The sequence below is a fragment of the Dermacentor albipictus genome, unplaced genomic scaffold (assembly GCF_038994185.2).
Source record: "Dermacentor albipictus isolate Rhodes 1998 colony unplaced genomic scaffold, USDA_Dalb.pri_finalv2 scaffold_13, whole genome shotgun sequence".
Classification (NCBI taxonomy): domain Eukaryota; kingdom Metazoa; phylum Arthropoda; class Arachnida; order Ixodida; family Ixodidae; genus Dermacentor; species Dermacentor albipictus.
Window position 1 is genome coordinate 5191629 of NW_027225567.1, and position 144179 is coordinate 5335807.

Genomic DNA, 144179 nt, shown 5'->3' on the forward strand with positions numbered 1-144179 from the left:
ACCTGTTCTGGTCGATGAGTGTCAGGGAGTGTTTCGCCAGTTGCGTCCACAACTTCGCTCACGTCCATTAGATGATCGGTGATGGCATCATCCTCGGCTGGTCTATTTCCACGAAGTTTGTCAGCGTAGGTTCCGATGCATGCATCTGCAGGGTGACCATGGCGGTGACAGTTACTGCAGCGCGGTGTTCTACAGTGTCGCCGGATATGCCCAACTCTGTTGCACCGGAGGCAAAGTGGTGGTCGGCCAGGAATCAAGATAAGGCACTGGTGGCCATATATGCTCAATAGATGTGGCAGATTGCTGGCAGAAACCTCATCTTTCAATGTGAACGCCACGTCTCGGTTGGTCATTTGCCAGCCCTCCTTGCCGTCACACCGCCACATCTCTCTCGTGATGGACTGCACTGTGCCATATGGCTCTAGCGCTTCAACAATCCGCCTCTGTTCGAGGTGTGGGGGAAGCCAAAGAAGCTTCATCTTGATATTTTTGCATTCCGGGTCTATGACCAGGCACTTGAGGCCTTTCACCAGCAACTCGCCTTTGTCGACAAGTTTCTGTTTCGCGATGCTGCTAACACATGTGACTAACCACAAATGGCTCATCTGGTAATGTCCAGCGCCGAGGATATCAGTTGCATTTAGCACTGAAAGGAGAGCATCGCGAAAGTCCGGGGCCCGATACGGCCGCCCTGCCAGGTCAGCATGCAGGAAAACTGAATTGAGAACGGTGTTGCCGGTCGGCAGACGAGGGAGAACGATTTTATAATTACCGGAATCAGTAGTTGACGGTGGGTGTGATCCTCGGCCGAGGGCCGATGCGCTGTTTCCAGCGGAGCTCATCGCAAACGTGGCCGTTCGAAGAAGCCACCACGCTGAGTCGTGTTCTTTTAGAGGTTATATATATAACAAATGTACTTGAGGAATCGGCTGCGGTGGGTAGAGTTTCTCTGCAGTGTGCTGTGCTGTTGTGTACTGGAATACGTTTGCGTTTGCATCATTTCCATTCCTTGCTACGACTAACGAAGGAATACAACGTAGACGACGACGTGAGAACTATTCACGGCTTGTCGTCACCCCAGGAAAATAACAAATGTGCCGTTCAGCTCACGATCGAGTGCTTTTCCAGTCCATGCATTATATGTTCTCCGAAAATACGCGGATACAAAGTATCGTGCAAACCATCCATGTATATGAATTTAAGTCGCGCGTGTACTGGTGAGCATTTCTGTTTATTTTTGCCGCCAGTTCCATTCGTATGTGATGTGGTCAACTTAGACGCCAGTACCAGGCATTTCGACGTGCCTCACGCTGCCGTGAAGGCGTTCTTTTCAAGTGCATTAGTTTAGAGTTCGGTTCAGTCCGCTGTGAGCTGTTTTCCTGCATTAGCAGCGGATCGTTAGAGTTTTTAAGAGCATGCATTCCAGCATTTGGAGACTGCTTATGCCGATAGCCGCGTCACATGCATTGGCACGCATGTTTAAATGACTAATGTGTCCACTTGTTACGCGTGCACTGCTCGTATCCTATGGTAGTGCTCGTTCTAAAAGCTTCGAAGACCATCTACATTCATACGTGTGTTCAATATATATGCACAGGATGGACTTGCCGGCTAGTTGGTTGAGCATTTTAGAAGAAACAGCGCAACGCAAGGACGACGCAAAAACATGGACCACACCACGAAGCGCTGGTGTGGTTGATGCTTTTTTTCGTCCTCGTGTTTGCGCTGTTTCTTCTTCCACGATACACGCACACCACAGGTACGCGAAAGTTTAGGTGCATAGGGCGTTAACTTTGTTTTCCCCGTTTCCTCTCAGTGTCAATGGCACGATGCGTTGCCCGGAATTGCGCACGCTTACCCCCATATTCAGAAATGCATCATAACTTGAAGCCCATGCTTGACTTGATCTAAATGACGCAAGTCGTGAACGCACGAAAAGAAAGGCAGTGAGCGTCAGGGGGACGTTCGCACCAGGCGTCGTTTATATAAAGTCAAGCATGAGCTTTGTATTAAGATACATTTCTGAATACGGGGGTTAGTCATCTACTTCTCACAGAAAATGTCGACGAAACGCCCACCAAAACCAGGCAGATTCGTAAACTTAACTAGGCAATACGAAGCTCCATAGAAAAAGAGTGGTATTAGAAGCTTTCAGTATTTTGCTTTACTCCAAAATGGTTGCGCTCTCGTGGCTTCAATGTACAGAGATAGTGCAGCGTTAGCTATAAAGCATGAATTTCCGAACTCCGTGACAAAATAAGCTTGTAAAATTATTTAGGTGCTAGAATCCAGGGTTTGTAGCGATCCTTGAAACCCCTTTATTTCTAAAATGCCATTTTCAAGGCATTGAAAACCCTGGAATTTTTAGAAGTACTGGAAAGTCTTTAAATTTGTACACTTGCCTAAACTTAGCAGACATTGCCAAGCGTTTTTTTTTCCCTTCTGTGACACTCTTCGCATGTCACAGAGAATTGTCTGTGGAAGTAATAAAAGGAAAGCGACATCCTTAAAGTTGCAATTACAAAGGAGCTGCAGATACCAGTTTTAGGCACATGGAACCGGCGACAAATGTACTTGGAGGAGCAGAAGCAGGAAGCTCAACAGTTGAGGCATTCGAAGAAAAGCCGTGATGAGTAAATCGAGAGCTACAGACACAATAAAAAGAAATTACAAATGACTTGCTTATTTGTTGGTGAAAAGCTGAGGCAACAGATGACATCACATACACTGTCAAACCAAACGGTATTAAAAAACTGCAAATGTTGCAGGTCCGAGTAGTAAATTGTGCTATTGCAGAAAAACTGAGCGCTTTCTTGAAATGCTTCCTTGTGCGCATTTAGTGATGGGTGGTGAAAGGCAAATTAGCAGTGTTTCAAATGTTTGAAATCAGTGAAATGCGATTTGTTTTGTATTCTTTTGTTTGCATTAAAGTTAACGATGTTGTTGAGCAAGTTATTGCCTGTCCAAACTACTAAAAAAATCGCACGAGGTCCTTGAAGTTACTGTGTCGGGGCCTCGAAAGTTCTTGAAAACCATTGCATTTTTTTCTTCAATATTGCTACGAACCCAGTAGAACAACTGTCATAAAGTAAAAGCCTTGGCTGAACAGCGGCGTATACGAAGAACACAGGAAGACTAGAAATGCAGTAGTAGGCATGGAAGGCCCTGAAAAAAATATGCGACATCTGCTCATCTGCCTTATGTTTCTGCATTGACTGTCACATTTTTAATAGAAGTGCACTTACTGTTCTACTCCAATAAACGCAACATGACCAACTCTAGTGTGGGGCAGTCCTTCAGCCAGTGCAGAACCAGTGGCGTAGCCAGAAATTTTGTTCGGGGGGGGCTACGCCACTGGCCCTATATATATATATATATATATATATATATATATATATATCCTCCTGAGACCCCGCTATGGGGATTTGTCCAATATATTGGACATTAAGAAATAAGACAGCACTCCTGTGACAAGGCTTTCATCCTCATAAAACCGCACTGTCCAACTTATTGGACACCTGTTTACGCCATCTATGCAGCATTGGTGAAAATACATCGTTCAAATTCCTGCCGAAACAGTTCCACAATGGTAGCATTCAGCGGCGCGGCGTTTTACGGCAGCTGCCGGAGAAGTAAGCACTGTTTCTCGTATTTCTACCTGCTTTCAGGGCATATCTTTGATTTTATAATAAAGTTAATACAACATCATAAGCGCAGAATACGAAACTTAAATTTTTGGCGTGCTTACTTTTTTTCACGCTTCCTTTGATTTAGCGTGTCCAATATGTTGGACGCTAGGACTCAACCCGGTTATTTTGACCGCGCTTTTGAGATGGCCTTGTTATGAACAGCAGGCGAGTACTCTTGGCATTTAGCGGCTTGTGGACGAAATCGCGTCTTTTTTTTTCTTTAGGGGACTGGCCTCGCGTGTCTGATGAATTAAGCGGATAACTTATTTTTTCAATTCATGGCTAGGACCCGCAAGACACCTGTCGCAGGTGGTCTCGTAAGGAAAAGGACATATCGATGTCCCTCGACCAGATATTGTGCGCATGTACAACTTCAACTTGGGGGGTGTTGACAAGGCAGACCAAATGATAAGTTACTACAGGATAAAAGCACGCGTCAACAAGTGGACAGTCAGAGCCATCTTTCACCTCATCTACATTGCCCTCAGTAACTCCTGGGTGCAGTACACGCGGCACATACCCTCCCTAAAGAAACAGCGGAAAGAAATACTCAAATCTATGCGGTTCCGCCAATCTGTTGCCGAGACTCTCGTGGCTCAAGGGAAGAAGCAGAATGAAACGAAGAGTGCGAACAAAGCCGAGTGGCATCCGCCATCAAGGAAGGCTTGACTGTCTCCTCGAGAACCCCCAAAAAAGAGCACTACCCACTGCTCAATGCTGGCAGACACTGCAAATGCTGCCCGTTGCAGACTACATGGCTGCGACATGAAAACAAATATCTTTTTCACCAAATGTCGGCTCTTCTTCGGCATCACCCAGGAAAAAAAAGCGTTTTGAAGTTGCCCACAGGAAGTGAACACAAGAGCAAAATTTTTGTTGAGCAGAGCAATGCTCTTTTTTGTACTTTATTCACTACTTTGCCTTTCGAGTTATTAAAATATTTTTGCACACGAGTTTCAGCGCAATATCGGCGGTATGACATTACGTGCGCGCTGGGTGAAAAAGACCGGGTAGCATCCCGGTGTCCAATATATTGGACATCGCGCTGAGGTGAAACTATCAGGGCTGTTAAAAAAATATTTAACACTTTTCATCTTCATAAACCTACTGACTTATTCTGAAAGTTAGGAAATATATATATATATATATATATATATATATATATATATATATATATATATATATATATAGCTGCACGTTGCAGCTCAGCCTCCCCCTTACGAGGAAGCTTTAGCTCGGGTGCTCCTATTTAGGTACATGTAGAAGGGGAATTCGTTTTTCCCTGGAACCACTACACCAAATTTGAGGAGGTTTGTTGCATATAAAAGCAAAAGTTTAATTCTAGTGACTACTGGCTTCAAATTTTTCATTTAGGTGGTCAATTATTTATTAAAAATTGGCCAAAATTGAAAATTTTCAGAAAACGAAACTATCAAGTTTAAAACTCCGTGACTCAACAATGAAAAATTATATCACAATTCTGTGAACTGCATATAATAGTACATCTACAGCGGACAAAATAGATATGTTACACATGAATCTCAAAAAAATTTACTATTGTGGAAATACGGCTTTTGCAGAACCCTTGTACACAACGTAACCAATTCGCGTAAGATACAAATTGGCACAGAAAACTTGTCCGCTTTGACTGTTATAATAAATGCCGTTTACAGAACCACAATATATGTTCTTCATGCATAGCTATTAGTTTGTAAACGTCGTGCTTCTATTTTTTCAAACTTTCGAATTTTCCAAAATATTTTAAACAAAATTCAGGCCCTAAATCGAAGTTCTGTTTCCAGCAGACACTAGGATTTAACTTTCTTTCTCAAATGCAACCAATTTCAATAAAAGCGATTAGCAGGATTATCTCAGAGAAGCGTTTCTGCGTTTTACAAGTATTTGAATAGGCCACGTCGGATTGGGCCCGAGCTAAAGCTTCCTCTTAAACAATTTATCGAGGGATCAAATACATGAATAATAACTGCATTGTCATTGCCAAAGATGCTGCAAACGAATTCTTGAAAGGTATAGGTATACTTTGTGGCGCAAAATACATTTCTGGAAAAGGGACAGAAGAAAGGGAGACAGTGAAGCTTCACTGTATCCCTTTCTTCTGTCCCTTTTCCAGAAATGTATTTTGCGCCACAAAGTATACCTAGGAAATTTAAGCACCAACTTGCCCAAGAAGAAGTCCTTTTGGAATTCTTGAAAGCTACGCACTGTAAATACAAGTAAAATATGTATTCTTTCATAAAATATTATACTCGTATGTGCCAAAAATTGTGCCCAACATAACTGACGTCAATGCTTCCATGTTTTTTGTCTATTTATTAAGTAATAAAAAATATCACACGAACTTTAGAACTATATCAGTTCGAAACCAGAAAAGCAGTGCATGCCGCTGATATGAAAAATTAAAAGGCAATGAACTTAACAAGTTCAGGACAAATATGTTCTTGAAACTTCGTCATTCAAGAACCGTGCTTACATTCTTGTATATATGCAATGGCGAGTGAAAAATCTCAATGACGCTGTCGTTTGTTCTAATGTATTACGCAGGAGTAGCTGTCCCTTGTCGTGTATCGTGAGTAATTGCACCGAAGTTATAGTCGCGACAGAGAGCACGTATAAAAAGCAGGAGTTCTGCAAGATATATGAGAGCAAGTCAAATGAATGAGCCAACAACGGGGTACTTTATTTAAAAGCAGTCTTCATGAGAATTTAGACATTTGTCCTATTGGCTAACGAGTTGCATGATTCCCGTCTTATTAAACTCCTTGGGTTGCTGCTTCAAAAAGTCTGTATCTGGTTCCCTTGAGCTGTTTTTTCGGTTGCCCCAAAATGTAGAAGTCGCAAGGTGACAGGTCTGAGCTGTATGACGGATGTTGCAGCGTTTCCCACTTGAACTTTGCCAGTTTTGTAAAAACCACATAAGCGACGTGGGACAGGCATTGTCGTGGAACAAGATGACCCCATTAGTCAATTTTCCACGTTGTTCGTTCTTGATTGCGACACACTGCCGTTCTGGCGTTTCACAATAACGGAAACAATTGATAGCCTCTCAAGATTTAGCAAATTCTATCAGTAATGAACCCTGTCGATCAAAAAGAAAGTCAACAACACCTTTCCAGCGGAAATGATGGCCTTTACGTTCTTTGGGCGTGGTAAATTCGAATGTTTCCACTGTAAGCTTTGCCGTCGTGTCTCAGGCTCGTAGTAGTGGCACCAAGGTTCGTCGCCGATCACAGTTGCAAACAAGAAGTCGTCATGCTCATTGTGATACCCGATCAGATGAGTCAGGGCAGCGCGAAACTTCTCCGTCTTCTCGCGATGGATAAAAATCTTGGGGATCCATTGCGCACCAAAGAGCCGATAACCGAGAAACTCATGAATTATGGCGTGGACCGAACCGTGACTGATGTTCAGACGGTCTGCCAGTTCATCGATGCTTATCCTCCGTTCTTGTTTCAGCAGCTCATGAACCTTTAAAATTGTGTGGAGGGTGATTGCACGATGGTTTTGGCCCGGTCTTGCAATGTCTTTGCAACGTCCTTTGAACCGTTTGCTCCAACGCTTCACAGTGGTCAATGAAATGCAGTGTTCAACGTACACGGCAGTCATATGGTGATTAATTTATGTTTTGGAAACACCTTCAGCTGACAAAAACTTCGCGACAACGAGCTGTTCAACTTTTGAAGTGTCCATTATATGACGCAACCATATTCAACCCAGTGTATGAGAGCATTAAAGAACATTTATCTTCACACCTGCGTGTCACTTTTGTAAATGAGACATGCCGTTCTCCTGCGCGCATGCCGATCGCAGATAATGAACCGAACCATTATTGCGTGGTTAGGGTAGGCTCACTTTCATTTGACTCGCCCTCGTACATTAGAAATGCAAAGATACAATGGGATATGCAAATGCGAAAATATGGCTTGATAAAGGACAAAAAAGTGTCACTGGAAACAAAGTTCACTGCATGTATACACAAAACCTCGCAACAAGATATTTAAGTATACGTATAAGTCTCCAATGAGTCTATGTATGTAAGAAGAAGTAACTGTATATAATGCGTCATACAAGGCAAATAAACATGCTGCACAATCATAGATTCACAGAATCCTAGATTCCGCCCCCATTCCATCCACTCCCCCCGATGTATTGCGCGCGACGGAAGGCGGCGCGCTTGCTCCCTGCTTTTCTCCTTTGCGCACACAGGACTGAGCCACCATCGTCGGCTCACCCATTCCACCTCCCCTCCTACGCTTTCACTCGCACAGACAGCATGCAGCGCGTGGTGGCGATGTTCTCACCCTTGGACTTTATACGAAACATGAGGGCGATGGCAGGAATGCGCCTGGGGTGTTCATATAATTGCTTTCGCAATAATATAATAAACGTATCCGGCAACTGAAGCGTCCCGTCGCCCATTACTTTCCGCAAAAGAAGTATCAAAATCGAACTTTCACCATGCTACAATTCGCTGCGCCGCAACAATGTATTTTTTTATGTGAGGTGGAGGCACCGAAATAACAAAAAAAATGCATAGGAAAGTATGTTGGCCAGAATCTAATGCCTACTTCGGGCACCTAATGGGGCTACGGAAGGAATACCGAATAAAACATGAGATGGTTGGTCCACTGAGAGCCATACGCATACTGCTCAGTGTCCTACAGCGGCGAAACAAGACATTCCGGAAAGGTTCCGCTCAAGGAATGCGGTGCAATCCTTCGAGTCCCCACAGTGATGGCGGCGAGCAACCATCGTTTTCTTTTCTCGTCTGCTAGCCAGAAAGCGTCCAAAACCCTGCCCGGTGAAAATCCACTCGGCCAGAGCAAACCGAACGCCCCCTGAAGTGCACCGCACGGTGGTCGGGGCCATACGAGAAAAACGTATGCGCTCTGGCTGGCTCTGGCAGCCCGCGGGTAGGGTAGCGAGAACAAAAAAAAAATTGAAGAGACTCAATGTGTCCTCGAGAATAAAAGTCAAAGAAGAAAAAATAAATAAGAACGTAGTTACTTTGGCTGGCTTTAGTGTCTTGACATGGATGTTCTGGCGTAGGTTAAAAAAATGATATTTCTTTATGTGACATGACGGCACAAATGAACCACCCCAACGCTTCGTCTCATTGGACCTCGCTGCCTGCTTTGTCAACTCGTCTGCTAGTGTGTTGATTTGGCTTGTCTCGTTGTATGTTCCGATGTGAGACTTTAGAAAAGTCAATAGACCTTTGGCATCAAATGTTTATAGCAACATTAAACCCACAAAGTTCCACAATTGAATATCTAAAGCACAACTTTGGAAATGTCAATGCACCTTTCACATCAAGAGCTTATGAGATTTATACCCATAATGTTTCGCAATTGATATCCATGCGCTCCATAGATTCCGTGGCCTCAGTGAGATGCTGCGGCGAGCCCACTAACCATCAAAGCGCCCTTGAAACTTTGTGCTCGGATGGGACTGCTTGGCGTTATGCGACTCCCGGTGTATGGGCGTTGCAACGAAATCCAGCCCGAGTTTGCAATCTTCGCGGTTAAATGTCTTTTCGAGCGTCAAAAAGACATTCTAGACAAAATTCAGAGTGATTTCCGGCGCCGGGGGTCGCTTTGGTCGGCGGTTCATGGACAGCACGAAAAATTTTCGGGGGGGGCTGAAGCCCCATAAGCCCCCCCCCTGGCTACGCCCCTGTGCAGAACTCTTTCTGTACATCCCTGTCAGCTCTCATTTTTCCAGCATTGTAGTACAAGATTTGTTAAACTGGTTTCGCAGAATATGAGCAGTATACTCCTAAATTAGCTGTTTATTTGTATGCACAAGTTCAGGTCCTCAGTTTCGTTGCATGACGAATTGCCATACCTCAATAGATACAAGAAAAAATGTTATTAGAGTTTAATAAAATCCAAACAGTAATAATCCCAACAATATAATGACATACATTTCTTTTGGTATGTATACAGCCCATGTCTTGGCACTGTATAAATTCAACTATACATCGCAAGTAATGTGTCCTGACCACTATTCTTCACATGTGTAAAACCATCACAGCAAATCTTCAACAAATATCACAGTGATTAGTGACATACACTTTGTAACTGCTTTATATGAGCATAATGTATACAAATGGTCCCTGTGTACCTACACACGACTAGTGCCACCCGAGTACTAGTACTCACAGGTGTAAAACCAACAAAGCAGTTCTTTAAAAATATCAGAGCGCTTAGTGACGTACATGCTGTAACTCCCTTGTAAAAGCTTAATACAAACACGTGATCACACAGAAAGCTAGCAGTGCACCTACATGGAAATACCACCACCTCAATACTAATTCACAAGTGTAAAACCAACCAAGCAGTTCTTTAAATAATATCACAATGCTTAGTTACATACATTTTGTAACTAGCTGATATAAGCTTTATACAAACATGAGAACATACCCAAAGCTATCGGTGCACCTACATAGAAGTGCGGCCATCTGAACACTATTATTTGCAAGTGTAAGCTCAACAGAACAGTTCGCTATAGTGACGCCCATTTTGTAACTGCCTTATACAAGCTTAGTGCAAGCACAAGAATGCAGAAAAAAATAAATTAAAAACTTGCTCTATGAATACAGAAACAGATCAACACAAATGGTAAACACCGCTTTGAAGACACGTGACCGTAACAAAGTGCAGTGCTGTGCCGGTTGAAACTGCCATCCACAAAAGTATTGAGCAATGCTTAAACCACACGCAATAAAGTGCTGAAAGACTGCGTTTCTAACGTACCTATTTTAATTCAAATTTCTTGAATATAGGGCTCTCTTGCAGATAAGGCATCTGATCCAACTGACCTGATTTTACACCTGCTAAATACATACAATGCACTCAGATATAACTGGTAATAATAATTATAAAAGGCATTTAAAAACTTGATAGTATGATGAAGATGCATGACTAGAAAAGTTCTGTCCCCCTCGTACTTGTTAAAAAGGTGTAAGTACGACACATGTTCTTTCTTTCCGCAATTTTTGCATTAATGGACACCCGGGAACCCCGAACCCCAAAAAAAAGAAGATACTGCTGTGTTAATAGTGTTGTGAATAATTTTTTGTGAAAGCTTTTTACAGACAAGTTGCAGTCTCGTTTCTGGATGTTGAGCTGTATCATGCAAAATAACATGGAAAGTGGTCACGTGGGAGCATGACACTATGCCATAATGTTCATTTCAGTTCACTCTCTTGCCCTACAAGTCACTGCTCACTGTGACCAGTGATGGAACAGCAGTGTCTGTGTGATTTTCATCACACTTCTGTCCTATGCCTTCCTTACCAGAGTTGGCGGCACATAGATACCCAAATTTCGAGAGTGTTGCTTTCTCAGGTGGTTGTTTTTGATTTGCTCAATATCAGTTGGCACTTCAGCTGCATCAAACTTCTTTTTTACCTCTTCAACAACAACATAAACAACAATCTTATGACACCTGTGTTGTTCTTCTAGTTGCCTACGAAGACCAGTTAATCTAGCAACAACACTGAGAGTCTCTACTATCTTCTAATGGGGAAGAGGTGTGTCCCACCATGTGTTCCACATTGTTGTCGCTATATGGACTGGCTGGGGAGGCAACAACTGTAATATGTTTGCATATCTTAAAGTGATGCTGGTACTGTGTTATAACACCTAACTTAGTCTTGCACTTGCTGCACAAGAACACTGGCTCACAGTCGCGGTGAAAAGCTTTTGTATGTTGAGCAAATGAGTTGTATGCACTACAAAAAAATCACAGTGATAGCACACATGTTGCGCTACCAGGCCTGGTGCAATTCCTTCTGACACTGCTGCTGACGCCGACACACTCCTGCTTGCCTCGTACACTGTTGCAGCTGCAGTAGACATGGCCGTCTCTGTATCTATTGCTGCCGTGCCACCTGTCATGCTAACTTCAGGTGGCATCGGGCTCACTTCTGCAACAGAGATGTCGTTTGCCCCTTGAGGGCTCTCGTCATCAGGGCCAATAATTTCGTAGGCATTGTCTCCTGCATCGAAGAACCAAGAAGAGCAGCCTGAATTATGAACCATAGCTCTAAAAAGTACGGACATCAAAACTTAACCACACGCTTTGCACATCAGTGACCAGGCTTAATGACTAATACTTGCAGGAGGAGTTACACAATTGTGTGTGTACATTACAGTTAAGCCTCATTAGAAGAGATACTCAAGAGGCATGGGAAACATGTCTCTCAACACCAAAAATTTTAAAACACTGAGGAGCCAGACTAGATCACATTATTATGCATCATCACTGAAGTATGTTTAGATATATCTGAAGGAATAATTGCTCAAGGTGGCTTAAAGGGCCCCTAAACCACTTCTTGACATTTTTTGAACATTTCAAGTAAACACGCGCATCAAAATCAGAATGCCGTCACAATTGACGATGCCAAACGCCACAGTGCTACACACTGTGGGACACCACAATATGAAGAAAACGACCCCTTGCGTCTCTCTGGACCTATCCTGCACCCCCCAGTTTGTCCTGACATCACCAGGCTGTCTCTGATGATGTCACCAGTTTCCGGTGCTGTCGATTGGTCGAACGAAAGTGTACGACTGCCGGCAAGGCCTGCAAGCAAATACACACTCCTTCTTCCTCGTCGCGTTGCTCGCGATGCCATTGTGGGCAGCCAATGGGGGCAGAGAACAGAAATGCCAACAGAAGGGTCTCCCTATGAGGCTCTTCAACTAGAGTCACCATACAGTTCCATTGTATTGGCGAGGTCATTAGCGCCACCCTTCGCAGGACGACGGGCCTGCGCGGCAGCAACAGAGCTCGTTGGCGATGGCCTGTCCCGTAACATTTGGAGGTGTACTAGGCGAGGAAAAGACGATACTGTCCAGATGGCGGGTACCAGATGAAAGAGTAAAATGAGCGGGGACTACTTTTCGATAATCAAACACGTAGCTCCACTATTACTGCATCGTTTCGAAAAATTCTCGTGGCTACGTGTTCGTTGCCTTAACATGTACAACTGCAACACCGCAACTAAATTTCAACCTCGGTGGTTTAGGGGCTCTTTAAAGAAGGCATTCACAGCTTTTTAGTTGCTGTAGATTGTGTTAGCTTCCTTCCTAACTTCTGGAAGTTAAACACTTCATTTTGCAAGCCTTGTTGCTCGCAGTGCCTTTGAGGTGCTCTTAGACGCTCATCAGCTTCAACTGTAGACACTTTCTGCCCTGCACTGTCCTCGTTGCCCTCCTTTTGTAGTTCATGCTAAAGAGACATGCGCAATTGACCTGTGTGAGGATTGCGTGATCTTTACGTCCTTCGGAGCACACAAGGTGCATGAAGTGAATGTGTCTGGGTTGTGTCCCTTCGAAGTAGTGAATACTTAAAAAGTCGTTAGTAGCAAAGGTGACTCTTGTGCACAGCGTTGTTAACGTGGCAAACATCCGAAAACCAACCAAACCATTTTCATATGTCTCTTACAACCAAGTGTATCTTGTAATGAGATTCTACTGCACTGAATATTTTTCATCTGTGGATCATCTGCATGTACATGTAGTCACAAAGACATGTTGTGTGGAATGGCGAATCAGGAAAAAGCTCGTACTCTTACTTTTTGTCCCTAACATGAGCAGCTGCTAACAATATGATAAAAAGCAGGTAATGAGGCTAGCATGGAACATAATCCTTCAGCTCTAAACAGTTTTTTGGGCCCGCATCATTCCCCCATGACATAAGGAAACAACTTGATTGCAGTAAGGGCTGCATGTGATCTGAGTTGATTGAAACAAACAATACGTAAGGTTGCCCTGTATGTAATTTTATCAGAGTGCTTTTTAGATGTCCTGCTGGCAATCCTGGCTGCACAATGTTTCTCATGGCTTTTGGCACGATTCCTTCCTTTTCCACTCCACTCTTTTTTCTGGTTTTATCCCCTTTCCCTAACCCCTTGCGTAAAATAGCACACCTGAAGTATCAAATCTGTTGAATTATTGTGTGTATCAAACCTGTTAACATGCGGGCTGCTCTGTGGTCTGTGTTGTATTTTTGCGCTGTACAAGTCAATTCAAAATGAAAGATGGCATGTCCTTGATTTTAGTTTAATTGTGTATATATGTATATATATATATATATATATATATATATATATATATATATATATATATATATATATATATATATACAGTGAAAGCTCGTTAATTCGAACTTCAATAATTCGAATTTATGGATAATTCGAACTGTATGATTTGGTCCGGCCAAGCTCCACAGGAGTCCATTTATAAAAAAGTCCGTTAATTAGAACGCGAGAAGGTTCCCTCACGAATAATTCGAACTACGCTCACCTGGCACACGGCCAGAGAAACGCGCCTACTGCCTACACACAACGCTGTATTGCCTCCGAAACGGAGAGAACGGCGAGAGAAGGCAAAATCGGAAAATAATCTAACCGACGAGGCGTCAGCCAGAAGGCAGCGGCGGCTGCCGCCTCTCCGTTCTACGTAACCTCCGAGACTTCTTGCGCGTGGCGAATCTCGGAGGCTTTGCAAATCTTTTGCAGCTGCTAATGTTGTGCGGAGATGGCACGGCAAGCGCCAAAACACAGCGAATCAAGTACGTCGCAGCTGCGCTTGCAATCAAGAACAACGAATCAGGGCCTTCGCCACCTTCGCATGTTCGGCGTCTTTGTCTCGGCAGTCTTCATCGGTTGTGTACCTCTGTTTTCAGCTTAGGAGGTATCGGCCGTCGCGATTCATTGTGATGGTGTTAAGCCTCGGCTAACGTTAGTTTCTGTGTGCATCGGTGGTGTGGCACAGTCGGACCCAGAGCTTCGACTTGAAGATAGCGTGTGCCCGCCGCACACGCCATCACTTTCTGACACGCCAAATTTCTGACATTCCCTACTGCTTCCAAATCGCAGTGTACTGTTGCGCTCCTTCACTTTCGTTAGCTCGAACTTTCGTTAATTCGAACTGAAGCGGCTTCCCCTTGCGGTTCGAATTAACGAGCTTTTACTGTAGATAAAGATAAAGTTATATCAGCTGTGAGTATTCGAAATAACGAGAACTTACCCTAGAATGGTAGTGCGATTTTTTTCTTAACACGCTTAACACCAAACGCAGTCGTATCAGTGGGTATACCGAAAAGCGAAACTTTCCGTCGCATTAGTAAAAATGCAATGGCATCAGTAGGTGGCATTACAAGTGTCAAAATAGGGTAGCATGCAGTGCATCTGGAAATTGCATACTGCTCACACTCATGCCTTCGGCCATTGCGAACCCACTGCCAATCAGTAAAATTGCGCTCCACGCCAACTTAGCTTGCACCATTTCCCAAGACAGCGAGGAAGGACTCCTGGCTCGTCCTTCGGCTTTCTGGGACATGAGACTCGTGAACGCCCATTCATTACCGAACTTAAGCATTCGCTGTCAGTAAAGCTTTTCGTGTACAATTCTCGCTCTTCGCACGCAACATTTGGCCGTTAAGTGTGGTAACAAAGGAAGTTGCGGGGCGTTGCGCGCGAAAAACACCGTCTGATTATGAGGCTCCCCGTACTGGGAGGTTTGACTGGCTGGGGCTCTTTAACGTGCACCTAATGCGCGGTACACGGGCGTTTTGGCCTGGAGTCAATCCCGCGACCTCGTGCTTAGCAGCGCGAGGCCGTAACCACTACGCCACTACGGCGGGTGCCGTGAAGTGCGCAGCTAAGAAGCTAATATAATGCAATTTTATTGACCCCTCGGTGCCCGATTTATTTTAAGCTCGAGCAACAATTTCAAACTTCGTGGTTTATATGGATTCTGCCTTTTTATTAAAAATTGCACTAGAAAACTTCATTGCACTGCTATATTCATCAAAACTTACCCGTGCTGAATTCGCGGCACTGGTGATTTGGTCCCTTTCTGGCCAATTGTGAAAATTTATTTAAGTGGGCACGTACTTGACTAATGGCTGTTTCTTGCATCCTGAGACGCTTTTCATCTTATTACAGCTTATAAAGTCACTCTTACTGGTCACAATGATTATGAGTATTGAAGAGGCTGTTCTTGTGCCTATTGAGGCTGAGTAGGGTATTCAACATTCAACAACCTCAAGTCAGAGATACGAGACTTCCTAACGGAAAACTAAGCAGATACAGGTAGAAGCTATAATGTCGCATAGTATACCTACCATGTAAAGAGTAATTAAATTGACGGCTGTAGCTATTTCAGCGACCTATTACATTATGAGAACAAAGAAACACTGCGCAAAAAAAGGACAAGACAGAGAAAGAACCACACGACACAGGCGCAGCCATGTCGCCTCAACTAGCCCCACACCGTACGCTTCTAGACCTGTTACATCTTGACATCGCGTACGTAGCGGACGATAAAGAAGAGCGAAAGCAGAGAGCTTATCGGAGACTAAGCTCAATGCGCCTCATGCGTCGCCTCTTCTTTTATTCGCTTTGTTCATCGTGAGCTAGGTATATATATGAAGTCGTGATATGCCAGTTCATGCCTGTTATCATAAGGAATCCGTAAATTCCGACAATGCATTGACGATGGCCCAAAAAAGTAAATATTCAGGCACACTACAAATATCGCAGAGGTCCCAATATATTCTTAGAAAACGGAAAGAATGGAAGATCTCGCGTTAATTAGGTCAACGTGCCGTACGAGTTTCAGCAGATTCCTATGCAAAAAGCACCGCAGAAATGCGCGCGTCCGCGGCGAGCTGCTTGATCCACCGGTTCCCCGAGAGGCGCCACTTCGGCTAAATTGTGCGCGCACTGTTATGATCACGGATCAGCGCTTGCAGAGCCGATTTTATGGAAGCTTATAACGTCCGAACGAACAGCCCGGACGTACTCGTACTGGTTGAAAAGTAGGAGAATATTTTTGAAAATTACTCCGCGAGAGTCAGAATAGCGGCGGTGTGCTCGGCCTCGATGAACTCGAACACGTATTTTGAAGGTCCCGTGGTGCTCGCCGAGGGACAGGGACGGACAGCGAAGATGGCGGGATTCTCGACCCGGCGCGCGGAGCCAGCCCCGCAAAAGCTGTGGATGCACTCGAAGCGTGACTCGTTGCCGTTGCGCCAAGCCCCACGAGTTGAACAGGGGCTAGGACAGCGCAGTGCTCCTGCGATGGTCAGGCGGTGGGTGGAGGCTTCGAGAACACGGGGCTGGCGAAGGCGTCGCCTGGGATGACACGCTGTGCCAGCTGCGAGCTCCTGCCGCACCCGGTGGGCCATCGTCTTGGTTGCTGAAGCTGGAGTGAGAAGCGACGCCGTGGGAGCACCAGACGATCCAAGACAAGAATGTCTTGGGCTGGCTTGTTGGGGGTGATTTCCGCTGGAACATAAATATTTCGCTAGAAATTGAATATTTGCATCACGGTGCCTTAAAAGGTTCTTCACAGTTTGTTTGTTGTCCTGTATAATATTTCTCTTTCGCATAATCAATTTCGATATTGAACGCTCAAATAACAAGTAACCAATTATCGAATTATTTCTATGTTTAATTAATCTTTTATGAAAGGCCTAATCGAATAAAATGCATTTGGCTCCTGGGCGCTCACACAAAAAATTGTCAGTAAGCTACAAGTGTTCACAAGTGCAAATATCACCCGTGATTTTGGACATTTTACGAAGCAAAAACAACCAGCCAGTGCCAAACACCCATTTACAAACAAAAGGTACCTTCTTCCTCCCGCTGCTGATTACAGTCAATAAAACAAGGCTGCCACAATAAGAACACGTTCACACCAGGTAACCGCAGTTTTGCATGTGTTCTCTTAGTGTTTGGCCTTCTGGTGTGCAGGGAAACATTTCAGCATGCTTCAACATTTCGATAAACAGGTTAAAGGAGCGCGCGCACCCAATTTACTAAGGACACGCACGTTTCTATTGGGATTAGCACTACATGAGAAGGAATATTCGAAAAAGCCCTAAAATTGCTTCGCGCGACGATTGCCGCAGTTCTTGGTGGAACGTGTAACCGAGATGAAGGCGACCTCTCGCTAGAGCACTGCATGACGGCTACTTTTAAACTATCTCTCTGAGAAATGATCTGGTTTGTCTGATAGAACATGCAGTAATATTCACCTGTCGACAATTCAGGTACGCGGGCAAAGGTACGCGGTACGCCAAAGGTACGACAAAGGTACGCGGGCAAGCGTCTCCGGACCAATGGAACGCCGACACGTGGCAGCCGCCAGAAGGAAAGACCCCGGGATGCTTGCCACGCTTTGTCCACCCACGAGAACGTTGAGACCGAGGGTCACCCTTTGTGGACACCGTTTCTGATCCCTGAATGTGGCCGCTGCTGTCGTCTTGTTGAGCAGCACGGCGAAATCCGTGGCCATTCCTCTTTGTATCCTGGTGCGAAGTCGTGGCATCGGATTGAGGCCGTTGTATCATGATTGCAAGGAGGCGTCGCAAGAGTATATATAGCTCGACGGAAAAGAAGCAGTGCCCGCTGGTTGCGTCGAAGAAACCTCACCGGATTATTTAGATGAAGCACGAAAGCGCCTAATTAGCCCCGAGAACGAACGCGAGCGGCGCTGCTAGCGCCGCTCGCGTGACGTCAGGGCACGGACTCGCGCCTGTCGTCTGCTACAGTTCGGGCATTGTCCGGGCGCTTTCTGCGGTGTTTTCGTTTGTTCGCCCTCGTTCTCTCTGCTTGTATACTTATGGTGGTCGTCTCAAATATATTTTTACGACGTCTTCCTTTGCGAACATTTATTCAAAGAGCTAATTTCTTAGACAACAATGCAGCTCTCGAAGGTAACGCTACAGTGCCAGCCGAAGTGACGCAGAACAGCCCATTGCGGGTTTTTCATGCGCGGATAGACAACCGCAAAATCATAGCCTATAGGAATCCAGTTATGATACCATACCTGCCGCGGTGCAACAAGTGTGCCACAAAGCTTGCTATATATGACTTCTACAGCAGTTACGTTGATTTTATTCCGCTAAAACAGGTTTGCTCACGACGAGTAGTTCATGGTATAATATCGAATTTTTGCATTTCCTCACAGAAACGCTCGACAGTAGCACGGGGACTTAACTCATACTGGAGCTTAGATTCTACACGCCTCACTTGCTTCTTTAACTGCCTGTCAACATTAGGCGGTTCTTCACGTGTTTATTTTTTTAAGCGGCGGAAATTTGAAGTAAAGTTAATGAAGGCTTACAGCTATTTACAGAGCACAAATAGGAATGTACCAATATATATTTCCTTTTCCGTGTTACACGTTCAGCTCACCTCTTTAGGGCGCGTTTGTTAATGATTATTAATGTAAGTTACGTTCCTCTTTTTTTGTCTATATTATCAAGTGTATATCATTTATTTATTTCAATGCCGCAGTGTGTTTTGCATTGTTATTGTGGAAATATTTCACTGTTCTTTCATATATTGTATAATTGCGATGTTTTATGGCCACTATATAAATGTAATTTATATGGCGCTTGATGTGTTACCCCATGCAGCCATATTGTACCTAAGGGGGTGAGGTTACCTCAAGCCGCGTTTGTGCGACTTTTTTCCCTCATCCACCTCCACTTACCACTCCTCTGTACATGTGTGTGTGTAAATGGAAATTAATAAATCAAATCAAACTCACTTGAGAAATTTACTGGTGCTTGCTGCTTGAGGAATATACATGACAAATCTGTTTGGCAAACTGACACAGGCTGCTCGGCCCAATTTTTTTAGTGAAGTATGCCTGCTGGACCGCATAGCTGCAGCCAGAAAGAAGTCGAAGCGTCAATGATTAGTAGTATGGGACATATTGAAGAAATCGAAATTCCCCCGGTGGAGGGTCAGAAATCAAGTGAAAGTATATGCAAGGCTTGTGGTGCTTTCTTTATGAATGTTTGCGATTGGATTGGAGCAAACGTAATTTGCCTGCAAGGTTCTCTTTTATGTACCGACGAAGGGAATAGTTATCCGTTTGTATAATTGAATAACGCTTGATCGAGACATGGTGAGACAGAAGGTGCTTGAATTTTCCTTTTGTATACAGGAAATTTAAGCTGCGGTGTAGTAGCTCGAGAATACTTTAGCCATTCCAGTTGGCGCTGTAAAAAACATGCTTTATGGTTTTAATTCGAAGTTGTAGTGAATTGATGGGTTTCGCGAACATAGCGTGCCTCGCCATACGGACAGTCGATTGCTACCGTTACGTGATCAGGGGTGTGCCATATTGTCGATAAAGGCTACTAAGGGCCACTATGAAACATTTCATCACTTTCAATTGAGTGGCTCTCGATCTTAACAACGAAACTTTTCTCTCAGGTGATTGCTACTGTGGTGTTTGTGAATTAACTATGTAAATAGTCTACATGACGCGCCGTCGTGTTAGCAGCCATGAGCAATTCGTTTTTTGGAGGCCTGTTTCAAAGGGGGATGAAAGTAGCAGCAAACTTTTTCATAAGAAATGCGCGCCTATTTTTTTACGCATTAATGAATGGCCATATTTGAATAGAACAACACACCAGAGTAATAGGAATCATGATGAGAGCTTCGCTGGGCAGTGTCTTTCTAAAATCAGATAACATGTTGACGCCAATTACTAAATTTTTCTTCCACGTAAAATGCAATGCCTCTCATAGCTAAATACTAAAGGAATGTTAAATGTTTAGCGAAGCATCATACACAACTTCGCGCGTTGAATTTGCAGATATTCTTTTTTTGGTCAAAATTTACCGATAGACACGTCGCATATATGCATTGCAACACCTAGTAGACCCCTTTAACGCTACTTAGCCTGCGATATCCAAGCCGCTTTTGAAGAAGAAACTGTGGTTAAGGTATGGCAGCTGAAAGAAGCCGACGTATCCTTCAATAAGTGCGGCTCGACCCACCCATACCCCAATCATACACGAAAGGAACGAGCGCGCGCGGCAGCCGAGCGAGCCGGAGCGAGCGGCGTCCTGGCCGTGACGTCACTCGCGAGAGGGCGCCACTCCTAATTCTCGGGGCTAATAGCTCCCGCAGATTAGAAGCGATGATGATGATGATGATGACGATGATGATGATGATGATGTCCTTGATGAGTTTGGCGCTTACCCACTCGCGGGGATTGGCCAAGAGTCGGGCAGACTTTCCTTATGTGTTCAGAAAATGGAGGTAAAAATCTATAATTTTGTTACATGAATTTAGGCGAGGAAAAATCGAAACGGTTCAGTAGACTGTCGTGCTATGAAGAGGGAAAAAATTACCTATAATATATAAATGAGGCAATAGAGGAGGAATGAAAATAATAATACGGTCTTCAACGAAATCGATTTGATTCCATAATAAATCTTTCTAAAGCGAAGTACACATTCCTGTGTGAGTGCCCAAGCACAGACGCTCCGAAAGACAGTAGTACCCGAGTGTTCAATGGCAGGCCAAGCTGTCGCACTGTACTTTCTAATGTCATTTCTCTCATGGAGGAGAAACACCGGCACTCCAGTAAGTAGTGCTCAATCGTTTCTAATGCATTGCAATAATGGCTAATGGGGATATTGCCAGACCAGATCAGTCCATGTAAAAATTTAGAGATGGGACTCGACAATGTAGTCTCGTTAATCTGACTTCCGTTTGTCTTGTTTTGCGAAATTTCCTGCTCCAAGGGAATTCTAAGTGGTGTACTTCCAAGGATGACTTAAGGTTTGATTGTGATGTTAAAAGGATGTATCTTCTGAACCTGGCGGACGTGATAAAACCCATCGTTCGAAGAAGGGGAAGCACTGGGCCGCTGATGGAAGCCTTGGCCAAGCTGTGCGCCACCTCATTCATAATTATGCCTTTGTGCCGAGGTACACATATTAATCGTAAACTTCTCAAGTGACTTGGAGCCGGTGAGCACAAAGTTTTCGATATGTGTGACTCGCCGGGAGCAGTAAGTGAGGTGCACAGCGACAAAGAATATGTGATTATTACCGCGGATGTCCTGGAAGATTGTAGCTTTCGTAAAGCTAGAACAACAGCTAGGAATTCCACTAGGTACATTGGAGTGAAGTCGGGAAGCCGAATAGAAAAATACCAGTCCAATGATGATGAAAAAATTCCAACTCCTGCCTTTTCTTCACTCTGCGAAGCATCCGTTGCTATTAATACGTTAGTGTGGCGTTGATTCAAGTGATCCTGGAGAAAGCCGTTAAGAATATGCGAGGGAAGCTGCTTTGCATTATTTGGGTATAGGTCATGATAAGTAATAACTAGTGAATTTGAGGTGCTGTTTTTCGTGATTACATCATTTATATTTACGTCTAACGGATTCAATAACGATTGTGATACAATGAATTGTGGCGTGTGAAACCATGGCCATCTGACTCCTAAAAATTGGACTCATTGTTTGATGAAGATATACTGGGAACTTCTTAGTGTGGATTCATAGAGCCTTATAAATGTTTGAACGGTAAGTATTTTAAATCTCATTTCAGGAGAAGGTAATCGTGATTCCTTGTAGAGAACAGCGTTGGCTACAATCTTTGGTAGCCCCAGACATAAGCGAAGCGCTTCCCATTCCAGCATAACTAGTGGGCATAGCTCGCAAGCCGCGGCGCCGGAGAATAACACACAGCCGAACTCTAGTATAGGTCGGATATACATGCGGTAAATCATTAGGAGTGTGTCTCTGCGCATGCGCCATCGATAATTGCTTATCCTTCGTAATATCCCCTTTGTACGAGAAGTTTTCGAAGTTTCCAGAAGTTTTCAATCAAGATTTCCATCATAAATAATTCCAAGGTACTTGACCTTTTCCACTTGTTGGATAGTGGAATGACGGTATGAAAGGTATATAGTAACTTGGTCTTGTAAGGAAAAGACAAGAACGGCACTCTTACTTACATTAAGGGACAAGAGAATACTGTGCAGACATGCTTCCAGTTCGCATAAGTATTCCTGTAAGCATTCGTACAGTGACTGACTATCGCTTGCTGATGCAAAAAACGCTATATCATCAGCCTAAACGTATGTGCTTACATAATGATGATAAGGAATGGAGCTGAGTAGGATGTTAAAGAACAGCGGGGACAAAACTGCGCCTTGAGGAATCCCGCGTGCTTGTCTCAATTTTCCCGATGAAATTCCGTTTCGTGCACAGCAAAACTCCCTGCCCTGCAAGAACTCTGCAGTCCACGTCACGAAGTAGTCTGGCAATCCAATATCCTGCATCCTCTTTATTGATAAAGGGTATTCCACACTATCATAAGCTTTAGAAATGTCTAATGTGACTAGGAGCGCATATTGTTTTTGAAAACGAGCCAACTGAATTCGGCTTTCTAGGTCGATATGTGCACACCAAAAGGACATCCCTGGTCTAAATCCAATTCGGCAGGGGCTCAATAATTCCCTTGTGGTCACAAACTTCACCATGCGTGCGTTTAATAATCTTTCTATTAATTTTACGAAATTTGATGTTAGAGAAATAGGCCGAAGATTGTCTAGGACATACCCTTTGGTTTGGTCTTTCAGCAGAGGAATCACCTTCGCAATTCTCCACAAAGGAGGTAACCATGCATATTGTACTGAGTAATTGACGGCATCTAACAAGCCGTTAGGAGCGACTTCAAGCAGAAGTTTAATCATCTTGGTAGTGACTCCATCGGGACCTGGGGCTGCAGCTGGTAAACAGGAATCGGCTTGGGACAATTCTGCCATGGAAAACTCTTCGAAATCTTCTGAAGTGCCCTGTCCGTGAGGAGAGAAGGGAAGAGAGGTAGCGAAGCGGGTCTCTCACCCTCGCACGATTACATTTAGAGAGTCGGCTTTTTCACTTGTGGTTAAAACTACTGACTCCCAGTTCAAGGGGCGTAGAATCATTTTTTAGGATCTTAAAAACCGAAATAATGCATGCTTATTATTTGCTTTTGAAAGGAATTCGAAATGTTGGACATTGCAATTGTCTTTTGGCTTACACACCACTGTTTAAAATGTTCCAGCAATAAATTTATAGTTGCTCCAGTTTTTCATAGATTGGTTATGCATGAGTTGTTTCCATGCAGCCTTGCGTCGCTTGTAGACCCGCGAGCAATCATCATTACACCAATTTGTAGAAGCAGTGTTTTTGCGTGCCTTTAACTGGAACTCTGATATTTTGCGCGAAGTATCAATGATTGAGCAAATATCCTCAGCTTTCAATGGAGAATTTCCGTTTGATTTGAAAGTGGTCTGCAAGCAATTTTTAAAGGTACGGTAATCCACAAAAGAGTGGATTCGAGCCTCCACGGTGGACTGTGGGCCTACCACTTCAAACACAACAGGAAAATGATCGCTGGTCTTCCCGACATTCACCGTTTCCCATGCGGATCTGGGAAGACCTGGACCTGAAAATGTAAGATCCGGCACAGATCTAAACTGTCCGCGAAGAAACGTAACTGATCCCGAATTTTGACACGAAAAGTGATTTGTGATTGCCCAGTCCCATAGACGCTTTCCGCACAGGTCTGTCCTGGATCCCCATGATACATGATGAGAGTTGAAGTCACCTGCCAAAACTGTATCTTTAGCGCATTTTGCCATAACCGAGTATAGTGGGTGTGTATCCTGCACACCCGAGGGAAAGTATATGTTGACTAAAGAGAAAGGCCTACTGCCAGGGAGAGTAATTTCTACTGATAGAATTTCACATTCTGGAGACATCAGCTGGAATGATATGTTTGCCCGGTGGCATAACTTGCTTGAGACCATAAATAACAGTCCCCCACCTCTTGATGGGCGATCTAGGCGAAAGGACCTAAAATTGCGCAGAGAAAATGGTTTTTGAGGGGATAACCAGGTTTCTTGCCGTAAAATTACATCTGGAGAAATTTGAGAGTATAGAACGTTTAAATCAGTAGAAGCAGCGAATACTGATGTGCAGTTCCACTGCAACACCCTCATTAGGCTTCCAGTGATGAGAGCACCGCAGAGGCCACAGTCTCCACCAATATGTTACCTTTCGGGTTGATTTCAGGGAAGATTTTTTTTTGGATTTACTGAGTGTGAAGTGGTAGCCTCAAGGGGACAAAACCTCCTTTTATGTGCCCTCACGTCAATTTCCATGATTGAGGTATCTTGATAATCAGGGTTGCCTGGGCTATTAGCGGCCTTGGTTGAGGAACCTGGAACAGGCCAGACTTGCTCTATATGGGTTGCGGAAGCAATTGCTCCATTTTCCTGAGAGTGGGTTAAAGAAGCATTCACGTCAGAGCATGATGGCAGGGCAGTAACACTCGGTAATAATTTTTCTAACTTTGAGGATACCAGTCCACTGAAGCATTCAGTGACGCTTTCTACTATGCGCTCCATAATTTTAGCCATATACTCTTCAATTGCTTGTGCGATTACCTCTGACAGGCTTCCATCAACGACAGCTTGGGTTCGTGCTGTCACACTCGCATAACCATGGGCTCTTTCTCTTACCGCCGCAATTGCCTCTTGGCGTGAGCAGCGCCTTTTGTCCATAACCTCCATTATTTGGACTTCTTGAGTTCTGGCAGGGTAGTTTGAACAATCAGCTTTGTGGGCTCCACCGCAGAGGCAGCAAGAGTCGTTGTTGTTGTTGTTGTAGCCTGTGATGCGTGTGGCTCATACCCATGATGGGGGATTGGCCAAGAAATTGGTGGATTATTGGAAATTATTATGGAGCATAAATTTCCTAATAGCTATTGAAATAGCATTGAATAGCGCAGAATGACCTGTTAAATAAAATCAGGAAGGTCATATTGAATGAGTAGTAATTATTTAACAGTAAAAACAAAATGAAAGGAATTTTGCAGGGCATTCGTTTAGATTCCGTAAGGAATGTTTGAACAGCGAAGCATGCATCCCTGTGGCTGAATCTCAATGTGGATGCTCCAAACGAAAGAATTGCAAGTTCTGTCAAGTCCAGGCCAATTCTTCGAAAAGGTACTTCCAACCATCTTTTTCTAACCGCAGTAAAGCGGCGACAAGATAGAAGAAAGTGGCGTATCGTCTCCTCCTCATTGCAAAAAGAACAGGGGGGGGGGGAGGGAACCGAACCCGACCTGTGTAAATAGAAATTCAGCGAGGGTATGCGGCAGCGTAATTTGGTGAGGCAGACCTCAAGCATCTTCGTGTCACAGGATTCGCTATGCCAGGGAAAGGCCAGGTGCTTATACTCTGGAGAAGCAGTCAAATGTGGGTTTGATAACGCTAATCTTATTGATCGCATCCGAAATCTTGCCGCCGTGATCTGTGCTGTCACTGGTAGAATAGGAATAACAGGGCCAGAGAATGATGCATTTGCCAGTGAATCATCAGTTTCATTAAAAAACAAACATTTATGCCCTGGCACCCAAATCAAATGAACACATTGCACATGGGCTGGAACTGGTAAGTGGAAGAGTTTTAGCATGGGTGACTCATTAGTAGCGGTAAGGCAAGAGCCTACTGAAAGGGAGTCAGTCAGAATGGCAGCCGTTGTAATCATTGTGTGTAATTTACCTAAAGCTAGGATTGCTACTAACAACTCGGCCAGAAAAATAGGCAAAAAATCAGGCAACCTTAAAGAAAAAGACCAGTCGAGTGCAGGACAAAATATTCCAATGCCAGCTTTTTCCTCGCACTGTGAGGCATCTGTTGCAATGATAATGTTTGTTTTTAGGCTGCTTAGGTGGTCTTGCAACATGCCGTTTAAGATGCCGTAAGGGAGTATTTTCGCGTGGTTTGGGAAAAAGTCATCGAACCTGATCTCTGGGTAATTTGAATGCGTATTATCATGAAGCACCTCGCGAATTTGCACATTTAGTGGTTCAAGTAATGTTTGCACAAATATAATTTGTAGTCTATGAAACCTGGGCCAATGAATAGGGAAAAGTAATTCAGGATCAGAGAGAAAAATAATTTGAAGGCGGTTTGATGGGGATTCATATAGCCTTAAGAAAGTCTGAACTGTCAGAAGGTGAAATCGGCATATTATGGGTGGGATTCTTGCCTCCAGGTATAATACGGCATTCGAAACGCATTTTGGGAGGCCTAAGCACAGACGTAGCGCCTCTCGTTCCAACAAAACTAGCGGCCGAAGCTTTATGCTGGAAGACCTGAGAATAAAACGCATCCAAATTCTAACACCGGACGAACATACATCTCATATACCATCAAGAGGGATTTTCTTCGCATACCTGTTCTATGGTTGCTCAACTTGCGCAAAATGCCCGGTGAACGAGCTCTTTTTGTCGCAATATATTCAATATGCAGCCGCCAGTTAGGATTTCCGTTGTAAATAGCTCCAAGATATTTTAGTGATTATATTTTGGGATATCTTCGAGATGATAGTTAAGCGATATGTATACTGAGTCTTTAACAGGAAAAACAAGGATAGCACACTTATTAGCATTCAGGTTTAAGTGTAAGCTATCCAGTCAGCCTTCCAGTTCCCTTAGATACGACTGCAGTATTTCGTAAAGAGAGTATATGTCGCTAGCCATACCAAAAAAAGGCAATGTCATCAGCATAAACGTATGTACTGACACCTGGGTGAACGCGGATTCTGCTCAGTAAGATATTAAATAATACTGGTGAAAGTACCGATCCCTGAGGCACACCTCATGTTTGCTTATATTTACTGGAAGAATAGCTGCTTCGAAAACAATAGAACTCTCTGTCTTTTAAATATTCATGCACCCATGCTACAATATAGCCGGGGAAGTAATGGCTCTGTAACGATTCGTTAAAATTGTATGTTTAATGCTGTCATAGGCCTTACATATCTAAGGTAACTAGAGCCGCATTGTTTTTTTCGTTCTGGCGATGTTAATGCGATTTTCAAGGTCTACATGCGCGTGCCATATTGAATAGCCAGATCGAAATCCAATTTGACACGGACTGAATAATTGATTGTCGTCAATAAAGTCTATTATATTTCCGAGAAGCACTCTTTCAATAAGTTTCACTATGTTTGATGTCAACCCAATTGGTCTGATGTTGTCGATATTATACTCTGCCCCTTGTTCTTTAAGTAACGGAATAATTTTGGCGATCTTCCATTCTTGTGGAATCTATGCGTTACTAACAGAGTAGTTTAGCCACTTCAGAAGCTCACGTGGAGCTTCTTGAAAGAAAATCTTTAACATTGCATTTGTTATGCCATCCGGGCCAGGCGCTGTAGTTGGCAACTATAACATAACCTTTGCTACTTCCGAATAGGATATCTCCTTGTAGCCCGAGAATGCAGGTGAAAAAACAGAAGTTTGAAGGCGCGTTGCGAACCGACTCTCCAGTCCTTAAGCCAGTAGTTCTAAGGACTCCTGCATTTCCTGTGAGGTATAGACGATTGAGTCTACATTAATGCTCATTGGGAGTTTGTTTCTAAAACGAAGGTAATTAAATAAAGCACGTTTGATTTTGGATATAGATAGATAATCAGAATGGTTTTTATCGTACTCATCTCTTGCATGTTTATTAGTACGTTTGAAGGTTGCCGAAATAAATTGATAATCTTTCCAATTTTGTGGGCTCTGATTATGTAGAAGTTTTTTTCAAGCAGCTTTCCTTCTTTTATAAACTTGTGTGCACTCGCTGTTCCACCAGGGACTAGATGAGGAACGCTTAGCTGTCTGAATTACAAATTCAGACTTTTGTCGGGACGTCTGTAATGCTGAACAAATATTCAAGCCAATTTCTTCGTCATTACTTTTAGTGACGCAATGGTGGACCGCAAGCAGTCTTTAAATTTTTTGGAATTCACAAATACTCTGCCTTGTCGGGGCAGAATATTTGTGGGGCATGCAATTTCAAAGTATACCGGGAGATGAACACTGTTTGTACAGAAATCAATCGTTGTCCAAGATGCCACAGTGACACTTGTGCTAGAAAACGTCAAATCTAACCCTGAGCGAGATAGTCCGCGGACAAATGTAGGTCTTCTGATATTAAGGCATGAAAGATTTTTATCTATGGTCCAGTTCCACAGACGTGTCCCACATCAATCTGTTTTGTAACCCCATGACACGTGATGCGAGTTGAAGTCACCAGTAAGAATGACTTCATTTTTGCAGCTGGCAAGCGCACTATCCAATTTGTATGTACTGTGCACGCCAGTAGGGAAATAAGCATCTATGATTGAAAATGAATGGTAGCCTGGGATGCTGAGGTGCACTGACAAAATTTAACATTCCGGAGACATTAACTTGAAAGCTATTTTCGCCTTATGACAGAATTTGGATGTCAACAAAATCATTAAGCCATCTCCTTGTGAAAGGCGATCCAATCGAAAAGATCGAAAATCTTAAAATGAATTTTTTTCTCAGGAGCAAGCCAGGTTTCTTGTAAGATTATGATGTCAGGATTAAGATGAGTTGTTAAGCAATATATGTCTGCTGAAGCAGAAAACAGGGAACGACCGTTCCACTGTAGCACTTTTAAAGAAGCTATGGTGATGATCTAATTGATATAGTTACTTCAGCGACTACCGTCGCAATGAACTTTTTTGGGTGCCAGAATGAGAAATCGGGTTACCCTTTTTGTTTTTGGTATATGGACACGAAGCAGTTACTGGAGACCCAGTTCACTTTTGCGGCCTGGTATCGTGACCTGTTTCCATGTCGACCTGCGAGTCTGACTGACGCGAAGAACAAGGATCGGATCCAAGAAATGTTGGGTCCGATGTGGTACTCGGCACTAGGACTGAACTGGCTACCTGTTCTGCAGCACAAGCAATCGATTTAGTGATTGGTATTGCAGCTGTTTGCAATAGCTGTGTTATCTGCGCAGTAAACACTTGGGAAGGACAGCCGGTAACACTTGTGACAATATGTTGCATAGCCTTTGTCATTGCCTTTTCTACGGCCAATTCAATGAGTTTCGACAAGTTGTCTTCCTGTAAAGTAGATTGCATCGCAGTGACACCAGCGTATCCAAAGTCTCTTTCCTTGACGACTGCAATAGCTTCTCGCCGCGAACATCGTCGCCTGTCAATTACCTCCAGTACCTATATTTCGTTAGCTCTAGCCGAGCAGTTTGCATAGTCAGCCGCATGGTGTCCTCCACATAGGCAGCAAGTTTCGGCTTCAGCTGTGCACTCATTGGGAGAATTATCGTCACCACAGGCGCGACAGCGTCCATTTGATTTGCAGCCTCCTGCACTATGGCCAAAACGCCAGCAGTTGCGACACTGAAGTGGACGGGAAGCGAGAGGTTCCACTCTAAAAATAAGTGGCCACACTTTCAGTTCAGAAGGGAGGACATGCTAGTAAACGTAGCAATGACTGACTCTGTGGCAACTTTTTCTTCGTTTACCAGTCGGTTACAACGGTATACAGCTATGACGCCAGCATCAGACAGTTTCTCCAGAGTCTCAGTTGGGCTCAATCGAGAGTCTACGCCCCGGACAATGCCTTTAGTGCATGCTAGATGAGGAGGAATAAACGCACTCACCAGGACAGATGAGAAAGACTTACACTTTAGGAGGTCTGCAACGCAGGTCGAATCTGATGACCTACAGACTATCCCACCTCTTCCAAATTGTCGGACATCGCTTATCATCTGGAAATGACGCGTCATGGCCTGGAGCTCAGCCTGAACAGCTTGTGGGTTGTTCAGCCAGATGAATCCACCGTTCGAGGGCACCAGCGCTACAGGGATGCTGCTAACACCGCTGCGGAAGAAAGATTGCAAAGGCAAATTATCAGGGGAAAGGGAGGCTGACCAAAGGCTGGGCCCTTGCCCAGGAGAGTTTTTAGACATCAGCGTTGTTTCAATCACGGATAAATCCTACAAAAATAAGATAAGTAAGATAACTATGTCAAATCCACCCAAAACTGAGCCAAACCACCAAGTAAGTTCCAGCTTGGGCACACCGGGGCGGAGATCAAACGCCGAGCTGCTGTCCGCGCTGAAGAATGTCTGAATAAGAATGTCTTGTTTAGCCGTCAGTCTACTATAGGAAAAGCACAAGGAATATCAAGGCTGGACAGAGATTACTTGAAAATGAATCAAATAAAACTCGAAATTTGCGTTAAACTTTCGAAGAACGAAAAAAATGGCTAATGGCGACTGTCTTCTTGCTGTGGCCGGCGGTCGCCGTCAATGCAGGAGACAGGCGCATAGAACGCACTCCAGGAAACATATTCTGAAAACCCCAACGGTTTATTATTATTGCTGTTGTGATTATTATTATTATTATTATTATTATTATTATTATTATTATTATTATTATTATTATTATTCGATGTCGGAGCACATATGTGTAGCACTGAGATGGAAATGTTGCGGAACCAGGCTGGCCACAGCCACCGACAGTCGCCGAATGCCTGCTCCTTATGAAGGAGGGAATACAAAAAGAATTAAAAAAAACAAGTTGAGCGGAAAATTGTAGTTGTTTAGGGGGATTTTCAAAGTCTTCATAGGGCATTTTTATTCATTTTTTCATGAGAATTTTTACTTGTTTTAGGAGTGACTGCAAATTCCCCCAACACCATGTGCACTTTGCCCGATCTCTCGCAGTAGTCAGCGTCGCACCGATTACAGTTAAACATAAAATTATGCGAAAACAAATATTGCAACATTTCCACCCTCCGAAATAAAGAAAATGCTTGAGAGAGGGAAAACTAAGTCAGTTCCTTGTAGGACATACGCAGGTCGCCATGGAGTCTGGCGGCGTCGAAAAGGAAAACCACTCTGGGTGGTCGTACGGGGTCCACACTGTACAACGCTCGAAATGATCAGCTGTACACTGACACCGTTGCCACGGTGTCAGTGTACAATGAAGATTGCAGTTTATTATAGCGTGCGCCACCACAGTCGATGTTCAGTCCCTGAAACATGGTACAGACTTACTCACGTTGATGAGTCGCCAAAGACCAAGTCTTCCTATAAGATTGTGGCTAGTGTCTGAACTTGAAAAAAGAAATTAAAAAGGAAATCATACAACAGAGTGCATCTGTGAGACACATCGTTGTTGTGGCATTGGAAGTACACCTATCTTCTCTTTAACCTTAATATACATTAGATATCTAAATACGGAGTGATAATTTTTAAGTTTTAAGGATGTTTTTAATATCGCTGTTGACAGGCAGTATAGATCTTATATAATTCTAGGAACATTTGACAGGGGGGAGTGATTAACACTTTAGAGTGTGATTAACACAAATAACGCTAGAGACGGGGGAGTGATTCCACTGTAAATGTGCTTTGGGCAGCCGCATGGTCAACGGTGTTTGTCCGTGCTATAAAAATAACCTATGATTGCTTGTTACACTTGGGCGATTAGTTAAACGGGAGAGTGGTTTGTTCGGCTAGTTGCTACGTGGTTGTAGTCGCATAATGCCATTAAACATGAAAGAGGAGAAAGTCGAGAGGTGAACATAGACAAAGCCAGAGTATGGTGGCTGGACAATAAACAACTGATCTTTATTCTTGAAAACAATTTCCCGCAGTTGCTCTGAGCATGCGCCTGGCACAACGCAACGCAAATCACCTTATCAGTACACGGCAACACTTTCAACATATTGAAGCTCTTACTTGGTTAGGACCACCAATGTCGCGCTTACACACTTTTCGTGCCCAAGTTTAGAAATGCGACAGGCTTCTGTCAAGTGTCTTTCCAGCTGCGCCCTGGCATTCCCCCCGACTGACATGTTGCTGAAGACGGGAGTGCGTCCGTGCTGCTTACAATGTAGCGGGAGGTGGCCGCCTGAGCCTGTACGCAAAAGGCATCCATGTGGGGCAGGTATGGTATGGTATGAACTTAATTTAGGTCCTAAGTAATACGTTAGGCACTGATGCGGGCCGCTCCCACGTCGGGACAGAGAGGCCGAGCCCCTCTGCCATCACACGGGCCCTCTGGACAGCCCTGAGTTGGTCCGCTAGCACTTCACTGTGCAACATCCGCTGCCACCACTGTTCACCTCGAGAACCATCACCGGCCAACGCCAAGCAGCGCGAAAGCATGTGTTCTAAACTGAGCAAACCCCCACATTTACTACAATAGACTCAAACCCCACCAGCCCGCATTAAGTGTATTCATGATGATGAGGGGAAGGTGACCCCCAACCTTGCCTTTTCACTTTTGCGCCACGTTTATATAAAGCTTTAGGCAAGCCAAATATTTTAAGAAGTCGGCTAGCAATTTCTTCGTGGCTGTCGTAGAAGCACAGGGTCTGCCGCTGTCTAAAACTGCATGTACTCAAAAGCAAGAGCGATGAGAAGCACGGAAGAGAAATCGTTGGAACACGTCATGGCTTATTGTGCTGCTCACTTGGCACTGATTCGCACGCCCAAAAACAGTAGGCGCTTGTAGTTTCAGGATGCACGTTCGAGAAAAACGATGCTATATTTCCTACGGTTCAACAAGGGTCCGGCCTGCGTCAGTGCCGGTCAGCCGCCGCAGTGTAAGGCAAAAAGCGTCGTCTTTTTCGTACGTGCATCCTCAACGCACAAGTGCCTCTTCAACTACCGGATCACAGCAGACCGGCTCTTCATATATATATATATATATATATATATATATATATATATATATATATATATATATATATATATATATATATATAAACCAGAAGAAAGGGGGTTAACCAAGGGGCCCCATTTTTTATTACTTGTACCACAACAAGCCAACAAACACTCACACTAAGGACAACATAGGGGAAATTACTTGTGCTTACTAAATCAAATAAGGCAACAATAAATTAATTGAATGTAAAGTGGATGAAAAAATGACTAGCCGCAGGTGGGAACCGAACCCACCACCTTGGTTCTGATGATATGACTACACACGCACACACACACACACACGCACACACACACACACACACACACACACACAGACACACACACACACACACACACACACACACACACACATATATATATATATATATATATATCATCAGCCTGGTTACGCCCACTGCAGGCAAAGGCCTCTCCCATACTTCTCCAACTACCCCGGTCATGTTCTAATTGTGGTCATGTTGTCCCTGCAAAATTTGTAATGTCATCCGCCATCTAACTTTATGTCGCCCCCTGCTACGTTTGCCGTCCCTTGGAAACCAGTCCGTGACCCTTCATGACCATCGGTTTTCTTCCCTCCTCATTACACGTCCTGCCCATGCCCATTTCTTTTTCTTGATTTCAACTAAAATGTCATTAAACCGCGTTTGTTCCCTCACCCAATCGGCTCTTTTCTTATCCCTTAACGTTACACCCATCATTCTTCTTTCCATAGCTCGTTGCGTCGTCCTCAATATAAGCAGAACCCTTTTCGTTTCTGCTCCATACGGGAGTACTCGTAAGACACAGCTGTTATACACTTTCCTTTTGAGGGATAGTGGCAACCTGCTGTTCATGATCTGAGAATGCCGGCCAAACGCACCCCAGCCCATTCTCATTCTTCTGATTATTTCCATCTCATGATCCGGATCCACAGTGACTACCTGCCCTAAATAGATGTATTCCCTTACGACTTCCAGTGCGTCGCTGCCTATTGTAAATTGCTGTTCTCTTCCGAGACTGTTAAACATTACTTTCGGTTTCTGTAGATTAATTTTGAGACCCACTCTTCTGCTTTGTCTCTCCAGGTCAGTGAGCATGCATTGCAATTGGTCTCCTGAGTTACTAAGCAAGGCAATATCATCAGCGAATCGCCAGTTGCTGAGGTATTCTCCGTCAAATTTTATCCCCCATTCTTCCCACTCCAGGTCTCTGAATACTTCCTGTAAACATGCTGTGAATAGCATTGGAAAGATCGTATCTCCCTGTCTGACGCCTTTCTTTATTGGGATTTTGTTGCTTTTTTTGTGGAGGACTACAGTGGTTGTGGAGCCGCTATAGAAATCTTCCAGTATTTTTACATATGGCTCATCTACACCCTGATTCCGTAATGCCTCCATAACTGCTGAGGTTTCGACTGAATCAAACGCTTTCTCGTAATCAATGAAAGCTATATATAGATGTTGGTTATTTTCTGCACATTTCTCTATCACTTGATTGATAGTGTGAATATGGTGTATTGTTGAGTAGCCTTTACGGAATCCTGCCTGGTCCTTTGGTTGACAGAAGTCGAAGGTGTTCCTGATTCTATTTGCGATTACCTTAGTAAATAGTTTGTAGGCGACGGACAGTAAGCTCATTGGTCTATAATTTTTCAAGTCTTTGGCGTCCCCTTTCTTATGGGTTAGGATTATGTTAGCGTTCTTCCAAGATTCCGGTACGCTCGAGGTTAGGAGGTATTGCGTATACAGGGTGGCCAGTTTCTCTAGAACAATCTGACCACCATCCTCCAACAAATCTGCTGTTACCTGATCCGCCCCAGCTGCCTTCCCTCTTTCCATAGCTCCTAAGGCTTTCTTTACTTCCTCTGGCGTTACCTGTGGGATTTCGAATTACTCTAGGATATTCTCTCTACCACGGTCGTCGTGGGTGCCACTGGTACTATATAAATCTCTGTAGAACTCCTCAGCCACTTGAACTATCTCATCCATATTAGTAACGATATTGGCGGCTCTATCTCTCAACGCACACATCTGATTCTTGCCTATTCCTAGTTTCTTCTTCACTGTTTTTAGGCTTCCTCCGTTCCTGAGAGCCTGTTCAATTCTATCCATATTATAGTTCCTGATGTCCGCTGTCTTACGCTTGTTGATTAACTTAGAAAATTCTGCCAGTTATATTCTAGCTGTAGGGTTAGAGGCTTTCATACATTGGCGTTTCTTGATCAGGTCTTTCGTCTCCTGCGATAGCTTACTGGTTTCCTGTCTAACGGCGTTACCACCGACTTCTATTGCGCACTCCTTAATGATGCCCATGAGATTGTCGTTCATTGCTGCAACACTAAGGTCCTCTTCCTGAGTTAAAGCCGAATACCTGTTCTGTAGCTTGATCCGGAATTCCTCTAGTTTCCTTCTGACCGCTAACTCATTGATTGGCTTCTTGTGTACCAGTTTCTTCCGTTCCCCCCTCAATTCTAGGCTAATTCGAGTTCTTACCACCCTATGGTCACTGCAGCGTACCTTGCCGAGCACGTCTACATCTTGTATGATGCCAGGGTTCGCGCAGAGTATGAAGTCGATTTTATTTCTAGTCTCACCATTCGGGCTCCTCCACGTCCACTTTCGACTAACCCGCTTGCGGAAAAAGGTATTCATTATCCACATATTATTTTGTTTTGCAAACTCTACTAATAACTCTCCTCTGCTATTCCTAGAGCCTATGCCATATTCCCCCACTCACTTGTCTCCAGCCTGCTTCTTGCCTACCCTGGCACTGGAGTCGCCCATCAGTATAGTGTATTTTGTTTTGACTTTACCCATCGCCGATTCCACGTCTTCATAAAAGCTTTCGACTTCCCGGTCATCATGACTGCATGTAGGGGCATAGACTTGTACCACATTCAATTTGTACCTCTTATTAAGTTTCACAACAAGACGTGCCACCCTCTCGGTAATGCTATAGAATTCCTGTATGTTACCAGCTATTTCCTTATTAATCAGGAATCCGACTCCTAGTTCTCGTCTCTCCGCTAAGCCGCGGTAGCACAGTACGTGCCCGCTTTTTAGCACTGTATATGCTTCTTTCGTCCTCCTAACCTCACTGAGCCCTATTATATCCCATTTACTACCCTATAATTCCTCCAATAACACTGCTAGACTCGCCTCACTAGATAACGTTCTAACGTTAAACGTTGCCAGGTTCAGATTCCAATGGCGGCCTGTCCGGACTTGTACACATTGAGACAAAGTGGGACACAAAGTGTGAGCCACACATTAGCGGCCCTCGAAAGAAAATAAATGTGCAGGGTGGAAAGGAGTTGACCCTAAAATGCCGGGTAGTCCATGCCGCTGTGTTGGTTATGGCAGCAGATGCCTGCGTCACCTGATTGCTTCGCAATGGAAGTTGCTCATCTTCAATGGCAACTGTTGGTTCAAATAGGTGCGAGGCTCTGTCCAATCTGTTTGTACCGCTGGTTGTTGCACGTTACCAGACGACCACTTGCGACAAAGGCAAGCATTTGCCTGTAAGATGGTTCGTAGCCAATGTATAATGCATTGAATGAACCTCATGCGGTGACTGATTGCTGGTCAAATTGGCTATTATGTCACTTTGTTACGGTTGCAGTGTTATCTTTTTTTAACATTACGGCCTGGTCGGTTGCACTGGTAAGCAGTCTCTCGAAGTAAGCATTTGCTCCTGCAGCCTGTACAGCAACATAGACTCCCAATTTACACACACCGTGATTTGTGCTCCTCGTTCACCCTTTCCTGCTGCAGCCATGGGCAAATTGTGCCTCTGGCCTTTCTCGGCTGCGATTAAGCACGAACGGAGACCAGAATACGTGCTTACATGGAAAGGGTGGAAAGGCCCGCAAAAGTGGCTGATGAAAGTGATGCCCACGAAAGCGACTTGTCCATATTGAGATAATGTGGGACACCAAGTGTGAGGCACACATTAGCGATCTCCGAAAGAAAAGAAACATGCAGGTTGGAAAAGAGTCAATGCTAAAATAATGGGTAGTCCATGTCGCTGTGTAGGCTGCGGCAGCAGATGCCTGCGTCACCCGATTGCTTCGCACTGCAAGTTGCTTATCTTTAACAGCGACTGTCGCTGCAAACGGGTGGGACACTCTGTCCAATGTGTTTCTGCTGCTAGTTGCCGCTCGTTACTAGAACACCACGTGCGATGAAGGCAGGCACTATGCCTGTGGGTAGGCGGCTGAATGTACCCTAACAGACCCGTTTCTGTGAATGCTCACTGTTGCCATATGGTTCGTAGTCAACGTATAATGTATTGTCTGGACCTTATGTGGCGATTGATTGCTGTTTAATTTCGATGTTATCTCACTTTGTTATGGTTGCCGTGTTATGCTTCTCGACTGTGGTGGCCTGGTCAGTTGCATTGGGAAGCAGTCTCTCGAAGTAAGCATTCGCTCCTGCAGCCTGCACAGCGACATAGACTCCCAATTTTCATGCACCGTAATTCGTGCTCGCCGTTCGCCCTTTACAACTGCAGCCATGGGAAAATTGTGCCTGTGGCCTTTCTTGGCCGCGATTAGGCATGAACGGAGAACGAGCATACGTGCTTACATAGTCCGATGCGTATGAAGTTGATAGCCACATGGTTGGAAAGGCCCACAAAAGTGGCTGATGAAGGTGATGCCCAGGAAAGCGACTTGTCCGTATTGAGACAATGTGGGGCGCCAAGTGTGAGCCACACATTGGCGGCCCCCGAAAGAAAAGAAACGTGCATGTTGGGAAGGAGCGAACGGCTAAAATCCGGGGTAGTCCATGTCGCTGTGTAGGCTGCGGCAGCAGATGCCTGCGTCACCCGATTGCTTCGCAGTGCAATTTGGGCATTTTTAACGGCGACTGTCGCTGCAAGCAGGTGGCACAATGTCCAATCTGTTTCCGCTGCTGGTTGTCACTCGTTAACCTGACCACCACGTGCGACGACGACGGTGAGCTGTTTACAAGGTCGCGTCAATGATTCCAGCGTATCTCGACATGCAAATTTTATTTCTGCCATTTCATGAGAATGTACACTGCTTGTCTTCTGCCAATAAAGTCGCACCTTCTGTTCACTCACTTGTGGCTTGTTTGTATGGGCGTCAGTAGAGGCTCTTGGCAATTACAACGCACCAGCTACGCGGCAGCGAAGGTATTGAGGCACGCCGCATATCCGGCAGGACAAGCACGGCGCTTACCAGCGTACGCGACCGGCGAAAAGCGGCCATATTGGATTTTGTTCTAAAAAAGTGTACTTCCGCTTCCGGATTGAGCAACGTCATCTGGCGTCCACCTAAGTAAGTTCCATGCGCTGCCACTGCTTATTTTCGAACCACTGCGAAAGGTACAGTTTCCCTTCTCTAAGTTTGTTCTTTATTCTATGGCGTCACCGCACTCGCATTGCGCTGTGGTGTGTTTGCGGCTGTTCTGAATGTGCTGCCGCTGCCCTTTGCTACGTAAGTGTTGCAGTGTTTTGCTGTAAAAAAAAACGATATTCTGTGATTAGTTTGGGTTGTGCGATATGTTTCTGTAGTTTTAATTTGGAAATCAGTAGTGTCTTCAATTGCCATGTGACCCAGGCGGCCACGTTATTCGTGAACAGTGTTGCCAGGTTTGGCTATATATAGCCAAATTGGGCTACAGAAAAAAATTTTTGGCGTCGGCTTGGGTGAGTTGGCTACGTGGCTATATTTGGGCTACTGAAAATTTGAGACTTGGCTTTGTTTAGGCTATGAGTGGATCCTTAATACACACTCCAGAGGGTAGAAACAAAACTTGAAGGCTATGTTTTAGCTGGCTGAGCCAGCAGCGTGGCTGTGCGTGTGCACGCGAAATGCACCCCCCCTCCCCCCCTCAGTGCATCATTCTTTGAGCCGATGATTTTATCCTTGACGAACTTAAATTTAAACCGCGCTTCACCGTGCTAACATTTCGTCCAGCAATGTCAATTGTCTCATCTTCGTCTTATCCCGACACCCAATTACCGGGCATCCGGATGAGCCTGGGAGTGGAGGGTGTTTCACAGTGCGCTGTACTAACATGGCTATGCTGAGAAATAGAGAGCAATGTGGTTGCGCCATCGTGGCGCCGAAATGAAAGAAGGGAAGCCTGGGTAAATGACACGCTCCAGTGTGTCCAACGCGAAGGTGTCTGGTTGAAGTATCGCGCTAGGCACAGTTTCTGACCTAGTTCGCGTCTCCCACGGTAAGCTTTTTACTGCCATTTTCCTTTGCGTGTGAAATGAACTTTAATGCGACAGGCGTTAGGGGCCCCGTGTCGCAGAAAATCCGGCGTCGACGTCGTTGCCGTGTGAAAAAATTATCCCGAACCACGTAGGCCCTTCGGCTGGCGCATATGCATTACTGAAGTAACTGATTTTCTCAAAGTAAAATGTGGCAGAAAATTCGTAAAATGCAACTTACACTCACTCTATAGACATGGTAGCGTTGAATTGTAATTTGATTATACGAGAAAACTATGTTTGTTACGCGGAACCTCGAACACAAACCCATTTTCTAGCTGCTGTTCGACATCTTAGTAGGGGGGCGATGGTTTGGGCTAGTTGGTTTTCCATGAGACTGAGTGGTGCAGCGCGAATCAGGACATGGGACACAGGAAAAAAACGAGGACAAGCGGTTACTGCCAAGTAGGATCGGCGCGCCCCGCTCGGTTCCATGCAACACCATACAGATGGCACTCGCCTCCGCAGCATCGGCGGCGCGTGCCATACGAGTGAAATGAAAAAAAAAAGAACCAGAAAGCTCGCCTTCATGCATATTGTTCGCCTCCAGCATTTGCAGGTAAACATTATGGTTGCATACACTGCAGTTGCTGGGAAGGGTGAGAAGCAGTCAGGGATCTTTGAATGCTATCACATTCCACTCTTAACTGTGAATATATTAATGAGCTGAGAACCAATTTTCATGGTACCTATTTTTTAATGCAATGGAAAGTTTGCTAGTCAGAGTGTGTAATCATGAAGTGGTAACGCGGAAAACGCCGTGGAACATTTTTCTGTCAGAATTTTTTCATCTGCAGTGAGGATGTAGTCTCTCACTGGCAGCTTGTTGGCAGGGGTGGTAGGTGAGCGCGATAGTGATTATACGCCGGCATTAGAGGGAGGCAGACGACAAGTGCGGCCGTAAGTGTAACAAAGTAGTTTGTCTAACAATTCGACGTTCCTGCGATTCATGTTTTCCGAAGTCTTAAGTACTTTTGCGGTAATAGCTACGTGTTTCCATTGTTTCCTGCCCGACTGCTTTGGTATTTAAACAGTCAAAGCGAAACCAATCGGATTGAAAACGAAACGACGATTTTACGCGTGATACGCAGTTCAGTGTGTTGCCGTAGCCATGCGTGCGCTTTTGATTTCCGAAGCATAGAACAAAGCGAAGGTGTCTAATACTATAGCAACTGCAATTTTAAGCAATAATTATGTTTTATAAATAACAGCCGACTTACTTACAGTAATCGCATAGACTACATTCGAAGTACCAAGATTTCATTGCCAGGCCTCGCCACTTACTGGCCTTTGAGATATTCTTTGCCAATTTTAAATTATAATCGCTAGTTCAATTCCGAACAGCGTGTCTGTTTCTGTCGCCATAAATAATGATCAGTTCATTTCCATCAACGTCCCACAACACTCTCTGACCAGTTGTCCTCCAAGCGTCCTCCAAGTTTTTTGTTCGTGCTTCCATTCGACATCGAGGGAGACCACGAGGGAGATTATGGAGGTCTACTATATCAGGAAAAAAGGGTCGCGTTGCGTAAGCAAGCCATCGTTAAATTTGCATGACAGTGAATTTGAATTTTTAGCCGCCTCGTAGTGTAAGATTAGATTACAGGGTTTTGCGTTTTTTGTCTGTGCACTGTTAATGACGCCATTGATGGGAGAGCACGTGGCTATGGGTTGTGTACATAAGTTTGTGTAAGCTTCGAATGAAGTTAGTTGTGAGATCAGCGCTGTCCTGTGTGTTCCTGCCTTCCGTCTTCGTCATATTGCGCTGCCCCTTCAAGATGTTTAGCTGTTGTAGAGGTCAAGGGTCGACCGTCCCGGCATCACGGCGATTTTTTTACGATGGATTGTACAAAAAGCGATCACCGTAGTCGAATGCGAAAATGTATATACAGATAAAACTGAAAATAACAATGGCTATATTTGGCTACAAATCTGTTTTGCTCTTTTTTGTGTTCGGCTACATTTGGGCTACAGTTTCTCTAGCTTTGGGCTACTCCACGTTGTCCGACCTGGCAGCACTGTTCGTGAAGCCGGGCATAGTTGCGTAATCGCACTCGCATGGCACTGTGGTATGTTTGCGGCTGTTCTGAATGTTCTGCCGCTGCCCTTTGTCATGTAAGTGTTGCAGTGTTTTGCCATCAAGAAAACGACATTCTGTGATTAGTTTGGGTTGTGCGATCTGTTTGTGTCGTTTTAATTTGGAAATCGGTAGTGTTTTCAATTGGAGGGCGCCGAGAGGAGGGCACTAATCAGCTTTTCAAGTTCATTGTCATGTTATGTGAGGCATCTTTTCACTGACGCTATAATTAAGGCGTTAAGGGCAGTATAAGGACGAAAGTTAGGGGGACGAAATCGCGCCTGTGTGTCCCTAGCGTCGGGATCGGCCGCTGTGCGTGATCCTAACAAGAAAGCATTTTGCAGAATGCGAAGAAAGAGGGCAAAATTGCTGTCTGTGCGCACCTTGCCGATCTCCGCAATAGAGCCGTCATCGTGGTATTTTAGTCCACCGTTTAGCAAGAGTGTTGCAGACAAGAGAACTGGTTCAAACAGACTTTTTTTTAATGATTCCGTACTAGTACGGTATTCCAAAAGGTGAGGTCAAGTGCCCACCCTATTTTCTTCCCTCGCGCTACAGCGCACCGACAGAATTTTGCGTTCACCATACCGTGCTTTTATCGTTTGCGCTTCAGGTTCTCGATTATGTTTTCGCCCCCTTTACCCACGTGAGTGGTATTTCATGGTCTTACGGGATACCACGTGTGTCCATATATTGTGCCGAATATATGAAACGGCCAAATTCGATTTTATTTGACGCCTCAAATGGTAGTAATGTATTGAGTCCCTTGTAGCTTTGTGCTTGTTATCAATTTTGCTGCTTGTACGCTGCAAAATTGATATGACATGTACGCTGCATAACTCGCTTGTGGATACAGCGTACGTGAGTCGAGTATGCCTTTGGTATAAAATAACTTGTATGCTTTAGGTAGTGCGACTGTGTGCAGGTTGGGACATGTGTCGGAATGTACGCTGTGCGCCCTTCGCGCTTTACTTTGTCGGCGGCCTGCCGAGTTCGTGCGGCTGCCGTTTGTGCACAAGGAGTTTGCGAAGCGCTCGTGCGTTTTTTTTTTATTTGTGTTCTGTTCGCGCGCTTCGCACAATAGGGCATGCCGCAGTTCTTTGTCCTTGTGCAACACATTTTCCTAGCGTACGTCTGTGCATTATTTGATACAGGTTTCACACGGGAATTTAACCGCTATCCCACGGGTAAGCGGTTACACACGGGTTTTAACCGCTATCCAGTCCGTTACAAATCGAATTTCTCGGTTGTGATTGGCTCCATTGCGCAAGCTACGAGAGTGAGCCAGTCGCATCGATAACTTCGATCCGGATCGGGCTTGATCGCGATCGAGAGGGGTCGTGTGACACCGGTTTAACACATGGCTGCCACATAGGGAACACTTTAAGTTCAATGCGACTGAGTGAAAAGCAAGTGCGTATATATACCAGTGCTGGTACGGTGGCAAGTCTTACTGGTGAAGCCAATACATGTGCATTCAAAACATTTCCACTACCAGCGTAGTGCATCAACGTGTCTACTTCGACAAAATCGAGCACCAGTGCAGATATCTGAGCATACCTGTCCAGGGCAGCAAGTGTGCCTACATTGAAACCACTACCAGCATGTGCGGCAGTTCTATTTCCAGCGGGACTGCAGAATAATCAGTAGGGTGCTCTCAAGCTGTCTATCTATGAAGCTCTGCCTGGACTGTGTGCCAAATATTTTTGGACGTGAAAGTGGGGGTGAATTGGTAAGCATCAGTGGAACTGTGCCTGGACTTTGTGGCAAATGTTTTTGGATGTGAAAGTGCGGGTGAATTGGCAAAGAATTTGCTCAGGGCTACATGTGTTAAGCCTTTTTCTCATTCAGAGTGCTTTTTTTACTTTAGGAGATTGGAAATGTGTGCAACGTGTGACATGTCAGTGTGCTAATTAGTGTATTTGCTGGTTTGCAAATTATTCGTTGCAACTTTGTTTTTGCCAGAGAGGTACAACTTTGCCTCTTGTACAGGGCTTTTTAGATAAACCACTTACTATTTATTATGACCATTGCTTCGTTTGTTACACAAATGCAACTTCCAGTGCATTCTAGTTTATTTCCATGTTTATGTAAGTTTCTAGTATGAGGCTTGCATATTCATTTCTCACGTTCTGGAGTGGCAAGATGCAGCATTACTGTCTCATCGTTCGCTGTACTACAGTAGTGTTCACTTGTTACACTGAATACCCCGTTTAAGTATTCTGTACTAATATCACTTTATTGCTTTTTTGTTGTATGGTTATTTTTCTCGCTGTTACCTTCTTTGATATATCCTAAAGGCAATATTTCCAATTTTGCATAGTACCCATTTTTTTTTATTTCTGTCACAGGATTGTTTTATGATGGTATGCGGTGGTATTTCTTTTTGTGCTCTTTTCAAGCTTCTAGCTGATTGGTAACATTGCTTGGAGGCAGTTACCATCCGATTCATACTTTTGCATTTTTCAGTCTACCTCTTCCATTCGCTCCGATGTGACTTCTGGATAACTCTAGTCCATCTATTAGCCCGTGCTCTTTACTATTATAAATGAGAAACTTAGGTACACTTCAGGTTTTTCCGTTCATTTTTGTATGTGCACTTGGAATTTTGTTTATGTGCAAGTCAATGTTCACTTTCGAGTTCATTACGAATCCTTTCTGCGACGTTTGACATTGTTGATGTACTTTTACTTCTATTTGCTTTTCTCACACAGTTTGTTCGAACCTTGCATAAGCATTACATTTTAATAAAGTGTTTTTGCTTGGTCACAATGTTCTCATTTCATGCACTCTTGGCATGAAGGGCTTGGTCTGGCCGCCTGCCAAGACGTGACCATTTGTTCTTTGCAGGATGTCAATCCCATTTTGGTTGTAAGCATCGTAGCTTACTAAAGGCGGTATTAAGGATTCATTATTCCCAACAGGCTCATTTTCGTCTGACTCGGTAGAGGATGCGCCGGCTATGCGGGGAACAGTGCTTGGCACTGCGCCATGGCTCTTAATGTCAACACCGACGCTTCTACACATCTGGTGCGCGATTGGAGATGGTTGTTCGAAACGCCCGATCAGTTTCACCTCACGCGATTGGCCTAGGCCGTGCCGATGAGTGCGGCTGCGACGTCTGCGCGGCATAGGCCAGTCGCGTGAGGCGAAACTAAACGCGTGTTTTGAACAACGATATTTGATCGCGCCCCTGTCACCCGCGAAAATTAGCTTCAGATGATCGTAAACCTTTCAAGACCACTTTTAGACCAGCTTTTTGATAACGTCCTAAAAACGTTTAGAAATTGGTTACGAATAGTTTTGCCAAAGGGATTACTTGTGTCTTTCCCAATCCTATTTCTAGACCAGCTTTTCGAATACGTCTTGCAGACCTGTTCTAGATCGTCCCAAGAAAGTAATTAAGCCGGACATTAGCAGACATATACGACGTTTTCCCGCCGAAGTTCTCTCATTCGTGTCTTCTTTAACCCGTTTTTATCGTCTTGGATAAACGCTACGAAAACGTTACGTATCTCTTTTGGGCTACCTAGGGTGTATGTGAAAGGCAAAACACAAAGATAGCGTGGCTATAAATCGTATGGTTCTGGTTTTTGGCATAAATCGGCATCCGCGCGCCAGCCGCGGCTACTTTCAGGTACTATCAATTTAACTTCAAACGCACATGTACTATAAAAGATACTACGTTGCATTATTGCGTTCTTTAGCTTTGCCTGCGTTTAGTACGCAGGGCGGTATTTCACGCTGAACGATGTGCATTTGAGTGCCCGGTTCACATCTTGCTTAAAATTTGACTACGGAATCATTGAAATTGAACATAGCCCTTCTTCGTAGTTACAAGGAGCATGTGCTCCGTATAATTTTTTTCTTATTGTTTCAATGTATGCGGATGGTAGTTTGAACTTTAGCCTCCAGTTCGAATTTCGTAGCAATCTCTTCGGCGTCTAAGAAAATAGCAACGAGGCCACCATCGGGATGCGGCTATCAAGGACAAGAGTCAAACCCTCGAAGTCGGGCTCAGCAGCACAGTGACATACACCGACAGTTCGACACCACTGTGTGGCGAAAAACTCTTCTTTACCGAAGCGACCAACAGAACTGAGAGTGAGGGAAGTGCCTCAGGTTTGTTTTATTCAGGGACCTTACTAGCGTGTACTAGACAATTGCTGAGTGGGCCGAACGGTGCTCTCTCGCTGAGGCGCCGCGTGTGCAAAATTTTGCGAGGGCACTGCGAGCGAACTGGATTGGGGCGGAGACGCGCTTCGCGGCATATTCAACGTAATTTTTCTGCGGGCCCTGAGACCGGTTGCGCGCGTACGCTCTCGCAATAGTGCTTTATTTTCACTGCTAATTTATATTGACACATTTTTGCTACGTATACATATTTGAGGCTTGGGTTATGCAACATGGCATCATCAATTTTGCTGTCGTTGTCAAGTGCGTCGTCTGCAAGCTAGCGACGGTGCGTTCGTTGCGCGGACGCTGGCGGACGCCCAGCTTTTCTTGCAAAAGTCTGTGCAGTAAATTTTTTTATGGTTTTACTTGTTTTCGTGCGCCTGCGACTCTTGTCAGACGGTAACGATTGTAGTTTTAGCCAAGTGAACAGCTATTTTTAATACTGCTGTCTAATAGTAACACGTTATTTTTGCCACAGAAGGCGTTTATCCGCATCACGAAGCTACGTAAGAAAATGTTATTGATATCGTGTCATTTGACGCACGCTTCTTGTTGACGGAACTGCGTGGTGCGAAGAGATGGAGACGACCGATGCACTTCCAGGTAAATCTAACGGTACATAGGCATATATATCCACGAAATATATGCAAGAGAAAATATGTTATACGTTCTAACTACACTGATTGAAAAATTCAGAACTCCTGACCAGAATAAGCGCGTTTCTTTGGAAAGCTGCACCAGCCCTAGTTGAACCAATTCATTTTCCGAGAAAGGAAATCAAAACACTTATTGCACGTTAATGTGAACAACAGTGTTAGGGACAAGATATTTCCGATGTATTCAGACTAAGTCGGGGTGACCGGGAAGTCTTTATCAAAGCAATATCCGTGGCTTGGCTAGCGATCTCTTTTAACATGCCAGCAGGCGAAATGAAATAACATATACTCTAATCGAATATTATTTGCCATTCAGACCGTATTCGACTTCAGAATTCACTATTAAAAATTATTGAATAGCCGTTTGCGTTCGCATGTAACGAATACCAGCACTTTTGAAATCTCGAAGCTGAGGGGCCGATGTAAGTGAGGACTTTTATTCAGAATGACTGTGCTTCTGGAGAACCGTAATTGTTGCGCAGAGGCGCACCAGTTCCTGAGAAAATTAACGCAAGGGTGCTAATCGGTTCTCCTAAACAAATTCCGAGCTGTCATTCAATATAAACGCCCCGTATTGGGACAGCCTGTAAGTCTGCTAACTTGATTCGGGCAAGGAAGACATATTTTTTTATAGTCTTACCATAGCTGCAACTCATTAAAACTGGGTGCCCAATGTTGTACCACACTTTTCTTGTTTAACGAACACAGCATATCTACAAATATCGCTACGCGTATGTGAGGCATGCCGTTTCATTATTTGCTTCATTATTGTCCTTATGCGTGTGCACCGGATAACTGAAAGCAGCCGCTTGCAATACGGAAGCTACTTCGTTGAGCGGACGTACAGTCGCGAACGGCATTACATCTAGGTATGAAATATAAGATAAGCGTAACATGTTTTTCTCAGAAATCAGACTCGAGAAAAACTTATTTCGCTTACACCCCTAGAAGAAAGCCGAAGGACGCAGCTACCTTCTTTTTTGTTTTTTAATTAAACAAATGTTTGCGTTTTACGTCTGGCGATAGGCTTATGATGTTCTGTTCTCACCACCTGTGGTTCCTTAACATGCACCTAAACAGAAGTACACGAGCGCTTTTCCATTTCATTCCCATCGAATTCCGCGACCTGTCTTGGAACCGTGACCTCGAATGTTGCAGCGAAATATTCACTATGCAGCCGCTACGTAAGTTACCGCGTCACTGTTTTTTTTTTTTTACGGCGAAGCTGTTAAGGGCTGTTTCCCCACAACCGTGTCCGCGTGTACGAAAAAATCTCGAAGATAGTACAATGCCGGGCCTACCCGCAGCGGTGGTGGCGTTCGCCATTTAGGGGCCCACATACACAGCTTCGCTGGTCATCCTTCTTCAGAGAGTGGAAGGGCAGCGAGTTTTCTTTTGTTCTTGTTGTTAAGCATGGATTTGACAAAGAATTTCACACCGGCTTACGGGCCAAAGATTAGCATATATAAGAGCTCCCTAAAACTGTTTTCGGCGCCTCAGTGCCGACCGCAATAAAAGAACCTGTGCCAATTACTCCGTGTTCTGTTATGCGAGGAAGACGGAAACATGAATGGAATGTTGCACTGCAGTTTTTTTTTTCTTTTTCTATAAGGATACTTCTCGTAAATCTGAGTACAGGGTGCCGAATGGGGCCCATATGTTTTATTTGTCTGACGCGCAAGCAGGAAGCTCACATTTGTTTTTTTCCGCCTGCATGAAACTGATGAAAAATCTATGGATGAAAAACTATACGCAGAAAAATACAGAAGAGAGATACATGCTGCCTGAATAGCAAGAAAAATATTTGCTCTCCAATGGGAACCGTACAACAGCATCGTAGCATGAAAGCCGACACTGCGGCCGAAATGCACGCGCAGTCACTGAGTGGCATTATATATAAATAAAATGAAATAAAGAACAGAAAGAAAGGCATCTATTCGTGAGGCCTAAATACATGTCATGTCCAATTACAAACACCGTTTGAGCGGTCTGAACGCATGTACCAGCACGCGAAGTAGCACGAATGACCCTCCCGACCAGAATCGCCAGCAGTTTCCAACGGCGTGACCTTGATATGGCCCGATTCACTTCGATCGCACCGCCGCCACAGTATTTTTCCTCATCGCCCACCTCACTGCAAAGGATGCGCCGCCCCAGCCACTCATCCCAATCAACCGTATTCTAGTACACTCTAATGCTATCTTCGGCTGGTCGCTTCCATCCCCCGAAGCAGAGTCGGGCAGATCCGGCGTTCCTCGAGCTCAGAGGTAGAGGACGAGCGCGCAAGCCAAACGTGCGACTCGCTCTCGGAGGAGGCAATGGCAGATGCTAAACCACGTGACTACTACCAACGGCCGATGTTTCGCTTATCGAAAGCTCCCGGCGCTGCCGGGAAAACCGGCGGACGCGCCGGCGGGACGAGCATTCGTCGCATTGGCCTAGGTTGCCTAGGTTACGGTGGGCCGTCGCCAACAGCAGCGACGCGGCTCTGCGATGACGTTTCAATTTCGACGACTGCTCCGACGACAGGGCTCGGAGCGCCTCAGAGCGCTCGAAGGTGGAGGAGAGCAATCTAGAAGAACCAGCCGAACGCAGGGCGGGCACCCTCTTTCAACCAGCCGAAGACAACGCCGCTCGCGAGAGCGCTCCAGAGCGCTCAGAAACGACCAGTCGAAGATGGCATAAGCTTACTTACGTTGTCGCTGGAGCGTCGTCATCGCCTCAGGTCCATCGGCATCATCGCCATCATCGGCTGCGGAGCTGGAACGCCTCTGGGTTTGGACGCGATGCTGGGCGCAATCCTCGGAGTCGAGCAGGGCCGGTGGCTGGATCGTGCCTCGCACGGGTCAAGTGATCATCAGCGCCATTTTGTGGTCATGCATTGCTCGTGGCACGCTGTCTCGGAGCTGCATCACGTGACGCGAAGTTGACCCGTTCATGACATGCTGCGTGTTTCTGCGCAACAAGTCTGCACAGCCAGAAACAACAACGAACCAAATTGATGCGCCGGTCAAGTTCTGCGCTCGAAGCAACAGGAAAGTAGGTGATGGCAGACTTAATTTTGGAAGTGAAACGAAGAGACTGCCATGTTAATCTTTTCGTTTTATTTTGCTGAATGTAAACACAAAAATATTAACTTCGAAGTTTAAAATAATAAAGCCGGAAAATTCGTAATAACGATTGGTATTCATTCGTTATCTCATTCTGCAATTACAACTTTCTATATTAGTATTTTCTTTTGTATCTAACGCCGGCCGATTCATGGTTGATGATCTTTAGTGGGCTGAGTCTCAACCATAGGCATCAAAACAGACCAAACCAACCTGGAAGACGCGCGAAATCAAAATTACGTTTATTAGAATAGAAAGCAGGCAAGAGTCTATATTATACATAGACTCTTGCCTCTTGATATAGACTCTTGATATAGCGGGCAAGAGTCTAGGTTTATATTTAACGACAGTGCAATGAACAGGAAAGAAGAAAGACGCAAGATCAGAGACATAAGAAAAAAGTGTTTATAACGGTCTCTGTTTTTAAGGCTAAACCCCATGAGCGCAATTTTGTGCGCGACAGCGACCAGCGATGGCTTTGAGCGACGGATCGGGCCGTCGCTCGACGGCCCGATCCGTCGCGGAAACAGATCGCTCGGTTCTGCAAATCTAGAAATCGTCGCTCGTCGCCCGGAAGTGCTATGAGCGACTAGCCAATAGCGCGAAGCCGGAACTGGATGTACGTCCGACCTTCGAACAAAGGGTCATTTCGAACTTTTCATTTAGGGAAGGCGTGTTACCCTCCTGCCTTTCACTCCGGTTCACAAACACGCAAAAGACGAAAGTTCTGCGTCACAGCGTCGTTAGTCCAAACCCACGAGCTGCCGTAACTCACCTCGCCTGTATCGCTGTCATTTATGCTTGGATACGAAATGTATCTTTTAAATCGATGCATCAGGAATTCTGAAAAACGCTGCCCTTGACTAGTGCAGCTAGGTTTCTCTCATTTTGTACTTCATCCTGTGAGAGATGAGGCAGGCCACCAGAAAAAAAAATGCAACATACTAAATAAAAGAACATATAATACGGTAAGCATTGCGCCGCGCCTCTGCGAGGTCCCAGATCTGTGATTTATGACACGTTTACTAAGTTGCCGTGGTGTTCAGTACCTCACTCGACACACGTCCTGTCTTTTCTAGGAGTGAAGTGTAACCGACGGTGGGGTCTGGAGCATACCACCATGTGCATATATATATATATATATATATATATATATATATATATATACACTTTTCTAAGCGGTCCCATCCATCTCCTCTCTACCTCTCCCACGTGATGACCGGCGGTGCCAAACCTCACACGCTTACACTTTTTTCCACTTTAACAATCCTAATGCTACGTAGTAAAATATAAACAGAGAAATAAGGAAAAAGAATGAAGTGGTCGCGAGAGTGAACCATGCAGTACACACAGTGCAGGCACTTTCAAGAAGCACAGTTGGTCTTTTGTGGCCTTGTGAATCGAATAATGCTTTGACCAGGTTCCAAGGATATTTTTCTTCTATAGTGGTCTGCCTTCGAACTGGGTAATAGTTGCTCACGGAGCAGAGTGTTGAGTGTGGAAGTGGCAGAGAAGGTGGTCTATACTGTCTCGTCACCCACCGAAAATTGCATGCGTGCTGCTGGCCATTCCTAGAAAACTTTATATGCGACGCCCAGCCATTTGCAACACAGCAACATACTTTTGCGATAGGAGAGTCCAGGTGAGAGACAGGGTGGTTACGGAGATTAAGAAATGGTATTTTCTGCAGCAACTTAGGAATGAATGAATGAATGAATGAATGCTTTCTTTTATTGAAAAAAACGAGGTGCTAGCATCGGTGGAAGCACGTCTCCGTGCATTGGGAAAGGAGCAAGGCACAAAAAGAGAAAAAAAAAGCTAGTCGAGGTGGCAGGCGAAGTTGCAGTTAAAGGGAAGGTGAAAGCTTTTCCAGAAAAATGAGTGAAGAGCAGTACGTCATGGTTTTCTACCCTCTGAATTCGAATATCGCATCGAAATTGAGCGAAAGAAAGCGCAAACAGATTTTATTTTGACGCAAAATGCAGCAGCAGACTCGGGGCAGCTCGCGCGCCTCGTTTGCGCCTGTGATTGGTCAGGCCCCTCGTGACGTCAACAATGGTGTTCGTCCGGACCGACTGCTGCCGCTACACATGAAGCACGCTGCAAGGTAGTTTGGCGCTGTTTTACTGAGACGGTCATGGAAAATTTCGAGAGCTTGCGTTTCTCTGAAAAGTTCGGCATAAAGTCCAAACCCAACGAGAGCGATATTGCGCGCGACGGCAACGGGCGACGGCTTCAAGCGACAAAACAGGCCGTCGCTTGAACAGATCGCTCGGTGTTGTCGCTTGATAGGTCGTTTTTAGAAATCTAGAACTCGTCGCTCGTCACCCGGAAGTGCTATAAGTGACTAGCCAATAGTGCGAAGCCGGAACTGGATGTACATAACTCAAATACTACTGTTTGTCGCACGGAACGAGCAAACTATTGAATTTTACACGTGCAAGAATAAGAAACTAGTGCAAGAGCTTCAGAAATAGTTTATGCTCCTTTTTACAATAAAATACATCAACTTAAATTGATAAAGCACGCGTCACGCTTGTTACGCCACGTATATTGCTGCCTTCATACAGTGAAGTCGTCGCTCAAAGCCATCGCTCGCGTGGAGTTCGGCTTGTAGGCGACGAGTGAACGCGACAGCCATCGCCTCGCTTGTCGCTGTCGCGTGCAAGATCACTTGTATGGGGTTTATACTTTACTCCCTGCATGTGCGAGCCGATTGCGAAGAGCCGGCCTCTCCAAGAAGCAAAAAATGCTGGTGCAAGAAGTGCTTTCCACGCGAACGAAGGCGAAGTGTTTGCATCTCCTTGTGTTGGAAATGTTCTTTGGCGAGTACGTTTCTTGCTAAGCTGCACTCAACGATCCAGTGAGTACGTTTCCGGGCAAACAACTGTAGTGTTATTTTCCTGCATGCCTCCTCGTAGAACGTAAGCGGTGATGCGATCTTCGGCACTTGTGCGCTGCCCCAAAGGTGTCGGCAACCTATACAGACGGTTTAAACGCGGTAAAAGTTTACCGGCTGTTGAAGCGCGTGTAGTATAGAACCTTCATCAGCGCGCTATACACACGCTACTCGTAACCGTCGAATTCCGTCGTCTATTTGAGATGGTCGGTTTCTCTATGTGTGCGAGAGAAAGGGGAGCGCAGCGTCCTGGCATGAGCAGGCTTTCCAACACCTGCAAACTTTACACTTGCACTGCGTTATGGTATCTGCATGCAGGCTGTTTCAGAACAAACGTGCGAATTGAAAATTCGCAGAGCTTGGCGATGAAACCTGCGTCAAGGGTGGGACATAAGCATGCACCATCCGTTCGGCGTGCTACCACGAAGGAGAACCCAAAGCACGCATTATTGATAAACTCTGGTAGTAATCGTCGTCACGGAAGTGGTTAGAGTACAGCACAGTTGTTCTTGAGCGCTTGAAGTTCTTTCGCTTCACAGCAGCCTCCCACTTAGCTGAAAGCTTCTTGTCTTGTGGGAACTAATGGAACATAGGAACATCGTCGCGGCCGCTGGTGTTCGTGCAACCGTAGGCTGCACAGAACACCGGCATGATCGGCCTACATGTTCAATTGATGCTGCGCACGTCAACTACCACTCTACATACAAACAAACAAAGGAATGTAGGGTCGAGCGAAGCAGATTAGGACGGCACGCACGCAGAAATAAGCCCGGTCAGGCACGGTCGCGGAGACTGCGAAGGAGCAGAACACCAGTGCTGACGTTCCTACTGCGCGGTTTCCGGTGTCCGCTCGCATCGTCAGCGTCAGCAGCAGCGCGCGGCGCTCGATGGTGGGCGGAGCTGCAGCGCAATTTTAACTGACGATTACGTCGATGCTAAGCGAAAAATCCCCCCCCCCCCCAAACTTTTACCTGTATGGTTTATAAGGTTCCCGCATCCGTATGTGAGGCTCTTATTGAATTCGACAGACTCTTCAGCTTCCCTGTAAGAGTCGAGGAATATAAACGGGAATTTCTGAAACCAGTTATTTTCGCTAGATGTGTGATGTAATGAGCAAATGATTGGAGTCACCGCCCAGCATGCGTCCTTTGCGATAGTATAAAAAGCCGCCGTTCTTGGTAATTGACGTTTTCCAAATACGAATCTTGGCAATTGCTTATTCATCGGCCCTGCCTCGCCCCGTATCACTGAGTGACAGGCTCTGTGAACTAAAGCTGCGAAGTCGCGACAACTTACGACCATACTGTGACTCTTGCGGTTACGGTTGCCATCCTCGTGACCCTTGTGTTTGCGGGAATACTATAAACATCGGCTTACTGCAAAGGTTAGAGAACAGACAGTTTAGAACAGCGTTTCTCGCCTTATACATACGCTCAACGGAAGCACTTTGCAGTATGTTATGGTGTGGGTCCCTTCAAGACAAAAGAGAGTTATAGCTCAGCGAGCGAGCAGGCCAGCGTGCCCAGTGGGCTAGCGTAGACACCAGTGCGCATGCGTGGTACAACAAGCCCAGTGGCGTCTACGCTGGCCCGCTGTGCCCGGTGGCTCAAAGACGCGAACAAGGTAAATATACCTGGTAGCGAAGCTTTCATAGTAGCCCATACGTTCAATACATGGCGGTCCATCGGTGGTTCATGGCGCTTAGCGCCATCTGTATGTGGTGGGAACACTTCCGGCGGAAGAAAAAATAATGTGACGCCATGACCTTTAAATGCAGAAGTGACGTCATTTTGTTTTCGAAGGCGCCAAATTTGTTTTCTGGCCTGCTTTTGCAGCTATATATTCAAATGCCCCGCCATTCGACTTGATGGGCGTTTCGAGCTTTCAGCGCGGAAAGCGATGCAGGAAAAGCCAGCCGTACGGTTGTCGAAATCGCACCCTTGCACAGAACATGCTTTCTTTGGAGCCCGACAAAAGCTTTAGGTCTACGGTGCTGATCCTATCATCGGACGCCAAGCCCGTCGGCCGGCGCAGTCGCATGAGAACAACTACACAATTATGCGGCGGTCGTAACTCACTACTCTTGGCTGAACAGATTAAGAAGCGATGAAGCTACCCGCCTCACCAAATTCAGACAAACTTTGACAAGCAAGAAAGCACAAACTGTGAACGGGGCGTATTTCAACAGGAGAACTTTACGAGTGCGGGTTTCTGCCCATTTCAAGACGTGCATTGCATTGCGAGAGATAGTGGCGTCAACGTCCCCTGTAACGATGGGCGCCGAAAATAAATGCATTTATTAATAATGATAAAATTGTATAAACTTGTATTTTGTTAACTCATCACGAAGATATAAAATTGACCAGGAATTTTATTTCCGTTTAATGAATCTAACTGTGTCTCGCTTGAATTAAAAAACGCTTTTTTCTTTCCCAATGTTTATTCCCTCCAAACATAGTCGCGCTCCAATCGCTGCTCCCATAATCCCCCTAGCTGATGCCGGTTACAATCTGTACTGAACCGCTTTTCGCCCGAAGCTTCGCCACCTATTTGGATCGACCTTCACGCGAACGCAATCATAAGAGCGCGTTAGAAGACAGGGTGCCGACTTGGGCATCATGCCAAACATATCCGAGCCAACAATCTATTGGCAACCATGATGTCGTTTCTATGAAAAGAGGTTATATAATGAAACTTCGGGAGTGCCAGTCCCAGCCGCCGCCTACGGGAGTGCGTGCAGCCGGTGGCGGCCATATTGCTAGCAGAAAAAGAGCGCAGCTCCAGCATTGCGGTTCCGCGATGAAAACTAAAATTACACCCCTTTAAGAAGTATTTAAGAAGTATATCATAAATAAATATCAGTCCGCCATTGTGCGTCGCTGTTACAGAAAAAAAACGTGTAATGGTGGCGGGTGCATTATCTTTAATAAGTTGTGAGAACTGAAAAACAGTCATATTTTTTGTTTCCATCATTCAGTAACCTGCCGCACGCATCGTCAGTGTGATGCCTTTTTGTCGACATGTGGTATCTGTATTGGCAGTGATATGACCTCGAAATGTAGTATCCTTATGCCATTTCTTTAGAGAATCACTATTTGCCTTAATGAGTGTTCATGTCGCTGATGATGAAGCTGTTGCTGCTTTAAAGTTAGGAATGAGCGTTTTTCATTTAAACCCAGAAAAAAAAAATCAATGGGCACCCTGCTGAGCTAAACTGCGATAGGCGAAAGCCTATCTATAGCCATGTTTACATGAATGCGACAGTGGTGCATCGCATTTCCAAGCGCACTTAAGAAAGGCGATGCGAGGCCGTTTACATTTAGCGCATTAACTCTGCCGAAAATCACCGCACTGACGATGGGCCAGCGCCGTGAGCGCCTTCGCACAGGGAGGGGCAGTATGGGAACGTTAGCACGATAAGCGGCATCGGAGCGGGCTGTGGAAGAAGATGACGACGAAGGCGCGATCAGTGGCACGAGCGCGAGCGGCAGTATATGGGAACGCTGGCATGATGGGCGGCGACGGAGCCAGCTGCAGAAGAAGAAGACGACTGCGACGAACGCGCGACCAGTGGCACGAGCGCGTTCGCGAGGTGTAAGATTCGTCGGACGATCCCTCCACTGTCAACCAGATGTAGGAGTCGTCGGACTACCTCGCCGCTGCCACCATTTGAAGGAGTTGAAGGTCGTAGAGAGGAACTCGGTGAACAGGATTTATTTATATATTTTACATTTTAAGCAAGACATACATCGGCAGTCTAGCGCGACTCCCATATGGAGCCCGCAAAACTAACATACAGCAAACAGTTTACGAGTACGCAGCTCACTACTACATTTCGAGCATGACACCGAGCACTCAGCTCGCGACGATGAGCACGACACGAGCACACTCTAGCAGCCGGCAAACGCTGCTTATGAGCTCTCCGCTTGACGTCATAGTTCGACGTCATCGTACGGCGTTACTCTTCGAGGTCCACGTGGACGGAGTCCCAGTGGACGGAAATGTTCGTCCAATCATTGTAAACTTGCCGCCACCCCGCAGAACAGTTTGCGTACACATAGGCACACACATTCCGCCCTTACAAAAATGACTTTAGACTGCCTATAGAAAGTCTATAGACTTCTTATAGACGACCTTTCCTTTCTATAGATTTGGCCTTTTGTTGATACAAAGTCTGTAGACTGTCTATAGACGAAAGTCGATAAAGTTTCTATTTCTTTTTGTCTATACGCAGTCTATAGACAGTCTATAGAAAAAAGTCGATAAGGTGTTTGCTCTTTTTTGCCTACTTCCCCACTATGGACTACCTATAGACGAAAGTCGATACAGCTTCTATCTATTTTTGTCCATACTTTGTCTATAGACTTTCTATAGACGAAAGTCGATAAGGTTTCTATTTCTTTTGTCTACTCGCAGTCTATAGACAGTTTATAGAAAAAAGTCGATAAGGAGTATGTTTCTTTATTGTATCCTTCCCCTCTATGGACTACCTATAGACAAAAGTGGATTACGGTCTCTATCTATTTTTGTCCATACTCTGTCTATAGACTCTCTATATTAGACAGTTAATAATAATAGTCGGCTAAGGTTTCTATTTCTTTTTCTCTCCTGGTGTATTGAATGTCTATATAAGAAAGTCGATAATATGTAATGCCGAGTTCCCATACTCCCCGCCCTCTGCGAAGGCGATGATATGGCACTGGTTCATGCGCGACCGGCACCGCGTGCAACCCCGGCGCGGCGGGCAAACCGTGCAGACTGCTAGTCGTCATTCGGTGCAGCTGCACCGAACGAGGATCGCGGCGGAACAGGCAACGTCCGAGTCACAAAGGTCTTCCAGGCACCCGAAGGCCCTAATCCTGGCTGCTTCCCGGACGTACACTTCGCGAGACCAGCTGGTGAAGGTCAGATGGTGATGATGTGGCAAAGGTGGTGAATAAGTCGCGAAAGCCGGCAGACCAGGTGGTGAATTCACCACCTGGTCTGCCTCTGAGTTGTCGTGGTATTGCATGTCTATAGATTAACAATAGACAAACATCGTTAATCTGGGCCCAACCCGTGTACGCTGTAACCAAGCGCAGGTACCGGTGGATAATACGTAGCTGCGTTTGATATAAGCCACTGAAGTTGTATACTGCTGAGATTGCTGTAGAGCCTATTTGTAGGCATTAGTATACACATAGTGTATACCTCCGCATTTGTTGACCACATGATATGATCTACGTAGTTGGTCTCGGCAATCCCAAGACAGTCTTCACAGTTGTCGCATCACTTTTGCGGCAGTAGAATAAAGCAAGCAAAACGCCGATCCAATTGTTATAATAGTAGTTATGAACGCCAGCTTCAGCTACAAGTGGATTCCAAACAGGCATCGAGCTAACAGCAAGGACACTCGTAATATTTGTAGCTGACAACGCGGACTTTGTGAATGTGCGATGAACCGATGTCGCGCATGTGGTGTTCGCGTTGTGTGTCGTCCGATTCTCGGATACTTTTCACATTTTCTTCATACCTCGGCTGCGTCACTAACATAGGGCGGTGTTTTGTTGACTGATATCCTGCACTATAAACCCATCAAAGTTTCTCATTTACTTAATATAGGTGCCAAATTATCAGAGCCCACCCAGTATTTCGCCGGCGGTATGCCTGGGCAGCCACGCATATGAGTACCTCAATGCTGTACTGATTGCTTTGACCTATCACCAGAACAGAAAATTAGCACTAACATACGTGCGGGCATCACATTTGGTGGTACGCTGGAAGATATGCTACAAGTACGCTGTATTACTAATCGACGCTGGCAATAATGCGTCTGAAACGTTTGAAGGGCCCTGTAATGGCTTTTACAAACAGCGCATTCAAGTTAGCGTTCCAGTCTCATACGATAGCCCACAGCGTTTGTCATACAACCTGCCAGCGCATTTCCTTCGTCCACGAAAAAAGATGAATAATGGTGATAAAGATGAATAAGCCACCCGTTCCGGCGCGCATGGCGCGCCTAGAGAGAGCGAAAAAAAAAATGAAGGAGGAAAAGGCGCTCGCACTCCTCCGAGCGCGCGCGCTCGCGCGCGCGGAGCTCCTGCGCATGCGCGGAGATCTTGCGCATGCGCGGCGGTGCGCCATCTCAACGAGTGCGCCAGGCACGTATACGGTTGTACCGGTGTGCGGTGTCCGCCTGAGCGTTGGTGTCTGTGTATGCGTGTCATCTTTGTGGCATCACACGTCAACTACACTGAACGGTAAGCTTTAGCAAAGATGTTTTGCGTCAATAGCCCATGATTATGTGAGCGCATTTCGTAGCGCGAAGCGGCTGCATGTAGCGCAGGCGACTCGGGTATAGTGTCGGTTTGTCGTTGACATAGTTTCATAACGCGCTCTTGTTCTCGCTTCTACTATACGGAATGTTTTACGGCGAGCGATCGCTCGGGCTTGTTGATTTTCGCATAATAGCTTAGGTGCGTAAAGAAGGAAGCTACACCATGTATTAACTTGATATTGAGCTACCACTAAGCGGATTGTGTATGTTGGGCAGCCAGTGTGGTAGATCTCATTTCGTGGCGCTTGATCCGGCCGCGATGAATGCTGCGCCGCATGTGTAGTGAAATTCTCGTGACACGCTTTACGTATATATCTCGAAATTGTGTTAGCATCGAGAATGTTCTGACAGACACGTATAGTTAAATAACTGCTAACGTACTCGGATGAAAGGCCGTGTTTGCGGGGCATGCATCAGCAGTGTGTGCACTGCCGTTTTCGCATTGTTTTTAAGGTAGCAGTATTTTTAAGGTTTCTGGCAACCAATCGAAATAATTTTGGGAAGTTACAGCAAGCAAAACACGAGACTTGAAGAAATGTCGAGCGAAAATCTCTTAGATTCACCCAATCTATTTATATGCAACCACAAACGCTTTTCGAGCATGAAACCTGCGATAAGCTCAGTCACTCGCAACTTAGCTGAAAAAATTGGAGCACAATAAATTAGTCGCTCCGGGAAGCACTTTTACACGTTTCAGACTGAAGGCATTGCGTTTGACGGTAGTTGGAAGATTTGTTTTTTGTCTCTTTTTTAAACAGTTTAGCAGCAGAAGTTATCTTTCGAGCTATATGAAAAGCGTTAAGCGCCTTTCGATGCTTCGGGGTTATGCAGTTTACGTGCTCTTAATCTCTAGGCAGCTGCTGGTGCAGATTCGCATTGTGCCAGTCGTGCACGGTATGAAGCCCTTGTCGTGCGCAATAAGTGTTCCGGTTTTCATTACTGTTGCATGTAGTGCCGTCATCTTGGACAGACTGCATACTATATGCGCTGTACAAAAGAATAAAGAGCCAGATTATCAATTTGGTGGTCTTTTCTTAGTAGATAACGCACAGATTATTCAAATAATTCAGTGGACATTGCATTTGTTCTACCCTTATTAACACACCTAAGAGATCGTAACATGTTTTAGTTGATAAGTGACCTGATCAGTACGCCCCCATTCATGCGCATTCTACTGAAAGTGTGGCAAATGTATTCATCTCGAAGTATGAGAAAAGAGACAATGCAGACTGTTCTAAGCGGAAATAAATTACAAATGTTAACGTGATTGTTCAAAACTGCAGTCAGTATGCTGAGCATGTTCGATCGGCACGGGCACATTGCTTTAACACCTGAAAAATGTGCACAGTCCAGCAGGGTATCTTTGTTTCAACAATTATTATTATAGGAATCGTTTGGGATTCTCACATTTCTTTCATTTTTATGAGTACACCGTGTGTCACATGAACCTGTCTTGAAACGAAGCGTACCGTTGCTAACACCGGCTACCATTATGGTTGTCTAACTGCTTATCATACTATAATATAACGAAACATCATAATGGTACTGATTAATATTGCCATGTAGTCTTTAGTCATAGGTAAACAAAGTTAACTAGAGGCATAAGTGGTGAGGGCAAATTATATAGAAAACTACTATTGAACCGTAAAAATAACTCATTGTATAAGTTTTCCCTCAAATTGTTGCATTTGTTTTACGCGTGTCTCTGTGTCTTCCGTGCTGTACTCGTGTGGCCATCAATTACGAACTTGCCGAAGCCCTTGTCAGCTTTATTAAACAAGGGATTCAAGTCAGTTGCATCTAATACTACATGTTAAGTGACTGACGTGTTATTCGTTTTATCTAAATATTATGGACTGGCACTACTTGGCAAGCATTAAACCATAGTATTTTTTATTGCACTTAAGCTGCAGGCGTCATAGATTGCCAGAAAATTTTCATGAAAACAGCCAGGAAAGGCTTGGAAAAAGATCGGGAAACTTTAAATTGGCCACATAGGTATGCTGTCTTGTTACATGTCAAAGTTTCCAGAAAGTCTCTGTGTTAAATATATTTTTAAAACGTTTCACTTCATAAAAATTGAAGGAAATTGGTTCTATTTATTGAAAAAAAAGAAAGTTAAGCAGACTGACAAGGCATTTCTTACTCAATACGTTTTTTTTTGCGTTAACTAAACGTCCTGAACCTCGATAGCCTAGAAAAAATTTTCATCTTTCAAAGCACCTTAAATAATTTACTGTGATAGAATTCATTCGAACTATACTATCAGTTCTGTTTCCTAGGAGGTGCATATCTGTCGTGCCATGACACAAAGTGCTCGTGTGGTATTTCGGGTGCTCATGTGGTATACCTAACTTGGAAACCTGTTAGCATGCCCAAGAGGCCTCATTACCTGCAAGAAATTAAGGTACCATATCAATACAATCAACCCATCCGCCATCTGTTGAAGTTATGGCCAATGACCCATTCATTTAAAAGTATGAGAAATACATTTCAATGTGTACTAAGCAAAATAAATTACAATCTTAGGCATGACACTGGGAATATTCCAGTCACGTCTCCTGAAAACATCCCTCTGCACGGGCATACTTAACTACCAGCCAAAAGAACTGTACAGACAGCCCAACTGGGTAACGTTTCCGCAATAAATATAGGGACCATTTGGGATAAGTACATTAATGCATCATATATGAACTTGTCATAAAAGGGAACATACTGTTGCTGACACGAGCAGCAGTTGTGACTGTTTAATTGTTCCCCATACCATGCAATAGAACATTGCATAAAGGTACTGATTTGTATTGACAAGCAGCCATTAGTCATAGTTAAACCGCATTAAGTATTGACTTAGATGGTTTGAGTAAATATATTCAGCTGCTTAATGAACACACAAAGAATACACATCTGTTATTTTTGCCTCATATTGCTGCATGTACTTATTTGCAGCATACACCTGCAGCACCTTTGGGACTAATGACACAAAGGTCAAGGCCAGCCTGGCGACCATGCTTGCCAAGGAGTAGTGTAAATATTTAATCTGTTTCCATAATAGCATAAGACAAGAATTTAAGGAATTCATGTATTATATCGAGCAATAAAAACGGTTAATGTATTGCCGGTGCATTTGTTTTATTTTTTTGCACTGCATGATTCAGCACTATATAAATTCTTTCTGTTTATGCAACATATATGAAAGTACAGCTGGTTCAGGAGCTTTATTAATCTACTAACGGTAATGCATAAGTGCAGATGAAAAGGAACAGGTGCACATGCATAATATCTGCATTCCATGCATTTCATATCTATAAAATGAAATGAAATACATTCAAAACGTTTTGCTACCGCATGTAATGAAAAATGTAAACTAACTTGTAGATAGCCGCTATGGAGTTAATGGCCTTATACACTCTTTGTAGACTTGTCTATAAAATGTCTGTGTCTAGAGTGTCTATAAATTAATGAAAATGCATGTTTGTTGGCAAGTGTATGCAGAATGTCATAGAAAAAAGTGTATTGGATTATAAAGTTCTGTTTTTGTAGACTGAAGTCTATAGAATGTCTATAGTATATATACATTTGTCTGTAGACATTCCATAGACTTCAGTCTACAAAAGTAGAACTGTAAGCCTATACACTTGCCCATAGACACTATGCAGACAACTGTCTACAAACATGAATTTTAATTAATCCATTGCTTAAATGATATTGCGCGACATAAAAAACGACACGGACGTGAAAGAAGACGACACACCAAGCGCAAACTTTCAACTAAGTTTATTGTGCCACTGCGTCATTTTATACATGGCATGCACGTAAGTCGCGCATGCGCTTACACGGAAATGAAGTGCGAAATCATGTAACATGGTTACGTGTCGTGTGATGCCGCGTCCAAGTAACGTAATTCTTTTTCTGTGAGAGCTAGAGACGGGAAGCTGACACACGCATCACCCAATTTCGCGATCATCTGTGCTTCAGATATCTCACGGATGAGCTGCGTGCTGCCACGGGAAACAATCGTACATTGATCCTCAAGAGGTTTGCACCCATGATCGCGACAGTGAATCGCAAAGAACTCAGAATCTGTGATTTAATTTTTGAAGTCACATTCTGACCGTGGTCTTCAGGCGTTTTCCATTGATGTAAAGGATCTGTATTATTCCTTGCCGCATAGAAGCGTACTGTCCTGTGTTGAGCAATGTATAGATAAGTATGGTGCTGTTTCCTTCCAGAATGAGGCCGGCATGTCTTGCAGTCAATTTTTAGAATTTTTACAGATTTATCTTAATTCCACCTTTATCACTTGGGATAACCAATGTTTTTTGCAGAAGAGCGGAGTTTGTATTGGCTCTTGCATTGCTCCCATTCTTAGTGACTTGTTTTTATCCTGTTTAGACCATGACATTTCTTTACAAGTGCAAGGCACTGCAGTTTTTAAAACTTTTAGATACGTTGATGACTTTTTAATTTTCATTGACTGCTCTTCTGATGCCTTCATTCTGGAAGCTAAGAAAGCGTTAGAAACGTTTCAGAAGTGCTTAGCCCCCCTTCAAACTACTCATGAGATGCCGGCAGATAGGTCTCTTCGTTTTCTTGATCTTCGCCTGAATTTTCAGGACTGCCACACGTGTTGGTCGTACGAGCCGCGAGCCAACAAACCACTTCTGCCGTATACGTCCGCACATTCTAAGCTTGTTAAGCGGGCCATTGTCAGTTTGTGCTTCAAGAATGCCCTTAGCAAGTCTTGCTGCCATGTTGTGGACGTAAGCTTAGAAGCGCAAACTTTACGGTTGTCCTTGGCTGGATATCCCAGGGTGGTGCTAGTGTCTGTCGCGGAACGCATCTTAAGAGAAGCGCGATCCAGAACGCAAAAGTCAGTTGCCGATGCCCCTCCTGGCACACGCCCTAAAGTTAGTGTCATACCTTACATGCACGGGATATCCCACAACTTGAAAAAGATTGCCCAAAGAGCGAATGTAAGAGTTGTTTTTTCTGCTCCCGACAAGCTCGGCAGGCTTTGCAGGCTGACGGATCCAAATGCCGTCCCTTCCGATAAATGCAGAAAGCATCACCGAAAAAAGTTTGTCGAGTGTGTACACCGGGTGGTGTACAGCCTTCCGCTTTCTTGTGGCAAGAAATACATAGGACAAACTGGGCGTTGCCTCAATGATCGGCTCCGTGAGCACAGCAACAATGTTAAAAACGGCTCTGGTGGTTTCTTGGCGATCCACTGTCGCGATCATGGGTGCAAACCTCTTGAGGATCAATGTACGATTGTTTCCCGTGGCAGCACGCAGCTCATCCGTGAGATATCTGAAGCACAGATGATCGCGAAATTGGGTGATGCGTGTGTCAGCTTCCCGTCTCTAGCTCTCACAGAAAAAGAATTACGTTACTTGGACGCGGCATCACACGACACGTAACCATGTTACATGATTTCGCACTTCATTTCCGTGTAAGCGCATGCGCGATTTACGTGCATGCCATGTATAAAATGACGCAGTGGCACAATAAACTTAGTTGAAAGTTTGCGCTTGGTGTGTCGTCTTCTTTCACGTCCGTGTCGTTTTTTATGTCGCGCAATATCATTTAAGCAATGGATTACCAACTTGCCCGGAATGCTGCTCTCATTAATTAATCCATAGGCACTCTAGACTCAGACTTTTTATAGACTAGTCCATAAAAAGTGTATGGCCATAAGTCTATAGGCAGTCTACAGACTTAGACTTTTTATAGACTAGTCTATAAAAAGTGTATGGCCATAAGTCTACATACAGTCTATAGACAGTGTATAGACAGTCTATAGACTCAGACTTTTTATAGACCAGTCTATAAAAAGTGTGCGGCCATAAATCTATAGACTGTCTATAGACCAGTCTAAAGAAATGACTATAGACAGTCTATAGACTTCTTAGACAAATGTCTATGGACTGTCTATGGACTTTGTATAAAATTTTTGTAAGGGCGATGTCCGGCGCCGACGTCAGAGGGCTTCGTGGAACTCTGCTCCATCCCCGGTGGCGCTACCGAGTACCACATTCCTGAGCTGACCGCGCGCCACGTGGCTACCAGTCATCCGCAGTTCTCTGAAGGGCGCTCCGTCTGGGGGGCTTGGAACACGTGCAGCGGGCTGAAAGCTGGAACGTTGCCACCCCGTACGGCCATTCCTAACAGCTCCTCCACGGCCTGGAAAATCTCGCCTGGCCAGTGCTGGCAACCGCTGGGTAGGAAGAGAATGGCTGGCGAGCAAGATGACGGCTTTGCTCTCTGCAACCCCTGCGTACTTCGAATGCCTTCAACCATCTTATCACAACTGGCACAGAAGAGTCGACCCGGCAACACAATACCGCTCAGCGTTCAAACGCCCGGAATTAGCTCCTAACCCACCAGGCTTCCTACCACAATCTTCATGCAAGTCACTCAACTGGAAATCCCAAATTTTACCCCAAAATTTCGTGCCGCCAAAGCGAGCGTTCACGTTCCTCCTGAGTTCGACCAAACCCGACCGTCGCGCTGCACCAGAGCAAAGGTTTACGCAGAATTAAACTGAAGGCTTTCAAACACCAATACCCAAACATAACTTAAGCAGCTTAACTTCACGAACAGCCTGTTCTTACCCTATCGCAGTGGCGTACTTATTTCATGTACTGCTGCCACTGAACCGTCTGGCCAACTCCACAGGTACGTCATCACAAACGTGCTAAGTTTGTGGTCCCTATTCCGAACACGTGCTTGCATCATACAAAGTTTTCATCATGCTGACTCACATTTGTTCCTTTAATCCACACAGGACACGTTTCTTAAACAAACAACCACACTTGCGTAACTTACGCAACACAGAGGAACCTTTGAACAAATGTGTCTTTTACTAACTAGCTCTTCGCACGCGTACTAGAGAAGTCAGAATACGGCTGCCCTCGACACACACGAGCAACCCAGTCATCAACGTTCTGCTTCCTTCCGTCGGCGCAGGACACGCGCTAATGGACCTAAGAGCTCTTTTCAGTGCAAATCACACACTTATTGAAAATCTACGCGCTTAACCTTAGAAAATTCAAAAACACTTAAAAAGAAAGAAGGTTAAATAACACACACGCGCGTTACGATAGGCCTCTCAACGATAACGTTGACCTTCAGGTTACTCACGCATACACAAAAAAAGAAAGCCTTCGTACTTATTAATGAACACCTCGCGAGACTACAGGTTTACTTTAAACACGTCTTTGAAATCTCAAGCTTCTCAAACAAAACATAAACAGAGCTCATACCTTACATATTGAAAGAAATCCTAGTCTCAAATCGCGAAAATTTGCAAGTGTTCAAAAAGAAAACAAAACAACACGTTTTCCTACTACGGAAGCTATCTTGGCCTCCCGTTCCCGATTGCTTACGACTAACTCATACTTTCAGCCGTACCCGAGGTGGCCGCGGTTCGAAAGCCGTTCTGGCTGCCGAGGAACAACAAAAGGGCTGATTCACTATCAGCTCCCCCAAGACGTTACAGCCCCCTGCCAATTTGCGTCCTGGCGCCCCGCTTTCATTATGACCTCGACTGACCGCGTCGTACTCCCCACCTGGTCTCGTACTGCCACCTTGCGCTTCTTTGTACTGCACGCTGAGCTTCGAAGAGAACGAATGAACGACGAGGAATTTAACTGCCCCGTGCCCTTTGTCCGCGTCCATGCAGAACATGCTTCTCGGTCTCCCTTTGACCGGTGGCTCGAACGTGTTTGATGCGTCAACATCGTCCGTGACGACCGCACCTGTCTTTTCTCCGCGCCCTGCCCTTCTGGGTCTCTCGCCGTATTTGGCGGCGCTACATTAGTCAGCGCATTCCGATCTTTTCGGCGCTTTCTCTTTGACTTCTCTTTCATGCCGTCATCTCGCGCCTCGTGCTGACCGTTACACATCTGGTCGGCCCAGATCGGTCTCTTACCCGCACAGTCTGATTGATTTTCATTTAAATCAACATTCTCTCTGCCTCGACTGGCGGACAGCTCAACCGACTCTGGCACGATGCAGCAGGCTTTACTCGAGTTATGCAACTCGCACTCTTGCGAACTGCCCTCTACTGCATTGCCCAGCTCACGCTGTGCATCGACACACAGCCCGTCGGTCTCGATCGCTGTCTCACGCGCACAGTCCGAATGATTCCTAATTAAATCATCCCTCTCTAGGCTACCTAGACTGGCGGAGAGCCGTACCGATCCCTGGACAATGCAGTTGTTCTCTTGTGAACTACGGAGCTTGCCATACCGAGAACTACTCTCAACTGCATCGTCCAGCTGGCACATTACTTCTGCACGCAGATCTGACTCGACATGGGTGCTCGCGTCTGTCAAGTCCGTAGTATTCTGTACCTCGCTAACGACCTCGCTACCATAAGATGCCACGCACACGCGCGGTAACTGTGCCAATTTGTTCGCAGCTGGCCTAGCTGTCCTACAGTCCTCTGTTGGCACCGCACCTCGTCGCTCTCACTCTGGCCTTTAACGGCCTCTGCTGCCACTAAGGCATCGTTAGCTGCTAGCACTTCCAGTTCACTTATGAATGTGCTGCTATTTTCACAGGTACTACTACTCTCGGCTTTCGAACAAACTCTGCTATCTACTTACTGCCATTTTCGCTGCGTGCAGCCTACAGATTTCTCAAGCCGCTGCTGACTTTGCTCGATGAACTGCTGAAAACCTTCAATCTCTTTGTTTAATACCTCAATGTACTGCCTCGTTACTTCTGTTAGGCCTTCTTCCTGTGAAATGCTTTTGAGTTTCTGCCTTGCTTTTTCCTGTTCTTGCTTAAATTCTTCCTTTTCATACCTAATTGCTTCCTATTCCCGTTTTTTTCTTAAAATTCGGTGACCCATTTTTTCTATGAATTTCGAATCATTGTTACTTTCTAGAATTGCCTTACGAATTTCTGATTCCGTCAAGTCCTCCTCTACGTTCACCTCGATCTCTTCACACAACCACAACAGGTCAGCTCCCGTCAAACACTTTAGGACCATGGTCGCTACTTTAAGCTTTGGCTTTGCTGTCACACAATACTTGTTGCGATACTCACGCAAATCAAAATACAAGTAAAAGATCCCCAGCGAATCCAATCCAAAAACACAGAGAAATTGAAGCCTGGTAAATCTTACAGCCACAACCAAACGCTTACCCACTGAAGCAGCACCATATCACCAGTCCTTCCCCGCCGTCTCCAGTCAGTTGCAAGAGGTGGTCAATCTCAAGTCGCCTCCAACTTGATCAGGATGCCGGTCGGTCACCATGTGCCAACGTTCGTCAGCTGCCGTTGCTGTCTCCAAGTCGTAGGCCGATTTACGAGCCGTAGGGCAATCTCACCACTGCCATTCAGTTATAAGATTCGTCGGACGATCCCACCGCTGTCAACTACCTCGCCGCTGCCACCATTTGAAGGAGTTGAAGGTCGTAGAGAGGAACTTGCTCAACAGGATTTATTTACATATTTTACATTTTAAGCAAGACATACATAGGCAGTCTAGCGTGACTCCCATATGGAGCCCGCGAAACTAACATACAGCAAACAGTTTACGAGCACACAGCTCACTACTACATTTCGAGCATGACACCGAGCACTCAGCTCCCGACGACGAGCACAACACGAGCACACTCTAGCAGCCGGCAAACGCTGCTTATAAGCTCTCCGCCTGACATCATAGCTCGACGTCATCGTTCGGCGTCACTCTTCGAGGTCCACGTGGACAGAGTCCCAGTTGACGGAAACGTTCGTCCAATCACTGTAAACTTGCCGCCGCCCGCAGAACAGTTTACGCACACATAGGCACACACATTCCGATGTCCGGCACCGACGACAGAGGGGCGCCGTTCCGCGGAACAGTTTACGTACATATAGGCACACACATTCCGATGTCCGGCGCCGACGTCAGAGGGCTTCGTAGAACTCTGCTCCGTCCCCGGTGGCGCTGCCGAGTACCACATTCCTGAGCTTACCGTGCGCCACGTGGCTGCTGTTCATCCGCAGTTCTCTGAAGGGCGCCCCGTCTGGGGGGCTTGGAACACGTGCAGCAGGCTGAAAGCTGGTACGTTGCCACCCCGTACGGCCATTCCTAACAGTGGTTACGCTGAGGGGCGCCGGCGACCCAGCTGTGGAAGAAGACGACGACGAAGGCGCGATTAGTGGCACGAGCCATTGCTGACGATAATAATTTTGCTCGCACATATGAAAAATCACAGGGTCTCTTAAGATTTCTCGTAAGGGGTGAACAGCGAAAGCCTATTTTCCTCCTCCTATCATTCGCCTCTTCGCTTTCTTTTCATTAGTCATTACTGCTCATTACTAAGTATTTTAATCATTTGTAATCAATTGTGGTCATTGCAAGCCGTTGTTAGACATGTTGGTCATATCCTAGTAACCAGTAGTCATTACAAACCATTTCAGCCATTGTTAGTCATTGCTGGTCATTACTAAGCATGGTTAGCCATTTCTAATCAAATGTAGTCGTTACAATTCGTCGTTGGACTTATTGGTCATTTCATAGCCATTTCAGTCATTACTACTTTTGTCTAGACATTTCTAGTGATTTCTAATCAATTATGGTCATTACAAGACGTCGTTAGACATGTTCGTCATTTCGGAGTAATTAGTTGTCATTATAAGTCATTAGTCCTTATTAACATCTACCAATCTCTACTATAACGTTATCATTCACTAACTGTCACTCTCAATCATTTTTCAGTCTTTAATGTGTCTCATATGGCGTGATGACACTTCGGAAGACACTCCGGCGGTCAGGACTGCTGACAAAACCTTGACCATGAGCCCAGAAAGGCTTTCGTCTTAAAATTTCACGGAACCCTGCCCATAAAGAGCTTCGCTGTAAAACGTTGCCGTTGAAGCCTCAGCGGAAACCACCGGGAGCAACATGCGCCCAACGTATGTGCTGTTTCTTGCGGCGGCGCCCTGCGTAGCCGAACATTAAAGGGCCGTTTATAGTCCGACGTAACACCCGCGCGCGCGCGCACGCAACGTCGCGTCGGCGAAAACGACACCGGCGCAGCTAACGTAACCGGCGGCTTCCAACGCGCCCCGACGGGCCCGGCGCCGGTATCGCTCCTGAGCCATTCGCGCGTCGAAGTCGGCGGAACCACAATGGCACCACCACCACCTCGCACCACAATGCATTGCGCGCGAAGAAAAAGGCGCGAACACAACTCCGCAGACGGCGCGCGACTTGGCGAACCTTCTGCGCATGCTCCGAAGATAGCAGCCTACGGCGCGCGCGTAGGCTGCTATAGAGGGGATGGCATCTCGGCTGGCGCAGCGCAACCGACGTCACGTGACTGACCGCGAACCACGCTCGCCCGCGCGCCGATAACGTCGGACTATAAACAGGTCTTTAGAGCAACGAGCCGCCCGCGCTTGTCGGAACACCGGCAGCACGTTTTCTTGTTACACCGTGTCATCGTGTCATTTAACGAGCCCTTTGGACCAATCATAATTCACTTATGGGCGATAGAAATGGGACCAATCAGCCTCAGTGCTGCGGCTCAGGTGGCGCTGTGGCAGCGAGATGCACGATATTAAAACCGTGGGAACGATGCTGCGATAGCGCACTGTTGTTACTGCGGCTGCATTTCCCAGTTGCGAGGCGCCAGTGAGTCTTCACCTCAGACGGGCTGTCGCTACATTGAAGCGACTGCCAACACACTTTGAATACAAGTAAGTGGTTTTGATTCAGCACTATAACCTCCGTTGCGCTTCGGACCCTACTCTCCCTTTGTCCTTGCCCTGCTACCGCGAAGAATTAAGCGGATGCCATGCGCTGTGGGCAACGCTTTAAGGGAAGCTTTTCGTGGTGTTTGCCGGCAGCGCTGTTCTTGTTTAACAGCCGTTTTTAAGCTCTTGAGTACGCGCCGAATTCGGGCGAATTTTCACCCTGAAACACCTCGCTCAACGTAGCCTTGTGGCTCACCAACACAGCCGACGCGCACGGCGGAAATCAGTCTGTCACGCACACTGCCCACTGAAGTGAACTTGTCCTACACGAAGCCTTTCTCCAAGTACTTGTCTCAGGCCAGTAAACGGGACGACCAGGTTCACCTGCTGTCATAATGCGTGTGTCGGCGCCGTCAAGCTTCGCGATACGAGGAAAGTGTGCTCTTGCGTTCAAAGCCAGTCCTTGCTGCGTATGAGCGCCGGTTCACTTAGCATTTACGAGCCAGCATGAACAGCAAACCACGCTTCCTACTCCGCTCGACGCTTCTTTCGAGATTCCGTCTCCTCGAAACTCTGTGCATGCCTCAGCCCTATTTTGTTTACGTAAGAGCTCGCGTCTGCGCTCAATGTGTAATGCCGCTGGTTTTCCCAGTTCTGTTTTCACTTCCACCCAGATGACCCCATCCTGCAAGACAAAGCCTCGCTTTATATACGCTGATAAATATGGTGTTTCTCGTCCCGTAAGCATGGAGTGCCAAGTCGACAGGCGCCGTGACGAGAACCTAATACTGTCACTTTAAATGCTATCGCAGCCCGGGTGCTCCCAGCGATGCACAGGCGGGCCAAACACACGGTTTCGGCGGAACCATCTGGGTCTGCAAGCGAGGAGCTTCCGCCACCCCTTCAGGCAGAACGTCACCTGGACGCACACCTTGCTCCAAGTGAGCCTTTATATTTTTATTGGTTCAGTTCGAATAGCGAACATTTCGAATTCATTACGAATACTCGATAGAAACTACTTTCAACCTCGAATAACGACTACATACAAATTTCATACAATTTCGGATGAAATGCTTTCGTACAGGGTTTGCAAAATATATTTGCATTTTCGTTGCACGTAATGCACTTCAAAACCAGGCCACAAATGTAATAACTTTTCCATTCTGCACCAAAACCTACCAGATATTGGTGCAGGCAAACAAAGTCGCGCGGTCGTGTTTTATCTCATCATTATTTCGCAACCGCGATATTCTCGGCCATAGCGGTAGCAAGTGGTATATCTCGCTTCTGTGTATAAGCACTGAGCACGTGCTCACGTGCTATGCAATGCAGCATCCACAATTGTTTGGACGCTCGCCCCATTCCTAAACGTAACGCGGTCACCAAATGGTTTCGGACACTACTAAACTCGCGGACAACTTTCTGTGGCAGTGGAGGGAGAGCTACGGGTGCGTGGTTGCTGCACAGTGTTACGGCGCGAAGTAGTCCGCCAGCATATGACAGTGCTTTAGGTTGCTCGGGACAGCCGCTGAATCGACGCAGCTTCATGCGCGGCCATTTCGCGTTTGCCCAGACGCGGCAGGGAAAAGCCGCAAAATAACTTTTACAATAAGTGGTGTTTTTCTTATTTAACTGTTGACATTAAGGTGCCTATGTATTTCTTGTCCAACTTAGACTAATGTGGATGAAACACGCAGGACTCTTTTCAGAAGAGCTCTCGTTTTGCCGCGCTTTCCCTCCGTAGCTTTCCCTTCATTGCCACAGATAGTCATCCGCGAATGTAGGGGGTGTTATTCTTTTCAATTTTGTCGCAAGCATGGGGCGACATGTAGAAAGGCACGAAGACAAGGTCAACAGACATGGCTGTTAAATTTATTCGGTGAATAAATGCTTATTTCTCTATCCTGTCTTCTTTCTGTTTCTTATTCACTTAATATGCATCCTTATCATATCTTCACGCGCAATCTGCTTTCCTCACGGCGGGAACGCGCATGCGCCCTGCCTAGCGGATTAGTCGCGAAACCTTTTGCAAGGGTCACGCACGCGCGGCCACGCTGCCCGACATCGGGGGAAAGTCCCCCGAAAAAAAATTTAAAACCCTCTCGAACGCTCTGCTGCACACACTCGTGCCGTGAACCACGTTGTAACGCCACTGGTGGCTTGACGTCGGTACGGTGCCGAAAACGTGCGTAGCGTGTAAGACAATTCCATTTCAAAACAGACGGGGGCCAGGGATTTGTCCGGACTGCACCATGAGCCACTAGTCGCATCTCATTGATAGCTAGTCAATATAACGGGAAAACCCTTGCGGTGACACTCGAGAACACCACGTTGTAGAGACATTCTTCTTGCAGCGTCGGCTCTCACTTGTTAGTGTGGCAGCACGTGCCTGACTTCACGTACTCGTTTAAGGCGCGGTAACACTAGGCCGACACGAAACCAACACGCTCACGCCAGCGCGAGGCGGACTACCAGGCCAACAACGATCCAACCGACCAGCGCGATTTGTCGTACTGAGACAGAATTTCTTGCCGATGGCACCGATAAAATCAGCGTGCCGACCATTGTTCGACCGCGCAATAGGCCGTCGGGCCTACATCGCGATAGCTGCACCACCTAGTATACATAATTAATCGCGCTAAAAATGAGTCGAACCGTAGCTAAGTTGAAATGAATCGGTTTCGACCCTCTGAAGCCGTATACATCAAGTTTCAGCCAATGTTGATCCTGTTCAGCGGAGGAGGCCTGGCGCCTTCGAGTACGTGGCCCCGCTAACGGCTGACTTGAACTAAAGAGTAAGCAGGTCGGACGAAGGAAACAGCTGCCACTATCAACTCAACAATACTATCCCAGAGGGTTTTCATCACGAAAGATGTATGTACTACTCGTCAGTTCGCACGGCGCGAACACATTGAGTGGCAAGCGGCGACACAGCGTTGTGCCGACATCCGTATACACGTCCCCGTTCCCGAAGGCTGCCGGTCGCGTTCGCTACGTAGGTGGGTGGGTCTTTACGTGTTCATATGCTAACCCATATCTTAATTCCAAAGCTGCACTGTTTACCTCTGTGTCAAATGCGAAAAATAGACGCACAGTGCGTTCGGTACAGCAGCTCCGATATATACACAACGGTGTCACCGATGTGATCCATGATGGAATGTGTAAGCGTGACTGAACAAGGACGTAGAAAGAAACAGGTACACAAAGACAGCGCTAAAACTTTCGACTAGATTTGATTTTCGCGCTCATCGATAAATCCCAACGAGCGGAAACAAACGAGACGGCAAAAGAATTCTGTGGTGCATGTCGCTGAGCCGCATAGGTTTCCAAGGCACGATCGCAACAAACACTGCAATAGTTACAACAATAAATTGAGGACTCGCATCTCTTCAGGGAGCAACACTGATGGCTGATCGTTACGCTGGCGCCGGAACCCTTAGGGCCCGTACATGGTCAGTCCGCCCGTCCGTTCCGCCCGCTTGCGTATGGCTCTCTACTGGTGAGCGAGGAGCGGACGCAAGTTTCCCGTCCGGCCGCCTGCTCGTCTCTCATTGGCTGGTCCGAGGCGGATAGTTCGGCTGTCGTCACAGCAAACATGGCGCGTACTCGAAGCGAAGCTATGGCGAAGCGGGGACGCAAGGCCTAGGCTACAGCCGCGTCAGAAACAGTCTATTTTTTTACTCCTTTTTGTGGTTTTTACCAGAGATATGTGGCACCCACGGAAATAGTCATCGGAAGCAGCAAGCCGGTGTACGCTTCCAGACCTCATCAGTGCGTGCGATCGCCAACAGAAACAGACGGAGCGCAGGAAGTGTGTGTTGTGTTTACGAGAGCGTCGGAAGAAATAGTTGAAGCCGTCGACTTCGTGATTTTTAGAGCGCAGCTCTTTGGCGCCCGTTCCTGGGTTTCGCGTCGTCGTCGGCGTTGTCGTCGTCGTCGGCGTTGTCGTCGGCCTCGTAACCAGCTCGCCGACGAATCTGCTGCTCCGCCGCCGCGCATGCGCGCTGTCGGCTCTCCGTGCGAGGGAGGATGATGGAAGAGAGGAGGAGAGACTGTGGAGGAGGGCTGGCTACACAAATGGCTCTTTGGCGTCCGTTCCTGGGTTTCGCGTCGTCGTCGGCCTCGTAACCAGCTCGCCGACGAATCTGCTCCGCCGCCGCGCATGCGCGCTGTCGGCTCTCCGGGCGAGGGAGGATGATGGAAGGGAGGAGGAGAGACTGTGGAGGAGGGCTGGCTACACAAATGGCTCTTTGGCGTCCGTTCCTGGGTTTCGCGTCGTCGTCGGCGTTATCATCGGCCTCGTAACCAGCTCCGCCCCCCTTTCATCCCCCCCAGCGCTAGCAGCGACCGACTGACACCGCCTTCGTGAGTCCGCTACCGCACTCACGAAAGACGTCGTGCACTTCCTGCAACTCGCATTAACCGTCCATCGATCCACACCGATGTTAGAAGTGGGGGACTTTAATGTTGACATAAAGACAAACAGCAATTTCCTAACACTTATGCGGGAGAACATCCCGTTCCTCTCGCTCGTAACGCGTCCCACGGCTGTGACAACCTCGCGAGGCACTTGTACAGATCTCGTCTTTGAGAATCAAGCATTGGTGTACCAAGTCGAACATATATCAGTCTATTTCTCCGACCACAAAGCTTCCTTCATGACTATCAAGAACTGTTAGTGGAGTCTTTGTTAAAGGAATACGTGTGAAAAAACATTCTGTGATAGCGCATACATGTGTTACTCGATTTCTTTGCCTCAATCTATCGAAAAGGTGAAACAGCTTATTTGCTGCGCTCAAATTTCGCATTAGGAAGTAACGTAATCGTCGGTAATTTTTTTGTTCCATGCTTCGCGTGCGTGTCGCAAACGAGAAGTCCATCACATACACGTGCATTCTGAGCAGCAGGACAAATGTTAAGTGCGTGCCGAAATAAGTAGCGTCCGATTAGCGCACCCAGCGAACACGATTGCTTTCTGTTCTGTGTATTCGGATCGTTGCCGCGAAGTAGTCGACGCCAGCCCTTCGAAACTTTCAGAAGTAATGATACGATGCGATAAGTTTTTGTCGCCTCGTTATCGCTGCCATTCTGCGTGTGCTATACTGTGCGTGAGCCGCTTTGCCGGCTGCGACGCGCCAAGGTGACCGCGACGTTCGACCTGTGCTCTTGCTGTTATGAAGTGCGTTCGCAAACTACAAATCGTGATATGTATGTGCGATGTGTCGCAGCGTTGCTGGGTGTAGAAGTGCTCGTTCTACGCGATGTGCGTTTGCTCGGAAGTGAACGGTGCAGAAGCGTTGCCGATCGCGTTTTCATATTTAGTGCCCTTACAGATAAGCCCTATCACACAGGCCTTTTCTGCTTCGTACATCTATCGTTTCTTTCAAAAGTTGTTACTGCATGGTTGTAGATGCTTCAATCGGTGGGGGGAAATTAGAGAACATCATAATAATTGCATACGTCAAGACGTTCAGCGCTGTCGTAATATGTGGACGCGCCTGAGAGCACTAATGTCATGAATGCCAATTTCTGGCAGCCTTGATTTTCATAATGTGGACACTAGTGTGCAGATCAACAATTTCTAGATTTCATGAAGTAAATTGCTTTATATTTTGTGATGCAAGCGGCTTACATAGCCAAAAATCTGTTCTGCTTGTTTTTGACTAGTGACTAAGCAGTCTGTTTGTGAAGACACAAGTGGCATGGTAGATGAATATGTTACAGGTAAGAACTGGATACTACCTTCTTATTAACTAAAAATTTTACATTTGCTGACAAAAAGCACTACGAATGTTAAAATGAACACGTGGGACGAGTTGCAACTAGTAATTGTCACAGGTATGGCGTTATATAATATTCTGCTAGCAGCCAGCAGAACTGCGTGAAATTTTGCCCAGAGTTGTTTCTTCCTCACTGGCCAGCCATGGTCACGTTACTAATGCAGGCAGAATTGGGTAAGGTAAAGTTTGTGGTTACTTTGTTTATCCACCCTGTTTGATTATCTGGTATGTGTTGCCTGTTTTGCCACGAGCCTTCAGTTTAAAGCAAACAATAGCACAAGTACCGGCATTATATGCCTGATAAGTGCTTCATTTTCTTTCCTCGTGTTCATTCTGCCAACAGTCATTAGCAAATAATGTGCATTAATCTGACTTTGGCCTGTAAAGTATGTCTATTAAATGTTTTTCTTCTGCACTTTCATCTGCCAGTAAGTTTACAGCTACCTATCATTCATGGGTGTGGGATGTTGGACGCTATAAGTGGCTCTGATTTTTTTTTTTGAATAGGCCACGATTCCACACATTAACTGAACCATTTTCAGCTGCGCTGCCAGACTATAGAAAGGGGCACCTCGCCTCTTGTCATTCTTTAGCTTGATCATGGCCCCAGTGCGTTGTCCCTGAGAAGTCAGCTGCTATCACAATATAAAACGTGCCTATTGGCTGCTATGAGTTTATCCTGAACACGAATTTTCAGTTACGTAAGCATTAGTTATGTGGCCGAAGCCAGCCAATGAACACGACCTGCTGGCAGAATTTTCAAGTTACTCTGCAGGCAGAGTGTCTGCTCCCTATATTGTTAGCCACACTGCTTTGTCGGTGTGCTGAATTGTTCTTTTTCGACAGATATTTACTACCCACCCAGCCAGACAAGATATTGCCAAACCATCAATTTTAGGCCCGTACACATGGTCACTTCTTTATTTTATGATTTTCTGGGCATGACAGCCATGGCTTAACTTATGCACGGAGTTGAGTTGCTGCATGTGAGAAAAAAAATCACTGCGTAGCTAATAGAAATTAGACTGGTACAAAAAATTATTTATCTTTATGGCTTGTAGTATAAGTGGTGCTGTTCATTTGATGCACACAGTAACACGTGAACACAAATTTATGTGTACCTTGCATTTATGTGCATGTGTGTGTGAATAAAACAGCGCAACTTCTAATATGAAGGCACGTTGCACCAACTATACCCATTAAAGATGTTCTGTGGGGTAGTCAGCTGATCGTATCGAAATTTTATCACATGGTGCAGTTACATTTCATACCTCTATGTAAACCTATTTAAGAACTGTATTCACTGCATGCGAGAATCCATATTTTAGGCCTATGCAGTACCTGGGGTAGCAGCTTTTTAGTTAGCTTTTGCCACAGCTCATTAGAGGGATCTTGTTGATTATGCCATCCAAACAGCTCATATGAAGGTTTGTGTTTAGTATACCAGCAGTGCAATACTGAATGCAGCTGCAATTCTTTGTATACTAGTGAGATTCATTCCACTGCTCATTGTTCTGTAACGTGTTGTTCTTCAGCCACACATGGTGACAGTATTTGGTGTCATGAGTTCTAGGCTATTTTTCACATGGGCCTTTTGATGAAGTGAAATCTGGCTCTTCAACAGTCAGTTTAGTGGAAAGCCATCACTGAACCAATAGCTCAAAGGCCAATTCCTGCATGCTTATCGCCAATTGGTAGTGCGCGGAAACTATGTGTGCTACATCACTTCAGCTACACAAAAAAATCGCACAGCTAAACCTGCCACATATAGTTAAGTCATTGATATAGGCAGAGGAAAATGATTCGCGTATGTAACAGTTACTCATCCCTTGAAATGTGAATGACCCAAACCTTCGCGAGCATATTTATTCATTTATTTATTTATATCAGTCACAACCATCCAGCAGCACAAGTGGGCACACTTGTGCTATCGCAAACGAAAACAAGTAGAATAGTACCACCGTCTCAGCTGGTTTGTTGTGATAACCTTGCCTGCAAGTTTCTTGTTTATATTGGATAGGCTTCCTACTTCCTACAAATAACTTGTATGCATATTTGACCTGCACCGCAAAGAGCTGATGTGACAAAAAAATGTGTACACCGTAGTGTTATGTTGCTTTTCATGGTGTCTCAGTTTACTTAATACAGTTTTGAATTTACAGATTGCTTCACATGTTTATAGCTCAAAACCACTGAACACTACTTGCATTGTGACTGCGAGGTCACAACATGATGATTCGTGTGGTATCCTTCCTGTTCATCGGTGTGTCCTTGCACTATAAATGTAAAACGTCACACCTGCAAACCTGAGCATCCACCCTTACATTTCAAACACTTTTTTGAATGCTCGGCAGTTATGCTTACAAGCACATTGTGACAGCAAATCTACACGACCTTAATTTAAGTGCGATGTAAAGGGTTGTTTGTGCATATCCAAGCTGTTCTAGCGTGCCTGCAGGGATACAGTATTGTCCAGTGGCACCGTATAGTTCAGGCGTAACAGTGAGCTAGTAAACAAAGGGGCTAATACTAAGCTGACCCATGTGTAGGAGCATTATATTATCTAACCAACACGCAAAGTTGCTTTCAGTGTAGTGAATAACCGCAGCTTTGATTTACCAAGTTATATTGCTGCACACCGCACACAGAGAGCTGAAACAAAAGTCTGTACAATGGTGAGAAATGTGCCAAGGAATTAAAGAAAACTTGTGATGTGTGGATTTGAATAGTAGACGTGAATGCATACCCAATTCACCAGTATGCATGTTTTCTTTTGGAACAATTTTACATTTGGCACAGAGGCTGAGCCACTGCGGCCTCTTGACTGCAAATTTCTGTGCTCTCGCAGTGCTAATGGGAGTATCGTTCATTTGGCTACCCAAATAGTGAATAGCTAATAGAGCACTGCAATCTTTCAGTTTTACCCAGAACACCTTGTGCATTATTCACAAAACTGAACCTAAGGAACTATTCGCTGGTTTGTTATGGAAATAAAAAAATGACAATGAATGTTTCCTCGCTTTTTGTGTGGCCCTGTCTTCTGCCCTACGCACCTTCATTTCATTGTCATGTGCATGTTAACACAACTAAGTAAGAAAGACAAACACAAAACTACTAACTACATCAGCCATTTCACACCACAAGAGGTCACTGAACTCACTGCTAAGCTGCACTTGATAATGTCGGTTTGCTTTCAAATAAATACAGGCACTGGCCAGCTCTTTATGTTATGCTATGCATTTTTCATTTTCCTAAAATATAGCTGTGCATGAGCTAGCAAGGTTGTTAGTACATAAATACATAAACAACATGCAGCTCATGCCCAACTAACTGATATAACCTGATTAGAGCCTATGTTTTATATGTGGAGCAATCAAAATAGAACACGCATGTATGATGCCGACAGTATCAAACAATCTCAAGTCGAACATCCTTGTTTGGTGCCATGGGTGAGAGAGGGAGCATGCCTGTCAAAGTACAGCTTAATTTTGTGCACTTTGGTAATGTTTGTACATTGTTGAAATGTTAAATTAGGTATGTTAAGTAGTAAGGTGGCAACATATTGGGTAGTCAGGCTGGCAAGAAAGAATGCAATTGTTTGATTTCACTGAAAGTTTTCTTATCAGCAATGTAAATTATATGCTTTCAAAAGTACTCCCCTTGGAAACATATCTCATGAGTATGCATATATCTGCATAAGGTCACCGATATCTACATACATATTGCTTTAAGCCAGTCATAATGAATTGTACATTCACTGCTTAACCTTCAATTCCTTGCTGCATGAAGTTAACCACTTATGCATAACTTTTTTTTTGCACATGGTGAGAACTTCAGTCATCGCTGAGCAAATAATTTAAGGAAAAGGCATTCCATGCATCCAACTGCTTTAAGCACCCTCTTAAAATTGGCAGAGTGGAAAAAAAAAAGCACGAGCAAGCGTATCTGCAAGCTGTACTCGGGGCCTCACGCGCGTGCTCAGTGGTAGAAATGTGCGTCTTGGCGACCTACGCAAATGCATTCCGCGACAGATGTGCGTGTGTTCTGTATTCTTGCAAGCTGTCACTAACACTATAGAAACCGCGCTTCCGGCGACAATATCAGTTTCGCGTGTCGCAGAACGCATCACGTTGGATAATTAGAGAGGTTTTGTTCACAGCCAAGGCAGCGTGCACTGAAAGTAATCATCCCAGAATACGTCGTGTGCTGCGACGTGATGCGATTGCAATGCATCTGTACAAGGTGGCGCATATAAGACGACTGTGCAATGTTTCGAAGAAGGATGACGGTGCCAATGCAACACATACGGCTGCAGAACAGAATGTGGCAGCCTAGAGTCGCATTTTCGCCGGAACGCGGAAAATTGAAATCACATCTGCAAAAATATGCCAGTGTCGTCTGCTGTCAAAGGTCGTTGCCAACCTTGAACACCTTTGCTCCGCCGAACGGTTGCCAGCTGTCAACAGGCCGCGTCGCCCAATAGGAGTGCGCGTGCGTTCCGCTCGTGCGGATTGAGCGTGCATCGAATTTTGCGACACCTTCCGCCTTTCGGGCTTCCGCTCGCGACCGGACGAGGGCGGAACGGACGGGCGGAGCAACCATGTACGGGCCCTTACAGTACCGGTTATGTCCATCGTGAATGTCTTCACGACCCGGTCCGGGGTCCGTCGTCGCAACCCGGTCGTGATCAGATGTCATTAGTGTCCGGCGTCACCGGTGCCCCGGCTGACATGACGAAGGCACAGTCGCTCGGGAGCTGTCGCGCTCCAGCTGCGCGGGTCTCGTGCCGGCTGGCGCTGGTGCACACCCACCCAGCTGAGGTCCGTAGACTGGACGGTGACTGGCTGCAGCCAGCCTTCGTGCATCTACGTTCAGTGGCGTGAACGCTGACATGTCTCGGCGGGTAGGTCCGGGACAGCGGTAGTTCCAGAGCCGGCAATCAGCTGCGCCCCGGCCATCACGTCCTTCCATGCGGGTGCCCCTTCGCCAAGGTGGCGTCTCCGCGCCCTCTCTTCACGTCTTCCTTTTTCGTATGTCTTGTCTGTTTTCGTTCGTATCATGTCTTTTCCTCTTTCTTTACTTCCATTTGTCATTCCTGCCAGGCTTGCTTGCCGTGTTGGGGTGCTCGAGTAATGGCGTGATGTCTGGCTAAGGTATAAAATTGATCCCGCTTTCGGCAGGGTCACTTCCCACCGTGACAGTGGAGCAGCACAGCAAGGTGGCTAGAACAACGCTTGCAGTTCGGGTACATTGGTGGAAAGGCTGCTTAAAAGCTCCCTTGTGGGTGCTTCCTTGACAGTTCAGTAAATTGTTTGGATCTCCTTGGAGTGTTCTCCCTTTCTTTTACACTTGCGGCTTTTCGGTTCCGCATAACATGCCTTGGTCTGTTTTCGTTATGCATTTGCCCATTTTATACTGACCTCGGCGTCACTTAAGTGTAGAATATTTGGTTGCGTTCTCTACACAAGTTCAGGCAATGTAGCACTGCCGTCCTCATTTTCAGTGCAGTGAGCGTAGCCTGCGCGCTGCTCTTCAATTTTACTTGAGGCACGTACAGCACTGGTGCTGTTCACTGGCTACTTTGGAAGAGCAGCTGACGTGCGAGCTCTTGATAATATACCACATGGTGCACCCCTAGCTAGTTGATTCGCGGAATGCAAACGTTAAAACTTCAGTCGCGTCAATTCCTCTAGCTATCATGAGGAAACGGGGCACTAGTTTAATGTCCGTTGCTGTCGGGATCCATTGATGAAGGCTTCTAATGTGCTGAACGGCTTTTGATTGAGCAGCTTTCTCTTAAGATGCATTTTATTCCGTTGACATTTGTAGAGCTACCTACCATTATTTCAGCAAAGAAGGGCAATACGTTCCCCTTCGTTACACGTGCATTACCTCCAAATACCGCCGTGGTTGCTCAGTGGCTATGATGTTGGGCTGCAGGCTGAGCACGAGGTCGCGGGAGGCCGCATTTCGATGGAGGCGAAGTGCGAAAACACCCGTGTTCTTGGATTTAGGTGCACGTTAAAGAACCCCAGGTGGTCTAAATTTCCGGAGTCCTCCACTACGGCGTGCCTCATAATCGGAAAGTGGTTTGGGCAAGTAAAACCCCAGAATTTAATTACCCCCGAAAAAAAAGCCTTATTACCTACAGAAGACAAAGCTCCTTTGGCGCTGCACTTCTCAACTTGCGACAAGGTTACGAGGCATGCATGTGTTGCTCTGCACTTGTTCAATGTGAACTTGTGCAGTACCGCGCGCAGCCCTCTTAAAAAATTTTGAGGGCTTTAAAGCTTGGCCTTAAAGCGTGGAACGAGATAGCATTCAAAGATCCCCGTCTGCTACCAGGCAACCGGAGCGTATGTAACCCTAACGCTATGCACGAAGGTGAACTTTGCCGTGGAACTACAGCCTCTTGCATAGGCCGCGATGCGGCGGAGGCGAGCGCCAGCTTGAATTATTGCAAGGAACCGGACGCGCCACTCCGTGGCCCCCAAGACACCCATCTTGCCGGCGCACGCAAAGTGGCGGATGCCGAGGCCTGTCTGAAAGCCGCGGCGGGTTTGTGTGTGTAATGTTTGTTGTGCGCCGGTCCTGTCGTTTGTGTACTTCTTCCCGAGTCCTGGTCTTCTGCGCCTTGCCTTTACTACTTCAAGCATGAACCAACTAGCCCAAGCAAAAGTTTTACTTGTGTGTGTGTGTGTGTGTGTGAAGGGTCGCGTAACAAGTGCTTTTTCGTATAGTAAAATTATAATTCGAGAGCTATCATTTCTGTAGGCTGGGTGCAAGTCGTAGTTTACGATTTTTCTACGTATTTTAGCTTGAAAAGTTCAATTAGTTCAGGCAATTCACTGCGTCATATGGAAGGCCTGGGTATATGTGGGTCGAAAATGTCTTTGCCGAAACGACGTCCGACACCAGGTGTTCTGCGACGTGGGCGGCCAAATCGCAGATGTTTATAAATTAGCTAAGAAAGGGCACTGTTTTCACGGCAAATGAAATGTTGAACTAAGTTGTGCTCCGAGTTGGTGCATGCAGTGGGAACACGCCTTTTATTTGCAGGCTCAGCGGTGAGGGTGTACCTACGAATAAGACCAAGATTTGCGGGCAGGGCGTTCACGGATCCTGCGTTCAATGTATGCGACGCAACAACTGTCGAGACAACCACGGCCACTCTGATCCATCAACAGAAAAAGCGTTTTAGATTTACAAAGGTGAGTTTTTCAGCCAGTGTCTGCAGCGTACAGTATTTGTTTTAACGTATAAAACTGGGCGAAGTAGTATTTATTTACAATACAAGCAGTGCAAAAACAGCAACACCATAGAACAAAGTGTGCAGGCCAGGCGCTGACCTCAGCGCCTGTCCTGTGTACTTTTGTCTTGTTGCCGTTATTTTTCCAATGCTTTTACCATGATTGTCTGTTTATATGGGGCAAAATATGTACCTGAAGCTAAGGAAGTCGGTATGGTGCAGCTATTCTAGTCTCAGAATTTTGACGTACAGTCACCTATTGAGGTCCGAGGTCTGGTACCAATATCTTGCCTCCAGGTTAATTGAAATACACGTACAAGACCAGCCATGTGTTCAAGTTGTATAATGTCGCTTGTCTTGGAGCAAGGGGTGACAGGAAAAGATTATGCAGGTCCAACGCACATGTTGGAATCTGAATCTGTGAAGCGGTTAAGGAAATGCTAGAAATTTGCCGATATAATCCTGCGTCTTTGGCGCAAAGAAAGCAGGCGCGCACATCTGTTCTCGCTTAAGCAGGCTGCGTGGGGACGGATGGTTTATATGCTTTCTTTTCTTTATAATTTGTTTCTATCAAATTTCCTGGTCGCTATTTGGCTAGTCCCTCGTTGTGGGTGTCATTTTCTGAAAATCTTGAACATGCCGCGATCACCTGAGAGATCATCGTGCGCACAATATGCACCACCCATCTCTTGGCCAGCCCGTTTTTTGGGTTGAGCCATAGCATGAGAATTCTAATCATCAGCAGACGGTGATTATCGCAAAGAGGTTGTTTGGGTTGGCATTAAAGAAATGTACGCGTGGTTGTTGCTTTCGCCGCTATGTAAATACCTTATGGAAATACATATTGTACGAAGGCGATTCGGAATGTCTTTGCCCCAATTATTTTTAGCCAAATCACGGCTGTAAATACGAAGTCGACACTCATCCCCAGTGGTGCATCTTTGTTGGACCGGCCCGGTCTTATTTAGCGGTAGATTTGCGGCACGGCGCTGCTGTCAGTTATTGAAATGGTGGCTGTGCTTCACACGTCCATGGCGCACGAGCAACGAAGTTGTAAGGTCGCTCTGATTGTTCGGGTTCTTAAGTCTCACGAATCGGCCTCGTGCTTTGTGTATATCGAGAGGGGGTTCACTTCCCCCCATGTCAGCGGGGCGACAGTTGCTGTGTTATGCGGGGTCACAGGCAACGCGCGGGTTGGGGTGACGCATCGCGGCAGGTGCCAGGCGGGCGTGTGCCGATTGCTGGAAGTGAGTATTGTGCGCACGATGTTGGCAGTCCGCCGACGGGTCACACAGACCAGCCTTGAAAAGAACCGCTGTACAAAAGGTATTGTGAGCCTGGCGCCCGAGTCCCTGACTAATTGGAGGCGCCGCCGAGGTTAAGAAGGACTTAGCAACTCTGACTCTGTGCTGCATGCAGTGAGCATGGACCTAATCCTCTACGCCTCCGGAAGGTAATCGCCAGCATTGTTGTTGGGTGCGACTGCCTGCGTGGTGTCTAAGACCAGCTTACCGTGCACGCTGTAGGAATGCGGTGCGCACGTAAAGAGTGCATTCGCACGACGGCGTCTTGGAAACACGCACTCAAAGAACTTTGTCTTGTAGACAATAAATTTGAAGGACAAGGAGGGTCATCCGTCTCCCAGACGGCCAAACTTTGAGTACAGCGGCACTTCGTGGTGCCGGTGCCCCTGCTTCCGAGACAGGTGCAGCCTAGACGCCGTTGGCATTTGAAACGGTCTAGCGATAACTTGTTCGGGCCTGGCGTGTTTTGCTGAGCCGGTCACTCACTACGGAGAAATGAGAGGGCAACGGAGTTTTGGCGAAGAAGGAAGAGAGCTTTGTTTTCCAATATGTTTATTTTTAAGAGTAAGCCCATCCCTGTGGGTGGTGGCTTAACAAACGGTTGACTCTGATTGGCAACTGAACCTGTGGGACGGGCCAACGGCCCTACCGCCTTTTTTTTCTTTGTATATTTGGGCTATAAAAATCGGGACGACATGCTGTCCCTCAGACTTGGCTGAAATCAGTATTACTGATAGATCAGTGAGGCTCCGTACCATGTACGTTAGACTTGGCTGAGATCAGGATTGCTGATAGACCAGTGCGCCTCCGCACTATGTACGTTAAAACGAGTCTGGGCTCTAACAGTCATTGAGACAGTAGAAGAGTGAGACCTTGTTTCTCAGTTGTTCAAAATTGTAATGTATTTGTTGTACCTGCCATGTATATAGAAAAGTTTGCCTATAAATGTTTCTTGTACATCTGACCTCATCGTTTCCTGCCTGCGTTTGACCAACAACTGCCGATCATCGTCCGATAAGCTTCAAGTTCCAACGGTGAAGCGAGGACGGAGAACGAACGAAACTTTACTGAAGTGTTATTTGTTCTCTATAAAGAAATGGACGAACACCACACACCACAGGGGAATGCAGCCCACGTATGGGGAGAGGTGTTTCGCTTTATGAAGTGTGAGGTAGTGGTGTCGCGAGTTCAAAAGGCCGTGAAGACTTGCGTGGTAATGAGCGTTCGGGGAGGCTGCGTGCGTCGATGACTGACGACTGCGATGGGACAAATGCCTCAACCTGCGAGGGGCCGATGTGGAATATAGTGCAATGTACGTAAAATAGTGCGTATATTTGTAGTTGCCTTTACGTACCCCCTTTTGTCTACTAAAATATAGGGTCAATTACTTTGATTCACCCTTGTGTTTGTAATAAATACCATGACAGAATATAAAGAAAGCGATTGTGGCCTAATGGTTCGAGCGTCGGGTTGCTGTGCTGTGGGCCGATCATCCAATCCCGCTGGCGGCCGCGGTTTTTTTCTTTATGTGCGCAAAATCTATTCAGAGGGAACTCGACCAAACGACCTAGACGAAATCATGGAATTGCCTTAGCAAAGAAAGCTACGCTGTAAAATCTATATTGCTTTAAATGTTTCCAACAAAAAAAGGAATACTTTGTCTTGTTGGAGTTATTTGAACAATGCCTTATGGCGACCTCCACTGCTCTAAGAAGGTATTTCTAATTATGGTTGACTAGTCATTTTTGCGTGCTCTGGCAGCACACGAAAGGGAGTGCTCTGAACATATTCATCAGCCTTATTCAGAGCTCGAAAAGGTTCTCTCGCCTACGAGCAGAGTGTGTGCCTGATGTCTGACAGCTATCGAGCTGGCTTCTCCGATTGCTCTGGAAGCAGCTGAATGTTTGGCTCGGGCGGGCCTACTTTTTTCGGGATGCAATTTCTAGAAGATTCCACATAATTGCACACATAATTGGAGCATGGTAAGCACCAGATGGATCTACCACCAGTGTTCTAAGGGAGCCCTCGTGAGTTCTCGTATCATACGTGACGGCACCGCAGAGTCGCATGCAACAGCAGTTTCTTAGCAGACAAATTATCCACTGAAATTTGAGGTTGTCCTGTTGGTGCACATAAAAATTTTACGCATGTACCATTTATCCCGGCAGTGTGCATTGCATGCCAAGGTTTTGCCAGTGCTGCTTAACTGACAATTCAGAGGTGAGATGTGCAAAGAACGGCATTGTTCTTTCGAGTCTCTTCGGTTTTATCAGCTTGTCTACGAGAAAAACATGCGCTGCTTTTTCAATTATTTGTCTGACTACGTTTCCTCGATTTGTTCTGACTTCACATCGTCCTCTTCTGTACCCAGGTGTTTCCAGAATGCTGCAGTCAAATGCAGTTGTTCCAGGAGGTGGTGAGGGATCAACTTGACGACTTTGTGCGTGGGGCCAATGTGCTCCTCTTTGCGTTTTGCCCCCAGCGGTAGGACCATAGGCACACAGTTCAGGGTCCACCAAATGACCCAGGACTCGTGCCGCGCACCTTCGAACACCTCTTCAAGCTGATCGGATCTCGGGTCAGGAACTCTTCACTTTCCATATCTCTCCTTGCGCTCTGCCTTGCGCTAGACCAGACTTGTCCACCTTGCAGCAAAAATGTAGCTGATCATTAATTAATCACAATGCACTTCCTTAGTGACCAATTCCTGCCCTACGAAGGTAATTGAGGAATTACTGAAAAGCAAATACGTCCACGTACTTCTCTCCAGATAATAACATTGCACATATAAAATAATTAGAACTGGCCCAGCTGGCACTTCCGTCAGTGTAACTTGCAGGCTACTATTGTCAAGCTTGTAATACTGGCGACACCTGCTCATAGTTGCAACTCGCGTCATATTGATCAGCGACTTGTTGAATGTTGGAGCCTCACCTGTTCACGGCAGGCACCACATCATGGCATTTGGCGAAGAATAACTTTGCTTAACCTCTGCTGCCGCTATGCGTTGAGCTTGTCCCTCACAATTACCGTGCGCACTTTGGAGACAGACATGCTAACCACTGAGCTCGTTGCACGTTTCCACTTCAATTTCTGCGTGGTTTATGTACAGTCAAACCATGATATAAAGACTGATGGAATGTTATCGCATATAATATGATGTAAATTCAAAATGCTTCTGACTAATATTCGGTACCTGCCGATATATTCTTGTGTCGAACGAGGCATTGTGACTTGCATGGCATAAACTTGCACTACGCTGTGCACGTCTGCTCCCTCACTGTCGGGGAACATAATGCATCCGTAGCCATGCTCTTCAGACTGCATTTGAAGGAAATGAAAACGCTTTCTTCCAGGGCTTCTACAAAGATAGTTCCACTGCACAGTACTGCAACAATTTGCCATTGTTGTTTAAAGCTACAATTCTCGACATTTCCATGTGATTGTCCATGAGCGGCTGGTTAACTACCTTGGGGTAGGTAACACCTCGCCCCCCCCCCCCTCATTACAGCTAGAGAAGGGCAACTGTTCCTTTCCGCCTTGTGTTAAACTCCTGAAGGAAAATATATAAATACCAGAAAAGTGCTTTGCTGTCTAAATCCGCAAATCACATTGAGAATTGGCGTATTCAAGGAAAAGGTGCAATATTTAGCAGAATTATAGCGAGAAAGATCAAGCAGGTATGCTTGTCTACTAGTCATTGAATACACTTAGGCATATCAAACATTGTCTGCAAGGAACCTTAGGTCATGAGTCAACTGGGAGGCCACCTTTATTGTCTCGCAGACCTGTTATTGATTTGGCACGAACTCTCAGCAGCCAATCTGTTCGTAACCTTCTAAGTGTATTCCCCTTTCTGCTTCTCACCACTCAGGTGTGCAAGGGGGCACCAGTACGCCCGGACTGCTTTGACGATGTGGTGCCGCTCAGCGCCGAGCAGGAGGCCTCTGCGCTCTTGCGGAAAGGCCGATTGTTGGACATGAAGGCAGCCCGCAGCGCCACGGACTTCGGCCGTGTTGCCTCAAGTAGCAGCCATGAGTCCCTACATCACAGCTGTGACAGCAGCTATGATGAAGCACAAGTATGCTTAGCTATTGAAGTGTCGGCTTTAAGGCACACTACCGAGACTAATTCGGTTTAGACGGGCAGTGTTCCTTTACAACTACTCTTTGCTTTCTCATTAAGAAGTTAACAGAAGGTAAAAACGCACAATTCCATTAAAACCATCTCTCTTGGCAACTACAGCAGTGCACGTTAGTGTGACCTCGTAGATTTAAAAGTATTTCTTTTTTCGGGCTCGGGTGGTTATGGATTCATGAAATTTCCTTAAACATTTCTAATTCAGTTTTGGGTTATTTAAATTGAACTATAGTCCACTTAACTGAAGTATAAATAGGCTTGAAATGACACTTCCAGAAAGCCTCGTGAGTGTTTTATTTTCGCATCTTCTCTGGGTAACCAATATCTGCGATGCAAAAGTGGTGGTGTTAGTATAATAACAGGGTGACTTGTAGACGGAACATACGGCTATCCCACCGGAAGACCATAGACTACGAAATGCAGCTCAAACTACCTTCTGTAGCGTCCCAGACTATATGTGTATAATATGGTAATCCAGTAAGGACTTGCACATCTAGGGGGCAAACAGGATAGTGTCGCCGTCAGTTAAGGCTTGGTAGGACAGAAAAATAGGCTAGTGCGGTAAATTGAAGCAGATGCACAGGATGTCGTGCTTTTCGACAGTGTTTTCTTCGGGCTCAGAAAGATTACTAATATGTATTCCTTTCAAAGCTTGGCAAAGAATAAACGTTCCATCTGTGGTACTTCTGCTGCATTAAAGTGGCAAAAAATGCAATTATATTACTATTCCAGATGGTATTTGGATGCCGGCAAGCCTGTTTGTAGTGCTAAATTCAAAATTGGCAACATCGGTATGCAGCTGATGAGTTCAAATATACTCATTTACGAACAATATTGTGGGTGGTGCATTTGTTACGCAAGTGTTTCGATTAGTATGTGGGTTACGCAAGTGTGTCGAAGAAACTGTAGCACGTCATTTGTTGCAAACGTTACGTCCTCATGTAGTAACTGCTATAGCTTGCTGCTCGTTCATTAGATCTGGATACGATGTGCCCTTCACACTTGCCTACGAGTTAACTGCACCAAAATTTCATATGATCACGTTTTAGCTAAATACTCGCCTATGGCATGATCACCTTTGGTGTTGCTCAAAACTGCCTTTTGCAATCCTGATAGCAAGTTTCTTTTGCTAATACTCGCTTATGACAAAGCGTACATCTGACCGGGAATCTCGAAGAAGGCTGCACAAGAACAGCATGGTAATTGGGAAAGGAAGCAATACGAGTTTTCAAGCGACCCACAGAACTTTATTGATAAATCTTCGGACAGCTTTTTAAACGCATGAAATCGCCCAGACTACCAATGGGAACAGACAGCGCTGCTAGCCAGACTTGGTTCTTTCAACTTCATTGAGGTTCATAAATGTTAAAAGGAAGAACAGAACTCTGCCACAGCATGTTGGTTGAACACAGTAAAACGTGCCAAGAAGTTATGAACGAAAATTGCTTGCATTGATGCTCGGGAGTTTAAGTATAGGCTGGTCATAATTAAACAACGCCCCTCCAAGTAATACTGTTTTGTATCAGCTGTCGGCTTCATTATGCTTGCGAGAAGGACGATTAGTCTGTGCGGTTTGCGCTATAGTTTCCTTCCGTCCTTTCTATCGCATCTTCGGCAGGTATCCCTGTGGCTCTCCTGCTATGAAATCTACAATGAGGGAATTTATGACCTTCTGCTCCCATCGGCTGAGGCAGCCACAAAGAAAGGCGGCCAGTGGCGCACCATTCTAAAGTTAGGTGAAGACCGGGCTAAGCGCGCATTTGTGCGTGGACTCGTCGAAGTGCCCGTGCACTCGGCCGATGAGGCGCATCGGCTGTTCTGCCTTGCTCGCACAAACCAAACCATTGCCGAGACTCGGCTGAACCGCAGCTCGAGCCGCAGCCACTGCGTCTTCATGGTGAGGCTTGTCACATCTACGTCGGGCACCGAAAACTGGCAAGTCCGCACAATGATGCTATGTGACTTGGCGGGTTCGCAGAGGCCATCCAAAGCTGGCACTGATGGGTCATGGCTTCGCGAAGCCGGCTGCATCAACAACTCGTTGTCAGTGCTCAGCCGCTGCTTGGAGGGCCTCCGTAGCAAAGATGCGTTCAAGAAGGCTCCGGTGCCCTTCCGAGAGAGCAAGCTCACCCAGGTACGATTGGTTTTTTTTATGAACCGACATTGTAGCTCGGATACACAATTTTACAGCCACAGCCTAGCGGTAGAGCGCCTGCCTTGCTGTGGGAAGTCGTGCATTCAGTTCTTTCCGCCACGCAGCACCCACCGGGTCGTTCGAAATGGGCACACTTGCGACATGCTTTTGATCTGGCATATTCTGAACATGAAATAATACCAGCAGTAAAGTAGCAAACTTTAGTCTTATAAGGATTGGGCATTAAAAAACCCAATCTAAAGCTGTTGCACATTGTGTAGACCTGCAGTAGGCACATTGAATGCAAATTTATATTTCTTACTGCAAGTTAGCCTCAAATGCCCTTTGAACATACCCTTGAAATTATTCTGAAATGAAAGGACGCCAGCTTCGAGCAAATTTATTCCTGCAGGTATCTGAGAGCGAAATCCCCAATAACAAGTGCGCTGTAATAGACGCTAATCTTAAAACAACGTGTTGCTAGCCAGTCTATACTGCTCCTAGTTTGCGGCTATTTCTATGCTGCGTTTAAAAGCACATAATCGTTCATGAACAAATAAAATGAGTGGGCATCCCTCAAAATGATCGTGCTCACTATTAGCTTACGCACCCACCAATCCCCAGTTTTTTTTTTTTTGAGAGCTCTCCGCTGAATTACGATTTCACAGTTCACAGGCGATCAGGTATGTAACTATAACCATTCCGTGAGCTTAAATCAGTGACTCGCTGTGCATGCACAATTCATAAAATTGCATATAGTTGGAAAATAAAGATAATTAAATGCAAATAAACGGGATGCATATTACCTGCTTCTCAAAAGCTTTGCTTCACGTTGATTCCAACCTATGCATTGGATCTGCGTAATTTTTACTCTGGATTTTTGTAGGCGATGCAGGCCTACTTCACTACGGGTGCGCAAGTCTCTCTGGTTGTGAACATCTGTCCATCCATGTCGGTTTTCGAGGAGTCTCTGAATGCGCTCAAGTTCTCAGCTGTTGCCATTGAAGTGGTGCCACTGCAGCTCGAGTCCCGCCATGTTCGCTGCAAGGAGGCTGTTCGTCGTCTCAGTGAGCGGTGGAACCGTGCCATGGGAGGCGATGAACTTCCTGATGGTTCCCTTGCACAAAACAAAGCTGAGGAAGTGGCTCCACCAGCAGCCTTGGATGTACATGAAGCTGAGGAGCTCTTCGAGACCATCGAGGCGCTCCAGCGGGACTTGGAGGATAGCCGGTGCCAGCTGAAGTGCGTGTTTTGATTCATCCTGCGGTGGTCTGTGCTTCAGTCAGTGTTGCCACTCACTCATATGAAGCAGTCCTTGTATTTAGTCTCCAGAGCTCTAGCTTTGCATGCGAGGTCTTTCTACGAAGCACCACCTGTTGTAAGCCCACTCCTATTTTTCCGGATGCAATGGCACTTACACCTAGCGATGTTTACACTTAGCGATCGTATTCCTGATGCCATACTTGCCAACTTTCCAAGTTTTTAAACACGTTTGCGAATTCGAAATCATTTTATTGTCGCATCAGTAATGATGCAAATAATTTGTTCACATAAACCTTTCACTTTCTTGAGTCCCCGAACCTTCCGTTGCAAGGCATGGCGGCGAAAGAATGCAACAGTACCCTTTCTAAGCAACTTAAATTTCTACGAGCCAGTTCTTCCAGAAGACGAAATTTTCAAAGCCTGCGGTCTAAATGAATGTTGCCGGTAATCTACCTACAATGTGCTGCTTGTCAGTCTTACCCTTTCCAAGTTAGCTGTGCTCATTTGTTATTTCTCTGTAAATCTGCTTCAATGAAGTGCATGTCTCAAAAGGCGTTACCCCAAATTTAAAAAACTGCACTCTGCCACTCCCTAATTTTATCAATTAAGTTTAGTGGTTGCCAAGTATGCTGATCTTCAGCAACGCCACATCCCACGAATTATTTAAACGAATTACACGCTGACTTCCTCGATGAGGGTGACATACGAGGGTGACATACGTCGCACTTAGGATCCGCATATTACAAGTTCATGTGGTGGTATTTTAACTAGGGGTGTGTGAACTAGTGAAATTCTGAAGCCTTGTACAGATATTTGCAATTTCTAAAAAAAACTGAACTGTAAGTATTGCGTTGACTGCGCTAGCAACAAAGCGTTCTTTTACATTATTTGATACCACTAATGCCATTACCAATTTCAACTGGGAAACTTGTAAATCGGGACTAAAGGTGATTGCTCGCGGTACATTGAGTCGCTGGCAGTAGTGAAAGAAAGGACAGCGTGGTGACCATGTGCATGCATCAGTGTAGTGTTCGTTGAAAGGACTAAGCGCAATATTTCAGCAACGCGCATTCATTGAAATCGTATAACATTTGGCTAGCTAGGTTAAATAATCGCTTTGTCATAATTAAGACAACAAATTCGTTGGCAGCTTAAAGGGAGGCACGTTAGTTAACTACAAATTAACGTGCAGAGATGGTGCAGAAATCCCCACGTTTTTGCTGAAGAAAGTTTGATTGCACCACAAACGTGGTTCTCCTGCACATCACGTGGCAGTGTCGGCTTGCCACGTGATTATTAGACAACTGCAAATATGAAAATTTCGAATCGAACACCAAACCAATAGCACAGGACTATGCAATTCGTATCCGAAATGCTGAATATTCGCACACCCCTAATTTTCACCCTATCAAGGCAAAACAGCCCCTTAAATCTGAAGTCTCCTCACTTAACCCCTTACAGCATATCTTGTATTTCCTTGTGAAAAAACCAGAGAAGCTATTATTTAGGACGATATTCCCGAACAAACTTGAATTTTCCAGAGAAACGCTTAGTTGTGACTTCATACAGATGTCATGTATCGTACTTAACACGGCATACATTTTCCGGTATATTTTGTGACCATACCGAAAGGCTTTGGAATTGCAGGATTTCTGCGAAAATATCCGCCCTTTTCCAAGCAAAAAAAAATGGCAGCCCAAATATCTGGGCCGGCACCTTTAGGACACTTCTTGCAACGCCTTTTTGCGTAGTCCTTAAGAGACCAGCGCAAGCCAGAAAATTTTCTTCCTTTTCCTCTGCCTTGTTCTGTTCTTGTCATTAGCTCATGAAACAAAGCAGGTTCTTTTATGTTAATCGTAACCCTGCTAGCACTTTCATTTTCATACATATTGATAACAATAATAGTGCTAAGAAGCAGCTTAACATGTAAAAACATTATGCCGCAGAATTCGTTCTCTTGCGATATCATAAGTGACTGTTCCCCTTCATAAAACAAGTTACAAGTACATGCTGTGTCATGTATGCTACAGCAATTAATTTCTACCTCGCAAAACAACCGGACCATCTTTACTCTTTACAACACTACATTAGGCTGACAAAAGGCAAACTCCCTGGTATTTTTCGCGTGTTGATTTAATATAAACATGGTAAACATAACGTGTATACTAGGGAAAGAGTAACATGTTGTGTAATGAGCTCGCGCTATAAATTACTGCAGAATAAAAATTACGTCCGACTATTTTCACTGTCCATATGTCTAGACATTGTACAGATTACCGATAAATGTACTATTTTTTTCTTTTGGGTTTCATTATGTTTGCACCAGTTCTGTGTCTCTTGCGAGACACCATGCGGCAATTGGTTAATTTCTCATTTTCACATAATCTACTTTGTCACATCAGTAAGCGACATCTCATGTTAGCAGTGTACCAACGCTTTGCAGGTTCGTGCAGAAGATGGCTGCCGTAAGCGAATCCCGTGCCAATACCTACAAGGGCTTGATGAAGTGCATGGAGCAGGAGCTGCGCATGCTGCGCGAAACTGCTTTCCATGCGCTAGAATTTCGCGCCCGCACTGCCAGCGAGATCGCACAGCTTAAGCGCCACAGCATGGTAATACTGCCCTGTATTCTCCACCGCTCTTTGCATTGTCCAAATGTCCAAGGCAGCTCTGGCATTCCCTGCTCTATTCTAGTACACACATTGCACTGTGGAACCTGTTATTGAGGTGTTTGCGATACCATGTTTAGCTTCCGACATATGCTTTCTTTATTTGTGATTCTGTGCTTAAGACATTAAAAAAATAAAACTTGTAGCCATTCCGAAAAAGACATCCCAGCAGTACGGGACCAATGCCAGACAAAACACGCGGGCCGACTAGCTGCTGGTCTATTCTCAATTGAGCCTCCGTTCCTTTAGCGGCAATATCATGCTTGCACGGTTTTCTATCGTATTAGTGACACGCTTCATTACAGCCTACCCCACTATGCCTACATTTCCAACAGCAATCGGCGGCTTCGACTCGGCCAGTAAGAGCATACGTTGCACGGCCTTGCGCGGTCGCCCGAGCCTCATCTTCAAAGGAATGGGCACCCGGCTCATTTTTCTGGGCGCCGTGTTGTCGCTCTTACGGTGACCCGAAGGTCACTTTGTCCGCTGCTACTGGCGCGCTTTCTCACACTAGCGTTTTCGCAGCGATTGTCCATGTTATAGTAATGTGATGTGTTTGCTTGTGCGCGCTGACACTATGCTTGTTCATTCAGCTAGTAAGCTAACGTTTCCAAGTACAGTGAAAGCTCGTTAATTCGAACTTCAATAATTCGAATTTATGGACAATTCGAACTGTACAATTTGGTCCGGCCAAACTCCACAGAAGTATATGTATAAAGTCCGTTAATTCGAACGCGAAAAAGTTCCCTCACGGATAATTCGAACTACGCTCGCCTGGCACACGGCCAGAGAAACGCGCCTACTGCCTACAAGAGAAGGCAAAATCGGAAAAAAATCTAACTGACGCGGGGTCAGCCACAAGGCAGCGGCGGCTGCCGCTTCTCCATTCTACGTAACCTCCGAGACTTCTTGCCCGTTGCGATTCTCGGAGGCTTTGCAAATCTTGTACAGCTGCTAATGTTGTGCGGAGATGGCACGGCTAGCGCCAAAACACAGCGAATCAAGTACGTCGCAGCCGCGCTTGCAATCAAGAACCAACGAATCAGGCCCTTCGCCACCTTCACATGTTCAGCGTCTTTGTCTCGGCAGTCTTCTTCGGTTGTGCACCTCTGTTTTCAGCTTAGGAGGTATCGGCCGTCGCGATTCATTGTGATGGTGTTAAGCCTCGGCTAACGTTCGTTTCGGTGGACATCGGTGGTGTGGTACAGTCGGCACCAGAGCTTCGACTTGAAGATGGCGTGTGCCCGCGGCACACACCATCACTTTCCGACGTGGCAAATTTCTGACATGCCCTACTGCTTCCAAATCGCAGTGTACTGTTGCTCTCCTTCACTTTCGTTAGTTCGAACTTTCGTTATTCGAACTGAAGCGGCTTCCCCTTGCGCTTCGAATTAACGAGCTTTTACTGTATATACTACTGGCGAAACTATCCTTATTTCGCATAGTTTACTAATTTGCTATCGCAATCACTGATTCGCCTTTCGGGTGAAACTGCGACTTTTTCTGAACTAATTCTAATATGCAACTTTATGGGATTAGGGTCCAGACTGATGTAGCATAACCTATTTCGGGCGTACAAATGTTTCATGAAACAGTTAGTCTGCAGCATTCAAAATGCCTCGGCTTAAGTAACCAAGAGCACGGTTAGCATCGCTTACTATTAATGCTGCCCAAGTGAGGTTGAACGTGATATGAATTCCTAAGTACGTGTACGAATTTACCTTTTGTGAAGGACGGTTCTTCAAACAGTATAATTGACAGGAGGTCGGTGTCCTAGATGCATGCAGAGTTTTATAATTAACATTTGATTCCATTAGATATCGACTGCACCAGTTAAGTATTATATCAAGGTCGGATTAGGGATAGTTAGAATCGTAATCTGTAATTTCTCTAAAGATGAAACAACAGTGAGCGAAGAGATTAATGTTAGAAGTTACTAGCGAAGGAAGGTCGTTAATATGTAGTCGACCGCAAAACTTTACGGGGCACGGGTTTGACGACAAATGCGGATTTCTGCTTTGAAGGCATAGCACTTCTAATTTAATGAATCACACTGCAGTTAGCAATAACTGCTAGGGATCAAACCTCTTAATTAGAGGCTACGTGCACAGGTTTCGCGGAAATCTGGCTCTTTCGCAAATTACGCGTCTCGTAAACTTTTTCGGGTGACTGTACGTATTAAAAACAGCAAAGGACCGAGAACCAATTCTTGGAGCACTCCAGAGGCAACAGATCACATAGGGGAATTGTAGCCGTTAGTAGTTAGGTATTGTGAGCGAATAACAAGAAAACATACGGTTCCTTTTAAAAGATTAACATCAATATACAACTGGCTTAGTATGTGACATTCATCAAATGCTTGTGAGAAATACAAGAAATACAGTCGGCGCATTAACAATCAAGAATTAGATGCAACTGATCAGTGCAAGTTGCGAGTTGACTTTTGCGTGGGTATAATTTCCTAAAGCCATGATGTGCAGGAGAAATGTTCAACAAACTCAAAGAGGGATTTGAATACAGTGCACTCTAGCAGTTTGCAATGCGTGCTGATAAGTTAAATGACCGATAGTTCCTAAGTTTGTTGCCATATTTGTGGAGGGGTCGCCCTCCCAACTTTCGATTAAGGTGAAGGGCCTGTGTTGAGTTGCTGTTGAAAATTTTGGTTTGTATAATCGAACTGTACGCGGAAACGTTTTTTAAAAACTTTGGCAACACCACATGCGTCGACTGTCACTGGCATTATGACTGGATAATCATAACTACGGAATGCTGGAAGTTGTTAATTAAGGGCTCCCAAACATTTTTGGCAAATGCTTTAAGGTGAGCTGCAGAACCATGTTTAGGAATAGGCTGCTCAGTAGAATCATTCAATGAGGTCAAGCTATTTTAATGAGGCCCATTTACTGTCCAATTTTTTTAATGCTCGATTTAAGAGTGGATGGAGGTGTAACATTAAGAAAAGTACGTTGTGGATATTTTGACTCTTGAATATATTAGAAGCTGGCTTGTATGCCGTCCGACGATAAGCACTTGAGGCCAACTTAGCTGAGTGGTACACACACTTTTTACGGTTAAAAAATTGTTAATGTGATTGTCAGCCCAAGAGCTTGTGGGTTAGAATTTATGGTATGGCTGGGAACATGTTTGTTTATTAGTTCACTTGCTATAAGTATATACACATGTCCCAAACATGACTTCTTTTAGTCAATATGCAAGCAGTAAACACCAACTAGGCCAAAATAAACTTTTGATAGATACAGGCATGTCACAACTAGTTTGAACGGAATGATCGTCAAAGTTAGTCCATAATGTGTCTAATGTACGCAACTCGCATTTGATGGCCTCGAAGTCTGCTTTCCTGCAGTCCAGTATAGCTTCATTTTTTCCTGGTATCTTTAGGATGTTTCGCACTAATGGTAAAATGAATAGTAGAGTGATCACTTAAAGGAGGAAAGAGCGTAACGTTAGGCGTTAGTTTGTCTTCAGCATCAAGTGCTTGGTCGAGGGTGCGAGATGCTAGCAGTATCCCTACTAAGTTGCGGTTATGTTAAGGACTTCCCTTAGACAGTATTTCTTTGCTTTTCAAGCATGATTTAGTTTATATCCCCTTCAGCCACTCTGCGATTTTTGCAAGCTAAGATGGGCAAAAAGACGAATGAAACTATCTAAATTGTCTCGCATACATTTTGAAACTTATGATGAAACTTGTACGTGCTGCAAGTTCTAATGTGTAGTGTTTTAGTAAAACGAGTTGGCAGGTAGGCAGCTGGGTTGTCGGGCGCATGAGTTACTTTTTGTGCGTTTTAAAACCAAGCATGCCTTTGACGTTGGTTGATGGGTGCTGCTTTTCATGTATTCTATACATGAAATAGTTGACGTTCTGATATCTGACGTTCTTGTATTGTGTTCTTGCATGGAGTCTATATTCTTTGCACCTGAGAACTCGCTGAAGAATAAGAAATTATTCCACTTTTTATGTACGCTTGTCATGATTCTGAAGGTCCAATAACTGATCACCAACATTTTCAATGGACACTATTAATATTAATTGGTGCCTAACAGGAATAGTTTGGTTCAGCTCGTAAGTAGCTGCTGTACAGGATACTACAATGTTGCTTTACTATCTAGTGTTCCTGTTGTCCTTTCTTAGGCAGAGCAAGCCTCTACCATGGATCTTCGGCGGCGCCTCGAGGCAGCGGAGCGCCAAGTCGCCGAACTTGAGGAAAAGCTGGGCAGAAAGGCAGATGCACAAAATGTGACTGAGAACATGGTCAGTGTGCGCTTCGCATCGACTTTTGCATATCTTAAGGCTCCTCTGTCTTGCATTCTTGGCTGGTTGCTCAGCAGTACGGGTTCAGCGTTCATTCAGTAGGTCAACATTTATAACAGTAGAGTTGCTACTTCTTTTTGTCCGAACTTTCAATAATTTTAGACGCTGAGCAATCATTTGAACTAGTAGCTTAGCGCAAATAAAACCACGGACACAAGGAAAACAGACAAGGACAATCAGTTGTTCTAAAGAAGTTCTATGTAGTAAAATAGCTCAATACATTTTCAGTGATTCGAACCTATACTTTACACTGAGTATAGGTGCCTCTCATAATTTTCATGTGTCCGTGCAGCTGCAGTTGATTGCAATTTTGGCAAATGAGTGTTTGAGTGACAGAATATGAGCTACGGAATACAAGGCGATGCTTAACAGTGACTATTGCTGACAGTGGGAGGTCCTGGGCCCGGGATGGGGGGGATACACAGTACAGTAGTGAAGCTACTAAAATTTTGGCTGGAGTACCATGCCTATTCTGCCTGTTCTCGCTAACAGGAGTGAAGTGGTAGCATTAGACAAGGTTTTGACATTCCTAATAAGTATGGCATTGAAACGCTGTCTTGTACAGTTATCGGTGCGTTGCACTTCAGTTTAGAGCTTCTGCGGGGGAGTTGCATCGCAGGCATTGAGTTCTGGAATGTAGCCGAAGTTTGCGGTGTTAGATGAAACATCGGCATGCAGTTGTTGACCCGTTATCTTCACCTGATAACGGGCTGACCCATTCTGACAGGTCAGCGGCGGTGGTGTTCTGCTTCTAAGCACCAGGCGGTGGTGGTGAGGTGGTGATAACTTTATTGCACACAGGGGAGTTGCGGACACGCAGGTCCTTGGGCCCCCACACGGCCCCACTGCACTCAAACGTTCATGTCCCGGAAGCTCATGACGCTGGCAGCCCGGCCTGTGGCGATTTGCTTGGCCGGGTCCTCGGAGTGCAGTAGGGTCTCCCAAGCCTTCCAAGTAGTAAGGTGCTCAAGGCCCCGCGCGGGAGGATCCGTCGGGCAGAGGAAAAGGATGTGATCAAGAGTGGCCTTGGGGTGGTGGCAGAGGGTACAGGAGGGGTCGGTGTGGACGTGGTGATAGCACAAGCGTATATAAGGGGAGGGTAAGGTGCGTGTTTGGAGCCGCCTCCAAAGTGTCTGGTGATAATTGTCGAGGGATGGGGTGAGGGGGGGTAGAGCCGACGCTCAGCTTTGCAGGCTTGCGTCAGTTCACTGAATGAATACATGCGCTCCTGTGAGAACCCTGGATCGGAGGCCGCCGGTGCCCGGTTGAGAGAACCTCGGGCTAAAGCGTTGGCAGCCTCGTTTCCAGGATTGCCAGAGTGGGCAGGCACCCGTATGAGCTGCATGTGACGGGGCTGGTGTGCAGCGATAGAGTTCAGTATGCGAAATGCAGGGACGTGAACTCTCCCGTGAGCGAAATTTAGTATCGCAGTTTTAGTCCGATAATATATACCAGGCCTCCGTGCTCGTAATAGGTAGGGCAATGGCGGCCTCTTCAGCCTCCTCCGAAGTGGCAGTTGGGGATATGTGAAGGGTGGTAATGCGTTGTAGAGAGGGGTTCGGGATGGCGACAACCGCGTCCTCACCTGTGCATGCGGCATCCATCCTCTGCTTCCGAGGTTTTATTGCATGATCAACGCTCCTTAATCTTTCAGATATGTGGGCTACGAGTGTTCCGCAAGCCAGAATTCACTTATATGGTGTCCCAGCTAACGTTAGCCAAGTTGCTAAACGAAAAAGAATGATTAAGAAAACACAGTGCAACATAAGATCGTAATACCTACGGTCTGCGGTTGTGAGAACGCTGACAACTGAACACCATACGTTTTATCATTGTATCTTGAACAGTGTATTTTAAACATTTTTTTTAACCACTTAGTACACGTTAGCTGGGACACACGCTATAAAGATATATTTAAAAGGGTACACATGCTAAAGGGCAGCAAGTGCAAGGCGCGCATTTAAAACTAACCATTCGGCGGGATGACTTCATGGGAATTTATCACACACTTCATCACACTTGACATCAACGACGGCTGTCACACTTCTAGCTTCACGTGCAGCAATTCAATTGATCGCAGGAAACTCCCCAGAAATGGTCTATCTTCTGCGATTACAAGGTCACCTTCCAGAGTTTGCTCTCTGCACTAAGCCGTGGACCACACGAACGATATTGTCGTCGACACGGAAGAAATTTACCATCGGCCACTTGAGGAAAGACAGGATATCGTGTTTGAATGCTTGCCAAGTCACTGTGGCATCCTTGGAAACGAGCGTTGAGCCACTCGATCTTCAGACGACAGTCCCTATACCGATGTCAAGAATAGACGCAGCGGGAAAGCTCCATGCACTTGCTCGCGAGCTTACGTGACTTTAAAGAACGGCGCCTTTGTTCCCTGGGTCCTTATCCGAAGCTCCGCCTTCCACATGGCTTACCACGGCGAGAGGTAACTAATTTGCAACTCTCGTTTGGAGGTAACGTAGTTCGCTTTCCCGCTTTTACTAATGCGTACTCCTACCTCATTGAAATGGCCACAAGTCGAGAATGTGAAGTCTGTGGGTGCAAAGCGATGGTAGAACACCTTCTGTGTGATTGTGGTCACTTTAGTGCGCAAAGAAAAGTCCTCAACACCCCGTTAGATAGGATTGACAACCGTCCCCTTACGGAAGCCTGAATTCTTGGACCTTGGTTTCAGCGGACGTCGGCCCAAGCTGCTTAAAGAGCGCTAGTGAACTTTTTATTCTCGCACTATGATCTTCTCTTGTTTCCTCATATTTTCTGCCGCTACTCCAACCCCTGTACAGAGTAGCCAACAGCACACTGTCTGCTTACCCTTTCTGCCATTCACCTCTTGTTTTCCCTCTCTTCTAAAGCAGACTAGCTGAGTTTCTGATGGCTTGCATAACACTTAACATGGCATAAACTCAATTCCCCAAATTATTTGTCTCCTTCTTCAGCACGCAGCATGCTTTGCGCATGTCGAAAGATGCCGATTATTTCAGATGTGTCGTGTGCGGCTGGTAAATATTTGAAAGCTTCATGGCTTGGCATAGGTCATTGATGTATAAATTAAGACAGGACGACAGAATAGAGCTGTACGTGCGAAACTCCAATTTGCAGCCATGTGATTACACTCTGCGCAGGTTAAAATGGGGCCACCTGTGAACGTTCAATTAGGTAATTCGATAAGAGACGATCCGCAATACCCGTAAGAGTGTAACTTGTGACAAAGTATTGAATGATTTACTGTATTGAGTGCTTTATTTACATATACAAAAAAAGCCGACAAAAGTATTGTATTTGTCCAAAGCGGAATGCATAACACTGGGAAAATTTTCTGCAGGACTTGCCCACTAGAGCCAGCTACGAAGCCGTAGTAATGTTTGATGTATTAGGTGAGAAAGACGTTCATTATGCACACGACATGCTTTTTCAATACAATTTTCGATAACCAGGGAACAATAGAAATAGAGCGGTAACTCACTACATCCCTTTTACAACCACTCTTGTGAAAAGAAATCAAACGTGCCTAGTTAATGAGCGGTGAGGGCATATACCGCGTTCTATGGCAGCGTTAAATATAGAAAGCAACATATTCTTTTAGAACTTCGATATTTCTATCGATGTCTGCAATGGATACATCGTGAATACCAGATTTGTTCAGTTTAAGACTAGAAAGAATGCTCATAAGGTCTGGGTCTGTCAAAGTAGGAACGGAGAAGTCGCTTGAATGAAGCACAGTGTACACATCTACGCTCTGATCGGCCGAAAACCTATTTGGCATGCGCTTTTTTTCCTTCAAGTGTTGGAACAGTGAAATGTTCGAAAGGTAATGAAATGTACATTTTTATAGAATCCATTGGCAACGAAAGGCTAATTTGTGTTGTTCAATAAATCCATTAAAAACGGGATGTCAGGTGAACTCGGACGTTTGTAAATAATAAAGTAAAAAGCATACCTGATGCCCTACAATGACGGTAATCCAAATATTACACTGCGTCACCATGTGCAGCCAGTACAGTTCCTTAAAAAGCTATCGGCAATACTGCAGCAGCGCGCGCAGTTAAGAAGAAACATTTTGAGGTTAGCTAAATAATAAATTACTTTGCCTAAAGTGAGGCAACTTATTCGCTGGCTTCATAAGGTGAGGCATGCTTGGAAACTACTGCAAAAATTGTGCAGGAGTGATCCACTTAAGACTTTCACTCCGGAACATATTCGTCTGCTAATCAATCTGTTTTATTACAGCAGGACCGTCGCAGCAGATGTTTGCGTTGGCCTTTCTCCTGATAGACTGAAAATGTTGTTGTCCATCAGTCTTGAACAATTTCAGAATGCGAATTCTCAAATTATGTATATTCATATTTGATATTTCGAATGTTTTCACACCCGTGGTTCCTTACCTTTCCTGCCCCACAAATCTTTTCGTGTTCAGGTTTGTGCTCATCTTCAACCTAATAGCTGGTCGTCGCAGTCTCGTAACTTATGCGCTCCGAGCCCCTAAGCCGGAATGAGATGCTCAAGCAAGAGTAATCTCAATTTCGACAGAATGCACCCAGCAAAAATATTGTCCATCTACCACTGGGTAAACGTTTCGTGCATTGAGTTTCCAAGGCTCAACACTTCCCAATCTCGCTCGGTAAAGTGCACAATTATTGCCACATTACCGTTACAGTAAGGAACACTAACGAAAACTGCGTAACAAAAGCACCTCTTTCTAGGATGAACCTGTGTCCAGAAAAAGCAAGTGACACTCAAAGCACAATGATGGCGGCGAGCACAATCGGGCATCAGCGAAATCTGATGTTCGGGTCAAACGCGTTGGTCGGCTATTTATACACGTGTAATCGCTAGTGCACGCACACATCTTAGACTGTACAACTCTTCTCGCCACGCACGCAATCTGACAAAAGGCTTGGTGACAACAGACATTTCCTACTGCAAGAATCAAATGTTCTAATACATGCAGCGCCGAGTGATAACGTTTGACATTTGTTAGCCGGTAAAAAGTCGTCACCGGGCAAAGATCAATAAGCACACGTGTAAGGGACTATATTCCTTGCTGCAACACCAACTGTTTTACAGGCTGCCACAAAATGGCAGTCGTTGACATACAACAAAGGATATACCCTGAGAACTTCGCAGTTTAGTTCAGTGGAATAATTTTCTATCCCCGTTTCTGTTTTGTATAGGCCCTTGAATTTCGCTTGGTGGTGTCAACTGGTGTGAAGCTAAGTATGAAATTAAACACAATGTCCCAAAGCATTGAGATGCCATAGTGGAGGGTTGCATTAGTTTCGACCAACTGGGGTTTTTCAATAACCTAAAGTGCACAACTGTTTTTTTGCATTTCTCCCTCGTCGATGTGTAGTCATTGCGTCGCAGTATCGAACCTATGACGGTGTGCTCACCACACCATAGCACCGGAGCCATAGCGGTGGAAATCTCATTTTCGTTTCTTTGACCTGGTATGCCACTACTTTTAAAAGCAAGTAAAATGGTTATTTCACGGGTTATTCGTTTCTTTTGACTTCTGCCGTTTGAATATTGGCAGCGCCCTTCAATACTGCTATTATGAAGTGCCTCATTCGTTCAGGACTGTCGCTTGTGTTCGTACATTTACCTCTGAAAACATGCGACTTATTCCAATATTCACCCCAACAAAACCCAGCTGGGAATTTCAAGAAATTTTTTTGTTCGAAAAGAAAGGAATGCAATTTAAGGTCAATAGATGCATTGTTAGGCTCTCTGCTGTGTTAGTTGCACATGCTCATTGCGATTTTCTGTGAAGGAGCAAGTGAAAGCCAGGATCTGTCGACTGCAAAACCGAAAAATATATGCAAGCTGTTAGAAGTTCGTTATATAAACAGTCGCGATGGTTTTCTTTGAGAAGTTCGTTATTACTGGGTGTACTGACCTCTAGGTTGCCTTTTTTTCCTTTTGACACTGTTTTACATTGCACTTTTGGCAAATTAGCAAAAACTAGCCCACTTGCCAGCATTGAATAGCTTGTGACATGGAAAAGGGAAAATGCAAATGAAACATTGCCGAACACAACAGTGTAATGGTAAGTCAGGTGTGCGCTAGGTAATGTCTCGGTGATTCATTAACCACCCCATCCTTTGTTCGGCGAAGAAACATTCCAGGAGTAACTTTTAATTCGTCTTTGTCATTACACGCAATAAGAAATTGTAGGCCAATTTTGTTTTCCGGCATTTGACATCAGCACTGACATCCGGATACCTCAAAATGCAAGTGCTTTGGTTCTTTCTTTCATTATTTTTTTCAATAACAATTCGGTTTGCATTCTCTGTGCAGTGTGGCTGCGGGCACGTGCCGAACACTCCTGCCTGAGGTACACCTTGCTGAAGTGGACGTATGACAACTGTGTTTTAGGCTGTTTTTAAATAAAATGTTAATTATTTTAGCTACCTAGACATGTTTTTAATACGTGTATCAATCACTCCTGCCGGTGCACTGGTCCCGCACCCTTCAGAAGATCATGATGGGCAACCAGCGCTGAAGCTTCGCGTGCCGACAGCAGCGCCGTAACACACAGCCTAGCGAGCGGTAGACAGTTTCCAGTAGCACACGCAGTGATTTCGTGTCAGCAAATTCACCGATTGTCTTGAGTCACACTTTTCACGGCTCCTCAAACGGCAGGGAACCGACGTGCTAGGACGTAGCAGCGCATGCGCTCTACGCAGCGCGCATGGCCATGGACAGAACTTGGCTGGCCGCATCGGGCTAGACAAACATTGATACAGGCGCACGTTTCTTATCGCTAAATATGTTGTGCCATCTTCGTAGCCTCCCTATCGGACGGTTTCAGCATATTTTAGTAACGCATGAAAAATGTCGTAGCGCCTCCTGGCCAGCGCTGGTTCCCCATAGGAGCTGGACCTGGGGCCGTGTACCACTCAAGTATGCTCTGACTTTCGGCGATCATGGTAAATGTAACCGCCATTTATTTGGCTATCTTCGTCGTGTATCTGTGTAGCTTTGCTTCAATATGGAGCACACACATACAGGTATGTCAGACGATGACCGCGTTCACATGTCCTCATGAGCGTCACGTAGACTTGTTTGTTCGAAATAGAACTTAACGTACAAAGAACACTGATCAGCATCTACAATCACTCAACAATTCTAATTTCTTAGCCTCAGGTGGTCGAGCACACCTCCAGTCGTTGCTGTGGGTACAATGTCGAGGGAGGCCCGTTCGGTGCCATATGCCTCCCTCGTGTACGGCGGAAACCACGCGTTTCGGAGCTTCAAGAGGTACATGTCAAAGTCCACGTAGAGGGCGAGCGGCATGTCTCGTTCCCAACCATTGTCGTACGAAGGTATGAACGCAGTCTTGGGGTATACTATTAGTTGCATTGGCATGAATCACTGCACCACCTCTTACATGGCCTTGAGACTAACGTAGACGGCAGTGACGGCGATGTTTTGGCCGTTGTAAGTTACCTGATCCACGGATATGGCTCCTACGCTGCTGTACACTGGCGTGTCGTCAACGTGGGGCTACAAATGTAGCCTAATGGATTCGACCGAGAAAAGGCGCATGACAAGGTTCTTGTAGACGGCGACACCACCACACCTTGACTTGAGCCGCATTCTGTGCCCGACGAGGTAGCACCCGTTGATGCGGGCGTGGTGGGTAGTCCACGTTTCCTCGAGTGCGAGGACTCCTCTCCCTACGGGGTCTCCCGCGAGGGGACGCTGTTAAGGCATTTTTGGTCTCTTGAGTGCGACTGGCCTTAGTGAAAGCCTTTGACTTGCTCAGGATGCCTGCGTGTGTGCGCGAGCTCGCCACGCCTTTCCTTCTCCCTCTATCACACCTTTGTATTCCCTCTTTCCCATCCCCCAGATCAAAGTAGCCAACCAGACACATTTCTGGTTAACACCCCTGCCTTCTCTCTTTATTTCCTCCTCCTTTCTCGAGGTGCCTTACGTGGGCATCCGACGACTGCACGTTGATGGCGACGAGAATGACGTGTTTTTCAAACATTTGTTTGTCGAGAAAGTCCTGGGCCAGCTGCATTATTGTGTTCAGCCTGTACTTTGCCACTCCAGTGATTTCGTAAACGAGAGAGTGGTGCAGAGGGCTTCCCATTTGGCGTCCCTGTGGTGGAAGTTGAGCTCTCCCTGGCGTTCGTCAGATGCAAGGCGTTAAGTGTAGTTGCCCGTGATAGCGCCGTGTACACGACTTTCAATGGGTGCTCGCGGTCATACTCGTACACGACCTCCTTGTATTCACTTCGGGGATTGTACAACTAAGAGGCCGGCGCTTAAACGCAATGTAAGGAAAGAAAGCTTTAAAGAAAAAGGCGACTCACGGTAAAGTAGAAATTTTTGGACAATAACGCAAGAGGCTTATTTGACAGACGCTATTCAAGCTCCCTATGTGAGTGAGTGCATAAACTTTTATTGGGTCCAGGAAATCTCCCGATGCTACTTTCTGGCGGCGTCTTCTTCCTCATTTAGCTTTTGCAGCCGCTTGCAGCAATGGCTTGAATGGCAGTGGTACGACGGTTGGTTTCAAATCCTGTTCATTCAGTACAACAGTCTCGTGCGGCAACCACTGGACCATGGAGTACAGTGACCCCAATTAGCGGGAAAACGGTTAGTTAGTACGTAAGTTAGTTCGCTAGCTAGTTAGACGGATGGATGGATGGACGGACCCGTGAAAGTGCGTCATAATTTAGCCCAAAAATGCCAATGCAATGAAGCGTGCCACAGCGGACCACGAAGGTTTCTATTGAGAAAATAGAGGGACCTTGGGCGCTGTCCCTCTCTATGTAATCACGCTATCCGTGTATAGGTGTATTTCAGTGTAAGTTGTCTTAGCACTGTAAACCTGCATAGAATCCAGAGAAGCCTATTTTTATTGCCATTATTCGGGTCCAGATTCCTGCCCCGCACATTCCCAACTGTGTTGTACTGCGACCTTTTATTAGGACTACCAGTAAATGAAATTACTTATGCCAGCGCACATTTGTAAATTTCCGTCATTGTCGAAATTGCGCTGTTTCCCTCAGTTCGTTCATAAATTCTATATAAAAGGGGCAGTCAAACAAGAACACTTTGTACCAGCACATTATGAACCCTAAGGGCACCATGGATCGCACTTCGTATGCACTCTAATGCATCAGTGCAAGATGAACACAGTGACGCATAGCTGCATACTAGGACACACATGGAGGGTACAAGAGCTACAAAGCCCCTTGTGGACGAACCAGCCACAGCAATCCACATAGCCTTAAGCAACTACTTTGGAATAAATTATGCTAGTTTGTGAGATGCATCTCGCGCATCGCATCCCTATATCGAAGAGCCATGCTGCTTAAACATGAAGTAACAGATATCCGCATAGTCGGGGTACCCGCGCACAATAGCATTTCCGGAATCGAGCAAGCACCATGACCTGGTCACAACGCTACAAAGTCCAGAAGAAAGGCAGGAACAACCGTGTTACCGACTGAGCGGAAATGGATGTTCCAACTGGAGGAAATGAAATCAAGGCACAGTAGGATCCACCTGCAGAATTCCTGTCAAGCCTCACGACTTACAGGCATCGCACGGTGAGACTGTCGCATTCACAATAAATGGAGCAGCAAGGACCCACGGCCTAACTTATCAATGGCAACTAGTGCACGGTGGTCCTGCAGCCGATCGGTTCAAACGTTCCATACGTTGCCTTAAAACCGCACCACATGTAAAGGACATTTTGTTTCGTTGAATTTATTTCCAGAGGTTTACGTGCCGAAACTATGGTTTCATTGTGAGGCTCCCCGCAGCGGGGGCTCCGAATTAAGTTTCAACGCCATAGGATCTTTGAGGTGCCCCGAATGCACTGGTAAGACGCGTTTTCGCATTCCGCGTCCATTGAAATGATGCTGCCGCAGGCGGGATTTCATCCCGCTACCTCGTACTCAGCAGCACAACACCACAGCCGGTAAGCCACCGCGTCCAGTGAGGACGTTTGCGAGATTGGCATGTGAACGGCTTCTATTCTGTCTCCGTGACCCAGAAGGCAATGCCTGTAAAGGATGCTGCATGTTGAAAAGCATGCCCGCATTCTAAAGCATTCTAAATTTTTTGCTCTGCTGTAGCTTGATTAGTTTTTAGTTAGGAAGTCTAATCAGCATAGCTTCAGAAAACATTGCAGGCTGACTGACCATCCTAAAAGTGAGAGACAGCCTGCGCTATTTCCTGAAGTGAGAGATATGAGACAACGTGACTGAAAACTAAGCAGATAAAGACAGTAACTGCCCAGTCGCATGGTATACCTATACTCACGTAAAGAGTAATCAAACTGAAGGGTGTAGCTATATCATCGAGTTATTACATCTTGACTTTCCGTACGTAGCGGATGATCAACAAAGACAACACATAGCGAAGAGGAGACAAAGCTCACAGTGGTTTATGTGTCCCCTCTTCTCCCTTTAATGGCTCTGTTCATTGTGGGCTAGGCATATATGCAGTCGAGATATGCCAGCTCATGCCTGCGTTCATAACAAGGAATCCGTTAATTTCGATAATGCAATGACAGTGCCCCCCAAAAGTAAATATTCAGGCATACTGCAGACATCGCATAGTTGAGTTCCTACGTTTCGACAATGGTTCGGCCTTCATCAGGGGCGGTCAGCCGCCGAAATGGAGGCAATAAAGCATCGCTTTGTTTTCGTATGTGCGTCCTCAACTACCGGATCGCAGCAGATTCGCACATTTAATATATATATATATATATATATATATATACATATATATATATATATATATATATATATATATATATATATATATATATATATTGTGACGCAGCAGTAATCACGGCTTTTATTCCGCGTCAAAACGTTAGGCGAACCGACCACGCCCACAACAGCAAGGAGCACACTCGAGAGCCAGCCCCACAAGCGATGATGAAGAAGAACCCCATATGAGCCCCACATGATGATGATCATGTACAGATGACAAAGAATAGCTTATATCTCGCTACACTAATGTCCCCTCGCGCGAGAGCGGCCATCCTGGCCGCAACTCAAAGGGGCGGTGAACGTCTCGTGAAAGGTTTCATACGGGAAACGTGGACAATCTCAGCGGCGCGGCAGCGGCGGTCATTTGGAACAATAACTGGTTCCACGCGATAGTTCACTGGAGAAGTCTGCTCCATGACTTTGTAGGGGCCGATGAACCGAAGCTGAAACTTGTCACACAAGCCAGGAGTACGAACTGGTGTCCGGAGTAGCACTTCCTCGCCAGGGCGGAAGCACACGACGCGATGAGAGGCGTCGTAATGCTGCTTGCGGTCCTGTTGCCGTGCTTCGGTGTTGATGCGGGCGAGCTGGCGACAACGCAGAATGCGGGACACATATTCTTCGCAGGAGGAAGGACATTGATGGACAGTTGGCGCGAAGAAAGAGACGTCAAGACAGGAAGAGGGCGAACGACCATAGACAAGGTAGAATGGCGAGTAACCGGTCGTGCGTTGAACGGCGGTATTATATGCAAAGGTCACGAATGGTAAAATTGCGTCCCAGTTTCTGTGATCCGGGTCAATGTACATGGCTAACATGTTTGACAGCGTGCGATGAAATCGCTCTGTGAGGCCGTTGCTTTGCGGATGGTAACTGGAGGTAGTCTTGTGGGTGGTTCCGGAGGCTCTGAGTACTTCGTCTAGTAGTTGCGAGAGGAATGCTTTTCCACGGTCGCTCAGGAGGACGCGAGGAGCACCGTGACGCAGTATTAAGGATTGAAGTACGAATGCAGCAACTTCAGAGGCTGAGGCAGAACTCACACAAGTTGTTTCGGCGTAGCGTGTCAAGTGATCAACGGCTGTCACAATCCATCGTTTACCGGTGAGAGTCACAGGAAGAGGGCCATATAGGTCAACTCCAACGACCTCAAATGGTTGCAACGTACATGGAACCGGTTGCAGTTGTCCGCTTGGAGCTGATGTAGGGAGCTTTCGACGCTGACATAGAGCGCAGGAAGCGACATACCTCGCTACACTGGCGGACAATCCAGGCCAGTAGAAGCGCCCTTTGATGCGGTCATAGGTTTTCTGGAAACCAAGGTGTCCAGCAGACATGTCGTCGTGAGAAGCCCGCAGGGCATGAGCACGTAGAGAGCGTGGCAGAACAGGAACCCAGCGTTGGCCGTCAGGGTGATAGACATGACGGTATAGGACGCGGTTGTCAATCTTAAATTGTGTCAGCTGCCGACGAAGGCGGGCGTTAGGCGGGCGCGAAGCTAATTGAAGGTGGTCAATGATGCGCCGACAGTAAGAGTCGGCAAGTTGATGAAATTGGAAGGATTTGTTGTCGTGTGGAGGCATCTCGTCGACAGTGGCCAACAAGAAAGCATCTGAGGAGGGATTGAGCGAAAGCTTGTCACGGATGGAAGTTGGAGCTCCATTGCATGGTGTCGTAGGAAGCGGACAGCGAGAAAGCGCGTCTGCATCTTGGTGTTTTTTCCCGCACTTGTAGGTAATGGTAAAGTCGTATTCTTGCAAACGAAGAATCCACCGACCAAGTCGTCCAGACAAGGTCTTCAGCGTCGAAAGCCAGCATAATGCATGATGGTCTGTAACGACCGTAAAGTGGCGGCCGTGAAGATAAGGTCGAAACTTCTGCACAGACCAAATGATAGCTAGACATTCCTGCTCCGTGATGGTGTAATTCTTTTCGGCGTTTGTCAGAACGCGACTTGCGTATGCGACGACCCTCTCACCTAAAGTGTCGTCTCGCTGTAGGAGAATGCCACCAATTCCCTGACCACTAGCATCCGTATGCGGGAGGGTAGGAGCAGCTTCATCAAAATGGCGTAGTACTGGTTCAGATGTAAGAGCTTGCTTCAGATGGGTGAACGCAGGTTCACATTCGGGAGACCACACAAAGGGAACATTAGAACCCAGTAATTTGTGCAGAGGTGACGCTATTGAGGCGAAGCCCCGTATGAATCGCCGAAAATAGGAAGCGAGGCCTAAGAAACTACGCAGATCCTTGGTCTTTTCGGGACGAGGGAAGTGCTGAACTGCGGAAATTTTGTCAGGATCAGGACGAATGCCATCTTTGCTCACAATGTGACCTAGAACTTTGATCGTCTTGCTCGCAAAATGGCATTTCTTGGTGTTTAGCTGAAGTCCAGCGTTGGCAAGGCACGTGAGAACTTCATCCAGACGTTGCAGGTGCTGAGAGAAGGTTGACGAGAAAACAACAATATCGTCGAGATAGCACAGCCAAGTATTCCACTTTAGGCCACGAAGAACGGTGTCAATCATGCGCTCGAACGTTGCGGGTGCATTGCAAAGGCCGAATGGCATGACATTAAACTCGTAGAGTCCATCTGGTGTTGAAAACGCTGTTTTCTCCTTATCATCCTCATGCATAGGTATCTGCCAGTAGCCGGAACGCAGATCGATGCTGGAGAAGTACTCGGCACCCTGCAGGGAATCCAAGGCATCGTCTATTCGCGGCATAGGGTATACATCCTTGCGTGTGATCTTGTTAAGTGCTCGGTAGTCGACACAAAATCGAACAGAGCCGTCTTTTTTGCGAACCAAAACAACGGGGGAAGACCAAGGGCTAGCAGAGGGGCGTATTATGTTGCGTTGGAGCATGTCGGTGACGTTCTCGTCAATGACTTTCCTCTCGGCTAGCGATACGCGATATGGTCTACGGCGCACGATGGATGTACCATCTGTCTCTATCCGATGCGTCGTAATCGAAGTCTTTCCCAACGAAGATGAATGCGCGTCAAAGGAAGCTTCATGTTTTTGGAGCAAAGCAAGCAATTGTTGTGACTGCGAAGATGTCAGGTCGGAACTGATGGCAGCTGCAAGAGCTGAAGGAGATGCGGCCCGGCCGGTACAAGGACCTTCAGAGGAAGCTGGTTTAAAGGAAATAACAGATATAGACTCTGATGCAGTGGCGCAAGCCAATGTAGTGCCTTTAGGGATGAGAATCTTTTCGGATGTCGGGTTTGTAGCGTAGAGAAGTGCAGAGCCATCATCAAACCTAACCAGCCCTGATGCAAAGGCTATCCCTCTTGCAAGACAGCGTGCAGATGGTAAGACGAGCACGCCGCCGCAGTCAATCACATCAGACGTGATAGTAACGATGCTTTGATGGCGAGGAGGTAACGCGGTATCTTCTGCAGCAAGGAAGTGAAGGGGTGTGTCATCTGCATGAAGTGAATAGGTCGTGTCGGTCATATGGAGAACGCGTTGTCCACAGCAGATGGAGGCGGAGGCCATAGAAAGAAAATCCCATCCAAATATGAGCTGCTGGGCACACGAACTTAGCACTGCAAATTGTACGTGATATAGAAGTCCATCGATGGAAATACGAGCTGTGCACATGGCGATAGGTCGAATGGAGGCCCCTTGAGCAGCGAGTAGCGTAGGTCCTTCATAGGGGGTCGTAACTTTCCGAAGTCGCGAACACAAATCACGGTGAATGACTGAAACACTAGCACCAGTGTCTATTAAAGCTTCTACTTGTACACCTTCTACTACAACCAATATCACATTGTACGGACGCGATGGAGGAATTTCTGTCCTGTCGTTCGATGCAGCTTTTCCTCCAAAAGCTGCATAATTTAGTTTTCCGGACGACGCTCGGCGAATTGAGAAGCAGGTCTCAGTGGGGACGTCGAGCGGCGAAGGGGTGACGGCGAGCGGCGTCTCGCAGGACGGTAAGCCGTCTCGGATGCTACAGTAGGCGATGGAGAGCGTCCGCGCGGTGGACCATAAGGACGGCGTTGGTCATGGAAGCTCCCTAGACGTTGGAAAGTAGCTCCGGGCGAAACGTCATCCCGTTCGTATACGTCATAGCCGCGACGCTCGTCTTGCTGGCGCTTGCGGCAAAAACGCGCTATGTGGCCGCGATAGCCGCAGTAGTAGCAGATGGGACGAGGGGGACGCCACTGCGGATAGCTGGTTTGGGTAGGTGCGCTGGTAGTCATAGAAGCGATGTGAGCCGTTGTTGGTTTTGGAGGCATCGGAGGGACGATTACTGGAGTAGCAGCGGCTACTTGTGCGTACGTCGATGGGGCCCTAGGTGTTAGAGGGTCCGTGTATACTGCACCAGCCATTGATGCCAATTCCTCCTTGATGACATCTCGCAGATTGGTATCGGAGGCATGAGAAGGCATAGGTCCTGCTGCTAAGCCAAGATACTGGAGCTCTTCTCAAATTATTGCGCGTATCATTGCTCGTAGCGTAGGGTCGTTGGCGCTAGTGTTTGCAGTGGTGTCCGGCTGCAACCGTACTGATTCTAGTTCGTCAAGGCGCTGGAAAGTAGCGACGATATCAGCGACGGTAGTGGGGTTCTGGATGGCTAAAGCATTGAAAGCAATAGCGCCGATGCCTTTGAGGATGTGGCGAACCCTGTCTGATTCGGTCATGGCCGTGTGCACGCGTCGACAAAGAGCAAGCACATCCTCGATGTACGACGTATAAGATTCACCGGGTTGTTGCTTGCGAGTGTCGAGCGTCTTTTTTGCGAGGGCAGAACGAACAGCCGGTGTGCCGAAGATTTGGCGGAGCTGCTGTTTGAAAGCACCCCAGTTCGTGAAATCAACCTCATGGTTGAAAAACCAAGTCTTCGCTACGCCTGTCAGATAAAAGGCGACGTGACGCAGCTTGTACGCATCGTCCCAACGGTTAGCCGAACTCACTCGGTCATAGTCGTCCAGCCAATCCTCGACGTCTTCACCGCGAAGTCCAGCAAACAGATGGGGATCACGCTGGTGCCCACTGACAACCCAATACGGAGCGGCTGGGGTAGTCGAGGCCGAGATGGTGGAAGTAGAAGTGCCTGTGAGCTCGTCCTGCGACATGTTGGCGGACAGCTGGCACAATCGGCGACCCGATCGAAGCTCCAGGAGGTTGAGCGGGGAGTCAGAGGACGGGGGACCGAAGAGCACACTCCACCACTTGTGACGCAGCAGTAATCACGGCTTTTATTCCGCGTCAAAAGGTTAGGCGAACCGACCACGCCCACAACAGCAAGGAGCACACTCGAGAGCCAGCCCCACAAGCGATGATGAAGAAGAACCCCATATGAGCCCCACATGATGATGATCATGTACAGATGACAAAGAATAGCTTATATCTCGCTACAATATATATATATATATATACATATACATATATATATATATATATATATATATATATATATATATATATATATATATATATATATATATATATATAAGAATAAATTATTCCTCTTGCGTTGATGCCTACCGGTATCACTAGCCCGGTAGCGCACACGCCACGTGTTCTCTCCCAGTCTCTCAGTGATCACGAAAGGGCGTTTCCACTTTTGCGTACCTCAGCCCGAGTGTTGAGGCCGAGGGTTTGTCTGGAAGTGGCACGTCCATCTTTTCCATGTGTGTCCAAGTTTTTAACGGTGGTCAGTATTGTAATGTGTCGGTAGATACCTTGATAAGGTGAAGCTCTAGAAGAAAATTGAAACGCCTTATTAATGACGTATGCTGGTCTGTTGCTGCTTCCAGGTGGTCGTCCCAGTCCGTTTCGGTTTCTTGTTCATGCATTAAGGGATAAGTAGGGCCTGTAGGGTCGGGTTGTGCCTCTCGGTTAATCCGTTTGCTTGAGGATGCTATTCTAATGTGAAGTAGCGTTCAACGCCAGTATTATGGACGTACGTTGAAAGTTCATGGCTACGGTAAAAGGTAACTCTGTCTGGAACCAGTTTCTTGAGCAGACCGCGTTTCTACTGAACGTGGTCCTGCAGAAATTTCACCAAGTTAGCAGCAAGAGAAGGCACTGCAGTGATTTTCACAAACCTCGATGAGCAGTCCACTGCGACTAACGATTTCCGCTTGCCTGCTGCCATAGTTGGCATGGGCTGATGTGAGCAATCTCGATTTGTGAAGAATCGTGTCAGGGAGTGGAATGGGTTGGGATACACCCCCCTGGCGACGCTTTTGTGCGGTCTCGCAGCTTGTGACGTACGACGGAATGCTCTTATCCATCCTAGGCCACCTGAAACGTCCCTGGATCTTGCGAAGATTAGCCCGTAGGTGTATGTGCCCGCCTTCCAGGGTGTCATGAATGGCGTGGAGGATTTCAGAACGCATGGTTGAGGGATTACTGGAATATGACAATAATTTTGGCTGTTGGTTGATTAGGGTCCACAGAAAGTTTGTCGCACAGCAGAAATTTAGAATTGGACTGCCCATCTCCGAGGCAGGTTATTTTTGATGCCAAATCTGAATCACACCACTGAGAGAAACATCCAGTTCTGCTCACTATATCCACCTTTATTCGGTTTGAGGTGAGCTCTCGTCCCATGGATATCGCGATAGTGCATCGGAAACCTGGTTTAGCGTCGGAACCCGATACTTTATGTCGAAGGCATAATCTTGCAGTCGGATGACCCAGCGGGAGAACTTGTGCTTCAGGTGTTGTTTGGCAAGCATCCATGCATGGAGGCATTGCCCGTCACGACAGGGAACTTCCGGCGGAAAATGTAGTGCCGGAACTACTCGTGAACGCTCCAGACAATGGCCAAGCCCTCTAGCTCGTTCGAGAGGTAATGGCCCTCCATGTATCATAATTTACGGATGGTGTAGGCGACAAGCTGCTTAGCCCCGTCGGGATCGCGTTCAACGAGAACTACTCCTAGGCCGACACGGCTGGCATCAGGCTGCACCTCCGTGTCTTAAAATTAGTGGGCATGGCCAAGTGACCGATTCAGCATTGCTGACAATGTCAGTTTCCTATGCTATCCAGGCATCTCAAGCCCGTCTTCTTTCCTACGCCTGCGCCGTCTCAGCCTACTGTACCTCCGCGCATGCTTGAACCAAGGCACGTGTTGTACAGCTTTGCTCCAGTCGACAGCTCAATGGCGCTCCGGTCGGTGACGTCATCTTCGACTCGGATTATAAACTCTGGCCCACAATGGTTCCGCTTAAGTGGAATGGCGAAGTGAAGCACCCACCAATGCTTACAAAGTGTGTTTCCTTTGCTATCCAGTTTAGTAACAAACGTAGTTCCGTACGATCGAGCAATGGGTTTCGATTATCGTGCCATGCCCACAAACCTGCATCAGTATTATTTATTATTGTTTCTATGTTTGATAACTCATGCTTTGCGGAGATGTTGAACTCAATCGCGGCCCTGACATTAGAATGACGCTCGTTAAAATCTTGGAGCAACAGGATGAAATTTTGAAATGTATGCTCGATTTGAAGAAATAACAGAATACCCAAAAAACGTCACTTGGGGTCATATCAGATAAAATTTGTGAGATTGAAAACCTTGTCACCGCAACGAGCAAATCAACAAGCAAGATCGATTACTGACTCAAGCTTAAACCAACTAACAACTTCGATCATTGACACGTCAGAAACGATCGTTTGTATTGAAGTCTGCAGCCGCCGTTCAATACTTGTCACATACGGTCTTTTGGAAAAACGTAAAAGAAACAGAAGATACCCTGAAGAATGAGGTAGTGAATGAACTATTCGATAAAATGCTTAATGTAAAGTGCAGTTCGATTGGCCGCATACACAGAATAGGGAGGAAACTGGCAATCGTCCCATAATTATGTACCTACAAGATTACAATGAAAAGCAAGAAATACTTAAGAATGCAATGAAGCTTAAAGGTACCGACGTCTTTATTCAAAACGATTACTCCTGTTATACGCTCCATCGGTGTAAACTGTTGTGGGACAGTGTTAAGAGTGAAAAAGCTAATGGCAAGAAACCGTATCTTTTACCTGACAAACTGCGGATCGATAATGACATGTTTACGTGGATGACAGCAGCAACAGGCGCGTTAAAGTGCAAATGATTACCTATCAAAATTTATCAACCACTTTCAAGCCCCCAGACAGTGCATGACCAAGCCATGGTCTGCACAATCAAACCCTGCGACTTCTTAATACCAGTGCACGAAGCATCCTTAACAAAACTGTCGAGCCGGAAAGGCGGTGGTGCCGGGTTCGAGTCCTGGACCAGGACGAATTTTTATACAACTGTGAGGCTTTTCTTTCGAGGAACCCGTATGGGTTTCGTTTGTAGTAATTCCTACGGTTAGGTGAATGTCTCATTTTCCTATATAATTAGAAAGCATAATATTGATATACTCTCCCCGCATCACTGTATTAACGGAAACGTAATTGCTTCACGAAGATATTAGTGACACTGACATGGCTCCTCAAAATTCTAAAATACATAGAAGAGATATGCCGACACGTGGTGGAGGCCTCGCTGTCATTTTTAGCACCCACGTGACCGTTACCCGTTTAGAACAAAGAGATGACCACGAAAGCTGATGTCTGAAATTAAACATCTTCAGACTAACATTCCTTTTAGTTGCCGTCTACCATCCTCCAAATTCTGTAGCCGATCTTTGACTAAAATCTACATTTTTTCTGTCAAATATTCCGAACGCCGCATTATAATAACTGGGGATTTTTATCTGCCTAACATTAATTGGTCCAAATTACGCTCTCCATCTTCAAGTGATCAGTTTGTTTTCGATACGATGTTGGCATGTGATCTGGAGCAACCGGGGAGCGTGCCGACACGTGTACAGGATGACACAACATCGCTTCTTGACATTGTGTTCCATAGTAAATGCCTTTCTGGTGTGCACGTACCCGTTGAAGATGGTCTATGATCACAAATTGGTACTTTTTACATGTCTTGGGACCAAGGAAACTGAAAATATGTCTGTAAATCAAAAAAAAGTGTTTAAAACTTTTGGAGAACAAATGAATAATCAATTCTTGATTATCTTGATTTAGCCTTTGATTATTTCTCCGGTAATGATGTCAACTGCCTTTGCAATAATTTCCGGTCACTCTGTGGTCATTGTCTCGGACATTTTTGTTCCGAAGAAAACTTAGAAGCAGCTCTCCAGAAACACGTGGATAACTAGAGAAGTCCTTGCTCCAGAGATATGTTCACCAAATAAAGCCATCAAACTTGCCACTGGAGCCCGCGTCTTGCGCATCAGGACGACTTTATAATGATTTAAGCCTCACTCGCATTTATGGCAACACAAACGCATTTAACTTCTCCGCTCTACCATGAGCGATTCGGTTATGGAATTCGCTTCCTAACAGCACTGTCGCTCAAATGAGCAATGATAAATTCAGACAACTACTGAACCTACAGTCTTCATTACAACAAATGTATTCATCTGTACATATGTCATATCATATACGTCATATGTCACTTTCTTTTTGTTGTTATTGTTGTTTCAATTTTGTTTTCTTTATGTGCTCACGCTATGTACATTATTTTGCGCGAGAGTTACATCGCTTTTTATGTTACCGTGAATTGTACTTTTAATTAATTTCCCGACCCTCTTTGTATTGATTTACCGTTTTTATTTGTTACGCTGTTTTGCAAGCACGTGATCATTATCAACATTTTTAGCTCTCACATTTTTTAGCGCTCACATATCTGTTTTTTCTTGTCATTTGTTCAATGACGCCCCGCTTACACAATGCTCGCCTTGGGGCCTGTAAGGTACATTGAAATAAATAAAATAAAAATTATCCATCTAGCGTGGAAGATTAAGCATATGAAAAAGCGCAACTGAAACCGTTTCTTGGTTCAAAAAATTAAAATGAATGCTTTCTGAAAAAAATACGGTCAAGCAAAGACGTCTTCTATTCAGTAAAGTTACCTCAATTCCTTAAAAGTGATCCCGCAATGTCTTAGCGCCACATTTAAACTAATAAATAAAGAACCTCGGACTGCATTAAAATCGGCGATCAAATAATTCAAGATGAAAAAGAAATAGCCACGGAGTTTAACCGTTGTTTTCACTCTCTTTTTTCAAGCCCATGTGCATTCGAAAGTGATAGTGGTAACAGTATAGAAATTAATCCTGATTTTAAAACATTGGAAGGTGTCTTTTCGTCATGCTTCTAAACATTAAAATAAAACCTTCTTGTGGTCCAGGCAAAGTACCAAGTGCATTTTTACGTCGCTACGCTGAATCGCTTTCCCGCTTCCTCGTCGTAATGTCTCGCTTATCTTTATCGCAAGGTATCGTACCGACAGACTGGCGTATAACTCGAGTAATCCCTGTATTTAAAAAAGGAAATAATACTCTCATAACCAACTACAGACCGATATCGCTTACAAGCACGTGTCGTAAACTGCTGGAACACATTATTTGAAATTACATCAATTTTTTGAAGCTCATAACATTCTATCGCCATTCAAGCACGGTTTCCGTACAGGACTTGGTAGAACTACCCAACTAATTTCTTCTGTCCATGTCTTCTCTTCTGTTCTAGATAAATCAGGCCAAAGCGATGTTATCTTCCTTGACTTCGGCAAGGCTTTCGATACGATATCCCACTCCAAGAGTCATAAACTTAATCTGATTGGTTTCCCCTTTATCATTATTAACTGGGTTTCATGGTACTTCGCACACATAGTTTGTTGACAGAAACGGCATTTACTCTAGCCCTCTCACAGTTAACTCCGAAGTCCTCCAGGTAAGCGTCGCAAGACCGCTATTGTTTTTAATTTATGTTAATGACATTACAACCTGTGTTAAACAAGGTGTCGAAATGCGTTTGATTGCTTATGATAGTATTTTATTCCGTTCTATTAACTCTGTAAATGACCATATAATACTGGACCACTCTGTTGATGCAATCACTACCTGGTGTGACTGCTGGGGAATTAATTTCAACCCTGATAAAACCGTATTTATGCGCATCGCTGACAAGAAACATGCGTTTACTTACCAGTACAGCATCAAAGGAACCCCAATTTCACTAACAGACAGTTATAAATATCTTGGCGTCACAATCACCAGCAAACTAATTTGGTCCTCCCACATTGAACAAATTTGTTCGTCCGAAGGCAGGAAACTAGGCTTGCTAAGGCATAAACTAAATAGCTCTTCTGCTATCACAAAACTGCTCGCATATATTACGAAAATACGGTCTAGCTTGGAATATGCATCTGAGGTTTGGGATCCGCACACTGAAAAAGATATTAACAATCTCGAGAAAATCCAAAGATTAGGCCTTCGTTTTATTCTCAACCATTTTCGCCACTCTGACTAATGAATAAAAATAAAATTAAATGTTTAGAATGTCGAAGGAAAATTGTAAGTCTAAAATTTTTTTCCACCTATCTAGCAAAATATGTTTTCTAGGCCTAACAGACATCCGTGCTCCGTTATCTTCGCGTCCCACAAGACAATACCATTCACTCAACTTCACCTATATCTTTGCCCGTACTACCAATTTTAAATACTCTTTCCTTCCTCGCACGACAACAGATTGAGGCAACCTGCGCACCGTATTTTTGATTTCGGAAGCATACTAAAATCCATTAAAAATTATTGTGAACTGTGATTTTGACCTTGTACTTTACTATGTTACATACATATCGGTTATTTTGCCACGCCTGTATCATTATGTATTTGGTCGTGTACATTTTTCTGTAACTCCCCGACTCCTGCTTGCGCCATTCCTTCGCCTGCAGTATTTTCTAAATAAATAAATAAATAAATAAATAAATAAATAATTTGTGTGAGTCCGTGCTAGAGGGCATAAAATGCGGCGTTTTGTGAGGGCGCCCACTCGACATTCGAGGCTTTCTCAAGCATAATTGTCAGTGGAGCTGCTGTCGATGTGAAGGTTGAAACAAACTTCAGCATTTTTCTCGGATTAATCGGAACCCTGCATCAAAAAGTCGTTCTAAAAATTCGTCCATGTTCCAAAGATTTCTTCTGTTGTGCCCACTACTAATATGTCGCCTGGGAACCCGACGCAAGCATGAAACAAACATGAACATGAACATGGACCACTCTGTTGATGCAATCACTACCTGGTGTGACTGCTGGGGAATAAATTTAAACCCTGATAAAACCGTATTTATGCGCATCAGTGACAAAAAACAACCGTTTCAATGTGCCGAGAACAATATTCATGGCACGCTAAAATCCAGTTGGCGCTTTTCGCAGCCCGAAAGGCATGCCGTTAAACTCGTGAAGGCCGGAAGGCGTCCGAAACGCTGTATTATTCTGGCCTTCCACAGTAACGTTGATTTACCAGTGCCCTGCACGAAGATGAAGTGCTGAATACAATCTAGAGTTTCGCAAGGTGTCTGTGGCTTTGTCACTACGGGTACGGGGGTAGGAATAGGAGGTGGTATGCTTGCCTAACTCTCGATAATGGGCACAAAACCTGAGACTGCCGTTCTTCGTAGCAAAGACTACAGGTGCAGCTGAGGGTCTAGAAGATCATCTGATGGCGCTAGCAGCCCGCATTTCCTGCCCTTGTTCGGCAATGATGGCACGTTCCCGATCGGTGTAGCGTAGCAATAGTATGTACATGGTTGCGTGCTCATCTGTACGAATGCAGTGTTCTAGCAAATTAGTGCCTCGTAACTACAATTTACTGTCTGCGGAAATCTGTCCTTAGCGTACAACCACTGTGAAAACTGTTATACGTCTTTCAGGTTTACCCTTAGCGACTACACTAGCTGTTGAAGTCGAGGCTATTGGGTGGAGCAGGATTGCAACGCCATCGATGAAGAAATGTACGTCACAGGAGGAGACAGGAGGTAGTCGGTTCCGAGGTTCAGATAGGCTAGTAATTCTTTGAAAACGGGAGCAGTGGCCAGAGGCTTGCTTCCATCGTCTGTGGGGAGTCGCAGGTGAAGAGCAGCAGTGGGCAAGCAGCACGCTACCCAAAGGCCTCAAAGAGGTGGCTCCGTCCATGACTGGACTGCGTGTAGCGTGATGTCGCAACAGGGCCGCGCGCTCACCTAAGGTGTCAACAAGTACCGCAAGCTCATTTATGCCGACAACGTGGACGAAGAGTGTTGGTAGTGGGCGGGTTTGATATTGCATGGTCTGTCTTGGATCTTGCGAACCGCTCCTGTATGAGTGGCCCACATGGCCGCAAGGAAAACATCCCCATCTTAGCAGAGCATGGGGAGAGGTGTGCTCAAGGGTTGTGGCTGCCAAACTCCGACTTGCGGTATCCTCTATTTGAGCTGCTTTCCCGACGAAAGCGTGCAGACTGGGTTCTGTTGGCCGCACGAAAAACAGGGCCGCATGAGTGGGATCTCGGATAGCTCCAGTGATATACTGCCTGAACGCAAGGGTCGCTCAAGTAAGGCTGCAAGCTTCTAGAAGGTACGGTTTCCAGTAGATGGTTGTGGCGGAATCCCATTGTGCCTTTGCCAGCAAGATCACGTTACCATCAAGCGAATATCGTAGCTCCCTGGTAGTTCGTCAAATGGGGCAAGCCACGCTGTGCTCCAGTTTGCCCGTGTCGAGTATTGGCAGATCTCAACACGATGCCATGCTGCTGCAGCTCCATGGAGACGTCATTCGGCGATGGATCGTTTCAGCGCGTCCGTCAACTGATTGGGGACGGTCAGTGGCTACGCTATTAACTAATATGGAAGAGTCATCCTTGAACCTGTGAACACCAGCAAGCCTCTGTGCAGAAGTTGCAAAAGCACCGGGACCGACGGGTGGGGTAAAATAATGAGTCACGTCACGGAGACATTGCGACAAAGCGGAGACTTCTGTGTAAGACCACATACATTGGAGGGGGAAGCCCACGGAGTGGCCGTACATGGCGACACCTGTACGGGCTCGCCAATTGGATGAAAATGACGACAGCTGCACGGGCTCGACGATTGGCTGAAAATGAAGAGACCCCGACGGACTGAAGGGGTTATAAGCCAGATACCCATCGGAAAGGGAGAGACGTTTATTTTTCTTTATTTGATTAATTGCATACACACAATACACAATACTGATTGGACCCACAGCCTTGTTGTCTAGTTTGGGGCCCAATAACAAAATAGACAAAAGAAGAAAAGCGTACTTATTGTACGAGACAACTTAAAGACACGTTATAAAGCATTTTTACGGATAAAATATAGGGTAAACAAAAGACTATGTTATGAGAACACGGGATACAAATAGAAAGACCCTGTGAGAATTCATGAAAGAAGTTTTTTAAACATTGTACAAAGCTTTGGCTAGTCGTTACACTGTGTGATGGTGCGTTTCATATTACAGCACCGTTGAATTCCACGAGTCTCTGCCCGTTGTAAGGGTTGAGGGACGGACTTCGCGGATGAAGACCCACAACTTGGAAGGGTTTATTTTACATTATGTACAGGGAGGTGAGAGACAAGTATCAGACGTACAGTCATTACGGGCCGGCAGCAACTCGGACGCTGCGGCCCGCGGCAAGAAGTTCGAGAGAGGTGAATCAGGGAATCAGGGCATCGTCCAGAATGCTCAGGTCTCTCTGGAAGGCTTCTTATAAACCCTTCGAGCACTGTAAGTCACGTCATGTTTCACCAATGGGAGAGTCCGCTCCGATGACGCCACTTTCAGCCAATGGTAGGCGCCCGTGTCGCGGTGTCGCACCTGGCGGCTCTCTGTGGTCTTGCCTCGCAGACTGGCAATCCACTTCTTCTAGGCTGGAGAAGGAGGGGGGGGGCGCTCATGCTTCATTGCACAAGGGCCCACCTGCACCCGGTGGCTCGGCTCCGCAGCGGTAGCAGATGCCTTCTTCAAAGCCGAAGGGGGACGATTGAGCTCCATTGTACGAGGCCCCCTTCTAATCCCGGCGACACACGACCTGGGGGCCGCAAACTTGTTTGCACGTGTCTCCTCTGGAATGCGCTTTCCTGCTTCTGCATTCCTCAATTAGCTGTGCTACAATCCGACGTGGTCTGGGGAACTCGAAGTAATCGCAGGAAACAGCTCCATATCTAACAGCTCGTCCTCGCCCCGGTTGTTCTGAATGGCCGGTGAACTCAATTCGCTGGCTATGAGGAACGCTGAAAGAAGCTGCAGGGTACTGGGGTCGAGCCTCGTTTGACAACCCTCGGGATCCTGGGCCCTGGAGACATACGTCAAACAAACCAAACAACACAGCGCTGCACCACGCGTAAGCGCAGGCTCTTCACCCCTGACTCGCCAGGCTATTACTGAGTCAAAATCAACCCTGATCTTTTAGTTCCCCAATTTTGACAAAGCAGTTCCAACCACCCTTCCAAACAGCTATCCATTTCTCCTCGATTGCCGACAAGACCAGAGTACCATTGTTGTTGCAAAACAAAAGGGTCGTTGACGATGCAAACAACAAATGAAAACAGCCGAACATAACTTAAGTGGCCTAACTACACGAACAGCATGTTTCCAATCAATCGCAGTGGCGTACTTATCGCACGTAATGGTGCCACTGAACAATCTGGTCAACCTCACAAGTACGTAATCACAAGCGCACTAGCCTTGTGGTCGCTAAACAAAACGCGTACTTGCGTTGTAGGCAAACTTTTCATTTACGCTTACTCACGTTTCTTTCCTGAAAGTCCTACAGGACACGTGACATAAACGAACAATTAAACTCGCGGGACTTACACACTCCGCAGAACTCTTAAAATGATGCGTCTTCTACTAACTCTTTCCACGCACGCTCACTAAAGAAGTCAGAATACGGCTGCCCTCCACACACACTAGCAACCCAGTCATAAAGTCTGCTTCCTTCCGTCCACACAGGACACGCGCTAATGGAACTAAGAACGCTTCGCCGTGCAAATCATGCACTCACTGAAAACCTACGCGCTTAACCTTGCAAAATTCAAAAATACTTAAAAAGAAAGAAGGTTAAATAACACACGCGCTTTACCATAGGCCTCTGAACGATAACCTTGACCCTCAGGTTACTTACACACACAAAAAGAAAGCCTATTTACTTATTAATGAGCATCTCGCGAGACTACATGTTTACATAAACCTCATCTTTCAAATCACGGAGCTTCTCGAACGAAAACACAAACAAAGCTCATACCTTTACATATTGAAAGAAATCATAGTCTCAAATCGCGAAAACATTCCGATGCTCAAAATAACAAAACAAGACACTCCATTTCTACGGAAGGGCTCTTCGCCTCCCTTGCCAAACGCTTATGTCTGACTCATACTCTGAGCCGTCCTCGCTGTGGTCGCGGCTTGAAAGCTACTCTGGCTGCCGAGAGACAACAAAAGGGCTGACTAACTATCAGCTCCCCCAAGACGTTACGGTCTCCTGCCAATTTGCGTCCCCGCGCCCCGCTTTCAATACGAACTCGATTGACCGCGTCGCTACTCCCCACCTGGTCTCGTCCTGCCACCTTGCATTTCTTCGAACTGCACGCTGAGCTTTGAAAAGAACTACGGAACGACGAGGAGGTTAACTGCCCCGTGCCCTTTGTCCGCGTCCGCGCAGAACATTCTTCGCGGTCCCCCTTTGACCGGTGGCTCGACCATTTTGGATGCGTCAACATCGTCCTAGACGACCGCACCTTCTTCCTCGCGCCCTGCCCTTTTGGGTTTCTCGCCATCTTTGGCGGCGCTACATTAATTACCGACTTTCGGTTTTTACCGCGCTTCTTTTTAAGGCGCTTTCTCTTTGCACTAGCCTTCATGTCGCCTTCTCGTGCCTCGTGCTGGCCGGTACACATTTCGTCGGCCCAGATCGGCCTCTTACCCGCACAGTCTGAGTGCTTTACATTTAAATCTACTCTCACTTTGCCTCGACTGGCGGACAGCCCAACCGACTCTGGCACGATGCAGCAGGCTTTACTCGAGTTAGACAACTCGCACTCTTGCGAACTGCCCTCTGCTACATTGCCCAGCTCACGCTGTGCATCGGCACACAGCCCGTCGGTATCGATCGCTGTCTCACGCGCACAGTCCGAATGATTATTACCTGAACCATCCCTATCTAGGCTATCTAGACTGGCGGAGAGCCGCACCGATCCATGAACAATGCAGTTGTTCTCTCGTGGACTACGGAGCTCGCCATCCCGAGAACTACTCTCAACTGCATCGTCCAGCTCGCACTTCACTTCTGCACGCACATCTGGCTCTACATGGGTGCTCGCTTCTGTCGGGTCAGAAGTACCCTTTCCTGCGCTAGCAACCTCGCTAACATTACCAGCGACGCACACGCTCGGTAACTGTGCCAATTTGTTCGCAGCTGGCCTAGCTGTCTCCACAGTCATCTGTTGGCACAGCACCTCGTCGCTCTCTCTGCGGCCTTTAACGGCCTCTGTTGCCACTAAGGCATCGTTAGCAGCTAGCGTTTTCCCTTCACTTATGAATCTGCAGCCAATCTCACAGGCAGTATACTCTTCTCGTCGGCTTCTGGCGAAAATCCGCTCGATGCTTCCTCATTCTTTCGCTCTGTACTACCTACAGAATTCCCAGACAGCCGTTGTCTCTGTGCCAATAACTGATCAAAATACTGTATCTCTTTGATCAGTGCTGCCTTCTCTCTCTCATACTTTTCCTCTCGCTCACGTTCGCGTTCATTCTCACGTCCGTGACGCTCACACCTAAGAGTAAGTTCTTGAAGCTCCTGCTTCCGTTCATTCTCGCGTTCTTCACGCTGACGCTCACTCCTAAGCTCACGAAGCTCTCGCAAACGTACACGACGCACACGCTCCCGTGGCTCCTGTATCACCTCCCAAGCAAGCTCAATGCTTTTGTCATCGTTGCCACTATCGTTAATCGCTTTTATGATAGCTGGCGTTTTCATCCGTTCGTCCGCTTCAACTCCCAAATCGTCGCACACCAACAAGTCTAACCTCGTCAACCTTCTAAGATCCATGGCAGCTGCCCCGACAGGTGGTTAAAACTGTTTTCCTTAATTAATTTGTGCAAACACACAATGCAACAAATTCCCGATTCCCAGAACTATCAAAATTGAACCCACAACCTTTGAGTCTGGCGAATCATAAGGAAAAAACCACGCGCTCACTTACGGTTACAGCACCCTGCCATCCGGTTCATTCGTCCGCTGTTGCCGGTTCCTCCGGACTCCCTGGGTCGAAGGCTCGCTCCTTCTTCGCTACTACCAGTTTCTTCGGACCTCTTTCGACGAAGGCTCTCTCTTCTTCGCTCTTCCCGGTTCCTTACGATCTCTCTCGACGAAGGTTGATTCGTAGCGCTGCCACCAGCTGATGCATTCGGAGGCGATCCTACCGCTGCCAACCAGATGTAGGGGTTGGAGGACGGGACGTCGGGATGGAAACCCAAACTTGGGAGGGATTTATTCTACATTATATACAGGGGACGTGAGCGTCAAGTAACAGGCGTACTGACATTACGGGCCGGCACCAACTCGGACGCTGCGGCCCGCGGCAAGAAGTTCGAGAGAGATGAATCAGGGAATCAGGGCATCGTCCAGAATCCTCAGGTCTCTCTGGAAGGCTTCTTATAAACCCTTCGAGCAGTGTAAGTCACGTCATGTTTCACCAATGGGAGAGTCCGCTCCGATGACGCCACTTTCAGCCAATGGTAGGCGCCCGTGTCGCGGTGTCGCACCTGGCGGCTCTCTGCGGTCTTGCCTCGCAGACTGGCAATCCACTTCTTCTAGGCTGGAGAAGGAGGGGGGGCGCTCATGCTTCATTGCACAAGGGCCCACCTGCACCCGGTGGCTCGGCTCCGCAGCGGTAGCAGATGCCTTCTTCAAAGCCGAAGGGGGACGATTGAGCTCCATTGTACGAGGCCCCCTTCTAATCCCGGCGACACACGACCTGGGGGCCGCAAACTTGTTTGCACGTGTCTCCTCTGGAATGCGCTTTCCTGCTTCTGCATTCCTCAATTAGCTGTGCTGCAATCCGACGTGGTCTGGGGAACTCGAAGTAATCGCAGGAAACAGCTCCATATCTAACACCGTATACATTGTGACATGGTGGTAAGTTAATATAGTTGTTAGTAGCTGCCCTCATGTTTCGTGCCGGAAAATTGCATATTGTGAGCGGTAGCAGATTAATAAAACGTATTATTATATTACCTGCCTCCGCAAGTTTTACTTTATACGCCTCACTGAACGGCAGAACGCAAAGCAATTGAAACATAGGTCTACTTGGGTCAGCATGTTTAGAAAACGTAACTATTCGTAGCGCCCGTTTTGGAAGACCGACGAAAGGTTCTAAACAGGTTTTGTACGTACTGCCGCAAGACTCTAAACAGTAATAAAGGTGACTCTGTGTAAACACAAAGTAAAGTGTCCATAAAACTTGAAGCTCAAAACATTGACGGCCTCTACACGATAGTTTTTCTTGTTCTCTTCTTCTTGCCACGGGCCGCAGGGTACGATTTGCTGCCTGCCGTCGATGACATTTTGCTGTTATTTTACGTGTTTCTAAGTCCTGTACATATCGCAGATAAACCTTCTATTTCTCCAAGTCAGCCTCCACATCGGCCAACTCCCGCACTGATCGGCAAGATCAAATGACTGGATGGCAGCGATGGTATACGCAATGACCCTGAGATCCAATAAGTGGCGCCAGCAATAAGGATGAACCTTCGACTGAAGGAGTGGGGAGAAACTGGGATCTGCGAAGAAGAGGGAGCCTTCGACCCAGGAAATTTTGAGCTACTGGAAGCAGCGGGTGGAAAACTGGGTAGCGTGGTGCTGTATCCGTGAGTGAGTGCATGATTTTCTTTCCTTTTGATTGGCTAGACTTAAAACTTTGTGTGTTTATTTTGACTGTTCTGGGAATCGCACATTTGTAGCATATTTTGAGTTTGCACAAATCATTTAAGCAAACAGTTCTGTTTCTTTCTTATCCTCAGTTCTGATCTTAGAAGGTTGACGAGGTCAGACCTTTTGCGCGACGAGTTGGGAGTTGAGGCGGACAAAAAGATGAGAAAGCCAGCTATCCAAGAGGCAATTAGAAACAGTGGCAATGACGATGAAAGTGTTCATATTGCTTGGGAGGTGGTGCAGGAAACGCGGAAGCCTGAGCCAGAATGTGAGGAGCACGAGCGAGGACGTCAATATCGCGAGAGTGAGCGTGAACGAGAACGAAAAAGCGCGAGAAAGAGATGGCGGAGTTACAACTCGAACTTCAGAAATCACGCCCAGCGGCGGGTAGCGAAGGGGACAACCCTAAGTGATCAAGCGAGGTCAAGCCATGTCAGATGAACAAGTGCATGAAACCGTACAAGGTGGGAGAGCACGCTGCCTTATTCTTGGTTCGTTTCGGAAGTACTTGTGGGAGGTGTAAGTTTGCTTCGGACACCTCCTCACAGCGGTTGTTAACTTTGTTGCCTTGTGAGGCCGCGAACGTAGCCGTAAGACTAACGGCAAGCAATTCGGAAGACTACGGGAAAGTAAAGTCAACGCTCTTGAGGAAATACGGAATTTCCCCGGAAGCATTTAGGCAGCGATTCAGAGAAGCCAGCAAAAAGGGCGACGAGGGCTACTCAACGTTCGCGCACGGTTTGAAAACAAACGTGGTTCAGTAGCATAAGAGTGTCATAGTTAACGAAAATAGAGACAAAATTGTAGAGTGTATCTGTCTCGGACAATTCTACCGGAGCATCTCACAGTCACTGAGGTATCGGGTGCAGGATAGAGATGCCATTGACACGGTAGATAAGGCGGCTCGGCTAGCTGGTGTGTACATAATGCGATGAAAGCTCACTAACGAGGATGAACGTTCAAATGGAAGGAATAATCCAAGAAGGTATATCCACCACAAAAAATAACACACACACAGATAAAATCTATCGAATGGGTCAACTAGATGAAAAAGACCCAGAAAGGGAACAAGGATAAAGGCGCTAACAAACCTATGGAGGAAGAGATAAACAAAGATGACACGGGAGAGTTTGAGAGGAGGCGATTGATCTGATATTATCAGTGCCAGCGCCTAGGTCACTTTGCCGTGCATTGCAAAAAAAAAGCGGTAGTGCATTCCTACGTGGGCGGAAGCGACGAAAGTTTGGAGCTTCTCCGTCCGTACCTCCAGGAGTTACGGATTAGCGGAAAAACCTGTAGGGTACTACGGGACAGCGGAGGAAGCATGGCCCTAGTGCACGCTTCTTTTGTAAATGCCGAGGACTATACAGGGAAGATGACTTTGATCAAGTCAGCGCTAGAAGAACATGGCGTGTGCCTGCCAATAGCACGAGGGACAATTTGTGGTCCTTTCGGAGAAGTGAAGGCAGAACCAGGCGTTTTTCGAAGGTGCTACCAATAGACTATCCATATCTCTTTTGAAACCATTCGGAGAGTTTGTTACGGGAGCGCGGTCAGGTGTTCGGAAAGAGAAGGGTACACGCATGAACCCGCTCGGGAGCTCACCAAATCGCCGCTCACTTAACCGGGGACCCAAACGCAGCGGTGGCGGAACGAGAGGGTGCGCATACCAAATAGAACCTAGGACAACGGACGAAATAGAAAACAGCGCGGCAACAGAGGGGCCAGCTAAAAATAACCCCAGCAGAAAACTCGCGTAGCGAAGAAAGGACGCAAGTTGAAGTAACAGAAAGGGAGAACGGCTCTGTACTTTCACCTGCCTCTGGGAGCTTTCACAGGCTTCTCCACATGGACAGAGAGTTGCTCAGCGCGGAGGAAGAGAAGGATCAGACTTTGACACATTTACACTACAACGCGAAAGAGGGCATATCTAGGGGCAACGTGACCATCCGTGACCAACGTGACTGCTGTATAGACACTAGCGAGATCGTAGGGGCCGGATACTAGATCAGTAAATCGTTCCGGAAAAGTATCAGGCGGATCTCCTGACTTTGTGTCACAGAAATTGCTGGTCGGGTCATCTAGGAATCATCCAGGAGTCATCTAGGAATCACCTAGGAATTGGGGATTTGCAACCGACTGTTCGCAGCTCACGCATTTTTTTATGGATCGTAGGCACTGACACCTTCGAGTAGCAAGCGAGGACACGAAGATTGTGGTGCTCCAAGCTGATAATTGGTCATCGGGTCACCTGCCAAGCTGCCTCGTGGCTACAGTCTGATCGCCTTCCATCGCACAGGCAATCGGGGCCCCAACCCACGCAGAAGCGGCCGACATCACACGCAGCGCCCTCCACCCGGTCGCCTACAGAAGGGATCGTCCACAACCCTCGAACGGGATTTGCAGCCGATTGTTTGCAGCTAGGCGAGTGGGTAGAGACGAGAGCTCTTTCAACTTTGGTACTGTTTAGGTTGGAAATCCCGAGTGTCGTTTGATTCATCATGGGCATTGATCTGTGTACCTACCGTGCACGGATAGGCTGCTTTGTGGCGCATGGTCATTTGACCAGCCGTTGTTCACCTATATGACTTAGGCTTGTGTTGGTTACTAGTTGCTGGCGCTTGGGAAGACGGTGTTCCTTGGTTTCGTTTTGCATTGCCCATTTGATACTCTGCGCTAGCGACGTAGAAACCAACACGGGTCCGGACAAGGTGGACGAAGTTCTCGCGCTTGTTAAAGAGTTAACGTTGTCAAATGAAAAATTTCTGAAAGACGCTTCAAACAAACTAAAGCATATTCAAGCGAGCTTCACTGACATCAAAAGGCGACAAAGCGATGACTAAGAGCGACTAAATGCAATTGATAACCTGTGCCATGACATCACCACCGTTAACTCAGTCGTTCAAGAATCGCAAGAGCAGCTGAAGACCATAGAAACTAAGCAGTTGGAACAGTCCAATCTGGTTGTTGATGACCTAAATAACCGTATGCGCAGAAATAACCTCGTTTTTAAGAGAATTCCGCAAGAACCAAAAGAAAAATGCGTTGATACTGAACACATCATCAACCAGTTCGAGTTGACTAAGCTGGGCTTCAGTGCAGGCAAAATAGAGTGAGCCCACAGAATAGGTCGTCTTAAAGCAGTTCACATCCGACAAATTGTCGTGAAATTTCTTAATTTCGAACACAAGAGCATCATTTTAAGAAATGCTTCCAAAATAAAGGACCTGCAGAGCCCAAGCGTGAAGATTGAAGAAGATTTCTCGATCCGAATGCAGCTCATCAGGAAAAAGCTGAGAGATTTCGCGCGCAAAGAACGTAATCCTAACAAAAAACATACTGTGATTTACAATAAACTTCTCGGAAACAAATGTTACACCTTTGATTCATCAAAAAACGAAGTAACCTGTCTTTCAAGGCGCAATGAAGTCGAAGTATGTGGGCTAAGTGAGTAAGCTACTGTTGGTGCAAGAGGCGACGAAACTAAACAGAATGATTGACACAGACATGCTATTAAAGGTAATTCATCGTAACTCCTGGTGTGTAACTTTCGAAGCATGTTTCATAAACAATATCAGCTATGTGCATTAACTGAAGCTTGTTCTGTAGATATTGTTCTTGGTACAGAAACTTGGCTCACACGCGATATTGGGGACAACGAGCTGTCGCTCTCTAGAAACTTTATTATATTTAGAAATGATAGGGGTGGGCCCACGGGGAGGTGGTGTTGTAGCTGCAGTGAAATCTAATCTATGTGCTTGCGTTGTTGACATGAAGTCACATATTGAAATTTTGTGGATTTCACTTCAGTTGTGCCCCTCTTTGACTTCCGCAGTCGGCGTCTGTTACCGTCCGCCTGATTCTACCGCTGAATTTATCGGCAGTCTTAATCATTCCCTAGCTTTAATCTGAGACTAATATCCAACCTTACCAATAACCCTTGCTGGCGATTTCAACTACCCCGCAATAAATTGGCAGACGTGTACGCCCCTACGTTGCGCAAGGAAGAGCGAATACAGGGAATTTCTTGATGTTATTTGTTCTTTAAATCTGCATCAAATGGCTTGCAAGCCAATACGTGGAAACTCAATTCTAGATCTAGTCCTCACAACCGTACCGCAAGATATGCTTGTTCACGTTCTTGGATGTATTAGCGACCACAACGTAACACACAGTGAATAAATTTTACAAAGTGGTAAACCAGAAAAAGCAACAAAATGTATTTACGATTATTCCCATGCAAATGTCGAGGGGATTCTTGAAGAGCGGTCTCTTTTGTCTGTGTGGTTCTTAAAAACCATGGCTGACCCGCCGTGGTTGCATAGTGGCTATAGTTCTGGGCTGCTAAGCACGAGGTCGCGGGATCGAATCCCGGCCATGGCGGCCGCATTTCGATGGGGGCGGGATGCGAATACACCCGTGTAGTTAGACTTAGGTGCACGTTAAAGAACCCCAGGTGGTCTAAATTTCCGGAGTCCCCCACTACGGCGTGCCTCATAAAGAGAAAGTGGTTTTGTCACGTTAAACCCCATTATTTATTTAAGAACCATGGCTTATCACAAGGCAAATAATAACTGGCTCGCCATCCGAAGAAGGCATACTGCAGTAAAACACGTTGTGGGGCTAGTTGGTGCATAGTTTTCAATAGAATAAGTGCCAAAAAGTGACAGCACACAAGAAGAAAACCAGAGAGGACAAGGCGCTACGACAGGAAGGCGTTATTGAAAAAAGAAAGAAAAAGAAGTGAAGAAGGTCAATCAATCAGTCGAAAAGAAAGATGAAGTGGTGGTGATTCCATATTCTCATAAAGTGGCGTATTATCTGAAACACGTCGCCGTGAAATACAAAATTCCTGTTGTTTTTTCCGCGCCGCGAAAGCTTGCTACTTTGTGCCGCCTGATTGGTCCGGATGACTCTAAAAAAGTAGGGTGTTCTATTAAACATACGAAACCTTTAGTTAAATGTGTAGAAGGGGTAGTATACTACATTCCATTGAAGTGTGGAAAAGAGTATATCGGCCGAACTGGCCGATGTATTAATGAACGCCTGCGCCAGCATAAGCTTTCGTTGAAAAATGGATATGGTTCTAACTTGCCGCTGCATTGCAAGGCCTGCGGAAATGACAATGAACGGGTATGTGAAGCAAGGCTTCATGATACGACAATCATGTATAAAAGTAAAGATTCTGTTGCGCGGGAGTTGTTGGAGGCCAACGAGATTAAGAAAAGAGGGGATAACCGTGTCAGTACCCCGTCTTTGAATATATACACGAATGAATGCATGTTTTAGATAAGTTTTATATTTAGATTAAGCGTGATTCCCTATATCTTCAGTGTTCTCGCACGTGCGCATTCAAATATTCAGTGTCCCCCTTTTTTCATTTTCCTCTCCTCATGGCTATATAATCAGCCACTTGTCATTTCAATAAACAGTTGCAAGTAGCGCCTTGTCCTGTCTGGTTTTCTTCTTGTGTGCTGTCACTTTTTGGCGCTTATTCTATTGAAAGGCACACTGAACCGAAGTAAAAGCACGTTCCCAAAATTGAAATCACCTCATGAACACGCAGCACATGATTCACGTCCCCAGTGAAGAGAGCAATCAATAAGAAGAAACTTGTTTACTCTAAAGCCAAGTTGTGCGACTCGAATGGTGATTGGCAGCGCCCCAGATAGCAATCAAATAAATGTAAAGCGGAAATTGAAGCGTCTAAAGACAAGTGTTTTAACGGTGACATCGTCAGCATGTTAATTTACAATCCCAAAACGTTTTGGGAAGTCGTTAATGCCAAACACTTTTCTCAATCGATTAGACCAATCGTCAATAACGGCATGCTGGTCTCACCATCTAAAGCTGTGACTGAATTAAACTCGTTTTTCAGCTCTGTATTCACAAACGAAACCCAATACCACCTGATCCTATGTTTCTTTTAGTTAACTCATCTATGAACGACATTATAATTAAACCGAAGGGAATAGAATCGGCCATCGATCGACTTTCGAATGACGCTGGGCCAGATCCAGACGGCATCTGCTCAAAGATACTTCAAATGATTGAGCTTATAATATCTCCCGTGCTAGCCACCTTTTACCCGCAATCAATAGATACAGGAACTGTACCGGATGATTGGAAAATCGGTCTTATAACTCCCATTTACAAATCAGGTGACCGATAAGTGCCCTCAAACTATAGACCTATATCCTTGACTAGTATTACAGCTAAATAAATCACTTCAGCATATAATATCTTCCGCAGTTATGAAATATTTAACTAAACATGCCTTTTTTCTAATAGTCAGCATGAATTTCAGCAAGGATGCTCTTGTGAAACACAATTATTTGTACTTATAACTGGTCTTCATCAAGCTGTTCACGAGTTCATAAATATCGAAGCCATCTTTATTGACTTCAAGAAAGCATTCGATAAAGTTCCCAATTTTTGCCTAATCATGAAACTTAGCCGGCTTAGCAGACATGGTAAAATTGTTAATTGGATCTCAAGCTTTTTAACTAATCGCTACCAATTTGTTTCCGTAAGCGATCAGTTTTCCACTTTAGTAAAAGTTAAATCTGGAGTTTGTCAGGGCTCTGTACTTGGACCAATTTATTTCTTAATTTACATAAATGACATCAGTAATAACCTGACCTAACCAGTTCAATTATTTCCAGATGACAGCGTTATTTACAAACAAGTTATTACCTCTGAAGATACTAATATTTTACGGGCCGACCTAAACACAACTTTACTTTGGTGCGAGCAGTGGCAAATGGAAATAAATATTTCTAAAACAAGAAACAATGACATTTACCAGAGCCAGTAGCGTTCAGTTAAGTTCGTATTTTATGAACAACATGTGCATAGAGAATGTGCCTACGTTAAAATATTTGGGCGTCCATTTAACTTCTAACCTTACATGGAATGATCACATTGATGAAATAATTTCGAAAGCAAATAAAACCCTTGAGTTCATAAGGCAAAATTTGTATTTAGCAAATTACTCAACTAACCTATTGGCTTACACAGCTCTAGTTCGTTCAAAGATGGGAAACGCTTCCATAATATGGAATCCAAACCAGACACCCCTAATAAACAAGCTTGAATCTTTATAAAATAAAGCAGCACGTTTCATCACTAAGACCTACTCTACAACATCCAGCATCACGGCTATCAAATAGTCCCTCCAAATATACTTTCTGGAAAAACGACGACTGTTCGCACTGCTTTCCAACTTCCACAGATTGTATCATACCCCGTCATCCTTTACTGCATCCCATATCAAACCCCCGCAACGAATTTCCCCCGCCTTGACCGTCCCTTCAAAGTGCGTCCCATGTTTGTGCGTACGAATCTCGACAATCACCGCTCTTTCTTGCTATTTATCAATGGAACAAGCTGCCAAAAAAGCTTGCTTCTATACAAGTTCATGACTCGTTTTTAAGCCATTTGAAGCGCGGTTTAAACACGCATGTCGAGTAAAAACAGAATTTTGTGCTTTTGACCCATTGTAAGTGCATTTACATGCTTTGTACCACGCTTTTTTCATCATGTATGCATTTCTTTCTTTTGCTTTCTTCTTCATGTTTTATTGTGTTTGTTCTGTGTTCGGTGACCTATACTACGGTGTTCTATATTGCATTGCCCCCCCCCCCAATTGTGTTTGAAATATCTTGTTGTTATCCCCCTCCCCCCTATGTAATGGCCGCAAGGGCCTTTACGGTATCTGTATAAAAAAAACGACGGCGAGGCTTTTAGAACATTACTGACCAGGATGCTTTAAGGATGTGGAAAATCATGCAAGATTCTGCGATGTATGTCAACGAGTTGGGAACCCGGGAGATAAACTCAAGGATCCCTTAAAGTTGGTTCCCTTAATTACGGAGCCATTCCGTCGGCTGGTAATTGATTGGTGTGGCGGCGCCCTTGCCACCACGCCAATCAGCGTGCAAGTACTATTGGACCATGCTCAGTCCCGCGACAAAATATCCTTGGGTGATTCCTTTGAAAGAACTGAGCTCCCCCGGGATAGTCGACGCTCTGTTGTTCAATTATGCGCGTGTCGGTTTGCTGCAGAGATTCCGTCTGACAAGGGGGCGATATTTACAACGACCTTCCTAGAAAGCTGTGGGGTGCGGCTGATATATAGCTCTGTGTATCATCCACAATGAGTGAGTGAGCCAGTGCGAAATTTATTTAGGTCTTGAGCAGAAATAATCAAATCAATCCGGGGGCTCAACCCAGCTGGAGGCCGGTAGAGAGAGTCCTTCGGTGACGGCCCGGGCCCTCTGGAAAGGCTTGAGCTGTCAGATCAGCTCTGTGCTTCTAAGCGCTGAGTCCCAGGAGGATTGGCCAGGAAAGTCCGTACCCGCGTTGGCAGGGCACAGCCAGAGCATGCGTTCGAAGATGCGGTATTCGTGGCCGCAGTGTAGGCATACAGAGAAAGGTCATGCTTAATATCGTTGGCGTGATGTATGTTCTAGACGGCAACTATCTGTAAGTGACCGCCTGTGCTTTTTTGAGCTTTGGGTAAAGAGGAGAAAAAGGGAGAGTCCGAAAACGTTCGATGAAATAAGGCCAAAGAAAGCGCATCTCAGCTCCTGAAAGAGGTTCTGAGCTCAGGACAAGTGCTTCGGACCCCCGAGTATTCTAAAGAATATTTAATGCAGTGCGACGCTAGTGACAGAGGGTTGGGAGTCGCCTCAGCCACGTGGGATTTTAAGGAGTGGAGGAGCATTCGGTACTGTATGCTAGCCAAACATTAACGTGCAGAGAGGAGGCGTACAGCGCTTCCGAAAAAAAATGCGCTTGCTTAGTTTTGGCGGTCCAGAAATTATCTTGTTATCTGTACGGAGCGCTAATTTACTTGCGAGACCGACCACTGTTCTCTGATCTGGCTCAGACACATGTCCCATAAGAACGGACGCTTGCTCAGATAGCGTCTAATTCTCCAGGAATATGCCTACAACGTCCATTAAAAAAGGGGCAAGTTAAATTGGAACGCGGATGATTTGAGCCGGTTGTTTCCGTAAACCAACGTATTAACGTTCTTCCTTTGAATAACGAGGTATGTATATTGATTATGCGCAGGAAAACATGCTCGTGGCTTCAAATTTTGGCTTGTGTTTATGTAGTGACTGTTTTCATAAATTTATTAGTTTTGTTCCGATTCTTTTACAACGGCAACATCACTCTAGTCTTGTCGGTAGTCGAGAAGATGTGGAAAGCTGTTTATAAAAGTGGTTGGATCTGCTTTGTCAAAATTGACAAAGTAAAAATCACAGGGTTGAGTTTGATATAGTAGGAGCCTGGCGAATCAAGGGTCAAGAACCTGCGCTTGCACTTAGGGCAACGCTATGTTGTGTCGTTTGTTTGACGTACGTTCTTCAGTGCACATGATCCTGAATTCTTCACACGAAGCTCGTTGGCAGGTTACTACAAGCGACATCAGTGTTCTACATGACCTCCAAATTGAGTTCACCGGCCATTCTGAACTTCCGAGGCGAGGAGGAGCTGTTAGATAGGGACCATTTCTCAGCATCGGTCACGTTCTCCAACCACAGCCTCTCGTCGACGTAGAAACAGACGTAGACAACAAACAGACGTACAACATAGAAATTAAAGTTGTACCAACGAAGCCAAAAGAAAACACCCTGGATATAACCAGAAAACTTGCCGGTGCAGTTGATGTACCTTTCGAGGATTCTGATGTTGAAGTTTGCCACCGAGTTAGGACAAGCCGTAACGCTAATTGCCCTAATATTGTGGTGCAGTTCCCACACAGGGCCAAGCGTGATTGTTTCCTAGGAAAAGCAAGGAAAAAGCAGTTGACAACAGTAGATATACAGCTGGAGACCAGCACTCCAATTTAGATCAAGGAACACTTATTTCCTCCCATGAAACGCTTGTTTGGAGTGGTCAACAGCAAAAAGAAAGAGCTCGGCTGGAAATATGCATGTTATCGTGATGACAATATTTTCGCCCGGAAATCAGACGGCAGCTCAATTGTCCCCATTTGCCATCTTGATGACTTGCAGAAAATGATGTAGGAACAAAAGCTGAGTCCATTATTTTCTGGTAGCTCCTTATTTAAAATATAGGATTTTATATAGGATTTTATACCAGATAAACAACCGGCAATGACATTATTTCATCAATATGTTCGATCGCTTGCAAATAAGACATATTAACTTACCATCTTAATACATAGCTTCGGAATACCGATTACAGGCATAATGTTGACCGAAACTTGGTTAATGCCCACATCACAATTGTTCCAGCTATCTGGTTATCAGTCATTGTTCTGTAGTCGACAGGATAAGCGAGGGGGCTGTGCAGCGCTTTTGCTCAAAGATAACATTTTTGCTGAACCAGTCGATGATTTCAATGGTATAACTTCTGATTATGAGGTACTAACACTACAAAGCCATACAAACTTGTTTTTTGTTGTGTACATGCCACCATCAGGTGATGCCACCTGCTTTCTTGCTTTCGTTGAAAAGCTTTTCGGTTATGCAACAGAAGAAAGAATGAATCTTGTTTTAGGAGGTGACGTCAATATAAACATGCTGTCATCGTCTCCGCTGCAAAATAATTTTCAGCCTGTAATTAGAACTTGCGGTTTTGCAAATAAGATTTCTACAGCAACACGCAGAACTCTTGACAGCGCCTCCTTATTAAATGCGTTCATATCAAATATAAATATTCATTCATTAGAGGCCGACGTTCTCTGCACTGATATCAGTGAACATCTAGGCATCATTGTACTAGTGAGTAAAATCAATCGTGTGACTCAGAAAAATAAGAAACCAGTTTATATTCAATCAATTACGCCATGAAATCTGGAGGCTTTTCGCCGTGCCATTGCTCAGCAAACTTGGGATAGCGTTTATTGTGCACAAGACAGCGACTGTGCATCTTCCGCTTTTATTAATATTTTAAACCATTGTATGATACGCAATTTCCATGCAAGAAAATTACGAGGCCACCTAAAGCGTGGAAACCTTGGCTGACCCCTGAGCTTTTTGACATGATTAGACAAAAACATGTTTTATATGCCAGATTTGTGAAATCTAGGGATGAAGCCTTGCTTAAGAAGTTTAAAAAATACGGAAACAGTTTAACAAAAAACTTAGAGCTGCCAACCATGCTTATTTTTTAGGAATATTTAGTGAGCCTGCTAACCAACGAAATGATGTACTTTGGCGCAAATTGAATGCCTTGTTACTCCTACTCCTACTCAGCTATTTCTGATTTATTGGAACATTCATTTAAAGAAGGTTTTACTCTAGCACCACAACAGGACGTAGAACACAGCCTCACTAACTACGCTCAGTATCTTCAGTAAACAGGAATGGAGCATCACTTTTCCTTGCTCCAACTACTTCTCCTGAAGTTTTTCGTGTATCGGAGCTACAAGCAATAGCAAGTCACTAGACGCCGACGGTATCCAGATTCGCCCTATAAAGTATGCGTTCGATATTATAAGCCCTATTCTAGCCCCTGTTTATAACATAATATTATTAACAGGTGCCTTTTTTTCAAGAGAATGCAAATTACCCCCGTTGTTCCCGTCTTCAAGCGCGGTGATAAAACTGCAATAAATAATTATCGGCCTATATCAATCATTCCAGTATTTTCTAAGGGCATTGAGAAAATAATGCATGTGCGATTACTGTCATTCTTTCACCGTCACCATTTGACTGCAGACTTTCAACATGGTTTTAGAAAGCACCGCTCTACCGAAACAGCCCTCCTGAGTCAAAAAGCAATAATTTTAGATGCATTTAGCCGTAAGCATATGGCACTAGGCATATACATGGAATTCTGTAAGGCTTTTGATTCAAATAATAATTCCGCCCTTCTTAACAAATTAAAAATGTATGGTGTACGTGGAACCGCACACTCGCTTATGACATCTTATCTGTCCCACAGTTCACAGTTCGTAGATGCCAGTAACGCAATATCTTCAAGGAAGCCAGTTATCCCTGGTGTGCCGCAATGAAGCATTTTGGGCCCACGGTTTTTTTTATTTACGTAAACGACATTGTACGCTGTACAGATAACGCTACATTCGTTTCGTATGCTGATGACAGAAACGTTTTTATTACAGGCAACGTGGAAACAGATATAGAAATAAAGGCAAATAAGACGCTGTCCGACTTAGAACGCTTATCCGCGATAAACTGCTTAAAATTAACCCGAAAAAACAAATGTAATCTTGTACACGCCTAGAGCAAAGTTGTTGACTACTAATATGAATTTGTGTCTGGGCAGTGAGCATTTGGAGATAGTGGATTCCGTTAATACCCTTGGGGCGCGTTTTACAAAGCACCTTACCTGGAATGAGCGTGTTGATCATCTCCAATCAAAATTGTCATCTGCCATTGGTGTTACTGCTCGTCTGCGTCGCTTACTCCCGACCAAGGTAAACATAACGCTATACAATGCTCTGGTGGTATCTGTCATGCAGTACTGCATCATGGTGTGGGGCACAACTGGTGTGACAAACTTGCACAAACTAAATTTGCTACAAAAAGAGTTGTGCGTTACATAGCTGATGTCCATTATACGCACTGCGCAGAACCACTTTTTTCTTAATATGAAATTCTTCCTGTGTATCGTTTTTACAATTATAGGTTGATGTGCGACAATGTTTCGTAAAACTTTGCATTGATAAAACAATTCATCTGGCAAAACTTCGAGAGAATACAAATATTCGTTAGACCCGACATAAAGAAATGTGGTTCATACCCCCCCCCCCCCCGAGAACCTCCTATGATGAGCAATCTTTATCTTATACATTACCTTCACTGTTAAACTTATTAGACCGACAAAATTTTGATCCCTCCAGAAACCGAAACACTCGCATTAAACGTTTTTGTCAACTTATTTATTTGCAAAACTAGAACATGCCTTCTTATTCTCCTAATTTTGTTCCCCACTGTTGTTTATGTATATTGATGATTTCTTGCCGTCTTGTTTCACTCTGTATTACCCGCTGCTTTGTGGTGCTTTTTTCATTTCTTGTGTATGACTGGTTGTCATCTTAGTGTTATGCCAACTTACAAGGGGTCGGGACCTCGTGAAGCTGTCCAAGCTTTTAGTCCTGCACTCCTACTTTTTAAGGCAATAAAATATTTGATTAAGTGATTGATTTTGCGTGTATTTGTGGGCTTCTTTCACGCTCGGAAAAAACTTTTATCTAGGACGTATTGAGCAAGAGAAATCTCTATCGGGAGTTTTTCATGTTACTCTGAAATTTTCTCATTGAAACTTTCCATCTAATTTTATTATTTGTGAAACTGAATAATTAATTAGAACCAATTATGTATTTAGCCAGAATGCAATAAATAATCGGAGTGTCTTCACGCGACGGCAAACAATATTTCCTTGGCTCTGTCCAGCTGCGTGGCATATGGATATTTTTAAATATTATCGCAAATCTCCGCCCCATCTTTCTTACGTCCTGCGCCGGAAAACTATTTGAACACATGGTCAACGAGCGGCTCACAACACATCTCGAGTAAAATGATAGCTATCCGCACACCATGTTCGGCTTCCGCCAGATGCTCTTCCCGCAGGACGTGCTCTTCCAGCTAAAGGAAGATATTCTTGACCATTTGAGCAAACACAGCAAGTCTTCCATTCTAGTGCTAGACGTAAAGGGCGCCTTTGATAACGTGAGCCTGTGGAAGCTCATCGACAGCGACCACCGCCGAGTGCTTCGCATGTGCCACGGCCTTCCTCGCTCATCGCGGGTTGCGGAAACGCTCGCGAAAACTGGCGCGTGGCCCATCTCTTTGACGGCTGACCTGCGTGCCCTCGGTCACCTCGAGCGCCTCTCCTGTGCCCCAGACGCAGGACCCATCCTGTCCCTCATCCGTTGCCTGCCCCAGTCACGAGTGGGAACAGTGTGCGAACTGTTTGACAGCCTGGTGGTCGACCCTCCGCCCGTACCGCCTACCTGGCCACCGCCACACCAGCGCACGCCACTTCACGTGTGTCTCGACCTCCCGGGCGTTCTCTCCAAACATCGCACGCCTCTCTGCGCTGTACAGCAGGAGGCTGCTGCCAGGATCGAGGACGACCTGGGAGGAATGACGCACTTGTATGCCGATGGCTCCGTCCTCAGCGACGGCTCGGCGGCTGCCGCCTGTGTTGCTCCCGCACTTGGCATCACGAAGCAGTGCCGGCTCTACTACCGGGCTTCCTCTACCACGGCGGAGCTAGCGGGACTTCACCTCGCTGCGGACATCCTCGAGGAGTCGCCGCACATCACCAGCGCGGCGATTCTCTGCGACTCGAGGTCCGCGCTGCAGCAGCTGCTACTCGACGAGCGCGCGCCGCCCCTTGCACAGCGCCTTGCCGTCCGTCTGCACGCACTGCAGGGGCGATGCAACCTACGCCTGCAGTGGATCCCCTCGCACGTCGGAGTCGCGGGCAACGAGACGGCGGACCGGCTGGCCAGGCGCGCACACTACTCGTCGACCGCGCTGACAGACCGGGTG

At 45.8% G+C, this 144179-nt stretch overlaps 1 protein-coding gene and 1 long non-coding RNA gene across 6 annotated transcripts; both read left to right on the forward strand.

Moving 5' to 3' along the window:
- Window positions 1-58394: 58394 nt before the first annotated feature.
- On the forward strand, window positions 58395-61684 carry LOC135903243 (uncharacterized). Its single transcript, XR_010564762.2, has 2 exons — window positions 58395-58490; window positions 61514-61684. It is a non-coding gene; the product is annotated as an uncharacterized lncRNA (long non-coding RNA).
- An 8353-nt stretch (window positions 61685-70037) lies between these two features.
- On the forward strand, window positions 70038-105568 carry LOC135912995 (kinesin-like protein KIF20A). 5 transcript variants are annotated; one of them, XM_070528660.1, is made up of 11 exons: window positions 70039-70267; window positions 71077-71205; window positions 75932-75988; window positions 83104-83255; window positions 86969-87175; window positions 88472-88678; window positions 90356-90871; window positions 91758-92113; window positions 94578-94746; window positions 98954-99073; window positions 105452-105568. In XM_070528660.1, exons 6-11 carry the CDS (start codon window positions 88577-88579, stop codon window positions 105485-105487), a joined length of 1299 nt encoding a protein of 432 aa, XP_070384761.1. In that variant the 5' UTR covers window positions 70039-70267; window positions 71077-71205; window positions 75932-75988; window positions 83104-83255; window positions 86969-87175; window positions 88472-88576; the 3' UTR covers window positions 105488-105568. The 5 variants fall into 5 exon arrangements, with proteins under 5 accessions (XP_065301675.2, XP_070384761.1, XP_065301674.2 ...); XM_065445600.2 differs by lacking the exon at window positions 75932-75988 and having other exon boundaries at window positions 70047-70267; window positions 90356-90634; window positions 90716-90871; XM_065445599.2 differs by lacking the exon at window positions 75932-75988 and having other exon boundaries at window positions 70041-70267.
- Window positions 105569-144179: the final 38611 nt, after the last annotated feature.

Excerpts from the sequence above, each read along its gene's own strand:
- LOC135912995 (XM_070528660.1), top strand. The coding sequence starts at position 88,577 with ATGAAGGCAGCCCGCAGCGCCACGGACTTCGGCCGTGTTGCCTCAAGT. Across the intron at positions 94,747-98,953 it reads AGCTTAAGCGCCACAGCATG|GCAGAGCAAGCCTCTACCAT; the intron begins GTAATACTGCCC and ends GTCCTTTCTTAG. Across the intron at positions 99,074-105,451 it reads AAAATGTGACTGAGAACATG|TGTGGCTGCGGGCACGTGCC; the intron begins GTCAGTGTGCGC and ends TTCTCTGTGCAG.